General features: G+C 35.9%; 5 non-coding genes and 1 pseudogene across 6 annotated transcripts; all 6 read left to right on the top strand.

Annotated features, from left to right (window-relative positions):
• Nucleotides 1–12,264: 12,264 nt before the first annotated feature.
• LOC143223620 (uncharacterized) lies at nt 12,265–79,860 on the top strand (annotated as a pseudogene). Its single transcript, XR_013012983.1, has 5 exons — nt 12,265–12,736; nt 57,130–57,542; nt 59,050–59,302; nt 64,506–64,551; nt 76,084–79,860. The product of XR_013012983.1 is annotated as an uncharacterized LOC143223620 (transcript).
• A 6,240-nt stretch (nt 79,861–86,100) lies between these two features.
• TRNAL-CAA (transfer RNA leucine (anticodon CAA)) lies at nt 86,101–86,218 on the top strand. Its single transcript has 2 exons — nt 86,101–86,138; nt 86,173–86,218. It is a non-coding gene; the product is annotated as a tRNA-Leu (tRNA).
• Nucleotides 86,219–93,343: 7,125 nt separating this feature from the next.
• TRNAL-CAA (transfer RNA leucine (anticodon CAA)) lies at nt 93,344–93,461 on the top strand. The gene is made up of 2 exons: nt 93,344–93,381; nt 93,416–93,461. It is a non-coding gene; the product is annotated as a tRNA-Leu (tRNA).
• Nucleotides 93,462–100,589: 7,128 nt separating this feature from the next.
• Nucleotides 100,590–100,707, top strand: TRNAL-CAA (transfer RNA leucine (anticodon CAA)). Its single transcript has 2 exons — nt 100,590–100,627; nt 100,662–100,707. It is a non-coding gene; the product is annotated as a tRNA-Leu (tRNA).
• A 7,129-nt stretch (nt 100,708–107,836) lies between these two features.
• Nucleotides 107,837–107,954, top strand: TRNAL-CAA (transfer RNA leucine (anticodon CAA)). The gene is made up of 2 exons: nt 107,837–107,874; nt 107,909–107,954. It is a non-coding gene; the product is annotated as a tRNA-Leu (tRNA).
• A 7,123-nt stretch (nt 107,955–115,077) lies between these two features.
• On the top strand, nt 115,078–115,195 carry TRNAL-CAA (transfer RNA leucine (anticodon CAA)). The gene is made up of 2 exons: nt 115,078–115,115; nt 115,150–115,195. It is a non-coding gene; the product is annotated as a tRNA-Leu (tRNA).
• Nucleotides 115,196–118,594: the final 3,399 nt, after the last annotated feature.

Here is a 118,594-nt window from a genome sequence, read left to right as displayed (position 1 = left end):
ACCCACAGAACATTTCAGAGCTAAAGAGTGTAACACACCCACAAAACCATTCAGAGCTAAAGAGTGTAACACTCCCACAGAACCATTCAGAGCTAAAGAGTGTAACACACCCACAGAACCTTTCAGAGCTAAAGAGTGTAACACACCCACAGAACCTTTCAGAGCTAAAGAGTGTAACACACCCACAGAACCATTCAGAGCTATAGTGTAACACATCTACAGAACCTTTCAGAGCTAAAGAGTGTAACACACCCACAGAACCTATCAGAGCTGAAGAGTGTAACACACCTACAGAACCTTTCAGAGCTAAAGAGTGTAACGCACTCCCAGAACCATTCAGAGCTAAAGAGTGTAACACACCCACAGAACCATTCAGAGCTAAAGAGTGTAACACACCCACAGAACCTTTCAGAGCTAAAGAGTGTAACACACCCACAGAACCTTTAAGAGCTAAAGAGTGTAACACACCCACTGAACATTTCAGAGCTAAAGAGTGTAACACACCCACATAACCTTTCAGAGCTAAAGAGTGTAACGAACCCACATATCCTATCAGAGCTAAAAAGTGTAACACACCCACTGAACCTTTCAGAGCTATAGTGTAACACACCCACAGAACCTTTCAGAGCTAAAGAGTGTAACGAACCCACAGAACCATTCAGAGCTAAAGAGTGTAACACACCCACAGAACCATTCAGAGCTAAAGAGTGTAACACACCCACAGAACCTTTCAGAGCTAAAGAGTGTAACACACCCACAGAACCTTTCAGAGCTAAAGAGTGTAACACACCCACAGAACCATTCAGAGCTATAGTGTAACACATCTACAGAACCTTTCAGAGCTAAAGAGTGTAACACACCTACAGAACCTTTCAGAGCTAAAGAGTGTAACGCACCCCCAGAACCATTCACAGCTAAAGAGTGTAACACACCCACAGAACCATTCACAGCTAAAGAGTGTAACACACCCACTGAACATTTCAGAGCTAAAGAGTGTAACACACCCACATAACCTTTCAGAGCTAAAGAGTGTAACACACCCAAAGAACCTTTCAGAGCTAAAGAGTGTAACACACCCACAGAACCATTAGAGCTAAAGAGTGTAACACTCCCACAGAATCTTTCAGAGCTATAGAGTGTAACACACCCACTGAACCTTTCAGAGCTATAGTGTAACACACCCACAGAACTTTTAAGAGCTAAAGAGTGTAACGCAGCAATTTAACCTTTCAGAGCTAAAGAGTGTAACACACCCACAGAACCTTTCAGAGCTAAAGAGTGTAACGAACCCACATAACCTATCAGAGCTAAAAAGTGTAACACACCCACTGAACCTTTCAGAGCTATAGTGTAACACACCCACAGAACCTTTCAGAGCTAAAGAGTGTAACGAACCCACAGAACCATTCAGAGCTAAAGAGTGTAACACTCCCACAGAACCTTTCAGAGCTAAAGAGTGTAACACACCCACTGAACCTTTCAAAGCTATAGTGTAACACACCTACAGAACCTTTCAGAGCTAAAGAGTGTAACATACCCACAGAACCATTCAGAGCTAAAGAGTGTAACACACCCACAGAACCATTCAGAGCTAAAGAGTGTAACACTCCCACAGAATCTCTCAGAGCTATAGAGTGTAACACACCCACTGAACCTTTCAGAGCTATAGTGTAACACACCCACAGAACTTTTAAGAGCTAAAGAGTGTAACGCAGCCACAGAACCTTTCAGAGCTAAAGAGTGTAACGAACCCACATAACCTATCAGAGCTAAAAAGTGTAACACACCCACAGAACCTTTCAGAGCTAAAGAGTGTAACACTCCCACAGAACCTTTCAGAGCTAAAAAGTGTAACGAACCCACAGAACCATTCAGAGCTAAAGAGTGTAACACTCCCACAGAACCTTTCAGAGCTAAAGAGTGTAACACACCCACTGAACCTTTCAAAGCTATAGTGTAACACACCTACAGAACCTTTCAGAGCTAAAGAGTGTAACATACCCAAAGAACCATTCAGAGCTAAAGAGTGTAACACACCCACAGAACCTTTCAGAGATAAAGAGTGTAACGCACCCACAGAACCTTTCAGAGCTAAAGAGTGTTACACACCCACAGAACCTTTCAAAGCTATAGAGTGTAACACACCCACAGAACCTTTCATAGCTATAGAGTGTAACACACCCACAGAACCATTCAGAGCTAAAGAGTGTAACACACCCACAGAACCATTCAGAGCTAAAGAGTGTAACACACAGACAGAACCGTTCATACCTAAAGAGTGTAACACACCCACAGAACCTTTCAGAGCTAAAGAGTGTAACACGCCCACTGAACCTTTCAGAGCTATAGTGTAACACACCTACAGAACCTTTCAGAGCTAAAAAGTGTAACATACCCACAGAACCATTCAGAGCTAAAGAGTGTAACACACCCACAGAACCTTTCAAGGGTAAAGAGTGTAACACACCCACAGAACCTTTCAGAGCTAAAGAGTGTAACACACCCACAGAACCATTCAGAGCCAAAAAGTGTAACACACCCAGAGAACCTTTCAGAGCTAAAGAGTGTAACACACACACAGAACCATTCAGAGCTAAAGAGTGTAACACACCCAGAGAACCTTTCAGAGCAGAGTGTAACACACCCACAGAACCTTTCAGAGCTAAAGAGTGTAACACACCCACTGAACCTTTCAAAGCTATAGTGTAACACACCTACAGAACCTTTCAGAGCTAAAGAGTGTAACATACCCACAGAACCATTCAGAGCTAAAGAGTGTAACACACCCACAGAACCATTCAGAGCTATAGTTTAAGACACCTACAGAATCTCTCAGAGCTATAGAGTGTAACACACCCACTGAACCTATCAGAGCTATAGTGTAACACACCCACAGAACTTTTAAGAGCTAAAGAGTGTAACGCAGCCACAGAACCTTTCAGAGCTAAAGAGTGTAACACTCCCACAGAACCTTTCAGAGCTAAAGAGTGTAACGAACCCACATAACCTATCAGAGCTAAAAAGTGTAACACACCCACAGAACCTTTCAGAGCTAAAGAGTGTAACACTCCCACAGAACCTTTCAGAGCTAAAGAGTGTAACGAACCCACAGAACCATTCAGAGCTAAAGAGTGTAACACTCCCACAGAACCTTTCAGAGCTAAAGAGTGTAACACACCCACTGAACCTTTCAAAGCTATAGTGTAACACACCCAGAACCTTTCAGAGCTAAAGAGTGTAACATACCCAAAGAACCATTCAGAGCTAAAGAGTGTAACACACCCACAGAACCTTTCAGAGATAAAGAGTGTAACGCACCCACAGAACCTTTCAGAGCTAAAGAGTGTTACACACCCACAGAACCTTTCAAAGCTATAGAGTGTAACACACCCACAGAACCTTTCATAGCTATAGAGTGTAACACACCCACAGAACCATTCAGAGCTAAAGAGTGTAACACACCCACAGAACCATTCAGAGCTAAAGAGTGTAACACACAGACAGAACCGTTCATACCTAAAGAGTGTAACACACCCACAGAACCTTTCAGAGCTAAAGAGTGTAACACGCCCACTGAACCTTTCAGAGCTATAGTGTAACACACCCACAGAACCTTTCAGAGCTAAAAAGTGTAACATACCCACAGAACCATTCAGAGCTAAAGAGTGTAACACACCCACAGAACCTTTCAAGGGTAAAGAGTGTAACACACCCACAGAACCTTTCAGAGCTAAAGAGTGTAACACACCCACAGAACCATTCAGAGCCAAAAAGTGTAACACACCCAGAGAACCTTTCAGAGCTAAAGAGTGTAACACACACACAGAACCATTCAGAGCTAAAGAGTGTAACACACCCAGAGAACCTTTCAGAGCAGAGTGTAACACACCCACAGAACCTTTCAGAGCTAAAGAGTGTAACACACCCACTGAACCTTTCAAAGCTATAGTGTAACACACCTACAGAACCTTTCAGAGCTAAAGAGTGTAACATACCCACAGAACCATTCAGAGCTAAAGAGTGTAACACACCCACAGAACCTTTCAGAGCTATGGAGTGTAACACACCCACAGAACCTTTCAAAGCTGAAGAGTGTAACACACCCACAGAACCATTCAGAGCTATAGTTTAAGACACCTACAGAATCTCTCAGAGCTATAGAGTGTAACACACCCACTGAACCTTTCAGAGCTATAGTGTAACACACCCACAGAACTTTTAAGAGCTAAAGAGTGTAACGCAGCCACAGAACCTTTCAGAGCTAAAGAGTGTAACACTCCCACAGAACCTTTCAGAGCTAAAGAGTGTAACGAACCCACATAACCTATCAGAGCTAAAAAGTGTAACACACCCACAGAACCTTTCAGAGCTAAAGAGTGTAACACTCCCACAGAACCTTTCAGAGCTAAAGAGTGTAACGAACCCACAGAACCATTCAGAGCTAAAGAGTGTAACACTCCCACAGAACCTTTCAGAGCTAAAGAGTGTAACACACCCACTGAACCTTTCAAAGCTATAGTGTAACACACCTACAGAACCTTTCAGAGCTAAAGAGTGTAACATACCCAAAGAACCATTCAGAGCTAAAGAGTGTAACACACCCCCAGAACCATTCAGAGGTAAAGAGTGTAACACACCCACAGAACCTTTCAAAGCTGAAAAGTGTAACACACCCACAGAACCATTCAAAGCTATAGTGTAACACACCTACAGAACCTTTCAGAGCTAAGGAGTGTAACACACCCACAGAACCATTCAGAGCTAAAGAGTGTAACACACAGACAGAACCGTTCAGACCTGAAGAGTGTAACACACCCACAGAACCTTTCAGAGCTATAGTGTAACACACCCACAGAACCTTTCAGAGCTAAAGAGTGTAACACGCCCACAGAACCTTTCAAAGCTATAGAGTAACACACCCACAGAATATTTCAGAGCTAAAGAGTAACACACACACAGAACCATTCAGAGATAAAGAGTGTAACACACCCACAGAACCTTTCAAAGCTGAAAAGTGTAACACACCCACTGAACCATTCAGAGCTATAGTGTAACACACCTACAGAACCTTTCAGAGCTATGGAGTGTAACACACCCACAGAACCATTCAGAGCTAAAGAGTGTAACACACCCACAGAACCATTAGAGCTAAAGAGTGTAACACTCCCACAGAATCTTTCAGAGCTATAGAGTGTAACACACCCACTGAACCTTTCAGAGCTATAGTGTAACACACCCACAGAACTTTTAAGAGCTAAAGAGTGTAACGCATCCACTTAACCTTTCAGAGCTAAAGAGTGTAACACACCCACAGAACCATTCAGAGCTAAAGAGTGTAACACACCCACAGTACCTTTCAGAGTTAAAGAGTGTAACACACCTGCAGAACCTTTCAGAGCTAAAGAGTGTAACACTTCCACAGAACCTTTCAGAGCTAAAGAGTGTAACGAACCCACATAACCTATCAGAGCTAAAGAGTGTAACACACCCACAGAACCTTTCAGAGCTAAAGAGTGTAACACTCCCACAGAACCTTTCAGAGATAAAAAGAGTGTAACGAACCCACAGAACCATTCAGAGCTAAAGAGTGTAACACTCCCACAGAACCTTTCAGAGCTAAAGAGTGTAACACACCCACTGAACCTTTCAGAGCTATAATGTAACACACCTACAGAACCTTTCAGAGCTAAAAAGTGTAACATACCCACAGAACCATTTAGAGCTAAAGAGTGTAACACACCCACAGAACCTTTCAAGGGTAAAGAGGGTAACACACCCACAGAACCTTTCAGAGCTAAAGAGTGTAACACACCCACAGAACCATTCAGAGCTAAAAAGTGTAACACACCCACAGAACCTTTCAGAGCTAAAGAGTGTAACACACACACAGAACCATTCAGAGCTAAAGAGTGTAACACACCCACAGAACCTTTCAGAGCTAAAGAGTGTAACACACCCACAGAACCATTCAGAGCTAAAGAGTGTAACACACCCACAGAACCTTTCAGAGCTAAAGAGTGTAACACACACACAGAACCTTTCAGAACTATAGTGTAACACACCCACAGAACTTTTCAGAGCTAAAGAGTGTAACACACCCACAGAACCATTCAGAGCTAAAGAGTGTAACACACCCACAGAACCTTTCAAAGCTGAAGAGTGTAACACACCCACAGAACCATTCAGAGCTATAGTTTAAGACACCTACAGAATCTTTCAGAGCTAAGGAGTGTAACACACCCACATAACCTATCAGAGCTAAAGAGTGTAACACACCCACTGAACCTTTCAGAGCTATAGTGTAACACACCCACAGAACCTTTCAGAGCTAAAGAGTGTAACGAACCCACAGAACCATTCAGAGCTAAAGAGTGTAACACTCCCACAGAACCTTTCAGAGCTAAAGAGTGTAACACACCCACTGAACCTTTCAAAGCTATAGTGTAACACACCTACAGAACCTTTCAGAGCTAAAGAGTGTAACATACCCACAGAACCATTCAGAGCTAAAGAGTGTAACACACCCACAGAACCATTCAGAGCTAAAGAGTGTAACACTCCCACAGAATCTCTCAGAGCTATAGAGTGTAACACTCCCACAGAACCTTTCAGAGCTAAAGAGTGTAACACACCCACTGAACCTTTCAAAGCTATAGTGTAACACACCTACAGAATCTTTCAGAGCTAAGGAGTGTAACACACCCACATAACCTATCAGAGCTAAAAAGTGTAACACACCCACTGAACCTTTCAGAGCTATAGTGTAACACACCCACAGAACCATTCAGAGCTAAAGAGTGTAACACACCCACTGAACCTTTCAGAGCTATAGTGTAACACACCCACAGAACTTTTAAGAGCTAAAGAGTGTAACGCAGCCACAGAACCTTTCAGAGCTAAAGAGTGTAACGAACCCACATAACCTATCAGAGCTAAAGAGTGTAACACACCCACAGAACCTTTCAGAGCTAAAGAGTGTAACACTCCCACAGAACCTTTCAGAGCTAAAGAGTGTAACAAACCCACAGAACCATTCAGAGCTAAAGAGTGTAACACTCCCACAGAACCTTTCAGAGCTAAAGAGTGTAACACACCCACTGAACCTTTCAAAGCTATAGTGTAACACACCTACAGAACCTTTCAGAGCTAAAGAGTGTAACATACCCAAAGAACCATTCAGAGCTAAAGAGTGTAACACACCCCCAGAACCATTCAGAGCTAAAGAGTGTAACACACCCACAGAACCTTTCAGAGATAAAGAGTGTAACGCACCCACAGAACCTTTCAGAGCTAAAGAGTGTTACACACCCACAGAACCTTTCAAAGCTATGGGGTGTAACACACCCACAGAACCTTTCATAGCTATAGAGTGTAACACACCCACAGAACCATTCAGAGCTAAAGAGTGTAACACACCCACAGAACCATTCAGAGCTAAAGAGTGTAACACACAGACAGAACCGTTCATACCTAAAGAGTGTAACACACCCACAGAACCTTTCAGAGCTAAAGAGTGTAACACGCCCACTGAACCTTTCAGAGCTATAGTGTAACACACCTACAGAACCTTTCAGAGCTAAAAAGTGTAACATACCCACAGAACCATTCAGAGCTAAAGAGTGTAACACACCCACAGAACCTTTCAAGGGTAAAGAGTGTAACACACCCACAGAACCTTTCAGAGCTAAAGAGTGTAACACACCCACAGAACCATTCAGAGCCAAAAAGTGTAACACACCCAGAGAACCTTTCAGAGCTAAAGAGTGTAACACACACACAGAACCATTCAGAGCTAAAGAGTGTAACACACCCAGAGAACCTTTCAGAGCAGAGTGTAACACACCCACAGAACCTTTCAGAGCTAAAGAGTGTAACACACCCACTGAACCTTTCAAAGCTATAGTGTAACACACCTACAGAACCTTTCAGAGCTAAAGAGTGTAACATACCCACAGAACCATTCAGAGCTAAAGAGTGTAACACACCCACAGAACCTTTCAGAGCTATGGAGTGTAACACACCCACAGAACCTTTCAAAGCTGAAGAGTGTAACACACCCACAGAACCATTCAGGCTATGTTTAAGACACCTACAGAATCTCTCAGAGCTATAGAGTGTAACACACCCACTGAACTTTTCAGAGCTATAGTGTAACACACCCACAGAACTTTTAAGAGCTAAAGAGTGTAACGCAGCCACAGAACCTTTCAGAGCTAAAGAGTGTAACGAACCCACATAACCTATCAGAGCTAAAAAGTGTAACACACCCACAGAACCTTTCAGAGCTAAAGAGTGTAACACTCCCACAGAACCTTTCAGAGCTAAAGAGTGTAACGAACCCACAGAACCATTCAGAGCTAAAGAGTGTAACACTCCCACAGAACCTTTCAGAGCTAAAGAGTGTAACACACCCACTGAACCTTTCAAAGCTATAGTGTAACACACCTACAGAACCTTTCAGAGCTAAAGAGTGTAACATACCCAAAGAACCATTCAGAGCTAAAGAGTGTAACACACCCCCAGAACCATTCAGAGCTAAAGAGTGTAACACGCCCACAGAACCTTTCAAAGCTATAGAGTAACACACCCACAGAATATTTCAGAGCTAAAGAGTAACACACACACAGAACCATTCAGAGATAAAGAGTGTAACACACCCACAGAACCTTTCAAAGCTGAAAAGTGTAACACACCCACTGAACCATTCGGAGCTATAGTGTAACACACCTACAGAACCTTTCAGAGCTATGGAGTGTAACACACCCACAGAACCATTCAGAGCTAAAGAGTGTAACACACCCACAGAACCATTAGAGCTAAAGAGTGTAACACTCCCACAGAATCTTTCAGAGCTATAGAGTGTAACACACCCACTGAACCTTTCAGAGCTATAGTGTAACACACCCACAGAACTTTTAAGAGCTAAAGAGTGTAACGCATCCACTTAACCTTTCAGAGCTAAAGAGTGTAACACACCCACAGAACCATTCAGAGCTAAAGAGTGTAACACACCCACAGTACCTTTCAGAGTTAAAGAGTGTAACACACCTGCAGAACCTTTCAGAGCTAAAGAGTGTAACACTTCCACAGAACCTTTCAGAGCTAAAGAGTGTAACGAACCCACATAACCTATCAGAGCTAAAGAGTGTAACACACCCACAGAACCTTTCAGAGCTAAAGAGTGTAACACTCCCACAGAACCTTTCAGAGATAAAAAGAGTGTAACGAACCCACAGAACCATTCAGAGCTAAAGAGTGTAACACTCCCACAGAACCTTTCAGAGCTAAAGAGTGTAACACACCCACTGAACCTTTCAGAGCTATAATGTAACACACCTACAGAACCTTTCAGAGCTAAAAAGTGTAACATACCCACAGAACCATTTAGAGCTAAAGAGTGTAACACACCCACAGAACCTTTCAAGGGTAAAGAGGGTAACACACCCACAGAACCTTTCAGAGCTAAAGAGTGTAACACACCCACAGAACCATTCAGAGCTAAAAAGTGTAACACACCCACAGAACCTTTCAGAGCTAAAGAGTGTAACACACACACAGAACCATTCAGAGCTAAAGAGTGTAACACACCCACAGAACCTTTCAGAGCTAAAGAGTGTAACACACCCACAGAACCATTCAGAGCTAAAGAGTGTAACACACCCACAGAACCTTTCAGAGCTAAAGAGTGTAACACACACACAGAACCTTTCAGAACTATAGTGTAACACACCCACAGAACTTTTCAGAGCTAAAGAGTGTAACACACCCACAGAACCATTCAGAGCTAAAGAGTGTAACACACCCACAGAACCTTTCAAAGCTGAAGAGTGTAACACACCCACAGAACCATTCAGAGCTATAGTTTAAGACACCTACAGAATCTTTCAGAGCTAAGGAGTGTAACACACCCACAGAACCATTCAGAGCTAAAGAGTGTAACACACCCACAGAACCATTCAGAGCTAAAGAGTGTAACACACTCACAGAACCTTTCAGAGCTATAAAGTGTAACACACCCATAGAACCTTTCAGAGGTATAGTGTAACACACCTACAGAACCTTTCAGAGCTAAAGAGTGTAACACACCCACAGAACCATTCAGAGCTGAAGAGTGTAACACACCCACAGAATCTTTCAGAGCTAAAGAGTGTAACACACCCACAGAACCTTTCAGAGATAAAGAGTGTAACGCACCCACAGAACCTTTCAGAGCTAAAGAGTGTTACACACCCACAGAACCTTTCAAAGCTATAGAGTGTAACACACCCACAGAACCTTTCATAGCTATAGAGTGTAACACACCCACAGAACCATTCAGAGCTAAAGAGTGTAACACACCCACAGAACCATTCAGAGCTAAAGAGTGTAACACACCCACAGAACCATTCAGAGCTAAAGAGTGTAACACACTCACAGAACCTTTCAGAGCTATAAAGTGTAACACACCCATAGAACCTTTCAGAGCTATAGTGTAACACACCTACAGAACCTTTCAGAGCTAAAGAGTGTAACACACCCACAGAACCATTCAGAGCTGAAGAGTGTAACACACCCACAGAATCTTTCAGAGCTAAAGAGTGTAACACACCCATAGAACATTTCAGAGATAAAGAGTGTAACGCACCCACAGAACCTTTCAGAGCTAAAGAGTGTTACACACCCACAGAACCTTTCAAAGCTATAGAGTGTAACACACCCACAGAACCTTTCATAGCTATAGAGTGTAACACACCCACAGAACCATTCAGAGCTAAAGAGTGTAACACACCCACAGAACCATTCAGAGCTAAAGAGTGTAACACACCCACAGAACCATTCAGAGCTAAAGAGTGTAACACACCCACAGAACCTTTCAGAGCTATAAAGTGTAACACACCCATAGAACCTTTCAGAGCTATAGTGTAACACACCTACAGAACCATTCATAGCTAAAGAGTGTAACACACCCACAGAACCATTCAGAGCAAAAGGTTCTATGGAATTTATTCGTAACACTGAAATCTTAATCTAACTGTTTATCTACAGTTCAATGATTAGGCTAAAAAAACAACGAATCAGACAAATATCATAAACGCAGACACAACCTACATGGTCAGAATTTTTTTTACATATCATATGTTTTATAAATTTTATTTAGCGTCATAAACTAAACACAAAACACATCTATGATCATTGTAATGCTTTTTAGAGACAAACAAATAAACAACAGATTACTCACTGGAAGTATGTAAGTCCGGCATGGCCATGTGGATAAGGCATTCGACTCGTAATCTGAGGGTTGTGGGTCCAAATTCCCGTCACACTAAACACGCTCGCTCTTTCAGACGTGGGAGCGTTATAAAGTAACGGTCAATCCCATTATTCGTTGATAAAAGAGTAGCCCAAGAGTTGGCGGTGAGTGTTGGTGACTAGCTGCCTTCTCTCTAGTCTTACACTGCTAACTTAGGGACGGTTAGTGCAGATAGCTCTCGAGTAGCTTTTCGCGAAATTCAAAACAAACAAAACCTGCCGTATAACCAACTGAATCGTCTCTGGGTTAAAAGAAAATTCGAAAATGGAAACAGATTAGCGCAAGTGTGATTTATTTCATAATAAAATACATACACAGAACGACGTAAATAAGAATTTATGTAACAGTTTGCCAAAAATAGAACAAATATTTTTGTTAACTCTTCCAAAAAAGAAACAGATGGACGACTGATGATGTGCTGCCCTCTTACGATATTTTCAAAAACTCATAGTTGACTACGCTCTTGTCGCGCTGTTGCTTCTGTGCAGCGTGTGAAGATTTGCGTGAGCGTAATTCTTATGTTCTCTTAAACTTGGAAAACGTGAATCGCTGGCTGGAGAAGATAGCCACTTTTTATTACGTCATATCATCGATAGATTCTTTCGAACTTGGAGTAAACCGTGATTGACCAAACAAAATCAAACGATTACTTTATAAGTTGACGTATCTCTATCATGAAGCCATTATCTATCTGATTTTGATCCGTATATTTATTTAGTTTTATTCTTTCGATGATTGTGACAATGTGTTGAAAACGACATTGTTGAAATTTTCGCTCTGCTCTTCTGTTACGAGTTCTAGCTAAAGAGACAATAAAAAGCTGTTGAGATATAACACTAACGTTAGCGTTATATTGTTGCATAAAGTGTCGAGGTAAAAACAGGAGTTCAACACATTGCGAAAGGAATTGCACGTGAAAGCCTCGATAGCTTTTGTGTGAGATGATTTTGAATACAGTCCTCGTCAGTCAACGTGAAAGATGATAGAAACAGCGATGTCCACTGAAGCTAATCGTACATTGTCCAACTGGAATACCACAATACGGTCTTACGGTAACGTGTTGGTTGACCAAGATGATCTTGAGACGGAAGGATCTATGCGACACCTGTCTACATTAAATCAAGTTCTTATAAGTTTCTTGTGTGTTTTGGCGTTGGAGCAAATATCTGTTCCTTGGTCCTTCTAAAGCGAGCAGAAACTCCTCGAAATCGGAAACAGACCCTGATGGTCCGGTGTTTGATCTGGAACGACCTTTTAGCACTAGTGGGATCTTTCCTTCTCATGTATATGCAGCTTTATCTTTGGCCAGAGGAGCTGGTAATTCCTAGGTGGTTCTGTGTCCTTCGGGTCCTTCTCCGGGCCTTCGGCCTGTCCTCCGGCAGTGTGGCTACAGTGATGGCTATAGAGAGGTGTTTAGCTCTCACTAGGCCTTTCTTCTACCAAAAGGTAAAGTTTGTTAAATATACTATCGTAACTACTTAGTTAAGGTGTCATAGAAATAGTGGGTTAAATATACTATCATAACTACTCAGTTAAGGTGTCATAGAAATAGTGAGTTAAATATACTATCGTAACTACTTAGTTAAGGTGTCATAGAAATAGTGGGTTAAATATACTATCGTAACTACTGAGTTAAGGTGTCATAGAAATAGTGGGTTAAATATACTATCGTAACTACTTAGTTAAGGTGTCATAGAAATAGTGAGTTAAATATACTATCATAACTACTTAGTTAAGGTGTCATAAAATTAGTGAGTTAAATATACTATCATAACTACTTAGTTAAAGTGTCATAGAAACAGTGAGGTAAATATACTTTCATAACTACTTAGTTAAAGTGTCATAGAAATAGTGAGTTAAATATACTATCATAACTACTTAGTTAAAGTGTCATACAACTTTAGTATTGAACGTTTTATCGTCCAAATAAACGTTTCTGTACTAAAATTAATAAATGGGGAATAAAATAGGCCCTTCCCCTTAGTACTGAAGTTCCGTGTAAACAATTCAGTCTTGTCAAAATACACATAAAAAAACGACCAAAACGAAACGTTAAACTGATGATTACAAATTAACATGTTAAAAATTTTGACGATTCATATAATTATCTGATGATTAGATGTTTCGGTTTTCCGTTCGTTAAGGAATTTTCTCGCAAAGTTTTATGGATTATTTGGAATTGAGCACGAAGCCACACAATGGACAATCTGTGCTCGGCTCACCACGGGTATCAAACCCGATTTCTACACTCTGAGTCCGCAGACATGCTGCTGATTCACTAGGGAAGGTTGGTTGGTTTGTTGTTTTATGGCGCAGAGCAACTAGGCTATCTGTACTTAATTAGGGGGGAAGCTTCTCGCAAAGAGCTATCTGCGCCTACTCGTTCTTACTTTTCAACTGACAGGCTAGGATAAAGGCTACAAATCAACAGCGCTTATCGTCAACTCTGACCTATTTGAGGGGGAGGAAGGCTGACCGTCATTCTACATAGCCCCACGGGACCAAAGTACAAATCATGTTTTTGTAGCAATGAGATGCGAACCATAAACCTTCTGATTTCCAGACCAATCACTTTACAGCTACCGAAATACATTATTATTGTTTAAATAAAGCATTTTTACTCATTGAAAAGTAAGATATATTTATTAATCAAGTATACCAGAGGAATGCGTTTTAGATCATTGAACGTATAACTGAACAACTAATAAACTAAGAGTCACTGACATTTTTTATTAGAGCGGTTTCGATTGGTGAAACCTAAAATGTTATATAATACAATAATACTTCAGTTGTATTGTGGGGTGCATGTTTGTTCCTTCATCTGACGGCATATCTGCGAACTTACAACTCTAGAATCCGGGTTTCGATACCCGTGATGGGCAAAGCACAGAGAGCCCATTGTGTTGTTTTGTTCTTAACTTCAAACAGATTCAGAGGTATTTTCTACACATTTTTAAAACCATATCTCGCTCCACAGCATCTCAGAATTATTAATCTTGTGTCGCGCTCGTGATGAGACGTCAGCAGTTATATACAAATAAATTACCGACACTTTCATAATATTTAAAATCACAATAAATAGTTAATAAGTTTTAAATTGTGTAGAAAAGGAAACGCTGGTTTTAATTATTCATTGTAACGAAAGTAATTTTATTTATTGTGTGTGTGTCAGAATGTTTCTTTATTCACCGTGGATTACACACACTCATATTAGAGATAAACACGTCAATAGTTAACATTCTGGTATAACTATGAACCGTAACATCAAGTTCAAACCTAATAATTCTCTACTCAGAATATTAACATCGAAACTATTTCATGCTCTGGATTATTTGAAACAAACGAGTCAGCCTTTCGATGAACATGGGATTCGTTCGTTTTGATTAGACTTAGTTTGTTTTGTATTTCGCGCAAAGCTACTCGTGAGCCATCTGCGCTAGCCGTCCATAATTTAGCAGTGTAAGACTAGAGGGAAAGCAGCTAGTCTTCACCACCCACCGCCAACTCTTGGACTACTCTTTTACCAACGAATAGTGGGATTGACCGTCACATTATAACACACCCACGGCTGAAAGGGCGAGCATGTTTGGTGCGACGAGATCCAAACCCGCGACCCTCAGATTACGAGTCGAGTACTTTAACCATTTGGCCATGCTGGGGTTTTTGATTGGAACTTCAAGTGTTAGTAACAGTTTATAAATCATGGTAGCTTAAAATTGTTTTTGAGATGAAAGTCAAATACATTATAAGACACATATATATTTGTGCTATTATCTAACAGGATAACAAGGCATTATTGTGTTCATATACATTATGAACATTTTTTGTAATGAAAACTATACATACTAGTTTGAACCTAAAACGTACTAACTACAACAACAAACTCTAATATCGACATATAGACTTAAAGCAATGTTTTGTTTAGAAATCACGTATTGTCTTAACAAATACACATTCTCTTTATCACGCACATATACACTCTATTGTTTTTTTTACTGTATTTAATACGTAGGCCCGGCATGGTCAAGTGTGCTAAGGCGTTCGACTCGTAATCCGAGGGTCGCGGGTTTGAATCCCGGTCGCACCAAACATGCTCGCCCTTTCAGCCGTGAGTGTGTTATAATGTGACGGTCAATCCCATTATTCGTTGGTAAAAGAGTAGCCCAAGAGTTGGCGGTGGGTGGTGATGACTAGCTGCCTTCCCTCGAGTCTTACACTACTAAATTAGTAACGCAGATAGCCTTCGAGTAGCTTTGCGCGAAATTAAAAAAAAAATTAACACGTAACGTTAAACTGTGCCTTCCCTGTAGATTGTGGTTCAAAACAGTATTTTGTTTGACACATTTCAGTATTTTCTTTCATTAAATTTTGGTTTAGTGATGAAATGGACATACCTTTACCTGCTGTTGTTATCCGACCATTCATAAGAGTTGTTTTATCGAACTGAAGGAACTTATGATTCTAAATAAGTGACCATCAACTGAAGAATGTTCAACTCATAAAATATCTATTAATTATAAATATATTGTGCTTAATTTATAATAATAAAACAATAATTGTTTACTTTGCGATCTTTGGGATCTAAAAGTGTTTTCTTTCATTGACACGGGTGTATATAAAGTTATTCTTCGAGGCTTAGCGTTTACATTTTTTATCACATCTGAGAGAACGAATAAAACTGCATTTCAAAATAAAAAAAAATTAACATTTCCGTATTACTATAGTTTCTGAAATATTAAACAGTTTTACGGTGAAGAATTAATTAAAAGTACCTTCGTTGGTTTAAAGCAAAAATACATTGACTAAGTCAACGTAATTATTTTAAAATATTGTAAAACGAAAATTTATCTGAATGTTTTGAATAAATTAGTGAAAATGGAAGATAATTTTTTTGTCTGTCCATTTCACAGTTTGGGGAATATATAAAAATTAAAATCTTATTTGCTGTAATTTGTCTGTCCTCAAGAGATATCGGATTTCTTTACCGATAAACAAGAAAATGACACTTTACATGAAACTGACAAGGGAAACAAACTCTACTCAAAACGAAAGGAAGTCACATAAGCTATTTCTCGTTATGTGTATTACAGGGACGATAATTAATATTTCTCATACTAATAACCATATATCATCTGTTGCTTACTTCAGAAGAGATAGAGAAAATCTAATAGTGTAAAAACGAGTCTAAACAACCGTGAAACGCATTGTAAGAACTATCATGTTTCGAAATTTATGAAATATTTCTAGAATGTTAAAAGATAATTCTCATTTAGGTTCGCTTCAAAAATGTTTCTTAAATTTTTATTCAGAAACAACTTGTGTTATGGAGTATTGGAGATTCTTTCCTTGTTTTGTATTGTTTTTTTACTTTCATAAAAACAATTAGGTTTTAAACTTGTATCCCTTCAACGTGGACTGAGTGGTTAGTGTTGTTTCTTTTGGTTTTTTGTTTTAAATTTCGCACAAAACTATACAACGATTATCTTCGCTAGCCGTCCTTAATTTAGCAGTGAAAGACTAGAAGGAAGACACCTAGTCAACATCTCTCACTTTTGGGATACTCTTTTAAAAACTGATGGGGGATGGAGTGGGTCATTACAATGTCTTCACTGCTTTAAGTGTGAGCATGTTTCGTGGGATGATGGATTCGAATCTACGCTCCTCAGATTGAGAATTAAAGCCTTAACTACCTGGCCATGCTGGGCATCATTTTGGTGTCAACTCAGTATATCTTGGTGGCTAATAGCGTTCTCTTCAACTGGTTATGAACAAACCTAAGCTCGTTTCTGATCGTGTCCTTTTTTTTCTTTTCAGTTTACTTTTGAAAATCATGTTTAGTGATAGTTTTGCTTTCCTTAATATACAATTATGTCTACCAATAAATGATTTAAAATTTTTCTGTCAATTAATTATCAGAAATAGTAGAGCTATTTTACAAGTTTACACTGAAATTGACCTTCGTTTAATACAGTTCTCTCTCTCTGTTTATTTAATGTTACGCATATCACAGAGAGATGAAAAAAAATGAAAAATAAAACAAAATATTCGCATAATTAAAGTGTTGTGGAGCCAGGAAGAGACTAGTGACTAGTTTTCTGGAATTATGATTCGGACGAGAATTTTGGTTCGCAATCCGTTGCCACAAAAAGAGCACTCCGCGTCTTAAGGCTGTAGTGCGTTATAGGAGTAACGGTCAAATCCTTTTATCCACTCAGACAAAGGTAACCCAAGAACTGTTTGTGGACGTTATTAACTAAATGCTTTCCTTTTAGTGTGGGAGCTCAATATTACATATGACTGATGCACAGATAACCCTATGGTGGGCTTTGGGTGAAAGTTTTAACATTGTTAGTTACACCCTCTATATATATGTATAAAATAAAATCACGAAATTATGCAAAATCATCTTAAAGTTTCAACGAAAATTAGTATTCAGATAAAGGGACATTTTCTCTGTTTATCTGTATATACAAATAAACATATAATTAGAACAAAGAACTAAAATTAAAAATTCACCATAAGTTTCAAACAAAAGCCAAATATTTATTAAATAGGTTTGGTTTGAATTTCGCGCAAAGCTACACGAGGGCTATCTGCGCTGGCGGTCCCTAATTTAGCAGTGTAAGCCTAGAGGGAAGACAGCTTGTTATCACCAACCACCGCCAACTCTTGGGCTACTCTTTTACCAGAGAATAGTGGGATTGGACGTCACATTATAACGCCCCCACGACTGAAAGGGCTAGCACGTTTGGTGCGATGGCGATTCGAATCCGCGACCCTCAAATAACGAGTCGAGTGCCTTGACACACCTGGCCTTGCTGGGCCTATTAATTAAGTACACACACACACACACACACACACACGGATGACGAATGAATATTGTAAAATTATTTTATGTCTGGAATTAAATCGATGTCCAATTAATGTGAGCTTCTGGTAAAAAATCAGGGGTTCGATTTTCCCTCGGTGGGCTCAGCAGATAGCCTCATGTAGCTTTGCTATAAACAAAACACACACACACTCGATATTATAATTGCTAATTAGTACATTTATTGTTTGTCCACTGTATAAAAATATAAAACCCAAGATGATGTTTCGGCTGTTTGTAAATTATGTCATAATTATTGCTGAGTCATCGGCCCGGCATGGCCAATCGTGTTAAGGCGTGCGACTCGTAATCTGAGGGTCGCGGGTTCGCATCCCCAGTCGCGCCAAACATGTTCGCCCTTTCAGCCGTGGGGGCGTTATAATGTGACGGTCAATCCCATTATTCGTTGGTAAAAGAGTAGCCCAAGAGTTGGCGGTGGGTGGTGATGACTAGCTGCCTTCCATCTAGTCTTACACTACTAAATTAGGACGGTTAGCACAGATAGCTCTCGAGTAGCTTTATGCGAAATTCAAAAATAAAACAAACTTTTTAGTAAAGCCACATGATGCTATATACCGTGTTCTTCACCGAGAGGAATCGAACCCCTGGTTTTAGCGTTGTAAGTCCGCAGACTAACCACTGTCTCATCGGGGAGTTATCTTAAGTAACTGATACACTGCCATGAATTATCGGTGTAGTGGGCTGATTATTGGGAACGTAGCAGAAAATTACACAAAGGGCTATTTGTGCGCTGCCCACCACGAGTATTTAAACCCGGTTTCTGTCAGTGTGAGTCCCCAGACGTGCCTCTGTGAGGAGGGGCTACAAGTGTAGCAAAGTCTCTGTTAACAATATTAGTCTCAAGAACACAATAAATTACCTGCGCTTATTAGTTAAGATTTTCAATAAAGAAAATTGAACTCATTTTCATTTAAATTATCTATATGTTATGGCGTGATCAACATCCATCTTGAACCAACGTTCGAACGAATGAATATTTTAAAACTGATCGTAAAGTAATAACTGACTTGACGAACGGCTGATATTACACGGTCATCAGCTGCAACGCCTATTGTTCATTTACCTTTCAGAGGCACAAGAGAAAAATCGAAGTAAACGATAAATTTATACAGACACGCATAAAATAAAATACGGCACAGCACTCATGTTAGTTAAAATATTTAAATATGGCGTAGTCATCTGTCTGCTGTATCGTCTGAGCAAATTAAATAGCGGAATCCTCAGAGTACGATAGCATATGAAATATTAAAGGCGGGTGTTGCTGTATTACAATTTCTTTTCTTTTTTTGTTAACAATGGTGAAGAAATATATCAAATTTAAGCCAAGTAGCGCTGATTTAATTTGAAATAAAAAGGGTCGTTTTAAAGTGTTAAGGCCTAGTTTTTACGAAACGTGCACTGGATCGCAAAGTGTAGGTGTAGTGTCTTTCTTCATATATCTTATGTTATTTACCCTAAATAGAATTAACTACAGTAATATATTGTTCTGGGTATGACTTAAAATACACGAATTACATATCGATTAAAGAACGCCAGTTCTGCCACGTTGCAGCCGTGGTGATTATGTTACCATAGAAACGTTGACATTTATTCGAAGCATATATGACTCAGCAGTTGTTTTGTTTTTTGAATGTCGCACAAAGCTACTCGAGGGCTATCTGTGCTAGCCGTCACTAATTTAGTAGTGTAAGACTAGAGGGAAGGCAGCTAGTCATCACCACCCACCGCCAACTCTTGGGCTACTCTTTTATCAACGAATAGTGGGATTGACTGTCACATTATAACGCCCTCACGGCTGAAAGGGCGAGCATGTTTGGCGCGACGGGGATTCGAACCCGTGACCCTCAGATTACGAGTTGAACGCCTTAACACGCTTGGCCATGCCGGGTCTTACTAAAAAGAAAATACACACTCATTCCATAGTACATAATTGATTTGTAATAATATTTATTTCTTGTGAGTTTGTAAAATAGTCCCGTTAAGTCGTGAAGTATTTTTTTTAAATTCTGTCCTACTCGGCTAGCTTACTTCTATAAGAAAGTGTGATGGATTACCTTCTCTTCTGTTAAAGACAAGCAACGCAAATATAAGTAATTTAGACATTATAAGAATAAACGAACCTCATCTGGGCAGCTGTGACCTTGGATAAAGGTGTAAAACAAAATCAAAAGAATTTCGTAAGTAATATTATTAACCAAGAGAGATTGGTCATGTTCTCACAAAATATTTATATTTAGTGCCCGATTTTTAGTATGTGACAAATTTGACATTTTGTATATAATGGATTAGATCTTTGTATGTGACTGATTTCTTTTTTCTATGAGATAGATTTGACCGTTTGTTGTGACAAATTTGACCTTGTTTATGCGACAGATTTGACCATTTGTATGTGACAGATTTGACCTTTTATATGTGATAGATTTGTTCCGTATGTAACTGATTAGTTTTTTTGATACGTATTTGATTATTTGAGCGCAAGTATTTGTTTTTGTCTATGCGACAAGTTTAAATTTTTATATACGACAATTTTACTATCTTTTTCGCGATTAGCTTAGAAACATGGTCGGGTGCGGCCGGATTGGATATCTGAGGTTTATAGTTCATAAGTTATTGTCGTATAACCATGCTCTGATTTCTGAGGCCATGATTGCGCTATAAAATTAATGGACATATGTTACTACTTAGCCAGACAAGAGTAGCCCAAGAGTTAGCGGTGGGCTCTGTTGACTAGCTTCCTTTCTTCTAGACTGCCAGTTCTTAATTGAAGAGGTTATGCGCACATAGCTATTATATAGCTTTGCTCAAAAATTCCATATAAGCTTGTTTTGTTTGTTGTTTTTTTATTTCGCGCAAAGCTACTCGAGTGCTATCTGTGCTAGCCGTCCCTAATTTAGCAGTGTAAGACTAGAGGGAAGGCAGCTAGTCATCACCACCCACCGCCAACTCTTGGGCTACTCTTTTACCAACGAATAGTGGGATTGACCGTTACATTATAACGCCCCCACGGCTGAAAGGGCGAGCATGTTTGGCGCGACCTTCAGATTACGAGTCGCACGCCTTAACACGCTTGGCAATATTATACTTCAAAGTTTAAAATAACGTATCCACAACTTTGTAAGTGAGAGAACTAAAACTCGGTTCTATGGCTGAAAAGTCATATAAAACTAAAAATATATCCAAATAAAAAAATAAGTGTTATTTATTGGACTACGTTATATATATATATATTCCCATTTGAAATAAATTAATATATTTTTTAGACTGGATTCATTTGGTTCGGCACGCTGATCACCAGGCCAGACCTGTTTTATGTGATAATACCGTGAAACTCTAACTTGACGAACTGATAATAAATATACAGTAGTGTTTAAGAGTGAAAGTTTCCTGATCTTGAAGTATATAATAAGGGAGTTTGTCTGATCAGTTACACCCTTGTGCAAATTAATTGAAACAAATGGTCATTTTACAATATTTTCAGCATGGCGGCCGGTGTAGGCTCGCTGGACCCGCTGATTTCCTTTAATAGTAATTTTTTTCACACAGACGGCGTCATTAGCTGTGTTTTACAGTACGGTCGATCTATTTTTGGGACATATGATGAAATTTTGAGGAATATTACGTCATTCGAAATTGCGTTAGAAGGGCAAGGAGACCAGTCAAAAAACAACTTCTTACCAATTCAATGAAGAAAAAACGGTATCAATGGGGTCTGAAATACAAGAACTGGACGCAAGAACAATAAAGGAATGTGTTATTCAGTGACGAGACTCATTTTTTCGTACAGGGTCAAAGAAGTTTGCATGTTTGCAGATCTCCAGGTGAGAAACATCGAGTATCTCACATCAGTCAGTTCGTAAAACATCCCTTGAAAAAGATGTTTTAGGGCTTTTTCAGCTACTGTGGCGTTAGAGGCTTATATATCGTAGAAGGTGTGATGCGAGGACCACAGTACATCGAAGTTTTGCAGAGAAGAGTCGTTCCAGAATTGAAAAAGAGATTTCCAGATGGATCTGGCATTTTCCAGTAAGATCTGGCTCGTGCCACACATCGAAACTTGTGAAGAATTTTTTTACAACAACGCAAATAAAGGTGCTGGACTGGCCTGGAAACTCTTTGGACTTAAATACTATTGAAAATCTTTGGGCGATTTGTAAAGAAGGACTTCGGGGAAAAGACTGTACTACGAAAGGTAAGTAATTGAGGCCATAACTGAGGTGTGGTACCGCGATCCAAAAATTAGTAAAGATTGCAGTGAACTCGTGGATTCGATGCAAAAGCGGATTAATGATTTTCTTAAAAATAAAGGCGGTCATATCATGTATTACTTTGTGAGTAATTTTTGGATTCTCAGAAATAAAACGCAAAAAATTTAAAAAATCGTAATTTTCCGTCTTGTTTCAATTCATCTGCACAAGGGTGTGAGATTCAGTGTTTCAACTAACGACTCTTGGCCTCGTTAAGGCATTCGACTCGTAATCTGAGGGTCGCAGATTCGAACACATGTCTCTTTCGGCCATTTGGGGCGTTATAATGTGACGGCCAATCCCCCTATTCGTTGGTAAAAGAGTAGTCCAAGAGTTGGTGGTGGGTGGTGATGACTAGCTGCCTTCACTCCAGTTTTTTACTACTGAATCTTGGACGACTGGAGCAGATAGCCTTCGTGTAGCTGTGCGCGAAGTCCATACCAACTTGAATAAGTTTCATCATAGTCCATTCATTTGTAGCCATGTTGGTCTTTCTCTACTTATAATGTATTTGTAGCTTCCTGATTACTGCATGCTCATTCTCGTTGTGACACTGTTTTTGTTACTTTCTGTTATTTGTGATCTCTGTCTTCCAAGTAGTTACGTCTTTGTTGCGTTTTGATAGTGTTACGTAGCCGTATTCTTGTGAACAATAACAAGAAACTTTAGACGCGCTGCAGGTGTGTCATCTGATCACTGACGTATAACTAACGATTTTTAACACGCGCGCTCTCTTTAACGGTTTTGTTTGTGATTCTGTATTAAAAAACCTCGTGTTTCTGTTAAGCGAGAGAGAGAGAGAAGTGTGTTGTTTTTTTTAAGAACTTTGGTATAGTTTAGTTTAACTGGCCATTTCAGATAAAGATTTCCTGTATGGAACTCGCGAGAGTGTTTGTACCTAATTAGTAATCGTAGCTTTTTGTTAGAAGCTATTATTAGCTTTTTTATTTGTTTGTTTAAGACTAAAAAATTAGTTAGTTTAACTTCTCTAAGCTTCTTGTTTTTTGAGAACTGTTAGTGAAGTTTTGTAACTGTACATCTAAAGTAAATTTCAACTTTCAGTTCTTACAAATTGAATTTTGATATACTACGTTTGAAATTATTACATCAAATTGGAGAGACAATTCCAAGGTGGATCTACCAAAAAGAGAGATTTTTTTTGTACTGTACACTTTTGTAAATTATTGTGTATAAGTTGTCATTTTATTGGTTTTACGTATTATACAGTACAGTAATAAGGGATCGTAATAATGGTCTTTAGTTTCTAAGTAACAGTGTTATTTTAAGTCCTGATACGTATTTTACAGCTCGCTCCTCTATAAGGTAATTTTATTTTTGCCACATTCTGTTGACTCAGCCTTCTTTAAGTAACAACGTACTTATGGCTTTGATAATTGTAATTGAATGTCTAAGTAACAATGTCTTTTTAGTATAAAAAATAACCCTGATCTGCTTTCCTCCTAACAATATCCTGACAGCTTTCTAATTTTTGTAATTTTACTTCTTTTGACCATGAGGACTTTGATAGTTTTAGTTTCAGTTTCACGATTACTCGTGTCGTATTTCTTTGACGTTTTCGAGGTTATGAACGTTTAACGTCACTGAATAAACAACGTAACACTATACCATAAGAGTGGTATCATTTGTGTGAGTTTTCATCAACAGTTTTATAAACCAGACTTTGATAGCCCCATTAAATGCGTAGTTAAAAGATTGCTTTCTCTCATGACGGTTTATTAATGTTTCGAGGTTTGATTTCTTGTCAGGTTTATATCAATAACTTAAAGCAGTGCTTTCCAGAGAGGGCGTCCTAACACCTTTGGACAACCACGTCGTTCTTTAAGAGCTGTCGCCATGTTTTCCAAAACTGCACAAAACGTTTTGACAAGTTTTTATTTTCCTTTGTGTCACGTAAAAATATTTAATGTTTTATATTTCTTTTTGAGCAAGGGACACGAAAAATGGTTCGCTGGTTCGCCAACACAGCCTCGTGTCATGGCAAATAAAGTGGGCAGTCTGACGCGCCAGTAAATGTACTTGTTTGTGCGACGTCGAATTATTTTCGGAACGAACATAGTGCGTCGCTATCGAAACGTTTGGAAAGCATTGAGTTAAAGGTTAGATTCGTACAATACATTCAAATCGCTATGTTTGCTTTTTTTTTCATTTTTACGACAGGAAATGGAAATTGTCGACTGAGGTAAAGGTTTTTTAATCGTTTGTTTGTAATTTAGCACAAATCTAGACAATGAGCTGTCCATGTTATGCAAACCATTGGTATTGAAACCCGGATTCCAGTCGACAGACATACCGCTGTTCCACTGGGAGACAGGGTTTTCGGTTCAGATAAGTAACACAGAAACACTTGTGCTGATGTGTGATATTTGTAAACCTGTCGTTACGTTAAATAGATGATTTACTGGTCAACTAGTTCTGACCACTTGATTCGAGGTACAAAGAGAAGTACCTTATTTAGGACGCCCGACATGGCGAGGTGGGTTAAGGCGTCAGACTCGAATCCTCTTCGCATCAAACATGCTCGCCCGTTCAGCCATGGGGGCGTTATAATGTAACGGTCAATCCCACTATTCGTTGGTAAAAGAGTAGTCCAAGAGTTGACGGTGGGTGTGATGACTAGTTGCCTTCTCTCTAGCCTTACACTGCTAAATTAGGGACGGCTAGCGCAGATAGCCCTCGAGTAGCATTGCGCGAAATTAAGAAAACAAACAAAAAACAAAACATGATTTAGAACGGGGTTCGCAGTTTCTTCTTTCTTTGCCACTGTTATATTTGCAATCCAATTATGTGTCCTCCACATCATTTATTTCTATTCAAGTTAGTAGCTATGATTCGCATGTTGAAGCTTACGGAACTCTTCGACCCCTTTCGGTCACTAACGAACAAGTTTTGCACCTATCGCCAATAAGTTGCTGTTTTTTTTTTAAATTTCGCGGAAAGCTACACGAGGGCTATTTGCGCTAGCTGTCCCTTATTTAGCAGTGTAAGGCTAGAAAGAAGGCAACTAGTTATCGCTACCCACCGTCAACTCTTTGGGCTACTCTTTTACATACGAATAGTGGAATTGACTATCACATTATAACTCCTCCACGGCTGAAAGGGCGAACATGTTTGGTGGGACGGGGATTCGAACCCGTGAACTACAGTCTGCAGGACAAGCATCCGAACCCAGTCATGCCGGGTCTATTAACGCTATGAAATTATGTTAACATTTTATCTGAGTACTTTTAATCAGCGGTAAACCACGCTAAATTTTCTTATTCTCAGTCCTAAGTCCTAAATCTTTCAGTTGTTATTAGAACCTTAATAAATCAAAAATTCAGTATATCTGTTACTTTACTTAAGGATTCAATAGAGACCTTGAACCGATGGTCAGCTGTTCTAAAAGTCGCTGTGTATTATATTTCAGTACTCTAATGCATTTAACGTGTGTTTTTATTTCTTAGGCACTTGTTTATATCTTTATGACCTTGACTTTCAAGGAAGGATCACAAAATATTCTATTAAGGTCTAGTTAATAATTTAGTTTCAGGTTCAATATTTTTTTAGATTATTATTTTTCGATATCGTTCGATTTTCTTTCAGCTCAAAGAAAGTCCATCTTAAACATTTTTAGTATTGTCAAATAAATACAAAAGACTTACTGACAATACAATTGTAGCCATTATTGTCCTATTTTCAGGTAAAATCCGTTTCTTAGTAACAACCACACAGTTAAAGCCACTAACAACAGTAGATTCTCTAATGAGGGTGTTCTCTGGTTGATATTAAAAATTTAAGTTGCGTGAGAAATAAACATATCGGGCACATTTAAATTAAAGTGAACACATTTTTTATTTAAACCGTATGCGTACCTGTGTAGACAAGTGGACAATCGCTTCTACTAGTTAACCTGTATACACAACTGGAGAATCGCTCCAGCTAGTTAGTTTGTGTAGACAATTGGATAAGTGCTTCTACTATTAAACTTGAGTAAATAAATGGACGATCGCTTCTACTAGTCAACCTGCGTAGATAAGTGGACGATTGCCCCTATTAGTCAACCTGTGTAGACTAGTGGATGATTGTCCCTACAAGTTTACCTGTCTGGACTAGTGGACGATCACTCTGACTGGATCTGTAAACAGCTCACTAGCTTTCCATCTCTCATGATGATTCTCTGATGAATTAGTCACGAAGAAAGCCAAGCCTAACTGAAATAAAAAAAATGTATCAGTATTTTGGACATCATTTCGTTTTATATGTCTATTGGATATCGTCACCTCGTGGTTTCAGGATCCTAACAGCATTGGCCGGCTATCAGTTTTAATAGACAACTAGTTTTAGTCATGTCTTAAAATACACTGTAACATTCTCGCTATAGGAAACGATAAGTTACAAAGAATGAAACTTAAGGCGATTAGAACAAGACAACACAAAAACCTTTGGACCACTTGTTGCCGCCATGACAGTGCAGAAACTATATGATCCATAAGTTGAAACAAGGCTATATTATTATAGAAGGTAGGGAAATATTGATCGCCTGCATATATTAATAAGTAGTTTATTCTTATAAAAACCATGAGGTTTTAACCATTGTTCTCGACATGTAAGGCTGGGTAGAATATAAGATTGGAATGACTGATGACATAAAATACTAGTCACTATCTATAGGACCCTACGGCTGTATTCTTGACGTATTTCAGATGTTTTAATCATTTTTTTTCATATCTTAAGTGAACGCTGGACAGATGAAGATACCTTTAATTGATAAAAAATATAACTACATAGCTACATATTTTTACCTTCCAAATAACAATGAATTTGTTTTATTTAAGGCAACGTTTCGCCATTAAGGATTCATTAGGAACAACAGTAGATAGACGTTGGAAAGAACATAGATTTCTCAAGAATACATTAGTTCGTCATCCACCGCTTTTGGAACTCGCAGCAAACCGTGTACAAACACAGCAGCGAGAAGTTATATATAACAACGAGAAACTGTTCTCGTCCAATATATCTAATGGTTCTCGTTAAAGCACGTTAATGTGTCCTGATTTCACTTTTAATGTCAATTAATCTTTAGATAACCGACTAGTTTTCATACCGTTCATTACCGGCGAGATCCGCAAGTAAAATATTTATGTTATATTTTTGCCTGTCAGAACACTTTGGGTAGAAAACTGACAAACCAAAAGTGGGAGAAACCACCAGTTTTTGTGTTTAAAATGCATAGAAAACCCCAGAAGCAATTAATGAAATTAACTACAACATGGCTAGAATTCAAGGAAATTTGACAAGAATTCGAAAACAAATTTCAGTTATATAAACATTACTCTAAAAACTTAAAGGTATTTAAGTTATATATATATATATATATAATTTTATGAGTATGTGTGTGTGTGTATTTCATTATAGCTTGTTAATATTTTGAAGTTTTTTTTAACAGGCTAATATAACAGAAGGACTTTTATCATACTGCTCCTCCAGTGACACTGCGGTAGTATTGAAGTCTCCCAACACTTAATTTGGGGTTCGATCTCTGGGCAGAACGCAACGCAAATAGCCTACCGTACAGCTTCGCATTCAACATGAAATAAATAAATTTGTTACACTTTGACGAAAACCGTAAAAGAACTTCAACATTACACATTTAATACCATTTTATTTTAGTACCAATGACTCTGTTGTAAGAACAATCGTAATTTGTAACTCATGGCCAGGTGGTTAAGGCACTCGACTCGTATTCCGAGGATCACGGGTTCGAATCCCTGTCGCACCACACATGCTCGCCCTTTTAGCCGTGGAGGCGTTATAATGTAACGGTCAATCCAATCTCGTTGTTCCTCTTTGCGGCATGACATTTCACGTAACATTAAATATTCTTAAGAGAGACATAAAGTGTACATGAAAGACTAGATTAGAACACTGTCCTGAAAGCATTTACAATTAATTATTTATAAATACCATATGTTTCTAAAATTGGTATTTCGAATCTTCTGTTTTCTCAACCATTCGTTTAAATAAAATATAAAATTCGCTCGGGATTTAGACAGTCGTAAGATTCGTGTGACACACATCATGAGCAACACAAATAAGCAGTATTCTCAAAATTTCAATTATGATAGAGCTTGTTCCACACTTGAAAGGCTTTTTGTTTATTTTTGAATTTCGCGCAAAGCTATACCAGAGCTAGAGAGAAGGCAGCTAGTCATCACCACCCACCGCCAACTCTTGGGCTACTCTTTTACCAACGAATAGTGGGATTGATTGTAACATTATAAGGCCCCCACGACTGAAGGAGCGAGCATGTTTGGTGTGACGGGGATTCAAACCCGCGAACCCCAGATTAGGAATAGAGTGCCTTAACCACCTGACCATGCCGGGCCTCACTTGAAAAGTATGTTTCTCTACATGAAAACTTGCTGCTTATGCTCTAAGCTATAGATAAATCATACTGCTTATTAAAGAGGTCTTGGACACTGACTACAGTGTTAATTGACTCTTCTTATAAGCTCAAAACTACATAAATCATTGGATGAGAATAATGTATGTCAGTAACCAAAGTGAACATATAGAGAAATGTTGTTTGATCGTTTTCTTAAAAACGTTTTTCTTCTCTGAAGTGATAATAAAACAGATATTTATAACAGTAGGTTTGAACAGCTAATATTATCCTGCTGCCTTCAATCTACGTAGGAAGATAATTATAACAGCAGGTTTGAACAGCTAATATTATCCTGCTGCCTTCAATCTACGTAGGAAGATAATCATAACAGTAGGTTTGAACAGCTAATAATATCCTGCTGCCTTCAACCTACGTAGGAAGATATATATATAACAGTAGGTTTGAACAGCTAATTTATTCTGCTGCCTTCAATCTACGTAGGAAGATAATTTCAAATATTCTGATTAATTAGTACTTAACAGCTTGCAGGGTTGGCAGGAGAAAGTACTCAGTAACTTTCAGAAATGCGATTGTGACGTCATGGATTCTAGTAGCGATAACACTGACGTTACAGATCTTCATCGAACTAACATGTAACAACTACTACTGTCGTGTTATTTCTGAATGTTTTGTTCGTAGATTCTATACAATAGTCCTTAAGGTAGATCATCAGTGATGTGGTTTTAATGTTATATTTTAAAAATCGTTTCACTAGTGCAGCTCACAGTTTTTTTGTTAAAGTTCAATCAAACGTATTCTCTCGCACAATAGTAAGAGCAATTCATCTGTACGATTCAGCAAAAAATAAATTTTGTAAAATAACAACAATAAACAGTTTTCTTTAGTTGTCGGCGCAGATAACCTAGCTGCTTTGCGCCATAAAACACCAAACCAAACAACCTATTCTTAGTTGTCAAATAGTACTCAGAAAATTATTCTAGGGAGGTTGTTTGTAATACAGTGCTATTAAAAAAGACAATGTTAATGATAATATTTCTTAGGGTTAGGTGTACTGAAATATTATATTTAGTATGCTAAGCCTGATAATGTCTGGCAGGGTATGGTATTAAAAGTTGACAATATTTTTAGGGTAAATAATTTATATACGGTTGTATTCGACAGGGTATAGTATTTAGAGTTGATAACATTTTATAATGTAAGGTATGCAAAACTGATTGTATTTGGCAGGTGTTGTATTTAAGGTTGAGCACAGTTTCATGGTTAAGGAATACAACACTGGTCGTATTTTGTTAAATAAGAATACTGTGTATTCATTTAGCAAAGTATAGTTGCAGGAGAGAATTTATACAGAGTGTTTTCCGTTATTCATCTGATACGTTTTAGAAATATATCTTTAGAACATTAACAATTATGACATAACATGGTAAAGAGTTATGGTAAAGTAATTTGATAATGTTTCACAGAAAGTAATTGCGTTGAAAAATTGCTTGTCATTTCCCAGGCTTGTTTCACGTAGACTATAGCTCGAGAGTATACATTATTAAAATATTGATTCATAACACCTGGTCTAGCGATTACCATTGTTGAAGATGGAGGTGTTTTCCCAAATCCATCAACATAAGAAAAATATTGTAATGAAATAGTTGTCTTTCTTGTGTCTGATCTTGAAAAAAAACGCAGTGGGGGCGTTATAAAGTTTCAATCAATCCTACTATTCGTTGGTACAAAAGTAGCCCAAGGGTTGGCTGTGGGTGGTGATGACTAGTTGCCTTCTCTCTAGTCTTACATTGCTAATTTAGGGACGGCTAGGGCAGATAGCCCTCCTGGATGACTAGTTGCCTTCTCTCTAATCTTACACTGCTAATTTAGGGACGGCTAGCGCAGATAGCCCTCCTATAGCTTTGCGCGAAATTCAAACACTTTGTGTTTAAGAAAACCTGCAGATAAACGATTAATTATCCGAGTTTTTTGAAACAAAACAAACATTTATCTGACTCAAAGGAAAAAGAAACGTAACGATCTAGTTTTCGTAGGATGTGTTGCAGAAATTTACAATGATCTATATCAGTGTGAGAAAATATCAGAATATCAAGGTATCACGTCTGGTTTAGTATGAGAAAATATCAGAATATCAAGGTATCACGTCTGGTTTGAAACGAGTTTATTATTAAATTTACCAGATGTATAGTGTAAGTTTTTTTATATTAATTATTTAAATATTTTTTGGCCTATAATTATTGCGTTTGCGAAACAGTTTTCGATATTTTTGATTTATAATCAGTCAGTTTACAGAACAGTTTTTGACACTTGTTTGACATTTAATAGTTTTTGATGTTTAAATAAAATATTTTTTTTCCTTGGGCATATAACACTTCGTTTGCGAAAAAAAGTTTTGTGACGTGTTCTTTTTTTTCCCAATAAATCACTCCGTTTTCGAATATATTTACAGTTGGTCTTTGATTTGTTATTTTCAATTTCGCGCAAAGCTACTCGAGGGCTATCTGCGTTAGCCGTCCATAATTTAGCAGTGTAAGACCAGAGGGAAGGCAGCTAGTCATCACCACCCACCGTCAACTCTTGGACTACTCTTTTATCAACGAATAGTGGAATTGACTGTCACGTTATAACACCCCCACGACTGAAAGGGCGAGCATGTTTGGTGAGACCGGGATTCGAACCCGCAACCCTCGGATTACGAGTCGAACGCCTTAACACACTTGGCCATGCCGGACCAAAATTTAAGTATAACAAGTAAATGAACGACAACATCGAGAATTAAAATCCAACCATAGCAATTATGGGGTTTTAATATAAACTCTAAGCTATTTTCCAAATAATCAAATGTATGCTTATTTTATATTTATAACCATATCCACAGTTCTAAAGTTTGTAGATGAGGTCTTTATAATCACTTTACTTTTTACCACGTGCGTCGCCATCTTTGAAATTATCTCTGTTACTTGTCACACGATCTAATTAAATTACGAATAATAAACAAATAAATCGACAGCACAGAAGTCAAGTCCTGCGCGATACCTTCTTCTCTATTTATGTCAGCAGAGGTCCCGTCAGAAAAGCAGATTATGGACACTTCGACGCCACCTAGTGCATCACTTGTATATATCTAAGTCAGTTTCATATTTCTGTCTACTACGTACTTTTGTGTCCACAAAGGATGTTCTGTTTGGTGCGTTTTGACTCTTGACACATTCGTCAGTTAAACGTGAACTTACTTACATCTCCCTCGCTGATTCTTTTCTTTCTTGCTGCTAGATTTCTTTGGCTTTTACTAAATAGCTTGAAATTATTCAAATGAAAGAAAAACACCAACTCTGTTCGTGCTTATCGGCTAATACTTTATGATCAATAGCAGGGGTTAACTTCGAGCGACGCGGTCCGGAACAGCGTTTCGCCTCTTGAGAATTCAAACCATTAGTGCTCCCGTTCTTTTGATTGGAATGTCAGATTGGATAACAAGTTCCTCCTCTCTCAATATCCCAATTTAACCAGTGATCAACATCACGCGAGCTAGTTAACCCGTGGGCTTATGACCCATGTTCATAGGGCCGCTGTTATGAAATTGTAATGCATCCATCGACTGCTGTTTTACACGTTCATAGTTTAATTATCATCGCCTCTATAATGTGAATTTTAACTAAGTTACAAATGGTAATTAGTAGGCCTAATTATTTGCGTGCTCTAATGTAAGTCAATGCTGTATTTAGGGATCAGATTTCGCATAATCATAGCGATTTCGCAAAATACCTGGGTTTTCTAATAGGTTTGTTTGTTTGTTTGTTTTTTGGAATTTCGCACAAAGCTACTCGAGGGCTATCTGTGCTAGCCGTCCCTAATTTAGCAGTGTAAGACTAGAGGGAAGGCAGCTAGTCATCACCACCCACCGCCAACTCTTGGGCTACTCTTTTACCAACGAATAGTGGGATTGACCGTCACATTATACACCCCCCACGGCTGGGAGGGCGAGCATGTTTAGCGCGACGCGGGCGCGAACCCGCGACCCTCAGATTACGAGTCGCACGCCTTACGCGCTTGGCCATGCCAGGCATTTCTAATAGGTCTTGATGAAAGTTTTACCTTTGTACGAACTTCAGAACCAAGACGATTTGTTTAGTACCATTTAGAAGTCGGTGCGATCAGCTGTGTAGGCGGAGTTACGTGACACACACAGACACTAAATCTTATTACGTAGATGGATAAACCAAACAATGTTCTTAAGTTTAAATAATTCCTCTTTAAGCCAAGAGATGAACATTTTGCAAATTCTTATATTTAGAAACAACTGAAGTCACTAGGCTGTACACATCCACAGCTGGCTTCGATTCGTTCTAAACATTTTTCTGTGGATTGTCTCTCGACAAATTAACATTCTGTTTACTTATCGAATTCACGTTCATAACATTCTTCTGTAGTTTGAAAGTGGTGATATAAAGAAAATAATGAAATTAATATTAATTGACAACTACGTATTTAGCTTTAGTGCTTGAAAGCAACAAAAATCCATGTGTACCTTTAGTAGACTGATTTTACACTCCATGACATGTATTTGATAAGGAATTTGTTAATAACACTCACTAATGAAATCAAGGTAAACATAATAATATAAAATAACGTACTAGTGGAGGTAATTAAACAATAAGTGAAATTTTAGGGGCTTTCCAGTGACATTGTGACGTGGATACGTACTCACACCGCTCGAAACTAGATTTCGATACCCGTTGTGGAGAGAGCGCATATAGCCCTTTGTGTGGCATTGTGTCTAGCTACAAATAAACAGATACTTTAAAAATAATAATAATCTGATTAGTAAACTGGAAAATAAAATATTATTTATCTTAATTTATGTTTGTTGCTGCGATCTCGATCGAGATTAAACGTCATAGGTTTACTTTAAACTTCTCAAAGGAATATGTAGACAAATTGAACTGGGCTAAGCTATTAATTAACCAAATAACTTTTGGTGACAAATGTGACACGTAGCGGTAATTGAACAATTATTTTACTTACGATCTAAACACTGTTAAACTTTCTTATGTTAACATCACGACTAAAACAAGTGATTTTATTTAAATTTCAGACATTCAGAATAAGAAAACGCAAATAATTCTATTAATTCTTATTAATAAAAGTGCAGTAGTATGACTGTTATCTACTTTTATATGTTTTTTTTTTATTTTTCAGACCACGGCCAGGTGGGTTAAGGTGTTTGACTCGTAATCTAAGGGTTGCGAGTTCGAATCCCAGTCGCACCAAATGTGCTCGCCCTTTCAGCCGTGAGACTGTTATAATGTGACAGTCAATCCCACTATTCGTTGGTAAAAGAGTAGCCCAAGAGTTGGCGGTGGGTGGTGCTGACTAACTGCCTTCCCTCTAGTCTTACACTGCTAAATTAGAGACGGCTAGTGCCGACAGCCCTCGTTTAGTTTTGCGCGAAATTCAAAACAAACAAACAAACAGTTTGGTAATTTATGTACAGAATAAAGTTATAAACTGCAAGTCTAAACATTGTAATATATGAATAGGTATGCTATCTTTTTCTTCAATAATATTTCAACATTTTATTAACGTATTGTTCGTTCAAGTTAATCAGTCTGTTCCAACCCCCCCACCCCCCGAAAAGGTTTAAATCAAGCTGGGTTGGTGCCACTACTACTTCCACGACAATTCTTAGATGTATATTTCTCTCAAGACACTTAGATTCAATAGTTTCTTTGAACAAAGTCCATGACGAAACACAATATCTTACTTTACGGACATCAACACAACATATCACTTATAGCAAACTTGTAATAAATTCATATATATATAACATAGAAACTAATATATAAAGTTATTTCTACTGTAGCATAAATATTGATCATGAGTTTATCACGTTTTACCTAAAAGTTATTAATGCGACTCACTAACTTTTCTAAAATAACTTATTTAAAAAAGTAGAATTTAACTAAATTTACCAAAAGTTTTTTTGTTTTATGTTTTTGAATTTCCCGCAAAGTTACTCGAGGGCTATCTGCGCTAGCCGTCCCTAATTTAGCAGTGTAAGACTAGAGGGAAGGCAGCTAGTCATCAACACCCACCGCCAACTCTTGGGCTACTCTTTTACCAACGAATAGTGGGATTGACCGTCACATTATAACGTCCCCACAGCTAAAAGGGCGAGCATGTTGGGTGCGATGGGGATTCGAACCCGCGACCCTCAGATTACGAGTCGAACGCCTTAACACGCTTGGTCATGCCGGGTCTTTTACCAAAGGAAGACGTGAGAATACGGTTCATAGATTGCTGATCTTATTATCTGTGTGTTCAATACCACAGCAGTTGGTGACAACATAATCGTATTTTTTAATTACACAAACATAGTTAGTGATTTCATTTGGAGAAAATTCAGAGCTTGTTTTCTTTAGTTACTATAAAAATTATTATTTGCCGATTTTTTTTCTCTCCGATTTCTTCGAGACTAGAGAAACGAATTCGTGTGTGAATTTAAACGTTCTTTTCAAACCAGACGCGATTTGTTTTGGGTCCGAAAAGCATTTGCATTTCATCAGAATTACTCCGTTGTCCTTGAACTCAAATTTGACAATGATTTATCTAGTTTGAATAACGTTAGTGCTAATTCAGTACAGGACATATTAGCTTAGATTCGAAAATACAATATATTATGAGCATAAGATTGATAATTTCAATTTACGCCATTGTGAACTGGCCTAGTTCGAGTCTTCAATAAAAATGGTTGTGCGACAGCATATCTCTTACGGTTGATGTACCCTGATTATCACTAGGCCTTACACTAATGTTATGAGCAACGGTTTTCAATCTTAGTTACTCAAAGGTCCCTTCTAATTTACATTTTTTTGTGGACCCACAAACCTTTCAATATTTTTCATTGCTGTTCTTTTAAAAAATCATACGTACATGAAAAGCTATATTGCAATAAGTTTTTAATTCTATATATCATATTTTAAAAATATTTTTACAGAATTTCGGGCAGGGCTTTTGGATATCAGTTTCAGAAACGTTACTACAGAGCTATTCAGGTCGGCTTAGTGGCATCATATAAAGTATCAATAGGGCCGCGACGTGTCTGTCTTTTTGATACATAAATCTTATGGTGCCTAAAACTAAAGTTGGAGAAATATTATCTTTGTTAGGATAGCAGATGTGATACGACATCACGATAACACTAATATAACGTTTTTTAATCACTTTAAACTTAAAGTTGCCATGTTTAACGTTCTCTTTTTTGTCAACATGTTTTTATCTGTATCATCGCTTTAAGCTCCTGTATCAAGTTTGTTTGAGAAACTGTCCCTTCTTAGTATCCCATATCGTCTGAAGCTACCATGTTAACAACAACAAAAAGGATCATAATTTCGATTAAAGTTCGTACGTACATAAAACAACAGTACACATGCGCACCATGTTTGTATTTAGGGAAAGAGATGAAAACCAAGAACTTATAAGTGAGAATGGTACAAGCGTTTAGCATGTGGAACACAGAGGACTTTCCGAAGTGCAGGATATTCAAAAGTTCCAAAAATGCTTTTGGGCCTCACTTAAGCTATGGCTAGCCCAAGAATAGCTTAGTCCTAATAGTCTTTGGTCAGAAAATAAATAAAACATTATTTTAAACAAATAATTCTTATTCGCTAATTTTTCCACACAATCGTTTATTCATATATTTCAATCACTGTTCGTTTGGTGAGATATTGGAAACTCTCCATACGATTTTTAAGAGGCGTCATCTTTGTAATGGAGTGATTGAATCAGGAAAAAACAAAGTTTGTTTGTAATTAAGCACAAAACTACACAGTGAACGTTCTGTGCTCTGTACACATAATGTAATTGACACGTTTAGCATATTACCCTATCCTTTCACTCATGGATTACTAGAATTTAATTTTAGAAGAATCATGTTCCTCAGAGGCACATTCAAAATAATCAAAATCACATATTTTATTCGCAAAATCTTTAGAAATGCACAGCTTGTTTCAAAACCATATTATCCTGGTTGTTGTTGTTTTGAATTAAGCACAAAGCTACACAATGGGCTATCTGTGCTCTGACCACCACGAGTATTGAAACCCGGTTTTTAGCGTTGTAAGTCTGCAGACATACCGCTGAGCCACTGGGGGGCTATTATCCTGGATATCTGTGGGTCAGCGATAAGTTTACGGACTTACAATGTTAAAATCAGGGGTTCGATTCTTCGTGGTATACCAAGTGCAGATATATTATGGTGTAGCTTTTGGTTAAATACGACAACATCAATTGCATATCTAAATACAGTCTATTCCACAAGATAACGTTATTTTCGTTTTTCTTTTTTTCTCTCTTTCAACAAAAAGACACTGTATTGCTAGAATCAACGAATACTGTTCAGAATGTGCGATTATTAAAATAGATTATTGTACAGCTAGGCCTAAGATGCTGATTTAGAGTAAAAAGCGAATGTGTATTCGACAGCTTTTGTGTCAATTTTTGAAACAAACTGTACCATGTTCAAACATTTTTGAAATAAATCCATATTTCCAGTGTCTCCACTGGAAATTCCTTCGCATGAGAATAATTAGTTTAAATATGGAATGGTTTTAAATACAGAACTATCTGTATAATCCCTTTCCAGATAGGTGGTTGATTATTAATATTGTAAGAATAATATTTGTTTTTAGTTACCAAACTATTTATTGACAATAAAAACAAACAAAGAACTATTTAAGTTTGCAGACTAGCTGGGTATGTCAATAGGAAGAACCTTACTAGCTGGGTGTGCCAATATGAAGAACCTTACTAGCTGGGTGTGTCAATAGGAATAGCCTTACTAGCTGGGTGTGTCAATAGGAATAACCTTACAAGCTGGGTGTGTCAATATGAAGAACCTTACTAGCTGGGTGTGTCAGTAGAAATACCCTTACTAGTTGAGTGTGTCAATAGGAAAAACCTTACTAGATGACTGTGTCAATAGGAAGAATCGTATTAGATGGGTGTGTCAATAGGAAGAACCTTACTAGCTGGGTGTGTCAATAGGAAGAACTTTACTAGCTGGGTGTGTCAATAGAAAAAATTTTACTTCAGTCCTCCTTAATTGGCCCGCCATTGCCAGGTGGTTAAGGAACTCGACTCCTAATATTAGAGTCGCACGTTCGAATTCCTGTCACACCAAACATGCTCAAACTTTCAGCGTAAGGGCGTTATATGTGTCGGCCAATCTCACTATTCACTGGTAAAAGTATAGCCCAAGAGTTGGCGGTGGGTGGTGATGATTAGCTATCTTCCCTCTAGTCTTACACTGTTAAATTAGGGACGGCTAACGCAGATAGCTCTCGTGTAGCTTTGCGCGAAATTCAAACCCTTCTAAATTAAAATTTTATTTTTGTTTTTAATTAGCAAACTATTTGTTGATGGTAAAAACAAAACAAAAAACAAGCAACAACTCTTAAGTTGACAACTAACTTACTGTGTTAATAGGAAGAACTTTACTAGAGTTTCGCCTTAATTAAAATTTTAATTTTGTTTTTAGTCAGTAAACTATTTGTTGATTGTAAAAACAAAAACACCAGTAAATCGTAAATTGACAAACTAGGATGTGTCAACAGGAAGAAGTTTACTATAGACTAGGCTTAATTAACATTTTATATTCCAGAGCAGTCACATTAAAAGCTGTTTACTATCACGAAATGCGTAACTATTTTAAATATCTCTACATGTGGCAGAAAATCGTGATAAACAATATTCTAATAACAGAAAGTTTTAACCTTTATTTCTATTATTGTTTGTATTACAGCAAATGTGTTTTGTAAATGTTATTGTTGTTGTTTTGAATTAAGCACAAAGCTAAACAATGAGCTATCTGTGCTCTGCCCATTACGGGTATCGAAACCCGGATTTTAGCGTTGTAAGTCCGCAGACATATCACTGAGCCACTGGGGGCGACATCAGGCTATCTGCTGAGCCCACAGAGGGGAAACGAACCCCTCGTTTTGCAAATGTTAGCGTTAAAATATCACAAGATTCCGTGGAGTCACCAGATGGCACAGACCTTACGAACTTACTATTGTGTTCATAATACTATTATTTACCGACTCACATTAAAATTAATATACCTAAAAGAGCAATCAGTAACAGTAAAATAAACAACGATTCATGCCAACTGTTGTTTATATATTTTGAATGTCGTAAAAAGTTAATTAAAATATGATTTGCGATGTGTCAAAATAATAATAAATTACCAGCTTATTCGTATTGAAACACGAAACAAATTGAGAGAGCTCATTTTCTGTAATTTATTTGAAGAATGTAAATTAACATTTCACATTCCAGGTGGCTTTAAATCGCGTAACTCTAAATCTTCGTACTAAATTGTACCAAATTTCTTCAAAATGTGTACAATTGCACACACACAAGTAAACTACTTATCTAACATAAATACAGTGGAACAGAACAGATTTAATGCGTCAGGAGGAAATGTTACGGAGTTGAAGCGCCTTAATAATATATTAAGTTTGTTTTGTTTCTTTGTTTTTTGAATTTCGCGCAAAGCAACTCGAGGGCTATCTGCGCTGGCCGTCCCTAATTTAGCAGTGTAAGACAAGAGGGAAGGCAGCTAGTCATCACCACCCACCGCCAACTCTTGGGCTACTCTTTTACCAACGAATAGTGGGATTGACCGTCACATTATAACGCCTCCACGGCTGAAAGGGCGAGCATGTTTAATGGACCGCGATTCGAACCCGCAACCCTCGGATTACGAGTCGAACGCCTTAACATGCTTGGCCATGCCGGGCCCGATATATTAAGTACTAGTAAAAATAGTCAGCAGCGCTGCTCTTGAAAAGTAATGTCATAAATGGCGTGGACTGCTCTATTCTACCATCTTGTGTTGTAGCACACGAACCGTTCGTGCCATGAAAGGTATTCGTGCTATCATGTAGTTTGCTACCGACCCCCTCAGTCAATTTAGTTCGCATTCGCCGCATTAAAACTGTAAATTTAAAATGACTGCAAAACTCGAAATGTTCGTCCAATTGCTTGCCCACTGAAACTCTTTATTTGGGGAATGTATTTGAGATCCTCAACAAATATCATCGATAATGTTTCATCAATTTCTTTCTCTCTTCAGCTCGTATTACTATATAGACAGACGAATAATTCCTCTGTTTTATGGATACGTATAATATATATATATATCAGCAGACTCGTCATAACGTAAAGAGATAGCCATATAAAAAAAGGCCACCAGTGGTACAGCAGTATGTCTATGGACTTTCAACGCTAGAAACCGGGTTTTGATACTGCGTGGTGAGCGAAGCACAAGTAGTCCATCGTGTAGTTTTGTGCCTAATTAGAATCACACGAACAACAATAAAAATTCCACTAAAGAAAAAATCTCAACTTTCCTCAATACGAAATCATTAACTGACTTGTGATAATCTCTTTCTGTTTGAATATTTCTAAAACTCAGGTTATTTTATGCACACGTAATTCTTTTCTGTAGTGTTTTGAATTCACTATTTTAACACGTTAATGTTCCTCATATTTGATCCTGATTGACATTAAGATGATCACGACTTTAATCGTAACCGATTGAATTCTTTATTACTGATTGTCTGAAATTAATCACAAAGCTATGAGCTAACTGTGCTCTGCTCAAGATCGAAATCCGGTTTATGCGGTGTGAGTCCGCAGACGCACCATTGTGCCACTGGGGGGGGGGGTGGGCATGTGTTCTAAGTAACTGCAGTCTTTGGTTTTGACATAAAATAACTTTAATTCATAAACTGGTAGTCACTAGCCTTTATCTTATGTTATCCCTTTCTGATTAACCTGTAATCATTTTGATTTGTTGAGGTCAGTGAAGGAAATGTACTATACATCCAGTGACCACTTTATTAGGTGCACCTATCTAGTACCGAGTAGGACCCCCTTTTGCCTCCAGAGCAGTCTGAATGCTTCGCGTCATGAATTTAACAAAATGCTGGAAACATTCCTTAGGTATTTTGGTCCATGCTGATTCGATAGCATCAAGCAGTTTCTGCAGAATTGTTGGCCACACATTCATGATTCAAAAATCCCGTTTCACCTAATCCCAAAACTGCTCTGTTGGATTAAGATCTGGGGACTGTGTAGGCCACTGGAGAACACTAAAGTCACTATCATGTTCGTGGAACCAGCTTGAGATGATGCGTGCTTTGTGACATAGTAAACGTATAGACTGTGACCATAAAGAGATGCATATGGCAAGCAACAATGCTCAGGTACGCATTTCAATGATGCTCAGTTGGTATTAAGGGGCCTAATGTGGGCCAATAAAACGTTCCCCACACCATTACATCACCAAAAGCAGTCTATATCGTTGACATAAGGCAAGGTGGATCCACGGATTCATGCTGTCTACGCCAAAATTTGACCATACTATTTGCATGTCACAGCAACGTAACATTTTTCCAAGCTCCAATCGTCCAGTTTTGGCGATCCTGTACCCACTGTAGCTCCATCTTTCTGTTTTTATCTAACAGGAGTGGAACCCGGCATGGTATTCTGTTGCTGTAGCTCATCCGCTTCAAGCTTTGGCGAGTTGTGTGTTCAGAGATGCCCTTCTGTACATCACTGTTGTAAAGAGTGGTTATTTGAGTATTTGGAGCCTTTCTGTCAGCTTCAACGAATCTGACCAGTCTCCTCTGACCTCTCTCATTAACAAGATGTTTTCGCTCACAGAATTTCCGCTCACTGGATAATTTTGTTTTTCGTACTATTCTCTGTAAACTCTAGAGATCGTAGTGCGTGAAAATCCCAGGAGGTCAGTGGTTTCTGAGATACTGGAACCACCACGTCTGGCACCAACAATCATTCCATAGTCAAAGTCGCTTAGATCACGAATCTTCCCCATTCTAATATTTGATCGAGCAACAACTGAACCTCTTGACTATGTATACTTGCTTTATACATTGCGTTGCAACCACATGATTCGCTGTTTCGCTATATTGCGTTAAAGAGTAGGTGCACCTAATGAATTGGCCACTGAGAGTATATGGAAGAAACTATTAATACCTTGCGACACTCACACCTTGTTTTCCTTTCTTTTGCCCATAACATTGATTTAGGTTGTACTTATTACTATCAGAAATTCACTCATAACAATGTAAAGGCAACAACAAATTACTGTTTATTACATTTAGAAATAGGTTTTTGACAGCTTTCTTCCTTCTCCTCTCTTCCCAGTTTGTTCGTTCTCTCTCACATCTGCTAATTTTCCTTTCCGTATTTTGTTGAATTTCTATCTTTAGCATTATTCGTTTCTCAAACACACGTTAACCGGCACCTTACTTTCTGACCTTGCATACATTAGATTATAAAGCTTCACTCGCACCCATAGGGAGTTTAATAGTCTCCATACCAGCTGAACTTACAAGGGCGGCTGCTCACTTCATAACAGAAGCAATGATATTATCATACATAATTGCGAATTAAAAAAAAGATTGCTATTTTTTGTTTCTAAGACTGGATTGCACCTGACGGCCTCAAATCAAAATAATGTTTTAGAGTTTACAAAATCGCTAAAAACCGTATTTCTAAAAATCTTTAGCATCTCAACAACCAATTTTGGTTCTTGAATATGATTTACATTAACTATTCTCGGATCAAGAGTACAGTGATAATGATGTCTAAATTAACCTATCATCTTATTAAGGCTAAAATCAGGGGTTCGATTCCCCTCGGTGGGCTCAGCAGATAGCCCAATGTGGCTTTGCTATAAGAAAACACACACACACATCTTATTAAGGATGTTCACAAAGTCCATACATAATCACAGGGATGTTTGCCGAGACTGTAAAAAAAATTCTTACTTTACTGTTATTGAGATCCTGGGCAGAAAAATAATCGAAGGCCTTAGTCCTAAAGTAACAAGAAATATATATATATGTATATTAGATCTTGGAGTAGAAAAGGAACAGCTATAATCAATTACCTTGTAATTATATTGTTTCCAGATGCCAGATGTCAACAACATTAATGTCTCTTAAAACCCCCCCACTTTATCCATAATTATATTTTCCCCAGATGTCAACATTGTGTATTACATTAGTAAATTAAGACAAGATAAATATTAAATACTCCCACAGTACAGGGATATTCTATGTCGCATTCACAGTGCTCGAGATCCCAAGACGTTCCTTACAGATGTTTATCGACATTTTCAATAAATTTTCACACACACAAAAATGTATATAACTATAGCTCAGCTTATGTTATTTGTTTATCAAAGTTTATAAAAGATTTAGTTACGTTGAGAACTTCAGTGGCCGGCTCTAGTCAGCATCTTTAATAGGGAATTTAGCATTGAAGAAACAATGTAACATTTATGGTAAGTAACAGAGAAGTACTCCATAAAAACGTGTGTTCACGTTACACGCCAGAACAAAAAGAGATTCATAGTCTGAGGCCCCTTTTACAACAAGCAATTAGTACCATGGTCTAGACTCAAAGACTAACTTGATGGCACTATTTTTTTATATTCCACAATAAAACATGTGACTCTTTTTGAGTACACTAATATTTCACATGACTTTTATTTAACACGTTAGAAACAAGCACTGAAACACCTTTGACTGATACACCATAAGTGATTGACATTAATTAGTATTAACTTCTATATAGATTGAAACTAAAAACCAACACTGCAATACGTATAACTAAGTATAAGTATATATTGTTATAAAATATTTATAAATTAATAGTTTCATCAATTGGGTACACTCACTGTTAACGATGTTTTCGGCAATAATCCCAAACAAATATATCACGAATTTGAAGTTAACAGTCTAAATTAATATTTTTATAATAGAAATATAATAGCATTAAGCTAAACATAATACAAAAGTAAATATAATACACAGTCTACCAATGTTGTCTGAAAATAAATAGAGTGTAAATAACATTTACAGTCGTATGTATATATATATGTCTGTCAGTTTGAAATACAAGTCACATCCTGCAACTAGGCCTAACGCTTACACATAATTCAAATTACTTGAAAGCTTCAGTTATGTTATTGTTTTCTTTATGTACAACAGTTTGTTTCGAAATTTAATAAACTTGGAATCCGAAAAGGTTTTCTATTTTCTTATCTATTAATTAGGCTTAAATTAGACCAACAATTTTTGTCTATTTTAAACCAGCTATTGGTAAGTTTATGTGATTAGATTAAAGTTTAAGAAGTCGTACATAATCGCCATCAAGTCTTTCTTCTAACATTGGGAGGAAAATATTATTACATTTGTGGTTTCTCAATACTGATTATAATTCACATGAAAGATTCGAAAGATAAACGTTACATTACTACCTTAAAAAACAAAGCAAAAGAAATGAAGTAATCGGTATGTCACTTACAACAGATGCACTTTAATTTTTTTTTATGAAAGTCCATCTAATAATAACAAATTGTATTAAGATTATTCTATCTAAATATGTGATATAACTAGTTATAAATGTTACTTTACACATCAGAGAGTTATTCTGAGTGGTTTGTTCCTCATATAAAAATGTTCAAATGATACTAACAACTTATTTCTATGTAACTAGTTATAAATGTTATTTCACACATCAGAGAGTTATTCTGAGTGGTTTGTTCCCCATATAAAAATGTTCAAATGATACTAACAACTTATTTCTATATAACTAGTTATAAATGTTATTTCACACATCAGAGAGTTATTCTGAGTGGTTTGTTCCCCATATAAAAATGTTCAAATGATACTAACAACTTATTTCTATATAACTAGCTATAAATGTTATTTCACACATCAGAGAGTTATTCTGAGTGGTTTGTTCCTCATATAAAAATGTTCAAATGATACTAACAACTTATTTCTATATAACTAGTTATAAATGTTATTTCACACATCAGAGAGTTATTCTGAGTGGTTTTTTCCCCATATAAAAATGTTCAAATGATACTAACAACTTATTTCTATATAACTAGCTATAAATGTTATTTCACACATCAGAGAGTTATTCTGAGTGGTTTGTTCCTCATATAAAAATGTTCAAATGATACTAATAACTTATTTCTATATAACTAGCTATAAATGTTATTTCACACATCAGAGAGTTATTCTGAGTGGTTTGTTCCTCATATAAAAATGTTCAAATGATACTAACAACTTATTTCTATGTAACTAGCTATAAATGTTATTTCACACAGCAAGTAGGTATTCTGAGTGATTTGTTCCCCACAGATTACAGCGATATAGTTAATTATAAATTTTACTTCAGAATGCAATCACATGGTCTTAATTATTTTTCACACACATAAAAATGCAGAAATAATATTCAAAATTTAAGTAACGAATTTCTCGATTGGTTTTAGAGAAGATATTTTATAGAACGTATACTGTTCAGATATGAGAGTGGAAAATACACCTTATGAGCTTAGTTTGACGGTCTAGTGACGTAATGTTGTCTTTGGAACTTATCTTATATATATATATATATAGCGTGCGTTCTTCTATCTCTCGTTTCAAAAGCTGTGCACGCAGTTAAAGCTCAACATTCACTTGTGAAATGACGGGAGAACAGACATTAATAACGTTGACGTCAAATGTTATTTCTCAAGCAGAATATTCTACACTAAACTGTTAGGAACTGATCACACTATCATTCACGTTTCAAACATAACGTATAGATTAAAGATGTAGACTTACCATATGTCATTGTTGAGTAACTCTTACCATGACTGAAATACTCAACAATAATTTTTCACGGTGAGCGGTATATGTAGCTCAGAGCTTTGGCTCTGAGTGCACTGAGAATTAATCTTTTTAAACACCATGACATACTTTAAATTCAGAAAATAGCTTAAAGTCTACTGTCACAGGGATCGGGTACTTTTACGTGTTAGTCATATGATATTGTATTGTTTGTGCATGTGCAGATAATACAGTCGGAAATATAAGTCAAAGGAATTTATCTTTGATCCTATAAGTAATGATGTCCAATTTTGCTCAGATAATGTGAATTTTTAGGTGTAAATTACTTCTTGAAAATATTAGTCATCTTATATGCATTGTTTAAATATTGTTAGAAATATTAATCAAATGATATGCTATATTGTTTATCTTTTTTGTCATAAGACACATACAATATACTATTGTTACGTATTATAGTTTATTTCGGACGAGTCATCGATTTATTATATTGTGTATATTATATATTACTATTTGAAATAACTGGAAATTTGAATTTCAATTAATCAAATTTATGATATTTGCTAACAAGATTGATACACACAATTTCTTTTTTAGCACAAATGTACTTTAATATCCAAACAAAAATACAATACAATTTGTTACAACGGTTATTACTAATAGTTATTACAAATGATGATTTATATACAAGAGTTTTACAAATTTACATATAACACTGAGTCATATATCCGGTCTAGACTTGAATATTTTATCGACGATCGAGGTCTACGACGAGCGAATTAATTCTGAGTTGATGTTGTAACACCTCGCTTAAGCTCGCTAGCTTGACTGGCTTCATACCGCTTACTGTATTACTGATGATAATATTTAACATCCTCGTAGAAATTCTAACACCCAAAGTGATTTGCTGACGTTAAACGGTTTGTGTTGTTCGAAATCTATAAACGTTCCTGGTTCTATGTAGCTTTTGATTAGTAAGCGTTAATAACATGTTTAGTTTCCTAGGCCTATAGCACACTTACTGTAGCTGATGGATGATGGTAATACTATTTGTCTCTCATATACCAATCACCGAGTTTATAGAATTTTCAACAATGTTCTAGTGTGTTTTCGTAAAACAATATTATTGTTAGTTCTTGCCCTAAATTACAAATTTCGAAAACAGGCGGGACTTGCGCAATACACATACGTCACAGGCTAAAAAGAAAACTATACAGAAACAAGCGTAGGCACTAAACTAAATGTACAATGGTAAATCTGTTACAATATAATCGTTCTTTGTCAGACCAGAAAACTCGCTTACACCTTTTATGGTGTAACTTTCCGCAGAAACAATTTATTCTTTTATTTAAGATTGCAACTAAAATATAAAAATAGTTCGCAAAAATTTAGGTAAACTGAATCTACAAGAGAATATAATTTAAGCTACAATATTTTACAAAAGCGAAAATGAATTAAGTTATAACACATAAAATTAATAAAACATATGATAATATAGAAAATTCAATACTTCATACAAATGTAGTTAACAACAAGATTTACCGTAACCTCCACTGTGTTAAACGGTACGCGTAAATAACATGACATTAAAATATGACACGTTTTGCACTATCTAAAAGTAAATGTTTAAAAGAGAATAATGACATAACTTAGTCTTTCGAAATTAATCATTATTTAATCACTAAACAAGAGAGAAAGATATTTTGTAAATGTAAAATTATGTAGGGATAGCAGTTTTAAAACAACGCAAACAAGAATATAGGGATGATACAGCTATACACAGGTCATCCCCACATGATTTCAATAGTAAAATTTAACATTGCTTTGTAAAATGCATACTCGACTTTAATATTAGTGTAGTTGAAAGTTTTTCTTTCTGACTATTGGTATGTAGTTTGTTTATCATAATGTCATAGTCCTATCAGAGTAGGTACAGATGTAATGTGACTAAGAGCCTAGAACTTATGCATAAGAAAAACGAAGCCGTGTCAAAACATGTCTTGATTGTTACAGACTCTTGTTACGAGGCCGGTCAGTTCGACCGATTTTTTAACCACTTCTAATATTGAAACTCAAGTATAGATGATCTATGCAAAGTTATATCACCCATATTCTTCGTTTGGCACTGCCATTTTAAATCATTTTACATTTATAAAATGTTTGCTTATTACTTGTTTTGTGACAATTTTTCCCGTGATTGAAATTTAGTGAATGTGTGTAATAAAATTTTATATTATGTGTATTGATTTTTTTTACTCATTCACTACATACATGATATAGGGTTGGCTTTCTAAATACACCGACTACATACGGTGTACAAAAATAAAATATAAGTTGTTAGGAATTAACCACACTATCATTCACATTTAAAAATATGACGGAATTTAAAAATAAAATTTAGATTTCCTATGTTAATGTTGAGCAGATTTTAGCATGACAGAATATACGTGTTTTAAAGGTTAACGTAATGCGTATTACGTTATTCTTTAAACGTAAGTTATAGTATCACAGTTACATTACATTGATGGTTACCCTGAAATAACCATGATATTATGAAAAACAAACTGAATAGCAACACTCAGGGATATACAACTATCCCCTGCCTGACAAGCCTTGTTTTAGAGCTTATTGGCTAGAGAAAGAAACGAAGGTGAGTGGCAATCATCGTTTAAAGTAAAACTCTTGTCGCTGATGATGTGTTAACACGCATATTTGAATTATGCCTATTGGCACAGTGGCCATCCCTGTGTACAGTCTACCAACTCTATAATAATTTGCTCACTCAAATGTTTGGGCCACAAATTTGGCAATGACATGTTCTTTTTTCTGTAAACATTGAGTTTTGTGTCAAAATAATATTTTTTACACTTTGCGTTTTGCGTTAGGATAATACGTTTTTGTTAAACATTGGGTTTTGCGTTAAAATGATGTGATTTTTTGTTAAATATTCGATTTTTTAAAATCTATTTCGTACAAACGCAAAAATTATAGGATTTGCTTCATTCTTCTTCTATAAATATCAGATTCTTAAGATTATTTAGTTTGTTTTATAATAGAATAAAGTTAAGTGTGTTTGTTCCAACTTTTCGTTAACTAATGAATAAACTAAAACTGAAATGCATGTTGATTTTTAGCTGATTTTGGTAGAATCGTTGAAGATAATCTATAAACATTTATAAAAGTTAAAGAAATATAAAGAACATCTTCATTTCACCAGCTGCAAATACAAACTCACGAGTCCATCAAGCTCGTAGATATGCAATGATGCTGTTCCCACCATTTAAACTGCAATGAAAAACAGCAACAATGTTTTTCTGATGCAAAACAGAAAAACAAAAACAAAAAACCACTAGAAACATTGACCACTTAGTCTATAGTCGCTCTGTCTAGATGATTGTTCAACTAGTTGGACACTTGCATGTCATGTCTTCGGTAAACCTTAATGGGTCGTCGATAGCTACTCACCAAAAGAAATTGATGACACTTTGCTTAAGGCGTAAAGAGTGGTCACGTGAAAAGATACGCCAATAGAATAATGGAAGAAGATTTATCCTGGTGTTGTAAATAAAAAAAAAAAAACTAGCTTAGTGAAAAACAAAAAGATTATCGCTAGGTGGACAACTTTTGGCATTACGATGGTATATATAAGTGAGTTAGAAAAGTGGACACAACATCGAAGGAACACATCTTCTAAGATAACCTAGGCGGAAGGAGAAGAGATGTACTAGAAAACTGCGTGATTAGCCTTCCGCTGATGTATGTAGTTATAAGTTTATCCGAGTTCGCTAAGAGTCCCATTTGGCCTTTTGCCGTCGAAATGAGGACTTAACGTTAAAAGCGAGGACTCTAAAGATACCCTCTACATAAATATGTCCTCAGTTAGGCTCGTTTATGGAAACTATATATCGCGGTTACAGCAACGAAACTTCACGATTTCATGAAAGTGATGTTACATATTTATCTCGAAGCATTTGTGGTGTGAATATTTTTGTGCTGTTTTGCACGAGACTGGTGTGAAACGTTTACTTGGAATTCTCTAACTGACACGTCTTACATTTAGGTCAAAGTTATGACCCGCTTAGATTTTCAGTTTAGTGTTTCGTCGCCATTACACAAATAAATAATGAAATTACGACTTCCTTATCTTGATTCGAAGGGTTGAGTGGCCTATGGCAAAGTATTCTACATATGATACATAGTCGGCACGTACCCGACCACAGAATAACAAAAATAATTATTGTAAGTAAAAGAAAAAAGATTTTATACTGAACTTAAAAAACATAAACTTATAAAGTTGTGTAAGCATGTTCTAATCAAATAAATGTTTTTTTGTTTTGTTTTTCCGCTGAATCTAATCCGTATTCAGCAAATATGACAGGATTTACTGAGTCTTATCCATATTCAAGTGAAACTGACAGGATGTACTGAGCCTAATCCGTATTCAAGAAAAACTGACAGGATTTACTGAGTCTAATCCATATTCAAGAGAAATTAACAGGATTTACTGAGCCTAATCCGTATTCAAGAGAAACTGACAGAATTTACTGAGCCTAATCCGCATTCAAGAGGAACTGACAGGAGTTACTGAGTCAAATTCGTGTTCAAGAGGAAATGACATGATTTACTGAGTCTAATCCGTGTTCAAGAAGAACTGACAGGATTTACTGAGCCTAATCCGTGTTCAAAAGGAACTAACACAGGAGTTACTTAATCTAATCCGTATTCAAGAGAAACTGACAGAATTTACTGAGTCTAATCCGTATTCGAGAGGAACTAACACAGGATTTACTGAGTCTAATCCGTGTTCAAAAGGAACTGACAGGATGTACTGAGTCTAATCCGTGTTCAAGAGGAACTGACAGGATTTCTGAGCCTAATCAGTATTCAAGAGAAACTGACAGGATTTATTGAGCCTAATCCGTATTCAAGAGAAACTAACAAGATTTACTGAGCCTAATCCGTATTCAAGAGGAACTGACAGGATTTACTGAGTCAAATTCGTGTTCAAAAGGAAATGACATGATTTACTGAGTCTAATCCGTGTTCAAGAAGAGATGACAGGATTTACTGAGTTTAATCCGTGTTCAAAAGGAACTAACACAGGATTTACTTAATCTAATCCGTATTCAAGAGAAACTGACAGAATTTACTGAGTCTAATCCGTATTCAAGAGAAACTTATAGGATTTACTGAGCCTAATCCGTACTCCAGAGAAACTGACAGGATTTACTGAGTCTAATTTGTATTCCAGAGGAACTGACAGGTTATTTGTATTCCAGAGGAACTGACAGGTTTTACTGAGTCAAATTCGTGTTCAAGAGGAACTGACAGGATTTACTTAGCGTAATCCTTGTTCAAGAGGAACTAACACAGGATTTACTGAGTCTAATTCGTGTTCAAGAGGAACTGACAGGATTTACTGAGTCTAATTCATGTTCAAGAGGAACTGAGAGGATTTACTGAGTCTAATCCGTATTCGAGAGGAACTAACACAGGATTTACTGAATCTAATTCGTATTCAAGAGAAACTGACAGGATTTACTGAGTCTAATCCGTATTCGAGAGGAACTAACACAGGATTTACTGAGTCTAATCCGTGTTCAAGAGGAACTAACACAGAATTTACTGAGACTAATCCGTGTTCAAGAGGAACTGACAGGATTTACTGAGCCTAATCCGTGTTCAAAAGGAACTAACACAGGATTTACTGAGTCTAATCCGTGTTCAAGAGGAACTGACATAGGATTCTCTAAACAAAAATAGTATCACCTTCTTAATTTTATTCATAAAGCTACTCAGACATGTTGGTAAAGACGCTTCGTGTCACATTGTATTTTTTGTCTGTTTGTTTTCAGTGGATAGCCTCACAATAGGTTCTCTGTTCCTTGTCCACTGAGATGACCGAACGCTAAATTTCAACGTTTTAACCTATTGAGATTATTGCTGAGTCATAGGGAAATGTTTGTAAGCCAGGCCACAAAGAAACCAGACTTTGTTTACAGAAGTCTGAATTATCTTGTAGCAGCCATTGCTATGGAAACAGTCTAACATAAGCTAAAACAAAGTTAATTAAACGATCACTAGCACAGTGCACCTTGTTTTCAAAAACAAAAAAAAAACCTCGCTAGACAAACGACGACATACTATGTCACGACAGGAGCTTTACCGTAGGGGGTAAAAAAATAAAGGAAAATAAAGTGAGGGGTACTCTCTAGAAACTTCAAGAATTAGATGTTAACAAATAAAACAACAGTGCACTTATTCTCAGGAGAGAAATATGATGTTCTTTAATGTAACACAGACAGGAAACGAAGATTAGGTGTGACCTCAGTAACTTGGATTAATCTTAGAGAAACACCAAAAGTGGTATTGTTTCTGTGGTCATCACGGAAAGTGTTTGGTCTAAAGGATTGGAGAAAAAGGAACGTATACTATTAATCTTATATATACATTAAATATTAGAATCAGAAAGTAAAAACGTGCTGTTTATAATGTAATTGTTGACCTACTGTGTTGAAAATCTGTCAAGAAAAATCGACACAAATCTTAAAAGAGATATTTCTGACAAGACTGCGCTTTGTGGGAAACATTTTGATTACAAATGTTTGTTTGGTAAGACATATCCATTGACGATGCATTCGCTTCCAAAAATAAACAACTTCTGAAGAAAATAAAGAAAACACCTAACAAAGAGAACCTTTACATGTTTAGCCGAGGAAGTTTAGGTCGTTTTATAAATCAAAGCCTTGCATTAATAAACCAATATACTTAATTGTAATGTCGTCTAAATAATCCAACAGTGTGATTTTACTTATTTTCTTTCTTAAAATAAATATAAAATTGTTCACCATAAATAGATGAGTACGTTTCCATAGTTTCCTCTATTTCATCTCTGACCATGAATTAAAATTACAAAAACATGATTTGTAAATACATGAAACATTTTACAAATAAGAGGGGAAAACAGCCAAATATTTTATCTATAAAATATTGTGTTCATTAGACTAAACAGAATTAAATAACACAAGAAGCTTTCTTAAAAACTCCTGTAGATGTCGCTGACATTACTATATAGCTGTAGTGGTTGTTGTTTTGAATTAAGCACAAAGCTGCACAATGGGCTATCTGTGCTCTGCCCACAACGAGTATCAAAACCCGGTTTTTAGCGTTGTAAGTCCGCAGACATACCGCTGAGCCACCGGGGAGGCATAGCTATAGTATTCCTGCTATGGGGAAATATATTTTCTGTGCATTTGGTCAACGATCAAACTGATAGGTGTGTAAAGCGTTCATGCTTTAACATGTAAACAACAGACTGAGGTAACCTTCTCTGTTTTAAACAGAAACAAGTAGCTAGGTGAGGAGATAGTGCAAACATATTACCATAAATGAAATCTAGTCCTAATGAGAATCAAATAAAATTTTTGTTTTCTAATATGGACAGCGATACAATGACGTAGTCGTAAAACGACTACTTTTAAAATGTTAATAAACAGACTAGGAAATAGAGATAAGTCAGAAATATACGTAATTTTTCTTCAGTTGCCAGCATATCTTTGATATGTTTACATATCTTCGCCTGTACATAGCATCACACAGTGAAGAAAACATGATTTTAATTGGGTGATGATTCTTTGTTAAAGCTACAGAAAGAAACGTCTATACACACTAGACATAATTATATACCTTGATTACCTTAAGAACTAGCGCAAAATCGCGAGTATGTTAGCTATAGTTTAGGTTTCGGTTAGCAGATTGCGTATAGCGTCCATTTCCTGTAAGTTGACATTTCTTTGATCTATAAAATAAGTTGTAAACTGTACAAAATATTCCTATTGACGTTCGTTATTTATTTTCTTTATCTATCTAGCTTCATTATAATAAAAGGAGAGTATAATTTTCCAAGACAAAACATTTCCACATATTTGTGAGATAAGAATGGACAAAATATCAGTTCGATCTGATCTCAGGGTACATCGACATGTACTACGTTTTAAGAACTGAATAATAGTAAATGTGTACGGATAAGTCATCTGTCGTGGGGAATTGTAAAAAAATGTAAATATTTGTTAGTCTTCAGATTAATATTATTTTATATTTCAGGTTAAGTTATATTCTGCAATTATTCTACATTAGTGATTATGCTTGGTTTTATGACATTTAGTGAATACTATAAAACACTGCCACGCTTGGAATGTTTTTAGATGTAGTGAAGAAATACGAAGAACTACAGTTAAGAGTCATGAGAATCAACAGCGGAAAGTTTTTCTCTGTTTTGAATTTCGCGCAAAGCTACACGAGGACTATCTGCGTTAGCCGTCCCTAATTTAGCAGTGTAACACTAGAGGTAAGACAGCTAGTCATCACCACCCACCGCCAACTCTTGGTCTACTCTTTTACCAACGAATAGTGGGATTGACCGTCACATTATAACGCCCCCATGGCTGAAAGGACAAGCATGTTTGGTGCGACCGGGATTCGAATCCGCGACCTTCGGATTACGAGTCCAACGCCTTAACACGCTTGGCTATGTCGGGCCCGAAAAAAAAGATATGAAAGTGTTAATAATTCTAAAGCCCCCCATCCATTGGCAGAATGGTATGCCTGTGGTCTCCCAACGCTAGGAACCGGGTTTTGATACCAGTGGTGGACAGTACCACAGATAGCCCATTGTAGATATTTATGCTTTACTAGGAACACACAAACTTTCTAAAGGGTCAACTTTCCAATAGTGACCGTTGGTTTCTTACCACTTATCACTAAAACTGCCGTTATTTTTCTGTTACACTTTAGTAAACTGTACGTTTTTACTGTATAAATACCATGGGCATTAATATATTTTTAGAATATTATTATGGACACTTACTACATATATACATATATATATGTGGATTTTAAATTCATATTTATTTGTGTATGTATATATACATGCTAAATCCTTATGCAAGTTAAATTTTTATGTATTTCTCATGAGTGTAGCTAACTTGTACCTTTTAATTTAATTAACACAGTATAATTTATTATCTAACCCTAATTCTACTGTAATACAGTCTTTACTGCCCGACAAGGGGCGTCTGCTCGAAATGTCGCAGAGAATAAATTAGAAAACAAATTTTCATTTTCGCGTGTCTATTAATTCTTAATAATCTTTTTAACATAGTACACACAATTATACAATTATAATTTTTAGATAAATAAGGTTTTGGTTTTCACGTATCATAGTTTAAAAAGCATTCATTTCGATGTCAGTTGGCAATCTTCAGTTTGTTTGTCAAGTCTCACGCAAACCTACACAAAGGCTATCTGCGTCAGCCATTCCTTTTCTCGAAGTGTTACGTTAGAGCTAAGACAACTAGTCAACGCCATCCGCCACCAAACTTGAGATACTAATTTTCACACTGAATAGTGAGATTTGAACAGTCACTCTTATAACGCACCTACCGTCCCACAGTGGTCGTAGCAGTACACTAGCCACGCATCATCTTTCATTTCGCTAACCAGAGAACGTGTGAAACGTTAATACTCGCGGTCGCTGTTTGTGTGTTCATTTAGGAAAGTAATTCATTTTACTCTTTCAGTTACCCCCCTATCGTTCACGCGGTGACTTAAATTAGCTGTTTTTCAGCAGAGTAAACAATGCAGTGAGCAAATCGTCGACGTAATCCACCTTTACTGGCTCTCACCAACAGCCGCTTTCACGTGCGTACAGCCTTCGTGGACTTAATCGTTTAAATAAGAATCTAACCATCTTTAGTGAAGGCAATACGTTTCCTGCTCGACATGTAACACACCCTAGCGAGTGATATACGTAATGATTTTGCAGGAGACAGAACTCTGTTATATCACATCAAATTATCGCTTGCCTTCCGCTTTTTACGACAGACCAAATTAAACCAAACTCCATAAATATGTCACGAGGTCTGCGTAAATAAGGAAGAACAGTATCTTTTTATGAGAGATAAATGCGAAAGAGAGCTTAGCTACTGTATTTTACAAGTTTAAAATAGCTCGTGCATGGATGTGACTTGATTACTTGCGCCTCGAAAGAGAATTAACCTCTATAACAAGATTATGTTAAACTGAAGTAGATTTATTTTTGCACTCACGAACAAGTCACTCATTTCAATAGTTGGTTTTTGTTAGGGCTTGGACAACGTTATCCACTTTGGTAAACAAAGAGCAGGTGAGAGTTCGTGTAGCTTTAGATACGTTTTGTTGCTTGTTCCGACACATAAAATAATTGTGTCGAAAATTCATTCCGTGAAATGTTAAAAACAAAGTTTTAAAGGGATTTTTTTTTGAAGAGGGAAACATATTTAAAAAAAAAATTCAAATTTATTTAAATACATACTGTGTTTGTTTGGAGACGCTTGTTTATTTTTGAATTAAGCACAAAGCTACACAATGGGGTATCTGTGCTCTTCTCACCACGGGTATCGAAACCCGGTTTTTAGTGTGTAAGTTCGCAGACATACCACTGTGCCACTGGGGGCTTGGAGACGCTCTCAATGACGCACCCATTGAACAGAAGTTTGTCTCAAACGTGGCAAAGTTACACAATGAACTGTCTGTGCTCTGTTCACCACTGATATCGAAACCCGATTTCTAGCGATATAAGTCCGCTGTACTACTGGTGGGCTCACAGAGTTTGTTTTGATTATAACCTAGTGAAAGTTCCAAGAAATGAGACGAGAATGGTGGACAAAAGAACTAAATATTTTCAACAGTGAAGATAGCACATCGAAATGACAATGTTACTCCAAACAGCCATCCTTTGTTAGTAAAAATTACCTACATATTCCTGATAATAACCAGTTAATATACCTTACTGACAACAATATAAGTATTTCTAAGAATAACCATATGCTGGTAATTTCCGTGCGGTTATCCCTAACAATGTTCTAGTAATTACTGTGCATTATCGCCAGCAATAACCTCTTTTCATAACCAAGTGATTACTGTGCCGTTATCGCTAGAAATAACACGTGACAACAACTGTTTTGAAATGTCTAACAAAATCAGTTTATATGTCTTCAAGATTACTATGTAATTATTGTCAACGATTACCAATGGACCTAACTTAGTGATAATTATTTTATCCCTCTAAAAGTGGCTCAGATGTAAGCTTCGGTGGTTATAACCTAAAAATCCAGGGTTAGAGACAGCTCAAATTGGCCACTGTGTAACTTTGAGCTTAAACAAACAAATACGAACAGACTGTTTCAACATCTTCGATAAATACCGGTTTGAATATCCTAATGACTAGATAGTTATAGTTAAGTCATCCGGATAGTTTGTACGTTATACGTTATGATAAAAATTAGAATCAGTTTTATTATATTTTTTTACTGCCTCCAAGCCGATTTTCGGTAAGAATAATATATAACAGCATTTAAACTATACCCACTTCCGACGAGGGCTTTCGCCCAATACCAGAACTAAACGAGACGGCTGGATTTGTAAACCCACACAAAACAACAGCTCGTGCATTTCAATTAAGTTAAGTAGATGACGTAGCCAAGTGGCTTTGTTTGTTGAATATGTTTTAATAGGTTTTTTTTTCTCATTCTATTTTTCAGCACATTACTCAGAAAACGATAAAAACTGTGATCGCATCATTTTGGGCTGTCTCGCTGCTCATGGTGTGTCTACCTTTCATGGGATTCGGCCTATACTACGACAGTAACGCCCCAACTCCGCGTTATACGTGTGCCCGCTATCGTTTTGCCACGAAAACTGTGGACATTGCTTACGCTTATTTCATGTTCACTTTGGCATGATCATGTGTGTGGTAATCGTCATTTGTAACCTCACGGTGGTCACTGTTCTTAGTAAAGTAGGGAAGACCACTAAAGGTCGTATAAGACGAACAACGATTTCTAGAAACAGCCGTGAACTTTTTTTCAACCATACCACTCAAGAGGAAATTTCTTTTGCAAAGTTAATGGTGGTTCTCTGTGTGTCATTCCTGGCTTGCTGGGTCCCTCTGATGGTACGTAACCTTTACTGTATATTGAAACATTGAATTCATTGAATATTTTAAAACTAGTTTTGTTTTACTTTCCATAAATTTAACTTATTGTAGTAACTAAGTTTATCATTAAAAAAAAAAAAAGAGATCAAAGTGCGCATGCGTTATGAAGTAGGTTTGAGACTCTTTTTCAAACCAGCTTTAAATACTAATGTATCTACCACTGTGTAGCCAGTTGGTGTTACGCTATTTCTTTAATTGATAGTTATACTAAAATAAAACACACGTGACACTTTAAGACATCGAAGCAAAGATTTTGGGATTTAACAAAGAGTTAGGAAAATGATCATATATACTATATTTCCATGTTATAGGTGAAATAAACCAACCTATTATTATTCATATATGATGCTCATACGAAGCTTTCATCTAATCTCATACGTTGAATCAAAACAACCAGTACTTATTGTTACGTTCACGTGCATCATCAGCTGAAGGTAAACTAAATGTAAGCGTGTATCATACATGACATTCAGGCGCCCTTATTATTTTGTCCTGTGAATAACATGTGATGTATTAGACAGTGATAGGGTTAACTAAACCAGGTATTTATATGAATTGGATAACGTATATTGCACTGAGGCAAAACTCCTAAGTTGTCCAAGTGATGAGCAGCGCGTGGTTCATATCAGACGAACGATGCACATGAGATGTTACTTTACACATTTTAAATTAAAAATGACTTTTGGCTGAGAGAAGATATTAGTGGCGTTCAATAACTTTTATTAAACATAAAATACTCACTGCCTAGTAGACTTACATCGCTGAAATTTGAGAACTCGCGATGAAACCTATTTGAAATAAAAATGTATTTTCAAGACGACTGGTAACCTGAAGATGACTCAAGAATGTCGAAACGTTGTTCTGTATTTTATTTTAATTAAAGTATTAATACCCACACCAGAATACGTTGAAACGTTCTCAAGTTTCAACGAGTATTTATCCATCTTCTGAACTTGAAACTGCTAGTTAAAGTTGAACAAAATAAGAAATACCAATCTCAACATTGGATTCTATATCCATGTAACTTGTAGTAATGAAAAACATGCTTTACGTAGCTTCGCCATATGACACACATTGTTATCTGAAACTAGCTATAGTTGATACGAAGTAGACAGTTTGGATACTTTCTTCTGGTGCATCCTGTTTCTTAAAGACAAATATTTCTAATAAGATATTTCTATTGTCAGTTAGGTTAGAAGGAATTCTAGTAAAATCATAACTTCGTAAAATATATACGTATATATAAGAAAAAACGTATAACTTGAAAGTTCTTTAATTTATGTGAACTATTCGAGTTCACTATAATTGCGATGTTTCTCTAGATCAGAACATTGGAGTCTTTATGGTTGTTACTTTGTTGTCTTTATGTAAAATCCGGTAGATGTCCTTTATTAAATCACGTGTCTTGTTACCTGTTAACCCTGTTTGTTTTGAGTAAATACATTTTAAAATAACAATTCTTCAGTTGACCATCATAACGGCCCAACTTGATCAAGGACGAAAACACAAAGTATTCTACAGGGTTGCTGATATCTGCATGGCTCTAAACTTTATTCTCGACCCAGTGATCTACGTTCTCTCAAGACGACCACACAGGCGGGACCTGAAGAGCTTAATGAAACCATTTTGTCTCGATTGCTTTCCCCAAATAGAATGGATAAACAGCAATGGTTCTAAAGCGTCTCAGAGGAATAGTGGCTTTCCTTGGAACTTCGGCAGTAAGTTATATTTTCACGTCCAACGCACGTGTTAAACTAAATGTTTTTCACGCATCATATATTTTTTCGAGGTTATACCTAGAATGTAGGCATCTACACGCTTTATTTTAATTTGGCAATTTTTTCGTTACTTGGTTTGTGTTCACCACTTTCGAGTTATGTTCATCCTCAGATACGTAGGAAGAAACCAGTGTTTATTTACATTATTTCTGATAATATCTTTGTTAAACTGTTAGAAATAGACTATAATTGTGCGAATAAGCTCTGTTATAATCCAACAACAGGAATATCGTTGCTACTATTCCTGATAAAAAGCTATGTTTTTATATTTTTTGAAGCTAGTATAGGTGGAAGTATTTGTGCACTGTTGTTACCGAGGTTTCACTAATTATAGATCACGGTAAATAATAATAAATTATAAGAACAAATAGCAGCCTAGAGGTACAGTAATAAAATAACTTAATGGAATTTCACGGTAATCATTTTTTTATTTAATTGTTACAGTTTCAATTTACGTTTTAAGTTTTGTTTTCTGTTTTCTTTTGGGTTTGAAACTACAGTGTTTTCTCCGAATTAAATCACGTCTGGGTTTAAAGTTTTAATATTAACACAAAATAAAAAGATTGCATTCAGTGTTTTGCTCATAGTTTAAATCTGCTCTAACTTTGTGTTAAATGTTGGTTTGTTAATACAAAACCTGTCCTAATCTTGTGTTCAGTGTGTGGTTTAGCTCGTGGCCTTAAAACTTGTCCTAATCTTGTGTTCAGTGTGTGGTTTAGCTCATGGCCTTAAAACCTGTCCCAATATTGTGGTAGTTTAGCTTATAACCTTAAAATGTGTCCTAATCTTGTTTTCAGTGTGTGGTTTAGCTCATGGCCTTAAAACGTATCCTAACCTTGTTTTCAGTGTGTGGTTTAGCTCATGGCCTTAAAACGTGTCTTAATCTTGTGTTGAGTGTGTGGTTTAGCTCATGGCCTTAAAACCTGTTCTAATTTCGTTTTCAGTGTGTGGCTTAGCTCATGGCCTTAAAACGTATCCTAATCTTGTGTTCAGTGTGTGGTTTACCTCATGGCCTTAAAATGCGTCCTAATTGTATGTTCAGTGTGTGGTTTAGCTCATGGCCTTAAAACGTGTCCTAATCTTGTGTTCAGTGTGTGGTTTAGCTCATGGCCTTGAAACCTGTCCCAGTCTTGTGTTTAGTGTGTGGCTTAGCTCATGGCCTTTAAACTTATCCTAATTTTGTGTTCAGTCTGTGGTTTAGCTCATGATTTTAAAACCTGTCCTAAATTTGTATTCATCGTTGGTTTGCTCATAGTTTAAAACCTGTCCTAACTTAGTATTCATTTTTGGTTTGCTCATAGTTTAACACTTGTCCTAACTTAGTATTCAGTGTTGTTTTGTTTACGGTTTTAAAATCTGTCCTTCCCAACATTATTGCTTCTCCTTAAGATTGTAAAGATGGTGTGATTTTCAGTTGTTTTATGAATAAAATTGCGTGGAAAGTATCTTACCCTTAACTATGTACTGAAAGCTATTTCTTGACGTTAGCTTCTACAACGATACGTTATAAGGATGCTTGTAGGTATGAGGAACTTTAGTATGTATAGTAGACACTAAATATATTGATGTTTTGGGTGCATAATAAAAATAGAATATATACAATTGAATATTTTATCCAACTTTTGAAGTGTTGAAAGGAATGAACCTATTCACTGTTTTGTTTTGTCAATATTTCTACAGTATAAATGTTTACAAAGTTTTTTTTATACTTAATGGACTTGGTTTGGTCTAATATTAACGTCTAAGGCTGCATACTGGAAACTCCACAGTTTGAGTGGTGATATCACTGAACAAGTTACGCACTTTCAACTATGGATATGGATGTGTTAAAACTGTGACAGCTAAGGCCCATTTTTCGGTTCAAAGAAAAGGAGTAAACATTTGTAGCGGTTTGTGCTTCTCGGTAGCTTCTTTCCTCTGGACAGTAGTTCTTAATTAGAGACGACTCTACCTGCTATTGGGGTCTGTGACCTGACCACTGAGTCCCATGTGGACTTGAAATGCCGCTCAGATTTCAGTTAAAGAGAATAATGATACTTATACCACTAGAAACGTCCCGGTGAAAATACGTTGAACGGTTGAAATGCCTAAATTCGGAATTCGTTAAAAGAAAGCGTTACTTTTATTTTATTTTTTTAAATATATAAAAACTGACGACTTTCTTGCGCAAATCTAAAGTATCGAGTTCTCTAAGACTTTTTGATAATGTTTAGTTGTTTCAGGAAGTTAGTTTCTGTCTGTCTTATAGTGAGATCAAAGAAAGCAGTAATTCAAGTGTTTTATTTGGACAAGTTGCATAGAGATTACATCATATATGTTTCAGATTTCTTTTCAGTTTGACCAAACGTAAAATTAAAAGTAAAATTTAAGCTGGCTTAAATGACGAGCATATTTGTTGCGATGTGGATTCGAATCCGCGACCCTCATATTGAGAGTTGAGTGTCCTAATCACCTGACCTTGTGGTGTAGAGGTCTAATGTTTTCTTTGATTGACCGTACCATTTATTGTTGACTACAGTTTCACTTATTGAAGGCTCGTTAGCACAGGTTGGGTTGACAGTTCAAACTGTCATATTTGCTGGCAGTCCACAGCAGAGGGTATGGCCAATCAATGAAAACATTAGATCTCTACGTCACAAGGCCAGGCATGACCAGGTGGTTAGTCAGGGCGCTCGACCCGTAACCTGAGGGTCGCAGTTTCGAATCCCCGTCACACCAAACATACTCGCTCTTTAAGCCGTAAGGGACGTTATTATATTACTCTCAATCCCACTATTCGTTGGTAAAAGAGTAGCCCAAGAGTTGGCGGTGGGTGGTGATGACTATTTGCCTTTTCTGTAATCTTACACTGCTAAATTAGGAACGGCTACCGCAGATAACCCTAATGTAGCGAAATTCGAAGACAAACAAAACAATCTACGTCACAGATTACCCTTTCAATTTTTACCTTTAATGAAACTGAAAAGAAATCTGTACTATATGTATGTGTGTGTATTAAATATCGGACCCGATGTATAACGTGAAATAATGACTTAGGCACGAACTCAAACATTATTGAAATATATTAGGTTACTCTATTGATGACTGAAAAAGAGCTTAAAACTTCCATTGGGGTTGAATAGCTTAGGTATCTAATATGTGAAGAATGTAACTTCTTCGCTTGGGTAATCGATACTATATCCATACAAATACTGCAGAGCAATAAAGGGAGAATGCCCCTTTGCCACAGCAGAACGTCCGCTCAGACTGCTGTGTTAACAATTACATCCGTCCTGCAGTCAAATTGTAAACAACCACAGAGTTATAGTATCTACTAAGATGCCGAGGTCTCAGCAAACTGAAACCATTCTATTAACTCATGTGTATAGACAAAACTATTAGGCTAAGCAGAGAGCAGGCCCTCTGGAGTTTCATTAATTTAAATTCACGTTCTCTTCAGTTACGAAAAACACTTTTGCTTAAATTTCACAAACAGTTTTACTAAGCTGTTAAGATCCATAATAATGTCGAGAAAATTCCGTTGGACAAGCAGGATGAGCCTTTGATTAATAAGAAATGGATCCCTGGAGACAAGGAAATACTTTGAGGAAATCCGGAAACATTTTCCTCAGATCCACAATTCATTTTGATAGACGGCGATGCTATTTATCACATCAGGCCTTAAGTATGTAGACAATCAAGTGGATAAGTCGCCAACACGATTCTCGGATATTAACTTCATATAATATCTGCGGAACATACTTTGGAGGCCGTTTCAGTCCATTAAGTCCAGCCTCGTCCTCTTCAGAAATCTATATCTTTGTCATAAAAGAATGAAGTTGTTTAAATAGAAATCACACGCCCAGCGATGTAAGATAGTAAATTACGGTACTAATAATATTGTATATACAATTCTAGCACTGCCGAATTTGGTGGAAACTTGTATTTTAGGGAACATTGTACGGTGCGATAGGTGACAGATTTAACCAGTTTATGCAAACATTTTGTATAATTTGTTAATGATAGTCGTGAAGCAATGATGTAAACTATCCGTTGATTACAGTAGTTGAGTTTACCTGTTCCTTGAGTATAGTAGTTGAGTTTACCTGTTCCTTGAGTATAGTAGTTGAGTTTACCTGTTCCTTGAGTATAGTGGTTGAGTTTACCTGTTCCTTGAGTATAGTAGTTGAGTTTACCTGTTCCTTGAGTATAGTGGTTGAGTTTACCTGTTCATTGAGTATAGTAGTTGAGTTTACCTGTTCCTTGGGTATAGTAGTTGAGTTTACCTGTTCCTTGAGTATAGTAGTTGAGTTTACCTGTTCCTTGAGTATAGTAGTTGAGTTTACCTGTTCCTTGAGTATAGTGGTTGAGTTTACCTGTTCCTTGAGTATAGTAGTTGAGTTTACCTGTTCCTTGAGTATAGTGGTTGAGTTTACCTGTTCATTGAGTATAGTAGTTGAGTTTACCTGTTCCTTGGGTATAGTAGTTGAGTTTACCTGTTCCTTGAGTATAGTAGTTGAGTTTACCTGTTCCTTGAGTATAGTAGTTGAGTTTACCTGTTCCTTGAGTATAGTAGTTGAATTTACCTGTTCATTGAGTATGCAGTTGTATTTGCCCATTCCTTCAGTAAGGTAGTTGGGTTTACCTGTTCATTAGTTGACTTTGCCTATTCTTTGAGTACTGTAGTTGTATTTGCCCATTCTTTCAGTACGGTAGTTGTGTTTACCTGTTCATTGAGTGCAGTAGTTGGGTTTGCCTATTCTTTGAGTGCGGTGGTTGGGTTTGTCTGTTACATGAGTGTGGTAGTTGATAGCAGGTAAAATACTTTTGTCTCAGGTGATACCTGACGAGTTGTGAGATGTTTATGTATGTCTTATGAAATAAGATCAGTTAACAGATTAAGTTATTGCTGTTTGTCAAAAGTTTGAGCCCACATTTATCTCAGAAATATTCAAGATTTTAAATTTACAAATTTAAAAACTAATTCATATCAAAACAAAATTAATTGATACAGTACTATTTAGGATGTGGCATCTGATTTAATATCGTTATTCTGACTGTAATTTTTAACTTGTGTATGTAATGAAACTCCTGTCAATTAATAATATAAGATTTATCCCGATTACTAGTGTAACATTCATTAATATTCTACTTTTTTCCGAAGTGTCTGCAGCCAACTTCAAACCTTACCAGGATGAGATGCCTAAACGGTAAGTTATCACTCTGGCGTTTGTATTTTCTCTTGATTACCAAGTGTTTTATTACAGGACTTTATGTTTTGTCTTAATGCCTTATTTTATTCAAATTTGTCTTTTGTTGCTTCGTGGTTATATGCTAACATTTTCATTTCACGTTTATTTATGTCCCCCGTCGCACCAAACATGCTCGTCCTTTCAGCCATGGGGGCGTTATAATGTGACGGTCAATCCCACTACTCGTTGGTAAAAGAGTAGCCCAAAAATTGGCTGCGACTGGTGATGACTAGCAGTCTTCCCTCTAGTCTTAAACTGCTAAATTAGGGACGGCTAGCACAGATAGCCCTTTTGTAGCTTTGTGCGAAATTCAAAAAACAAACAATCATCTCAGCTTTCCTCAGTTGACACAGCAATATAACATGTTGGTGTAAATTCAAACTCATTACTTTATTTGCTTTACTGCGGACGAGTTCAGTAACATAATGGTTCAGCTTACTCATATGTTCTAGAATTTCGTCACACTAAACGGGTTTGTCAGATTTCATTATCCTCAATATTATTTTGTAAGACTGGTATCTGATATAAAACGAATGTATCCAGTTCTCTTTTGTATCACCCTTCCGATGTTTTACTATTTTACAAAAGCATATAAAACAGTTGAAATACATTTCGGTAAAAAACATTACAAGTAAAGAATCAATTTCTTCCATACTTTAAAATGTGTATAAACATTTTGTATACAACACACACAGATATGGATATATATATTATGCCAAACACAGACGTATGTAAACATTCAAACTAACTTAGTTTGGTGACACATTCGTTTATTTTTTGAAAATTGTTATCACTTTTAGAAAAGTAGCCCAGTTTGTTTGTTTTGGAAACACAAACAGTATTTGAAGGCAAGTTTTTTGTTTAAGCGAAAATAAAATTCAGTTACAGAGTTTTCTGATTTAGAGAAGATATTGTGTTATCTATTTAACGGGTCTTTCTTGGTTTGTTTTTTTCTAACTGTATAGCACTTCAACTAGCAATGATTTTAGTTTTAGATAGACTATATAAATGACCTCAACTAATATTTTGAATAAGATTGAACATTACCTCAACTACTATTTTAAATAAGATTGTACATTACCTCAATTACTATATTAAATAAGACTGTACATTACCTCAACTAATATTTTGAATAAGATTGAACATTGCCTCAACTACTATTTTAAATAAGACTGTACATTACCTCAACTACTATTTTGAATAAGATTGAACATTACCTCAACTACTATTTTAAATAAGATTGTACATTACCTCAACTATGACATTAAATAAGATTGAACATTACCTAAACTATGATATTAAATAAGATTGTACATTACCTTAACTATGATATTAAATAAGATTGTACATTACCTCAACCACCATTTTGAATAAGATTCTGTGCTCCTGTGTATATTATTCATTTATTTGAAACTCTAAAAATGTTTTCTTAAATTTCATAAAGAAAAAAACATGGCACACTCGAAATATATAAATGAAACAAATCCTAGAATTATTAACTTCTTATTTTTCAGTAAATTACATAATATTCGAAGGAAGGCGTAAGGTTTAATAAGGAACATGCCACAATGAAATTCCTGGCTGCTTTGGTGTATGAAACCGAATTCTTCATTGAATTTAACCTTGTATGATAATGTGGTTTTTGTTTTAAAATCTACTTATAATAGATCTAAAGTATTACTAAAAATGTGTGAAATAAAAGGCTTGTTTTTCATACATGTTGGTCAGTATAAAGCGTTTCTCTGCTGTGGCTTCTTTGTTCCAAAAAGGTTGAAAAATAGTTTCATGACAAATAAATATGATAATTTCGGTTTATTTCATCATAAGCTGTAGACAAAGCTGTTTATTGCTCATATACCTCTGCATAAATAGGATGTGACTTTTCTGTACTGCTTCTCTGCTTGGTGGTGCTTTGAAGAAAGTGACATTGGCGAGAGAAAGAATATTCTGGCTCACTTAAAAAGTTTAACTTAGTATATCTTAGAACTTGTTTACCATAAAATCAACCAGTAAGTTATAGTAGCTCTCGTAAAATTCCATTAAGCCAACACGAAGCTGTTCTTATTTTTGCAAGTCGTTTCCTTGTAATAACGTAAAACGTTACCACGTAAGCTTTAGATATTTGAGTTTAAAAGGAATTTAAATCACGAACTTCTTCCTGTGGCTGCAAAATTGTGTCAACATTCTGAGGTTCTGGCAGATCCAGTAAAATACATTTTTTTATTTTGCTTTTTATGTATATATATATAATTCCAAATTCGGATTGAATGAAACATTTTGAGAATGGTTTTCTACCGATTTACAAAAAAATGATGTGAAAGCATCCTTGTTTGTCAAGTGAATATGTGGTGTTTTTTTTCGCTACTAGTCGTAGTAAACTAATTGTACATTTTGTTTATCTCTATGCTATGTTCACTTATTATTTCTGATAAGGAAGATTGAATGTGTCTTTGTTGTTAAGCACAAAGTTACACAACGGTCTTTTTGTGTTCTGCCCACAACGGTAATGAAACCCGGTTTCTAGCGTTGTAAGTTTGCAGAGGCGGAAAAAATTGGAAGAAATGGAGTATTTTACTGAGAACTTACCAATAAAATATTGTGTGTTGCTTTAAAATAAATCGTTTCTCCGATAAAAATCAACATTTCAGGAATAGAGGGAATAGTTATGTCACCATGTATTTTAGTATAAATAAGGGAATAGTTATGTCACCATGTATTTTAGTATAAATAAGGGAATATTTATGTCACCATGTATTTTAGTATAAATAAGCGAATAGTTATGTCACCATGTATTTTAGTATAAATAAGGGAATAGTTATGTCACCATGTATTTTAGTATAAATAAGGGAATAGTTATGTCACCATGTATTTTAGTATAAATAAGGGAATAGTTATGTCACCATGTACTTTAGTATAAATAAGGGAATATTTATGTCACCATGTATTTTAGTATAAATAAGCGAATAGTTATGTCACCATGTATTTTAGTATAAATAAGGGAATAGTTATGTCACCATTTATTTTAGTATATATAAAAGAATAGTTATGTCACCATGTATTTTAGTATAAATAAGGGAATAGTTATGTCACCATGTATTTTAGTATAAATAAGGGAATAGTTATGTCACCATGTATTTTAGTATAAATAAGAGAATAGTTATGTCACCATGTATTTTAGTATAAATAAGGGAATAGTTATGTCACCATGTATTTTAGTATAAATAAGGGAATAGTTATGTCACCATGTATTTTAGTATAAATAAGGGAATAGTTATGTCACCATGTATTTTAGTATAAATAAGGGAATAGTTATGTCACCATGTATTTTAGTATAAATAAGGGAATAGTTATGTCACCATGTATTTTAGTATATATAAGGGAATAGTTATGTCACCATGTATTTTAGTATAAATAAGGGAATAGTTATGTCACCATGTATTTTAGTATATTAAGAGAATAGTTATGTCACCATGTATTTTAGTATATATAAAAGAATAGTTATGTCACCATGTATTTTAGTATAAATAAGGGAATAGTTATGTCACCATGTATTTTAGTATAAATAAGGGAATAGTTATGTCACCATGTATTTTAGTATAAATAAGGGAATAGTTATGTCACCATGTATTTTAGTATAAATAAGGGAATAGTTATGTCACCATGTATTTTAGTATAAATAAGGGAATAGTTATGTCACCATGTATTTTAGTATAAATAAGGGAATAGTTATGTCACCATGTATTTTAGTATATATAAGGGAATAGTTATGTCACCATGTATTTTAGTATAAATAAGGGAATAGTTATGTCACCATGTATTTTAGTATATTAAGAGAATAGTTATGTCACCATGTATTTTAGTATATATAAAAGAATAGTTATATCACCATGTATTTTAGTATAAATAAGGGTTAGTTATGTCACCATGTATTTTAGTATATTAAGAGAATAGTTATGTCACCATGTATTTTAGTATAAATAAGGGAATAGTTATGTCACCATGTATTTTAGTATATTAAGAGAATAGTTATGTCACCATGTATTTTAGTATTAGTTATGCCACCATGTATTTTAGTATAAATAAGGGAATAGTTATGTCACCATGTATTTTAGTATAAATAAGGGAATAGTTATGTCACCATGTATTTTAGTATAAATAAGGGAATAGTTATGTCACCATGTATTTTAGTATAAATAAGGGAATAGTTATGTCACCATGTATTTTAGTATAAATAAGGGAATAGTTATGTCACCATGTATTTTAGTATATTAAGAGAATAGTTATGTCACCATGTATTTTAGTATAAATAAGGGAATAGTTATGTCACCATGTATTTTAGTATAAATAAAGGAAAATTATGTCACCATGTATTTTAGTATATTAAGAGAATAGTTATGTCACCATGTATTTTAGTATTAGTTATGCCACCATGTATTTTTAGTATATATAAAGGGAATAGTTATGTCACCATGTATTTTAGTATAAATAAGGGAATAGTCATGTCACCATGTATTTTTAGTATAAATAAGGGAATAGTTATGTCACCATGTATTTTAGTATAAATAAGGGAATAGTTATGTCACCATGTATTTTAGTATAAATAAGAGAATATTTATGTCACCATGTATTTTAGTATAAATAAGGGAATAGTTATGTCACCATGTATTTTAGTATAAATAAGGGAATAGTTATGTCACCATGTATTTTAGTATAAATAAGAGAATATTTATGTCACCATGTATTTTAGTATAAATAAGAATAGTTATGTCACCATGTATTTTAGTATAAATAAGGGAATAGTTATGTCACCATGTATTTTAGTATATATAAGGGAATAGTTATGTCACCATGTATTTTGGTATATTAAGGGAATAGTTATGTCACCATGTATTTTAGTATATTAAGACAATAGTTATGTCACCATGTATTTTAGTATTAGTTATGTCACCATGTATTTTAGTATTAATTATGTCACCATATGTTTAAATATGATTAAGAGAATAGTTATGTCACCATGTATTTTATTTTACAGGCTAATTTCAATATATCGAAGCCGAATACTATTATAACTCGATTATATTACTTGTAAACAAGTAGACTTTCTAAGTAAAGAAATGAAATATATCATTTACAACAATTTTATCTCAAACTGTATCTATAATTCACCCAGGAATTTATAAAAAAAATTTTGTTTTTAACTAGAGTAAATAACATTTAAATTAATAAACTCATATCTTATTGGTTAGGTAAATGTTGTGTGACGTTTTTATAAGCAGTATACCTCAGGGTAAGGTAAATGTTGTGTGACGTTTTTATAAGCAGTATACCTCAGGGTAAGGTAAATGTTGTGTGACGTTTTTATAAGCAGTATACCTCAGGGTAAGGTAAATGTTGTGTGACGTTTTTATAAGCAGTATACCTCAGGGTAAGGTAAATGTTGTGTGACGTTTTTATAAGCAGTATACCTCAGGGTAAGGTAAATGCTGTGTGACGTTTTTATAAGCAGTAGGGACTATATAATAATTCCAAGAGTCATCAGGCCATCTTTTATCAAATCATTTTAACAGGTTCGAACTTTTTCACCCTCCCTCACATTTCTCGAATAGTGTTCTATAAGTATTAATGATGCCAATCTGAACGGTTTCAATTTCTCATGTGTTTATTGTCAATTGTAATGTAACATCTGCAGAAGCCAATCAAAAGTCATTTTTCCAGATGTAGTTTGCTAATGGAACATCGATCTGTTTTATTTTTTACAATTTTCTAAGCTTTATTAACAACAACAACGTACAAACCATAAGTGTTTATATTCTAGAAACCATATGTAAACCACTAGCATTCCATTACAACTGTGGTGACTATATTGTAAGACCACATGGAACCTGGCTTACAAAATATAAAATATCAAAGTTTTTGTACGCTGTTAGCGTGCCCCGCATCGAATGAATTATATACCATAATGTTAATAAGGATATGTAGAAACCCTAGTAATTCGATCTGTGCTTTTATAAGTACAAAAAAACTGTATATATTTTAACAAAACTTATTGGGAGTGAGGAGTGATAACCTTTCCAATACTTAAGAATGTTCCTTTCACGTACTTTCGTCAGCGTTGAACATATCCGGACCATTTATTTGAATTTATTCCAGTGAGAATAAGACCAAGCCTTATTCAGGAGTACTCCCGCAACCACAACTAATACAACTTCCACACAAATGTATGCTTTTCATTCATTTTTATCTTATTTTTTGCGAGTGTTTCAACAGGTGCCTTTGGAAACGTTATACGGCCTGAAGCTGCCACTAGAGAAAATATAATTTTTGTGTTTTGACACTTTCGGGTAACTTTGGCATTTATATGTCAATTTCCCGAAGGTAATGTATCTTTAGGTCCGTTGTTACGTACTTCCGCTGTAGTCTCGAGTCTGTGCACAAACAACTGTCAATTTAACGCCTTCCCAAAACTAGTCCATTTACATATAAATATTAGAATAACATTAACTGTGCTATAATAAAGCCAAACGAATCGTTATTACGACACATAAAGACTGTAAGTAACAACAACAGGTAATTCACTACCAAACTGGACGATTTTGAGTTTGCTCGGTTGTTTGTAGTTTAAGCATACCATGAAATATTTGAGTTGTGCCCATCACAGGTATCGCAGACATACCACTGTGTCACTGCCCCCCGCCATAATTAAAATTTAATTTTTTTTCGATAGTAAACTGTTTGTTCACAGTAAGAAAATAACAACTCTTAATAACGCCACTAGGGGACGAGTTTCAAGTCATTAGAAATGTTACACTAATTAAAAACACGTTTTACTTTTTTTTAAATAAAAATATTTAATGTTCGATTTGAAAAGCACAAAATGTATATTTCAAAAACATGTATACCAGTATAACTGTAAGAATGTTTACAGTTGTATCTAAATAATATCATCTGTATTTCATTCTCTATTATTAAATTTTATATTTCAAGCTTTTCGTTTTTTGTTTTTTTTTATTTTACGCAAAACTACACGAGGGCTATCTGTCCCTAATTTTGCAGAGTAAGACTAGAGGGAAGGCAGCTAGTCATCACCATCCCCGCCAATTCTTTTGCTACTCTTTTACCAACGAATAGAAGGATTGACTTTCACATTATAACGTCACCACGTCTGCAAGGGCGAACATGTTTTTGGTGTGACGGGGACGCGAACCTGCGACCCTCGGAGTACGATACGAGCATCCTAATCACCTGGCCATGCCGGGCCGTCAAGTTTTTCGTTCTACGATCAATCACTAGTAAGTCTACAGGTTTACGATGCTAAAATACGGGGTTTGGTTCCCGTATTAGACGCAGCAGATAACGCAACAATGTGGTCTTGCTCTGAAACAACCAAACGTTTCATTGTCTCTCTTTGTAGGAGACACTTGTCACTTTTCAAAGTCATTGTCTCTTTGTTGCGGAGACAATTGTCTTTTTTTGTCCACGAGATGTCACGAACATGCGCTTTACGCGTTTTGTTAAGAAAACGGAAGAGAATATTCCCTGCTGTTCAGCAGGTATGGAGTCACGATAGATACTTTTGAACAGTATCGAACACTCGTTGCGTCTTTTGCGCGCACAATATTATCTTATATCATTTTTACTGTTTCTTTCTGTTTCACTATCCTTTTGCTTGTGCACTCTGCTTTTTCTGGATACTTTGCTTCTATCGTTTCTTGTCATTTTCTCATCTGTTACTGTTTCTTAGCTTATGCTCTATTTCCCGCTTTGAGTTTTCTGTCTTCCATTTTACTCTTTTGTGACTTAATGATTCGGCCTGTTTTTTCTCTCATTTATATCTCTTTTAAGTATTATTTATTTACCTTTCTATTTATTTTAATTCTATAATTCTTATAATTCTAACATCAGTTACTCTGTTTTTGCTCATTATTTATTATTTTTTATTACTACATATCTTTTTTTCAAAATTAATCTTTACATTTGATTACTTCAGTTACTTTTTTCTTTTATGTTGGGTTTGGTTTGGTTTTGCTATCCGGGTCTCGATTTCCCGCGGTTGACAGAGCAGACAGCCCAACGTGGCTTCCACGCTGAACCAAACAATTCTCATTTCTTCTCACAGTCTCAACTAAAACTCACTTATTGACCACTATTTTATGGTTTTTACCCTAAAAAAATAGTTTTAAAAAAGTTATTAAGATGTCAGTCTGTTAGTTCAAATCCAGTGTTTAAAATATTATAGTTTGTCTCAAACAGAGTTAAAATTCTTTTTTCGAATATCTGAAGCTTTTTCAAATGACTAAAAAGTACAAGGCCAGAATTTCTTGAACAAGGGCCTGACCTAGCTAGGCGGTTAGGGTGTTTGACTCACAATCTAAGGGTCACGGGTTCGAATCCTTGTCTCACCAAAAATATGATCGCTCTTTCATTCATGGGAGCGTTTAATGATCGCTCCATCCCACTATTTTTTAATAAAAGAGCAATCTAAGAATTGGATGTTTATGGTGATGACTAGCTAGCTGCCTTCCCTTTAGTTTTCACTGTTAAATTAGGGACGATATAGCTTAGCGCAGAATTCAAACCCCAATCCTCTCTCAACCCTGACTGGTGTGATATTTTTCGTTACGAACGCGTTACACGTGGTTTTGAATATCGTTTTAAAAACGCTTCATCGATAGTTTTCAACACTACTGACATAGCTTGCACGTTACCATCTCGTTTGTCATTAAAGGGTTTATTTTTTGTTTGTTTTTGGAATTTCGCGCAAAGCTATCATTAAACGGAAGTGATATTCCGTGTTACCAATCTACAAGCAACATCGTTCTCACAAGTCGTTTCCTACAGATTTGGTGATGTTTATAGCGCATTTCCAGTAGCAAAACGCTGGTGTAGGATGCTTTCAAATGTTTCATATCGTGTAACTTTTAACATCGAAGTTCGAGTATTTCAGGTCTCTTGTTCAGTCACGAAACCATAGCCACCTCTGGCACATAGGTTCATATTTATGTTAGGGATGTATTTTCTTAGATTTATGTTAATATTTTTTGAAATACTAAAGGAAACTGACTTTGCAATGAGCTGTCGCATAAGATTGAAGAGGATATATGCAGGGCTAATGCGTGTATCAACGTTATTACTAATAACAGATATTTTTATTTTGAGTTATCGTGTGACAGTTTTAGGAAAAACCGTAGAGCTGAAAATAACGCTTTGCTCTTAACAATCACTTGATAGTGAATGTTGGTAATTAGAACATCAAACTAAAACAACTAACTTTATAGTGTCTTGGTAATTACAACAGACTACTGTACATTGTATTGTGTTGTTGGTAATAGGAAAGACCACGTAAGACGTTCATAGTTTCCTGCTAAACATAGTTCTCCATACGTCACTAAGCGACAAAAATATAACTTATAAGCAAATTTCCGTTATCAGTTTCTTTTGATAATGTGTTATTGTTCTCTCAGTACATTATTTCTAGCCCTAAAATATATTCTCAATAAGAAGTAGTGAAATTAAGTGATGCGCCACAAGCGAGTAGGCGTTAAAAGTCCTAAACCAAGTAGGATGAGGACCACTACTGATAAACCAAGTAGGATGAGGACCACTACTGATAAACCAAGTAGGATGAGGACCACTACTGATAAACCAAGTAGGATGAGGACCACTGCTGATAAACCAAGTAGGATGAGGACCACTACTGATAAACCAAGTAGGATGAGGACCACTACTGATAAACCAAGTAGGATGAGGACCACTACTGATAAACCAAGTAGGATGAGGACCACTACTGATAACACAACGTGCAATACAAAATATTTTCCTGCAAATCCTACCTGAATTGTTGCAATAAGTAGACTGCAATTGTTTTACTTTCTGGACCTATTAAGACCACAGTGGAACCTTGGACAACTTTTTTTTTTTTCCATTTAACTTTAATCCATCAAAACATCATTTTACCAAATATAGGCATGGCTTCTGCGAGAGCCCGGCATGGCCAAGCGTGTTGAGGCGTGCGACTCGTAATCTGACGGTCAAGGGTTCACATCCCCGTCGCGTCAAACATGCTTGCTCTTTCAGCCGTGGGGGCGTTATAATGTAACAGTCAATCCCACTATTCGTTGGTAAAAGAGTAGCCCAAGAGTTGCCGATGGGTGGTGATAACTAGCTGCCTTCCCTTTCGTCTTACCCTACTAAATTAGGGACGGCTAACACAGATAGCCCTCGAGTAGCTTTGTGCAAAATTAAAAACAAACAAACAAGCTTCTGTGAGTTTCTTGACGTCGTGGGCTAATAGAGAGAGCAACTGCCTTCTATACTTTCTGATTAATACGGTTTTGAGATTAAGATGTAGTATCACATACGAAAGGCAATTATGTCCACTTAAGTTAGAATATTTAACTTAAATGTGTCCTGAAATCTTATATTTAACAAACAAAAAAATGAAGCATTCAGCGTTTCTTTGTTTAGCATTTTTATTTAAGTTGTATTTCAACCAATAAAAAATTCATTTCTCTACTTTGTTTACGTATCACGCGCACACACACGTGGATCTCATAGTTTTAACCATTGATTTACTTTTGACTTTTATTTGTAAATTTATTAATGCTCACATTTTACATTTTAAAACTAGAACCATTAGCCTTAGTCTCACTACTTTGCGTATAATTTTTAGAATCATCTCATCTTTTAAGCTTAAAATTCGCGTCGAAAGTGGCCCTTTACAAAATCATTATACAGTTGTTTGTTTCACTTACGTGCATTTTACAGCGTGTGGCTTACACCTAAAGTTTGGTATAAAAAACAAGTTATTCACATGTCTTAGTCTGTTACAGTTACTTGTAGGATTTGTTTCTTGCCAATCATAGATAGATCAGAATGAATTATTATAATTTTTACTTACTTGTTTGTTCTTAACTGAAGAACATTCATTTAGTCCGTTTACAGTGAGCATTTAAAAAAAAAAATGGAACTGTCGCTTTGGTGTCCCGCTCTCAGCATATTTGTCAATTTTGGGAAAGCAAATTTCAATATAAATTGTTGTGTTTTACTGGCTGACCAACCATAATTTTTTAATAATTAATAATAACTTGTTTATTTAAATATCAGTCGAATAGCAATTTTATTTTCCGTTAAGCGTAAAAAAAGTAAACATTTTATTCGTTAACATTTATACAATAGCTATTTCCTGTAAACGTCTATCATAGCCGATACGTTACTTTATTAAACATACAGAATTTGGGGCCAGTATTTATCAGTTTGAACATATACAGTCTGAATTTTTAAACGAACAATTATTGATTTCTAAAATATAACATTAATATATTTTTATTGTTAAGTATTTATATTGTTATTGTGAAGAAGTTTGAAATTTAGAAGAAACTCCTAACAACAATATTACATGTTGCGATGAAACGTTTTCGAAGCAGTTGTTAATTTAAGTATATTTTTCAGATAATTGTACCTTATAAAACTCTCTGTTTCATTTTCTTTAAGTCTTTGCGATGAAGAAAGACACGAAGACAATAAACCAAACACTGACTTCCCTTGCAATGAGCTCAAGTGCCGAGAAAATCAAACAGGACAAGACCAGTTTGATGCAACAATGGATCAAGATCCGACAACAGATGAATCCAGAATTCCAATGACAGGTTTTCAACATACCTTTTGTGATCCTTTTGCGGTTCAGATAAGAATTCAAGACGGTTGCAGTCCATCTGTGAGTCTATGGAACAGTGGAAAGAAAGAGTGGTCCGAATCCATTAGAGGGAAATGGTCATGCTGCAAGATTAACCGCTGCAAAGAGTTTCTGAGTGAAAATTGCACATCTGTGGAAAGAATTCCTGCACATGACAACATTAATTGCATATCAGTAAATTCGCGTTTTGTTTCTCATTCCTTACCAGATCCTCCTTGTTTACGGGACTTAGTTAACCCTTACCTTCCAGATTCTCAGAACAGAGGGACTTTAACCTCTGAGCATAAAAGGGACACTCACACTCTGTGTACTTTGACCATTCATCATAACTTCAATTCCTTCTCAAGACATTCAACTATCCATTATTTATCAGATCCTTCTGGTCTAGAGTCTTCAACCATTCATCACCACCCAGAATCTCCCAGACTGAGGTCCTCAACAGTTAATCAACCCTCTGATCGTATTAGACTGTGGACCCCAGTCTTTGACCACCATTCAGAACCTAAGAGACCGGAGTCCTTAGCTACTGACCAGCATTCAGGACGATCCAGATCGGGGTCTCTTGTTATCGACTACCATTCAGAACCTATTAGGCTGAGATACTCAGTAAATGACCACTACTCAGAATGTAGGGGATTCTTAGCCAGTGGTCATTGTTCAGAACGTACAAGGCTGAAATCCTTAGCAAATGACCACTACACAGAGCATAGGGAGTTCTCTTCCAGAGTTCACTATTCAGGATGTACAAAGATTGGGTCCTCAACCGTTGAACGCAGCTCAGAACATACAAAGCTGAAAACCTCAATCAGTGACTCCCAACCAAAACGTACCAGATTGAGGTCCTCGACTGTTGGCAACCACTTAGAGTATACAAGATTGAGATTGTTGACCAATGATGATTCTTCAGGATCTCAAACATTTTCTACTCCTCAGAATTTCCTATTTCAGAAACTTCACCCCATTACCATCACTTAGAGATATCTTACGAAACGCATTCGCTTTTTGCTAATGAAAATCAAGAACATGATCCTCACATCTTTCTCGCGCTATTCCGTTACACTCCAACAGAGAAATTTAAAATTTCCCCTATTCAGTCTTCTTCTCTAAGTCTCGTGCGTATTATGATTTTCTTACAAATAGCTCAAAATTAAAACCAAATTAGGTCTTTTTATCTACAGTTAGTCCTCTACAGAATTTTATTTGATGCCCTTGTCCGTTTCAGGGCAGAATAACTCTGAAAGAAAACAGATTGATTAGTTATTGAATTGCTTATTAGTTATATATTGCTTGTTTGGTTTTACATTTTTCGCAAAACAGCCAGAGGGCTATCTGCTCTACCTAATTTAGCAGTGTGAGACTGGAGGGAAGGCAGCTAGTCATCACTACCCACAGTCAACTCTTAAGCTACTCTTTTACCAACAAATAATGCGATTGATCGTCACGTTATAACGCTCCCACGGCTGAAAGAGCGAACATGTTTGGATTTGAACCTTCGACCCTTTGATTACGAGTCAAGTGCCTTAACTACCTGGCCATGCCCGAGCCCTGTTGTTTATGTTCTTAATTTCGTTTTTCAACTATATAATCAAATTTTTCCTTTTTTTAAAATAAACTTTAATGCAGCTATAATTGTTTATAACACAAACACACTTGTTGGACAAGTTTGGAGAATACACTAATATGTAAAGTGAATTATCAAAATAGCTCAGATTGATCTCCCACAATGCATTATACAGTAGAGTAAGGCATCAAAAATAAAATACCCTGAAGAGGCTCCCCGGACAATATCTGTCTGAGGAGAACAGTCCCCTTTCGATCATTTTGGCCTCATCCGACTTCCAAAGAGCGCTGTACCCCGCTTCCTTCAAGAAACAAAAATTCGTCTACTCAGTTTTACACGAAAGTAGGCAATTATACCAAATTCGAAAATTTTCTATATATATATATATCATCTATATATATCAAGCCTATTTTATTTACTCTACTCATTGCCTCAGCCGGAAAGCTTTATCACTAAGATTCATGGTTCGATACCCGTAGTGGGAGGACATAGCGAAGGTTGCCAATTGTATATTTTGTGTTTAAAACCATACACAGACAAATTAATCATTTATTTAACCATACTAGTTGTAGGTTTTGGACATTTGATCTCGAGGCCTAAACCTTCAAATTTTAAAGCTGTAAACATCCAATGTAAAGATTTCAAATGTCCAGCGTAATTCAACAGTTTCAATATGAATTTGTTGAAACTTTCTAATATTTGAATAACTCCCACTTTATAGTCTTAATCAAGTCAGCACTAAGTTTGCTGATTAATTTATTCTGATCACACTCTTTGACCTAGACCTACTGTAGGTTGTCTAACCAACCAACTTCTACAGAAGCCTTTTAATTAAATGTAAAATTAATAAACTAATGAAGAGAAACACAATGTCTATAAAACGTGTACTCTTTTATTCATTTTTAACACCTTAAACACCTACGATTTACTTGCGCATATGATTTGGGCATTTACTGTCTATTTTCGTTGAATTTCGCACAAAAATACTTCATGGTAGCCTACGCTGACTGTCTCATATTTAGTAGTGATATACTAGATGGAAGAAATCTAGTTAACACTACTCAGCGTTAGTTGTTGTGTTACTCTTTTCGAATAAATAGTGGGATTGAACATTATATTACATAACATTCCGGGACCTGGTATGGACTGGTGGTTAGGAATATCGAATCGCAAACTTTAGTTCGCGGTTTCGAATCTCTTTACCGCTCAATATTTGTTGATAAAGAGCAGCCCAAAAGTTGGTGTGTGATGATGACTAGTTGTCTGCCCTCTAGACTTTTACTGTTGAATTAGGAACGGCTAACGCAGATAGCCATCGTACAGCTTTTTGCAAAATTCAAAACACATCAAACAAACGAAATCTTGATTGTTTTAGATTTTTCTTTCTTTAAGTGCATGCATTTAATGAACTTTCTATCGGTAGGTGGAGTTGAATACATCCCTACCTTCTGGTCTATTACCTCAAAATTAGGGACGATGTCGTAGACGGTTCTCTAGTAACTATATGCGAAATTGAACAAAACAAAACAAAATACGACGTCCTCACAGCTGAAGTGTGAACATGTCAGACGACAAAAACTGACCAATTTAAAGGCCATTTAATCTCTGTCTTTGTGTGTGTGTGTGAGTTGTTCTCAAGAGGTATTTTGATTGGCTGAAGATGTATTTTTTACAGATTAAAAACAACTCAGGTCGTCAGTTCATAATGTGTATCAAGCGTGATAAAGACGCTAATCAGAGAGAAAAACATGAATATCTAATCATGCTGTAAAAACGCTATACTTTGTATCAACCCGGCTGCCATTGAAACTGGAAAGATAAGAACTACTTTACGACTAATGTTGCATCTAGTGCTTTTATGTACATTACTTATTCTATTTCTGTATCATTTAAAATCCATACATGTGTATGTTCACTGATTGTAAATGTATTCTTGTACAAAACGAGGCTTGAATTGTAAATTATGAAACAGAAAAACGTTTAAATAAAGTGATTTAAGTGACATCAAATAAAACAGATTTTTGTGTGTCCTAAACAGCAGTCAAAGTAAACTGGGACATTAGATATCATAGAATGTAACAGCTTGCTAGCCTTACCAGTAACTTTAACATATTATGTTTCGATAAAATGTCAACGTTTGTATCATATCATTTAGGCCCAATCCTTTAGTGTAAGAAAATATTACAGTATTAAATATCAACCGCACACTTTACGTGTCGCATGCACTCAGGGGCGTAGATTTTTTACACCTGATGGGGGGGATGATTTTTTCAACCGCTTATGTGGACTGTTCAGTTTGCAAATTGGTAATCTGATTATGTGAACCTGAAAGCTGTAAACATGTAGTCGCAGAGTAATCTTGTTGCCATGATACTTGGATGTATACTCAGGCCTACTGACTGATATTTATGCACTATCACTTAGATCGAAAAGCTTAGAAGCAAGCCTATATTAAAGATGTACATTTCGGCTACTTAAAAAGCCTACATCTAGGTCTAATTATGCAATTCGATTGGTAAGAACACGAAAATCACAAGAACAAACACACAGTTTGTAGGCCTGTGATGCAATAAAACAATTCAACAGACCACACTGTAGGGGGGGATGATTGTATGCACCATACCCCCCACCTAAAATGAAGGGGGGATGTATACCCTCCATCCCCTTCCCCCAGGATCTACGCCCCTGCACGCACTGTCGACAAGGCCTTTCTTCGAGTGCCAGAACTCAGCAGTTCAATTGGGTTTTCATTACACAAAGAAAGCCTCAGTCTGAATGCTATTTATACGAATCATTAACGATAAAATAAATCGTTATGGTATGTAACACTTAGACTAGCCACCGTAAAGGGCTAATAAGAACAGAGATAAGAATTATTTTCAGAGCCTAGTTACAGTAGCACAACCGTATGTCTACAGACTTCAACTAGAAGTCAGGTTCCGATACGCTCGATGGGTGGGCAGAGCACGGATGTCCTTTTGTGTGGCTTTGTGCTTCGTATAAACAATAACAACAGTAATTTTATGGTGGAATGCTCACTGAAACTAACGATAAAATTAGAGTTAAAACTAATTTTCTCGTTTTTAGAAGGACGTATAATAATTCAGAGTTCGAGAACACTTTATAGTGTGATTCCCCTTAGATTGGCCATAACCCTTTTTTAAATAAGTAAAATCCAACCGGATGTAGACTATCTTACAAGTTCATATCATTAAGATACTCCCACGTGTTTACTTTTGAAATATGTTGTGTTTTTCAGTGTTTAACCTTCATTCTTGTTACTTTAGTAACACCATCAATCATCGTTCATAACACCTAAAATGGACAAGAATATATCTTATAACATTACTCTGTATCTTAAAAACTTTTGATTAATGTGACAAGAAATAAGGGATTTGTTTATTTAGTTGTAATGAACACCGAAAAAAAATATTATGCTCTTAAATTAGTTAACTTGAGCCCTAGTTAGAACGACTTTCAAACTTGTTACAAAGTCTTCGCAGTTGGAGCGGTAGATTTCTATCCATTAAGAGTTTAAAAATCAGGGCGAGGATGTTCGTTGTCATACAGTCCTGGCATGTTTAATTAGTTTTAAATAGGAACCTTAGGACCTTGTCACTCAGTTTCAATATGTTTGTAAGTTTGGATCACGCCTGGTGAATAAGGTCATTATGGGCTTAAAACATGTTGTTAAAATATTTGTAACTTAGTGTTTCTGAGAAGTCTACGATATTACTTCTTTATCTGAATTCTTATAATCTTACTCATATGAACATTTACTGAATACCTCAGCTGATTCAGCGGTAAATCTGAAGGCTTATAATACTAAAAACCGGGTTTTGATACCAATGGTTGGCACAGATAGCCCATTATGTAGCTTAGCGCTTAGCAACAGACAGCCAAAATTTATTCAAATATGAAAATTGTGGCCGTTTAGAACTCAGCAGATTTAAAACAACAACAAAACATTTCTATCAATAAACAATTTGAATAAGAAGGAAACAATGTGAAGCGTAGAAATCCTTGTTTATTACACGTAATAAGTAAGCTTGGTATTACATTTTCCTTCTTGTTGACGGTTTATTCTGATGAATGTTTTACATGGGAATTAGAACACTGGCGATAAGATGTTCAAACAATAGTAAAATAAAATAGAAATCTGTAAGACACAAGAAACGCATGTATGTCAACGAACATTGCAATCTTTGCATGGAGTAGCTACACTGGAAATTCTCCAGGAAACGGGATTCCGGTGAACTCTTATTCCTAAACTCAAGATTTTCCTGGAGTGGGGGATAAGCTGTCACCAGTGAGGTTTAATAGTAGTTTAAATGACGTATTGCTTATTCAGAATGAAAAAAAACACAACAACAACAAGAAATATTCTTGTAGGCCTGCCGGAAATTTGAAATTTTCTCTCCGATAGAGGGCCTAGAGGGGTCACTTGTTTTAACAATTTGCACAAGCTATCCAATTTCTTAGTCAATCAGCAGACACTAAAATTATGTCATATAAAAGACGCTTAAAGTAGCAATTTGTACTGTCGTGACTTTATTAAAACATGCGCATGCCATGAATTACGAGAAGAATTATGCACTGAGTAGGCTTACAACACGTACGAAATTACTTTTAATTTTGATTTTAGTTACCCTTGAAACAGAACACTTTCGAAGACGCTGCAGAAGTACATCTAGTTTTATGTATCTAACACTCTTTTGAAATACGTATTAACAATTAGAGCCACTGATAGAATTTATGAGACCATTCTAAATTGGATAAAATTTTTAGCATTTTAATAATAAACCTATAGGAAATCCAGTGTGTATGTCTGCCTCAAATACTTCAGCCGCTAACAAGTACATTAGAACTACAGTGTTTGGAGTCGCTAGGTTATTCGGTTTTTCATCAATTTTAGAAGTTTTTATGTATATCTGTCAAAAACCGTTCTCTATCGACAATAGTAAAGTATAAATATGGTTTGCAATAACGTAGTTTTAATTGTAACAATAAAAAGTTCACTGAAATAGAATAAACTCCTCAAGAATAATTACTTTTGTTAATACCTTGAAAATACAGGATACAAGTTGTTTTTTTTGTTTTAAATTTCGCGCAAAGCTACACGAGGGCCATCTGCGTTAGCCGTCCCTAATTTAGCAGTGCAAAACTAGAGGAAAGGCAGCTAGTCATCACTACCCACTGAATACTCTTGGGCTACTCTTTTATCAACGAATAGTGGGATTGACCGTCATTTTATGACATCCCCATGGCTGAAAAGGCGAGCATATTTGGTGTGATGGGTGGTGACAACTAGCTGCTTTTCTTCCACTCTTATGCCACTGAATGAGGGACGGCTAGAGAAGATAACCCTCGTATAACTTTGCGCGAAATTAAAAAAACAAATAAAGAGAACTTCGAGAAATTGAAACCAGGAAATTGCTTTCAAAATTGATAATGTATCTTTCTGAAGTGAAACACACGATACAAAATATAAATGAACTGAGTTACTTTTGGAAAATAAATTATGTTACAGAGACGCGCTGATTTGAAGATGTTTTCTACAGAGAAAATGAACCTTCTTTAAACCACAGCATTTCCGAATTATTATTATATTTTAAACCGCTGTCATACACGAGTTACGCATGAATCTCTGAAACTTATACCATATTTATCAGCCCCCCCGCTAGTACAACGGTATGTCTTCGGATTTACAACGCAAAATCAGGGGTTCGATTCCCCTCGGTGGGCTCAGCAGATAGCCCGACGTGGCTTTGCTATAAGAAAACACACAAACACACCATATTTACCTACCGGTAGGTATTTGGACTTTATACTTGCAAGCTTTAAAACAAATGGGGAGTCATCTAGTGGCCAAAACTAGTAATTTCTGTTTAAAAACAACGACACCTTTTTACTCGAATCCAAAGAGTTTCAAATTTAAAGTGCCTTTTTTTTTACAATTAAAAATGTTTTAGTTTTTAGAGTAAATTGAAATACAGGGAAAACGTTTACATTGAAAAGTATTTGATCTATTGATATCCACATCATCATAACTACTATAAACCAAAACCTAAACAAAATTTTTGGCAAGGTTGTTAAAGTCCGTTGGCTGTTTGGCGTTGATTGGCGCAAAGCAACTAGGCTGTTTGCGTCACGTGTGTGGTAACTCAAGCAACATGGTTATTTTCATATTTAAAAAGTTGGTCTTACTTGTATTCCTAAAAACTTCATTTTTATCTGTTTACGTTTTGAAATCAGTTACTAGGCTAAAGAAAGGAGTTATTATTTTAAAAAAGGACGGAAACTGAAAACTTTCCAATTAAAAGAAAGTGAAGCGTTAGGGAAAAAGTCCTAACGTTTCTGTTTGTTCTTATTAAGTGTGAAAAACAATCCTTTAAGTTACAAGTACGTTACAAAAGAAAGGCTTAGTTGTTTACAGTGAAAATGTTACAAATTATATCCGAAGAAAAAGAAACTAATTAAGTGGGGTCTAATTTAAACAAAATCTACCAGACCTCTAATTGCCACACTTTGAAACTTTGCTTTTGGTTGTCCTATTAAAGTTTAAAAAAAAACACAAAAATATACGCAATAAATTATTGACCCCTAACTTGAAAAACTCGACCCTAGTATATCCTGTATTACGTAATTATCGCCTACTAACTTTTTGATATTATTATTCAAATTCAAAATACAAGAATATACGAAACTTATTTGAATGGACGAGTGGGCTATCTGCTAAGCCCACCGAGGGGAATTGAACCCCTGATTATAGCGTTGTAAATCCGTAGACTTACCGCTGTACTAGCGAATGGAAAAATATTTTCGTCAAGCAATTTTTCGACAATTTTAGTGCAGTTTCAATATGCCGTATGTCCATAGACATACGGCTGCGCCACTAGGGGTTTTAAATGGACGACAATTGCCTGTTGTAGAAACGGATATTTATGGAGACGACATTTAGAAAATAAGAAAAGTCACACTAAAAGCAACCCCTCACTAGATCTACAAAAGAAGCTTTTTCCAAGGTGTACGATTAATAAAAAACACAATGAAAAATCCTAAGCAAGGTAAACAGGTCAAAATAAACGCTCTGAAGACGAAAGGTGGAAAATTTCGAAACGTCGTCCTCTAAACTTACGTTTCTACAACAATCAGTTTCCAGCCATTCAACCAAGTTTCATCATGAATAATATGTCTGTATAATCTATCGAAGAAGAGAAAATATTTTGTGCCTAAACAACCTGATAAAACAGGCGACCAAAATGTAAGTGACGAAATTATTTATTATGCACAAAGAAAAAGTTTATCACATTTCACTTAATTTTCATTGGGTCGTTTGGCCAGACAATTTTTTCCATAAAATGCGTTAAGAAATTAGATAAGATAGTCGAGTAATAATAATATAAAAGAAACTGCGAGCATACGGAATCACGAAACGTAATAAAAAATTAAAGTGGACAAGGTGACTTCTCACGTGTGAGAGAATTCTTTAAATTTTAAATTAAAAAAAGGTCTTTTCCAGTTTTCAAACAAGATTATTACTTAGATTCACATGTGACTCCTTGCTGTGTTTCCCTTTTAGTCTATTTACGAATGCAGTGAAAAAAAAGTTAGAAAACTAAAAGAGAGAAGCGTAAAAACTGCTGAAATGAAATGAGTTAATGACGTCAAAATAAAAGCTCTGACGTCAGAGTGAAAGTAACGGTACCGCATACTTGAATGGCGAACACATGGTTTCTTGTTTATTTAGTATTACGTAATTGTTGTGCCCTCTACCGGATTTAAACATATGATAAAATTGCTCGTATATAAGGGTAACTAAATATTAGAAGTACTGACTATGCCTTCACTGAATGTGATTATAGTTATAACACAGCTTTTAAATAAAGTGTCCCCAAACCAAAACACTTAATTTTAAGATACATTAACATGTTAAAGAATTAGTACCGTTCTAGTATTCAGATTTTTATTTTTTTTCAGAAGGTCTGACATGGCCAGGTGGGTTAAGGTGTTCAACGCGTAATCTGAGTGTCGCGGGTTCTAATTCCAGTCGCATGAAATATGTTCGCCCTCTCAGCTGTGAAGGTACTATAATGTGACGTTCAATTCCACTATTCGTTGATAAAAGAGTAGCCAAAGAGTTGGCGGTGGGTGGTGATGACTAGCTTCCTTCCCTATAGTCTTTCACTGCTAAATTAAGAATGGCTAGAGCAGATACCCCTTCTATAGAACCTGTTTTACAAAATATACCCATGTCAGGATGGCCGAGCGGTCTAAGGCGCCAGACTCAAGGTTCTTCCTTCCACTGTTAAAGTGGGTGTGTGTATTCTGGTCTCCGTATGGAGGCGTGGGTTCGAATCCCACTTCTGACAAACTCTTTTTTCACTCGAATTACATGGCAAAACAGCGTAAACTACTTAAAAAACAAGACAAGATATTTAAAGACCACCTACAAAACACGCCATGACCCAGACTTGAACAGACACTTCAACAGAAGCACATATATGCCAAAATTCCCAGTAAACACATTAATAAAACCATAGAAAACAATAGACTGGAGCACTCTGCAACTAATAAAAAAAATATAACAGTAATGGAAGTACAAACAACCATCAAAAACACAAAAAACAAAGCTCTTGGAGAAGATAGTATACAAGCCATTCTCTTAAAACGTGGTATTCAGAAATTATATGATCATCTAACAGCTTTATTTAACTTATCATTATTAGCTGGATATATCTCTTTTTCTCGGAAGGAAGCAGTAATATTAATGTTCCAGAAAAAAGGAAAGCCGGCGAATAAACCAAACAATTACCGCACAAATAGTCTAACCAGTTGTACAGAAAAAATATTAGAATGAATAATTAGTAACCGACTACCTATATACTTGGAAGTAAATTCAAAATTACCCGAAATTCAAAACGGCTTTAGGAAACTACAGACCACCTCCTCAGATTAACAAAAACAATTACAGACAGCTTTAACAAAAACGAATGCACTGTAGTTTGCTTTCTCGATATTGAGAAAGCATTTGACACGGTGAGGCATAACGGATTACGCCATCGGTTAACGAAAATGATTTATCCCTGGACAATAGTACGTGTAAAGTAGATGCGAATGGGGCCCACTCAAGGTCCTTTTTACCTGAGGAGTCCCACAGGGAGGGGTAGAGTTAGCCCTATCTTATTTATCATGTATGTGAGTAATATGTCACTGTCGGACCTAGACTTAGGTTTTGCATCACAATTTGCTGACGATGTAGCGGTCTGGAAAACTGTCCCCACTCCTTCAATAGCAGCAACAAACCTCCAACCAGTTCTGAATAACTTAGAAGAATACTGCCAGAAATATAGAATAAAAATAAATATTCCGAAAACCCAAGTAATACTATTCACCAGATTAAATAAACTGAAAAAAATCCCACCTAAGTTATACATGAAGGGATCACTTTTACAGATTACTACTTCGGCTACATTTTTAGGATTAACTTATGATAGCAAATTAACGTGGATACAGCATACAAACAATATCCTGACTAGAATTTGGTAAAGAGAAGATTATGGAAGATTCTTTCAGGTAATAATTTACAAAACATACATTACACCTGTAATATAATATCCTGCCTGGATAAACATAACACACAAACATTTATAGAAACTACAAAAAATACAAAATTCAATCTTAAAATACCACGTAGTTCTTCATACACATTAATGCACAAGAATACAAACACAGAAACAATATCTGTAAGACTTGCATAATGCACTAAATTATTTTAATAAAAAGTAGCATAAAAATGAATTATTGTGTGATCTTGACAGATACTATGTGTATGATGAACATAGTCCTCAGTACTCTCTTCTATAAATATATCATCATCATCATTCACCATTTGATTGCGGATTCTTCAACAGATATTTAAGTGAGTAGGTTGTTAGCCCACTGCACCGAGCCGTCCATAATTTAGTAGTGTAAGACTAGAGGGAAGACAGCTAGTCATCACCACCCACCGCCAACTCTTGGGCTACTCTTTTACCAACGAATTGTGGGATTGACCGTCACATTATGACGCCCCCACGGCTGAGAGGGCGAGCATGTTTGGCGCAAACCCGCGACTCTCGGATTACGAGTCGCACGCCTTACGCGCTTGGCCATGCCGGACCCCTATAAATATATATTTAAGAAATATAAAACAAGTTGGCCACCACGCACTAGACGCTTAAAACCAGTTGTATATTATTTTCCTTCTTGTTTTCTTTCTTTTCTTTTCGTTTATTATTATTTTCATTATTTATTATTATTATTTCATTTTTACGATAAATATATATGAAAAAAAGTAAAAGTAAAAAAACAACCAAAAAACGAATAGAAATACTGAAAAAAAGATAAAAATCGAATAAAAAAATTTGAAAAAAAATGGATAAAAAAAGGGCAAATCAAGACAATACATGAACATTGCCCTGAAAAGGGCCGGAATACTGTGGGATACTCTGGCCCAAATACCTACAAAGAAGAATCGAAGCGAAAATGCACTTCTCAATGATTTCACAAGAAGAAACGAGAGAGACTTGGAAGAACCAACGTTGGAATGTGTTTAATCTTAAAGCTGTTGAAGAAGGTCAGAAGCTACGATACCTGTTTTGCAAACATAGTTTTGAAACTATTTTTGTACCACTTACTTCTGAATCTACAACTTTGTTATTAACGGGAATTTTTAACATCTCAAAGAAACAAGTGAGCTCAAGTGAATATTTCAAACACAACAGTGATACATACCCATTTGAGGGACAACTGATTCGATTTCTCGCGTTAAGCATAGCAGATATACCAAAGTGGTTTTGCTTTAAAACAAACAAACAAGCGAAACAGTAATGCAACGTCCTGTAAAAGCTGCAAGCCATTCTCACTTACTATGTATATACAGTATTTTTCGAAATGCTGTTTACCTTTAACTGTGTGTGTCTTATCAATCATGCTGCATCCCGTGGATCAAATGCGTGAAATGTAAGTTCGCCAGTATGCGCTTTCACTGATAGTGGCTTGCCAGAAAAGTGTCTTAAAACTTGGCTTCGCTGGTCAGAGAAAGAAATAGAAAATTAAGTTAACACCATGGCAAATGTTAATTTCAGATTCTCTAGGGGATATTCAGCTTTGTTGAGCGTTTTGAGACTTTTTGCATGGAACTGGTTGTTTCGTGATATCTTCGCACCATTTGGTATTATTAATATAAAGAAAAAATAATGTTTTGTTACATAATTACTTAAACAACGTCTTTATCTTGCAAGTATAATGACTAAAGAGGTTGAATGTGTTACCAAGTATTGATAGAGCTTGAAGTGATCCAGGCTAAAAGTTATACCCACTTTCAAACTTCAAATAAAAATACTTCTCTCAACTTAAAATTATTCCCCCTTCTCCAAGTGACTCAGCGACAAGTCTGAAGGCTTTTAAAGTTAAAAGTCGGGTTTCGATACCCACCTGGATATAACACAGCCCATTCTATTGGCTTGTGTTTAACAGTAAATACACAAACTAAACTTAATGGAGGGTTATAAATCTTTCCTGAGACTACAACCTTGATGTAAGTCTTCATCACTGCTATAAGTTTCTTCCAAGGAGCTTGTCACGTTTTCCCATTAGTACATACAGTGTACATGTAAATCATGTGATTTACATTGGCATCATTTCATCAGACACCTTCATTTGCGTCACCTAAGAAAGGAATTCGTTTTGTTTTTAAAAGACACATGATAAATTTATAGGTTGAAGCACGTCGTCAGCTGACTTCCTACCAATGCATCAAATAATATTGTTAATGACTCATTCCAAATCAGAGTTTAATATGTAACACAAGTTTTAATCCTGGATAGTATGTTTTTCTTAACTGCTTATGTTGTAAAAGTAGAGAAAATGGCCATTATTCCCTTCAAACTTTGGTTTTGTTATCCTGGATAATTAAATTTAGAAATTAATCTATTTTCTATGTGAAAACAAGCAAATTTGCTCATTTTCATTTAAATAAGGTCTGAATAAAACAACATGTGAATCGAGATTTAAATGTATACAAGATCTACTAAAGTTATACAGAAATGAACAAAAATGTTTAGAAGTGTGTAGTTTTTCGAGATTTGAGACTGTAATGTGAATCACTTTCATGTATCAGCCCCAAAATATAGTCTCTCATCATGTTTTCGTTATACGCTCCCAGGTCACAAAAGCAAAGTTTGAAGAGAAAAATGGGTCTTTTTTTTCATGCACTTTAGGCATAAGCAATTGGAAAATTACGCTTTCTGCCCAGGGACAAGAAAAAGTAAAAATTTTGTTACACAGTGTAATCGGTACTTTTAATAAGTTGGTACAAAGTGTTATTGGCAGATTGTCTATGGCTCTTTTAATCTGTAAAAAGAGAACTCGTTTCAACTCATTGTTATTATTTGTATCAGACGAATCTAAGAATATGAAAACAAATTTCCCAGCATACTTCATTGGTGAATCAGAAATCCAGACTAGGATTTAATTGATTTGAAATAAGGTGTTGGTTTACGAAGGTAATCTACACCATATTTCCTGATCACGAGAAACCTACTTGAAATAAAAATGTATCTCAAAACAACTGGTATGGGTATAACACTTATTGATGAGGAGAGAACAAAGAGGTTAACCATAAGAAGACCTTGGAAGGTCGAAACGTTGTTCTCTGCTTATCAGTAAAAGTGTTAATACCCATACCAACCGTTCTGAGACACCATACGATATTTGTTACCAATACAGCTCAACTTGCTTGAGAAACCACATCCACTGATGGTACGAAATGTTAATAGATTTCTCCACGCATCCTCTGCCAGAACTCAGACAAAATTAATAATTAACTTCAGGACATACAGGAATAAGTTTGGTGAATATATCTATGTTAGAGCTGATAACTGGTTTGGAACAAATGAAAAGCTGGCATCCTGAAGGCGAAGCATCATCTGTATGTCTGCTTCTTTCTGAGTCGAATATAGTTGACTCACAGCATCGTCATAATCAATCTTAGTTGTCCGTTTACCAATATCTACATATTTATGCTTCATCTATCAGTTTGCCTTTACTTAATGTCGTAACTACCAACTGATTAATCAAGAAACTTTGCTATGACTCCAAATGTTTGTATTTTAGGTGGTTTGCCAATAACTTCTGCCAATGCAATGACTTGTTTAAGTAAAGGCTGGCAGTGGAGATTCCGTTATAAAATTTAAACTAAGACACCTTTGTTGAAAGGCAGAAATCTTCGTAAAAAATCTGCCAAAGATAGAGGAACAGTTAAAGAAACAGGATGTTACCAAGACTGATCTTTTCTACTAACTACATCAGTTGTAATTGTATAAGATCTTTCAAACCTTGACACATTTTACCTTTTGAGTTTTATTTGTGAAATGATTTAAACATCTTGTTGTTATTCCTGGAATGGTTTCATATACGTTAATATTTTCTAAGGTGCAGCAATCATCTACAGAAGATATTACAACCTGGATGTTGCTAACTCTGAAGAGGATGCTGTTGATTAAAAAATATTAAACATTGGATGGGAATAACCTTAACGATATCCTGAAGGAAATGGATCTAGGTGTAATAGTTGAACAGTTTCTTAAGCCATCCAAGCAATGTGTTGCTGTTAGTAGTAAACCAAATACGATTCTTAGGTTGTATTCTGAGAAATGGTAAATACACGACTAAATCTGAGGAGGTTACAGTTTTATTGTAGAGGTCACTGGTTGGGCCAAATTTGGAGTATTACGTTCAGTCTTGGTCTTCTTACCTCAGGAAGAACATTGAACTGTTGGAAAGGATTCAGGGAAGAGTTACTAGAATGATACATGAGATGAAGGTGTTATCACAGAAGGATAGATTAAGTTATATAAAGGGAATATGATTGAGACGTTTAAGATTGTAGAGGGGATTGACAGAGTAATTGCATCATTTCTTTTCATATTTAACGGCGAGAATTATAGAACTATGGGACACAAATATAGATCTAGGTAAGGTAAAAGCCTTTTTTAGCTGAGGCAGTTTTATTTCCCTGTCAGAGTAGTTGGACTTTGGAATTGGTTGCCTTCGGATATTGGGCAATGAATTTAAGTGAGTTTAAGAGAAAGCTTTAATATTTTTCTTTTACTTATTTGACAGTCTTAGTTTAGTTTAGAGGACATGGCAGCCTTGATGGACCGATACTTCCCTTGTTGTCCCAAAAACTGTTATGTTATATCCTAATGATAGAATTACTTTTTCCTTTGCAGTTGAGTAGATAAGTTGTTATATCATAGGTGACAACATATCCTTTTGGAACACAATCTAGATCACTACCGTCTCTTTGTCTTCCTTTGTATATCATCTTAATCCGTTATTCTCATGAACAAAAATAGTGAATAGGATAATAGATATATTTAGACTAATAACACAACATTACTATCATTGCAACTCAGCATGAATTGGGTGGTTAGGATTATGAAATGTGTTATTCTCATGAACAAAAATAGTGAATATAATAATAGATATATTTAGCCTAATAACACAACATTACTATCATTGCAGCTGAGCATGAAGATTATGGTTAAGATTATGAAATCGAAATGTGTCTCACCATACACAATCGCTCTTTTAACTGTGGTGACGTTATAATGGTCTGGTCAATCTCACTATTTGTTGGTAAAAGAGTAGCCTAAGAGTTGACGGTGGGTGATGATGACTAACTGCTTTAATACTATCCTTTCAATGGTAAAGTAGGAAGGACTGGCTCAGATAGCTCTCTTGTAGATTTGCGCGAAATTTGGACTTAATCAAACCGTACTAAAACTGTACTTTGTTTATTTTCACTTCTTTCGGGCCTAAGAGTTTGATCTATGGTAGTGTTTGCTCTATATTATTGATTATTAGGTAATCAAGCGGGTGGATTTCTACCAGTCTAGATGACACACAAAATATTAACAATTTTGTTGAACAAACACTTGCTTGTCTTAGGTTCGTACAAATGCCGTAAACAGTTCCTCATAATGTTACAAGTCAATTACTAAGCTTTGTTAAAATGTTTTTATATTTTCATTTTTTTTCCATGAAAGACAATAAGAAAACTGGCCACTTCATAAAATCAATGAATGGGACACAGTGGGATCTTGATTGTTTTTCTTATACTGAAGAGGAACACAACTCTCAGATTGAAAATACAAACCATGAAGAAATAATAATTGTGACCCGGCATGGCAAGGTGGATTAAAGCGTTCGACTCGTAATGTGAGGGTTGCGGGTTCGAATCCCTGTTGCACCGAACATGCTGACCGTTTCAGCCGTGGGGGCGTTATACTGATATGGTCAATCCCACTATTTGTTGGTAAAAGAGTAGCCCAAGAGTTGGCGGTGGGAGGTGATGACTAGTTTCCTTCCCTATAATGATTCACTGCTAAATTGAGAATGGTTAGAGCAGATACCCCTCCTATAGAACCTGTTTTACAAAATATACTCATGTCAGGATGGCCGAGCGGTCTAAGGCGCCAGACTCAAGGTTCTTCCTTCCACTGTTGAAGTGGGTGTGTGTATTCTGGTCTCCGTATGGAGGCGTGGGTTCGAATCCCACTTCTGACAAACTCTTTTTCCACTCGAATTACATGGCAAAACAGCGTAAACTACTTAAAAAACAAGACAAGATATTTAAAGACCACCTAGATAACACGCCATGACCCAGACTTGAACAGACACTTCAACAAAAGCACATATATGCCAAAATTCCCAGTAAACACATTAATAAAACCATAGAAAACAATAGACACTCTGCAACTGATAAAAAAAAGATAACAGTAATGGAAGTACAAACAACCATCAAAAACACAAAAACAAAGCTCTTGGAGAAGATCGTATACAAGCCATTCTCTTAAAACATGGTATTCAGAAATTATATGATCATCTAACAGCCTTATTTAACTTATCATTATTAGCTGGATATATCTCTTTTTCTCGGAAGGAAGCAGTAATATTAATGTTCCAGAAAAAAACATATTGTTATTGTATACACAACAAAAGAGGGTACGACTGTAACAAAATCTAAGGGTTCTATTCTCCTAAGAAAATAGACTCGGCATGGCCAGGTGGTTAAGGCACTCGGCTCATAATCCAAAGATCGCGGGGGGCATTTTAATGGGACGGTCTATCCCACTATTCATTGGTAAAAGAGTAGCCCAAGAATTGACAATGGGTGGTGATGACTAGCTGCCTTCCCTCTAGTCTTACACTACTAAATTAGGGACGGCTAGCGCAGATAGCCCTCGTGCAGCTTTGTGCGAAATTCAAACCAAACCAAATCGCGTAAAAGATATTTATATATATACATTCATGTGCCACCTATAAAATTAATAGTAACGGAAGTACTAACAGCTATCATAAACACAAAAAACAAAGCTCCTGAAGAAGATGGTATACAAGCTAAAACATGGTACTCAGAAACTATATGAACACCATACAGCTTTATTTAACATATTATTATTATTTGTTGGATATATCCAAGTTTCTTGGAAGGAAGAAGTAATATTAACGTTCTAGAAAAAAGGAAAGCCAGCAAATAAACCAAACAATTACCACCCAAATAGTCTAACCAGTTGTATCGGCAACATTTTGAAAAAAATAATTAGTAACCGACTATCTATATACTTGGAAGTAAATTCAAAATTACTCGAAATTCAAAACGGCTACATTTTTAAGATTAACTTATGATACCAAATTAACGTGGATACAGCGTACAAACTATATCCTGACTAGAATTTGGTAAAGAGAAGATTATGGAAGATTCTTTCAGGTAATAATTTACAAAACATACATTACACCTGTAATATAATATCCTGCCTGGATAAACATAACACACAAACATTTATAGAAACTACAAAAAATACAAAATTCAATCTTAAAATACCACGTAGTTCTTCATACACATTAATGCACAAAATACAAACACAGAAACAATATCTGTAAGACTTGCATAATGCACTAAATTATTTTAATAAAAAGTAGCATAAAAATGAATTATTGTGTGATCTTGACAGATACTACGTGTATGATGAACATAGTCCTAAGTACCTCTCTTCTATAAATATATCATCATCATCATTCACCATTTGATTGCGGATTCTTCAACAGATATTTAAGTGAGTAGGTTGTTAGCCCACTGCACCGAGCCGTCCATAATTTAGTAGTGTAAGACTAGAGGGAAGACAGCTAGTCATCACCACCCACCGCCAACTCTTGGGCTACTCTTTTACCAACGAATTGTGGGATTGACCGTCACATTATGACGCCCCCACGGCTGAGAGGGCGAGCATGTTTGGCGCAAACCCGCGACTCTCGGATTACGAGTCGCACGCCTTACGCGCTTGGCCATGCCGGACCCCTATAAATATATATTTAAGAAATATAAAACAAGTTGGCCACCACGCACTAGACGCTTAAAACTAGTTGTATATTATTTTCCTTCTTGTTTTCTTTCTTTTCTTTTCGTTTATTATTATTTTCATTATTTATTATTATTATTTCATTTTTCCGATAAATATATATGAAAAAAAGAGAAAATATATATGTAAAAGTAAAAATAACAACCAAAAAACGAATAGAAATACTGAAAAAAAGATAAAAATCGAATACAAATTTAAAAAAATGGATAAAAAAGGGCAACTCAAGACAATACATGAACATCGCCCTGAAAAGGGCCGGAATACTGTGGGATACTCTGGCCCAAATACCCACAAAGAAGAATCGAAGGGAAAATGTACTTCTCAATGATTTCACAAGAAGAAACGAGAGAGACTTGGAAGAACCAACGTTGGAATGTGTTTAATCTTAAAGCTGTTGAAGAAGGTCAGAAGCTACGATACCTGTTTTGCAAACATAGTTTTGAAACTATTTTTGTACCACTTACTTCTGAATCTACAACTTTGTTATTAACGGAAATTTTATAATATCTCAAAGAAACAAGTGAGCTCAAGTGAATATTTCAAACACAACAGTGATACATACCCATTTGAGGGACAACTGATTCGATTTCTCGCGTTAAGCATAGCAGATATACCAAAGTGGTTTTGCTTTAAAACAAACAAACAAGCGAAACAGTAATGCAACGTCCTGTAAAGCTGCAAGCCATTCTCACTTACTATGTATATACAGTATTTTTCGAAATGCTGTTTACCTTTAACTGTGTGTGTCTTATCAATCATGCTGCATCCCGTGGATCAAATGCGTGAAATGTAAGTTCGCCAGTATGCGCTTTCACTGATAGTGGCTTGCCAGAAAAGTGTCTTAAAACTTGGCTTCGCTGGTCAGAGAAAGAAATAGAAAATTAAGTTAACACCATGGCAAATGTTAATTTCAGATTCTCTAGGGATATTCAGCTTTGTTGAGCGTTTTGAGACTTTTGCATGGAACTGGTTGTTTCGTGATATCTTCGCACCATTTGGTATTATTAATATAAAGAAAAGATAATGTTTTGTTACATAATTACTTAAACAACGTCTTTATCTTGCAAGTATAATGACTAAAGAGGTTGAATGTGTTACCAAGTATTGGTAGAGCTTGAAGTGATCCAGGCTAAAAGTTATACCCACTTTCAAACTTCAAATAAAAATACTTCTCTCAACTTAAAATTATTCCCCCTTCTCCAAGTGACTCAGCGACAAGTCTGAAGGCTTTTAAAGTTAAAAGTCGGGTTTCGATACCCACCTGGATATAACACAGCCCATTCTATTGGCTTGTGTTTAACAGTAAATACACAAACTAAACTTAATGGAGGGTTATAAATCTTTCCTGAGACTACAACCTTGATGTAAGTCTTCATCACTGCTATAAGTTTCTTCCAAGGAGCTTGTCACGTTTTCCCATTAGTACATACAGTGTACATGTAAATCATGTGATTTACATTGGCATCATTCATCAGACACCTTCATTTGCGTCACCTAAGAAAGGAATTCGTTTTGTTTTAAAAGACACATGATAAATTTATAGGTTGAAGCACGTCGTCAGCTGACTTCCTACCAATGCATCAAATAATATTGTTAATGACTCATTCCAAATCAGAGTTTAATATGTAACACAAGTTTTAATCCTGGATAGTATGTTTTTCTTAACTGCTTATGTTGTAAAAGTAGAGAAAATGGCCATTATTCCCTTCAAACTTTGGTTTTGTTATCCTGGATAATTAAATTTAGAAATTAATCTATTTTCTATGTGAAAACAAGCAAATTTGCTCATTTTCATTTAAATAAGGTCTGAATAAAACAACATGTGAATCGAGATTTAAATGTATACAAGATCTACTAAAGTTATACAGAAATGAACAAAAATGTTTAGAAGTGTGTAGTTTTCGAGATTTGAGACTGTAATGTGAATCACTTTCATGTATCAGCCCCAAAATATAGTCTCTCATCATGTTTTCGTTATACGCTCCCAGGTCACAAAAGCAAAGTTTGAAGAGAAAATGGGTCTTTTTTTTCATGCACTTTAGGCATAAGCAATTGGAAAATTACGCTTTCTGCCCAGGGACAAGAAAAAGTAAAAATTTTGTTACACAGTGTAATCGGTACTTTTAATAAGTTGGTACAAAGTGTTATTGGCAGATTGTCTATGGCTCTTTTAATCTGTAAAAAGAGAACTCGTTTCAACTCATTGTTATTATTTGTATCAGACGAATCTAAGAATATGAAAACAAATTTCCCAGCATACTTCATTGGTGAATCAGAAATCCAGACTAGGATTTAATTGATTTGAAATAAGGTGTTGGTTTACGAAGGTAATCTACACCATATTTCCTGATCACGAGAAACCTACTTGAAATAAAAATGTATCTCAAAACAACTGGTATGGGTATAACACTTATTGATGAGGAGAGAACAAAGAGGTTAACCATAAGAAGACCTTGGAAGGTCGAAACGTTGTTCTCTGCTTATCAGTAAAAGTGTTAATACCCATACCAACCGTTCTGAGACACCATACGATATTTGTTACCAATACAGCTCAACTTGCTTGAGAAACCACATCCACTGATGGTACGAAATGTTAATAGATTTCTCCACGCATCCTCTGCCAGAACTCAGACAAAATTAATAATTAACTTCAGGACATACAGGAATAAGTTTGGTGAATATATCTATGTTAGAGCTGATAACTGGTTTGGAACAAATGAAAAGCTGGCATCCTGAAGGCGAAGCATCATCTGTATGTCTGCTTCTTTCTGAGTCGAATATAGTTGACTCACAGCATCGTCATAATCAATCTTAGTTGTCCGTTTACCAATATCTACATATTTATGCTTCATCTATCAGTTTGCCTTTACTTAATGTCGTAACTACCAACTGATTAATCAAGAAACTTTGCTATGACTCCAAATGTTTGTATTTTAGGTGGTTTGCCAATAACTTCTGCCAATGCAATGACTTGTTTAAGTAAAGGCTGGCAGTGGAGATTCCGTTATAAAATTTAAACTAAGACACCTTTGTTGAAAGGCAGAAATCTTCGTAAAAAATCTGCCAAAGATAGAGGAACAGTTAAAGAAACAGGATGTTACCAAGACTGATCTTTTCTACTAACTACATCAGTTGTAATTGTATAAGATCTTTCAAACCTTGACACATTTTACCTTTTGAGTTTTATTTGTGAAATGATTTAAACATCTTGTTGTTATTCCTGGAATGGTTTCATATACGTTAATATTTTCTAAGGTGCAGCAATCATCTACAGAAGATATTACAACCTGGATGTTGCTAACTCTGAAGAGGATGCTGTTGATTAAAAATATTAAACATTGGATGGGAATAACCTTAACGATATCCTGAAGGAAATGGATCTAGGTGTAATAGTTGAACAGTTTCTTAAGCCATCCAAGCAATGTGTTGCTGTTAGTAGTAAACCAAATACGATTCTTAGGTTGTATTCTGAGAAATGGTAAATACACGACTAAATCTGAGGAGGTTACAGTTTTATTGTAGAGGTCACTGGTTGGGCCAAATTTGGAGTATTACGTTCAGTCTTGGTCTTCTTACCTCAGGAAGAACATTGAACTGTTGGAAAGGATTCAGGGAAGAGTTACTAGAATGATACATGAGATGAAGGTGTTATCACAGAAGGATAGATTAAGTTATATAAAGGGAATATGATTGAGACGTTTAAGATTGTAGAGGGGATTGACAGAGTAATTGCATCATTTCTTTTCATATTTAACGGCGAGAATTATAGAACTATGGGACACAAATATAGATCTAGGTAAGGTAAAAGCCTTTTTTAGCTGAGGCAGTTTTATTTCCCTGTCAGAGTAGTTGGACTTTGGAATTGGTTGCCTTCGGATATTGGGCAATGAATTTAAGTGAGTTTAAGAGAAAGCTTTAATATTTTTCTTTTACTTATTTGACAGTCTTAGTTTAGTTTAGAGGACATGGCAGCCTTGATGGACCGATACTTCCCTTGTTGTCCCAAAAACTGTTATGTTATATCCTAATGATAGAATTACTTTTTCCTTTGCAGTTGAGTAGATAAGTTGTTATATCATAGGTGACAACATATCCTTTTGGAACACAATCTAGATCACTACCGTCTCTTTGTCTTCCTTTGTATATCATCTTAATCCGTTATTCTCATGAACAAAAATAGTGAATAGGATAATAGATATATTTAGACTAATAACACAACATTACTATCATTGCAACTCAGCATGAATTGGGTGGTTAGGATTATGAAATGTGTTATTCTCATGAACAAAAATAGTGAATATAATAATAGATATATTTAGCCTAATAACACAACATTACTATCATTGCAGCTGAGCATGAAGATTATGGTTAAGATTATGAAATCGAAATGTGTCTCACCATACACAATCGCTCTTTTAACTGTGGTGACGTTATAATGGTCTGGTCAATCTCACTATTTGTTGGTAAAAGAGTAGCCTAAGAGTTGACGGTGGGTGATGATGACTAACTGCTTTAATACTATCCTTTCAATGGTAAAGTAGGAAGGACTGGCTCAGATAGCTCTCTTGTAGATTTGCGCGAAATTTGGACTTAATCAAACCGTACTAAAACTGTACTTTGTTTATTTTCACTTCTTTCGGGCCTAAGAGTTTGATCTATGGTAGTGTTTGCTCTATATTATTGATTATTAGGTAATCAAGCGGGTGGATTTCTACCAGTCTAGATGACACACAAAATATTAACAATTTTGTTGAACAAACACTTGCTTGTCTTAGGTTCGTACAAATGCCGTAAACAGTTCCTCATAATGTTACAAGTCAATTACTAAGCTTTGTTAAAATGTTTTTATATTTTCATTTTTTTTCCATGAAAGACAATAAGAAAACTGGCCACTTCATAAAATCAATGAATGGGACACAGTGGGATCTTGATTGTTTTTCTTATACTGAAGAGGAACACAACTCTCAGATTGAAAATACAAACCATGAAGAAATAATAATTGTGACCCGGCATGGCAAGGTGGATTAAAGCGTTCGACTCGTAATGTGAGGGTTGCGGGTTCGAATCCCTGTTGCACCGAACATGCTGACCGTTTCAGCCGTGGGGGCGTTATACTGATATGGTCAATCCCACTATTTGTTGGTAAAAGAGTAGCCCAAGAGTTGGCGGTGGGAGGTGATGACTAGTTTCCTTCCCTATAATGATTCACTGCTAAATTGAGAATGGTTAGAGCAGATACCCCTCCTATAGAACCTGTTTTACAAAATATACTCATGTCAGGATGGCCGAGCGGTCTAAGGCGCCAGACTCAAGGTTCTTCCTTCCACTGTTGAAGTGGGTGTGTGTATTCTGGTCTCCGTATGGAGGCGTGGGTTCGAATCCCACTTCTGACAAACTCTTTTTCCACTCGAATTACATGGCAAAACAGCGTAAACTACTTAAAAAACAAGACAAGATATTTAAAGACCACCTAGATAACACGCCATGACCCAGACTTGAACAGACACTTCAACAAAAGCACATATATGCCAAAATTCCCAGTAAACACATTAATAAAACAATAGACTGGAGCACTCTGCAACTGATAAAAAAGATAACAGTAATGGAAGTACAAACAACCATCAAAAACACAAAAAACAAAGCTCTTGGAGAAGATCGTATACAAGCCATTCTCTTAAAACATGGTATTCAGAAATTATATGATCATCTAACAGCCTTATTTAACTTATCATTATTAGCTGGATATATCTCTTTTTTTCTCGGAAGGAAGCAGTAATATTAACGTTCCAGAAAAAAACATATTGTTATTGTATACACAACAAAAGAGGGTACGACTGTAACAAAATCTAAGGGTTCTATTCTCCCTAAGAAAATAGACTCGGCATGGCCAGGTGGTTAAGGCACTCGGCTCATAATCCAAAGATCGCGGGGGCATTTTAATGGGACGGTCTATCCCACTATTCATTGGTAAAAGAGTAGCCCAAGAATTGACAATGGGTGGTGATGACTAGCTGCCTTCCCTCTAGTCTTACACTACTAAATTAGGGACGGCTAGCGCAGATAGCCCTCGTGCAGCTTTGTGCGAAATTCAAACCAAACCAAATCGCGTAAAAGATATTTATATATATACATTCATGTGCCACCTATAAAATTAATAGTAACGGAAGTACTAACAGCTATCATAAACACAAAAAGCAAAGCTCCTGAAGAAGATGGTATACAAGCTAAAACATGGTACTCTGAAACTATATGAAGACCATACAGCTTTATTTAACATATTATTATTATTTGTTGGATATATCCAAGTTTCTTGGAAGGAAGAAGTAATATTAACGTTCTAGAAAAAAGGAGCCAGCAAATAAACCAAACAATTACCACCCAAATAGTCTAACCAGTTGTATCGGCAACATTTTGAAAAAAATAATTAGTAACCGACTATCTATATACTTGGAAGTAAATTCAAAATTACTCGAAATTCAAAACGGCTACATTTTTAAGATTAACTTATGATACCAAATTAACGTGGATACAGCGTACAAACTATATCCTGACTAGAATTTGGTAAAGAGAAGATTATGGAAGATTCTTTCAGGTAATAATTTACAAAACATACATTACACCTGTAATATAATATCCTGCCTGGATAAACATAACACACAAACATTTATAGAAACTACAAAAAATACAAAATTCAATCTTAAAATACCACGTAGTTCTTCATACACATTAATGCACAAAAATACAAACACAGAAACAATATCTGTAAGACTTGCATAATGCACTAAATTATTTTAATAAAAAGTAGCATAAAATGAATTATTGTGTGATCTTGACAGATACTACGTGTATGATGAACATAGTCCTAAGTACCTCTCTTCTATAAATATATCATCATCATCATTCACCATTTGATTGCGGATTCTTCAACAGATATTTAAGTGAGTAGGTTGTTAGCCCACTGCACCGAGCCGTCCATAATTTAGTAGTGTAAGACTAGAGGGAAGACAGCTAGTCATCACCACCCACCGCCAACTCTTGGGCTACTCTTTTACCAACGAATTGTGGGATTGACCGTCACATTATGACGCCCCCACGGCTGAGAGGGCGAGCATGTTTGGCGCAAACCCGCGACTCTCGGATTACGAGTCGCACGCCTTACGCGCTTGGCCATGCCGGACCCTATAAATATATATTTAAGAAATATAAAACAAGTTGGCCACCACGCACTAGACGCTTAAAACTAGTTGTATATTATTTTCCTTCTTGTGTCCTTTCTTTTCGTTTATTTTATTATTATTTTCATTATTTATTATTATAATTTCATTTTTCCGATAAATATATATGAAAAAAAGAGAAAATATATATGTAAAATTAAAAATAACAACCAAAAACGAATAGAAATACTGAAAACAAGATAAAAATCGAATACAAATAAAAAAAAATGGATAAAAAAGGGCAACTCAAGACAATACATGAACATCGCCCTGAAAAGGGCCGGAATACTGTGGGATACTCTGGCCCAAATACCCACAAAGAAGAATCGAAGGGAAAATGTACTTCTCAATGATTTCACAAGAAGAAACGAGAGAGACTTGGAAGAACCAACGTTGGAATGTGTTTAATCTTAAAGCTGTTGAAGAAGGTCAGAAGCTACGATACCTGTTTTGCAAACATAGTTTTGAAACTATTTTTGTACCACTTACTTCTGAATCTACAACTTTGTTATTAACGGAAATTTTTAACATCTCAAAGAAACAAGTGAGCTCAAGTGAATATTTCAAACACAACAGTGATACATACCCATTTGAGGGACAACTGATTCGATTTCTCGCGTTAAGCATAGCAGATATACCAAAGTGGTTTTGCTTTAAAACAAACAAACAAGCGAAACAGTAATGCAACGTCCTGTAAAAGCTGCAAGCCATTCTCACTTACTATGTATATACAGTATTTTTCGAAATGCTGTTTACCTTTAACTGTGTGTGTCTTATCAATCATGCTGCATCCCGTGGATCAAATGCGTGAAATGTAAGTTCGCCAGTATGCGCTTTCACTGATAGTGGCTTGCCAGAAAAGTGTCTTAAAACTTGGCTTCGCTGGTCAGAGAAAGAAATAGAAAATTAAGTTAACACCATGGCAAATGTTAATTTCAGATTCTCTAGGGGATATTCAGCTTTGTTGAGCGTTTTGAGACTTTTTGCATGGAACTGGTTGTTTCGTGATATCTTCGCACCATTTGGTATTATTAATATAAAGAAAAGATAATGTTTTGTTACATAATTACTTAAACAACGTCTTTATCTTGCAAGTATAATGACTAAAGAGGTTGAATGTGTTACCAAGTATTGGTAGAGCTTGAAGTGATCCAGGCTAAAAGTTATACCCACTTTCAAACTTCAAATAAAAATACTTCTCTCAACTTAAAATTATTCCCCCTTCTCCAAGTGACTCAGCGACAAGTCTGAAGGCTTTTAAAGTTAAAAGTCGGGTTTCGATACCCACCTGGATATAACACAGCCCATTCTATTGGCTTGTGTTTAACAGTAAATACACAAACTAAACTTAATGGAGGGTTATAAATCTTTCCTGAGACTACAACCTTGATGTAAGTCTTCATCACTGCTATAAGTTTCTTCCAAGGAGCTTGTCACGTTTTCCCATTAGTACATACAGTGTACATGTAAATCATGTGATTTACATTGGCATCATTTCATCAGACACCTTCATTTGCGTCACCTAAGAAAGGAATTCGTTTTGTTTTTAAAAGACACATGATAAATTTATAGGTTGAAGCACGTCGTCAGCTGACTTCCTACCAATGCATCAAATAATATTGTTAATGACTCATTCCAAATCAGAGTTTAATATGTAACACAAGTTTTAATCCTGGATAGTATGTTTTTCTTAACTGCTTATGTTGTAAAAGTAGAGAAAATGGCCATTATTCCCTTCAAACTTTGGTTTTGTTATCCTGGATAATTAAATTTAGAAATTAATCTATTTTCTATGTGAAAACAAGCAAATTTGCTCATTTTCATTTAAATAAGGTCTGAATAAAACAACATGTGAATCGAGATTTAAATGTATACAAGATCTACTAAAGTTATACAGAAATGAACAAAAATGTTTAGAAGTGTGTAGTTTTTCGAGATTTGAGACTGTAATGTGAATCACTTTCATGTATCAGCCCCAAAATATAGTCTCTCATCATGTTTTCGTTATACGCTCCCAGGTCACAAAAGCAAAGTTTGAAGAGAAAAATAGGTCTTTTTTTTCATGCACTTTAGGCATAAGCAATTGGAAAATTACGCTTTCTGCCCAGGGACAAGAAAAAGTAAAAATTTTGTTACACAGTGTAATCGGTACTTTTAATAAGTTGGTACAAAGTGTTATTGGCAGATTGTCTATGGCTCTTTTAATCTGTAAAAAGAGAACTCGTTTCAACTCATTGTTATTATTTGTATCAGACGAATCTAAGAATATGAAAACAAATTTCCCAGCATACTTCATTGGTGAATCAGAAATCCAGACTAGGATTTAATTGATTTGAAATAAGGTGTTGGTTTACGAAGGTAATCTACACCATATTTCCTGATCACGAGAAACCTACTTGAAATAAAAATGTATCTCAAAACAACTGGTATGGGTATAACACTTATTGATGAGGAGAGAACAAAGAGGTTAACCATAAGAAGACCTTGGAAGGTCGAAACGTTGTTCTCTGCTTATCAGTAAAAGTGTTAATACCCATACCAACCGTTCTGAGACACCATACGATATTTGTTACCAATACAGCTCAACTTGCTTGAGAAACCACATCCACTGATGGTACGAAATGTTAATAGATTTCTCCACGCATCCTCTGCCAGAACTCAGACAAAATTAATAATTAACTTCAGGACATACAGGAATAAGTTTGGTGAATATATCTATGTTAGAGCTGATAACTGGTTTGGAACAAATGAAAAGCTGGCATCCTGAAGGCGAAGCATCATCTGTATGTCTGCTTCTTTCTGAGTCGAATATAGTTGACTCACAGCATCGTCATAATCAATCTTAGTTGTCCGTTTACCAATATCTACATATTTATGCTTCATCTATCAGTTTGCCTTTACTTAATGTCGTAACTACCAACTGATTAATCAAGAAACTTTGCTATGACTCCAAATGTTTGTATTTTAGGTGGTTTGCCAATAACTTCTGCCAATGCAATGACTTGTTTAAGTAAAGGCTGGCAGTGGAGATTCCGTTATAAAATTTAAACTAAGACACCTTTGTTGAAAGGCAGAAATCTTCGTAAAAAATCTGCCAAAGATAGAGGAACAGTTAAAGAAACAGGATGTTACCAAGACTGATCTTTTCTACTAACTACATCAGTTGTAATTGTATAAGATCTTTCAAACCTTGACACATTTTACCTTTTGAGTTTTATTTGTGAAATGATTTAAACATCTTGTTGTTATTCCTGGAATGGTTTCATATACGTTAATATTTTCTAAGGTGCAGCAATCATCTACAGAAGATATTACAACCTGGATGTTGCTAACTCTGAAGAGGATGCTGTTGATTAAAAAATATTAAACATTGGATGGGAATAACCTTAACGATATCCTGAAGGAAATGGATCTAGGTGTAATAGTTGAACAGTTTCTTAAGCCATCCAAGCAATGTGTTGCTGTTAGTAGTAAACCAAATACGATTCTTAGGTTGTATTCTGAGAAATGGTAAATACACGACTAAATCTGAGGAGGTTACAGTTTTATTGTAGAGGTCACTGGTTGGGCCAAATTTGGAGTATTACGTTCAGTCTTGGTCTTCTTACCTCAGGAAGAACATTGAACTGTTGGAAAGGATTCAGGGAAGAGTTACTAGAATGATACATGAGATGAAGGTGTTATCACAGAAGGATAGATTAAGTTATATAAAGGGAATATGATTGAGACGTTTAAGATTGTAGAGGGGATTGACAGAGTAATTGCATCATTTCTTTTCATATTTAACGGCGAGAATTATAGAACTATGGGACACAAATATAGATCTAGGTAAGGTAAAAGCCTTTTTTAGCTGAGGCAGTTTTATTTCCCTGTCAGAGTAGTTGGACTTTGGAATTGGTTGCCTTCGGATATTGGGCAATGAATTTAAGTGAGTTTAAGAGAAAGCTTTAATATTTTTCTTTTACTTATTTGACAGTCTTAGTTTAGTTTAGAGGACATGGCAGCCTTGATGGACCGATACTTCCCTTGTTGTCCCAAAAACTGTTATGTTATATCCTAATGATAGAATTACTTTTTCCTTTGCAGTTGAGTAGATAAGTTGTTATATCATAGGTGACAACATATCCTTTTGGAACACAATCTAGATCACTACCGTCTCTTTGTCTTCCTTTGTATATCATCTTAATCCGTTATTCTCATGAACAAAAATAGTGAATAGGATAATAGATATATTTAGACTAATAACACAACATTACTATCATTGCAACTCAGCATGAATTGGGTGGTTAGGATTATGAAATGTGTTATTCTCATGAACAAAAATAGTGAATATAATAATAGATATATTTAGCCTAATAACACAACATTACTATCATTGCAGCTGAGCATGAAGATTATGGTTAAGATTATGAAATCGAAATGTGTCTCACCATACACAATCGCTCTTTTAACTGTGGTGACGTTATAATGGTCTGGTCAATCTCACTATTTGTTGGTAAAAGAGTAGCCTAAGAGTTGACGGTGGGTGATGATGACTAACTGCTTTAATACTATCCTTTCAATGGTAAAGTAGGAAGGACTGGCTCAGATAGCTCTCTTGTAGATTTGCGCGAAATTTGGACTTAATCAAACCGTACTAAAACTGTACTTTGTTTATTTTCACTTCTTTCGGGCCTAAGAGTTTGATCTATGGTAGTGTTTGCTCTATATTATTGATTATTAGGTAATCAAGCGGGTGGATTTCTACCAGTCTAGATGACACACAAAATATTAACAATTTTGTTGAACAAACACTTGCTTGTCTTAGGTTCGTACAAATGCCGTAAACAGTTCCTCATAATGTTACAAGTCAATTACTAAGCTTTGTTAAAATGTTTTTATATTTTCATTTTTTTTTCCATGAAAGACAATAAGAAAACTGGCCACTTCATAAAATCAATGAATGGGACACAGTGGGATCTTGATTGTTTTTCTTATACTGAAGAGGAACACAACTCTCAGATTGAAAATACAAACCATGAAGAAATAATAATTGTGACCCGGCATGGCAAGGTGGATTAAAGCGTTCGACTCGTAATGTGAGGGTTGCGGGTTCGAATCCCTGTTGCACCGAACATGCTGACCGTTTCAGCCGTGGGGGCGTTATACTGACATGGTAAATCCCACTATTTGTTTGTAAAAGAGTAGCCCAAAAGTTGGCGGTGGGAGGTGATGACTAGTTTCCTTCCCTATAATGATTCACTGCTAAATTGAGAATGGTTAGAGCAGATACCCCTCCTATAGAACCTGTTTTACAAAATATACTCATGTCAGGATGGCCGAGCGGTCTAAGGCGCCAGACTCAAGGTTCTTCCTTCCACTGTTGAAGTGGGTGTGTGTATTCTGGTCTCCGTATGGAGGCGTGGGTTCGAATCCCACTTCTGACAAACTCTTTTTCCACTCGAATTACATGGCAAAACAGCGTAAACTACTTAAAAAACAAGACAAGATATTTAAAGACCACCTAGATAACACGCCATGACCCAGACTTGAACAGACACTTCAACAAAAGCACATATATGCCAAAATTCCCAGTAAACACATTAATAAAACCATAGAAAACAATAGACTGGAGCACTCTGCAACTGATAAAAAAAGATAACAGTAATGGAAGTACAAACAACCATCAAAAACACAAAAAACAAAGCTCTTGGAGAAGATCGTATACAAGCCATTCTCTTAAAACATGGTATTCAGAAATTATATGATCATCTAACAGCCTTATTTAACTTATCATTATTAGCTGGATATATCTCTTTTTCTCGGAAGGAAGCAGTAATATTAATGTTCCAGAAAAAAACATATTGTTATTGTATACACAACAAAAGAGGGTACGACTGTAACAAAATCTAAGGGTTCTATTCTCCCTAAGAAAATAGACTCGGCATGGCCAGGTGGTTAAGGCACTCGGCTCATAATCCAAAGATCGCGGGGGGCATTTTAATGGGACGGTCTATCCCACTATTCATTGGTAAAAGAGTAGCCCAAGAATTGACAATGGGTGGTGATGACTAGCTGCCTTCCCTCTAGTCTTACACTACTAAATTAGGGACGGCTAGCGCAGATAGCCCTCGTGCAGCTTTGTGCGAAATTCAAACCAAACCAAATCGCGTAAAAGATATTTATATATATACATTCATGTGCCACCTATAAAATTAATAGTAACGGAAGTACTAACAGCTATCATAAACACAAAAAACAAAGCTCCTGAAGAAGATGGTATACAAGCTAAAACATGGTACTGAGAAACTATATGAACACCATACAGCTTTATTTAACATATTATTATTATTTGTTGGATATATCCAAGTTTCTTGGAAGGAAGAAGTAATATTAACGTTCTAGAAAAAGGAAAGCCAGCAAATAAACCAAACAATTACCACCCAAATAGTCTAACCAGTTGTATCGGCAACATTTTGAAAAAAATAATTAGTAACCGACTATCTATATACTTGGAAGTAAATTCAAAATTACTCGAAATTCAAAACGGCTACATTTTTAAGATTAACTTATGATACCAAATTAACGTGGATACAGCGTACAAACTATATCCTGACTAGAATTTGGTAAAGAGAAGATTATGGAAGATTCTTTCAGGTAATAATTTACAAAACATACATTACACCTGTAATATAATATCCTGCCTGGATAAACATAACACACAAACATTTATAGAAACTACAAAAATACAAAATTCAATCTTAAAATACCACGTAGTTCTTCATACACATTAATGCACAAGAATACAAACACAGAAACAATATCTGTAAGACTTGCATAATGCACTAAATTATTTTAATAAAAGTAGCATAAAATGAATTATTGTGTGATCTTGACAGATACTACGTGTATGATGAACATAGTCCTAAGTACCTCTCTTCTATAAATATATCATCATCATCATTCACCATTTGATTGCGGATTCTTCAACAGATATTTAAGTGAGTAGGTTGTTAGCCCACTGCACCGAGCCGTCCATAATTTAGTAGTGTAAGACTAGAGGAAGACAGCTAGTCATCACCACCCACCGCCAACTCTTGGGCTACTCTTTTACCAACGAATTGTGGGATTGACCGTCACATTATGACGCCCCACGGCTGAGAGGGCGAGCATGTTTGGCGCAAACCCGCGACTCTCGGATTACGAGTCGCACGCCTTACGCGCTTGGCCATGCCGGACCCTATAAATATATATTTAAGAAATATAAAACAAGTTGGCCACCACGCACTAGACGCTTAAAACGAGTTGTATATTATTTTCCTTCTTGTTTTCTTTCTTTTCTTTTCGTTTATTATTATTTTCATTATTTATTATTATTATTTCATTTTACGATAAATATATATGAAAAAAAGAGAAAATATATATGTAAAAGTAAAAAAACAACCAAAAAACGAATAGAAATACTGAAAACAAGATAAAATCGAATAAAAATTTGAAAAAAATGGATAAAAAAGGCAAATCAAGACAATACATGAACATTGCCCTGAAAGGGCCGGAATACTGTGGGATACTCTGGCCCAAATACCTACAAAGAAGAATCGAAGCGAAAATGCACTTCTCAATGATTTCACAAGAAGAAACGAGAGAGACTTGGAAGAACCAACGTTGGAATGTGTTTAATCTTAAAGCTGTTGAAGAAGGTCAGAAGCTACGATACCTGTTTTGCAAACATAGTTTTGAAACTATTTTTGTACCACTTACTTCTGAATCTACAACTTTGTTATTAACGGGAATTTTTAACATCTCAAAGAAACAAGTGAGCTCAAGTGAATATTTCAAACACAACAGTGATACATACCCATTTGAGGGACAACTGATTCGATTTCTCGCGTTAAGCATAGCAGATATACCAAAGTGGTTTTGCTTTAAAACAAACAAACAAGCGAAACAGTAATGCAACGTCCTGTAAAAGCTGCAAGCCATTCTCACTTACTATGTATATACAGTATTTTTCGAAATGCTGTTTACCTTTAACTGTGTGTGTCTTATCAATCATGCTGCATCCCGTGGATCAAATGCGTGAAATGTAAGTTCGCCAGTATGCGCTTTCACTGATAGTGGCTTGCCAGAAAAGTGTCTTAAAACTTGGCTTCGCTGGTCAGAGAAAGAAATAGAAAATTAAGTTAACACCATGGCAAATGTTAATTTCAGATTCTCTAGGGGATATTCAGCTTTGTTGAGCGTTTTGAGACTTTTTGCATGGAACTGGTTGTTTCGTGATATCTTCGCACCATTTGGTATTATTAATATAAAGAAAAGATAATGTTTTGTTACATAATTACTTAAACAACGTCTTTATCTTGCAAGTATAATGACTAAAGAGGTTGAATGTGTTACCAAGTATTGGTAGAGCTTGAAGTGATCCAGGCTAAAAGTTATACCCACTTTCAAACTTCAAATAAAAATACTTCTCTCAACTTAAAATTATTCCCCCTTCTCCAAGTGACTCAGCGACAAGTCTGAAGGCTTTTAAAGTTAAAGTCGGGTTTCGATACCCACCTGGATATAACACAGCCCATTCTATTGGCTTGTGTTTAACAGTAAATACACAAACTAAACTTAATGGAGGGTTATAAATCTTTCCTGAGACTACAACCTTGATGTAAGTCTTCATCACTGCTATAAGTTTCTTCCAAGGAGCTTGTCACGTTTTCCCATTAGTACATACAGTGTACATGTAAATCATGTGATTTACATTGGCATCATTCATCAGACACCTTCATTTGCGTCACCTAAGAAAGGAATTCGTTTTGTTTTTAAAAGACACATGATAAATTTATAGGTTGAAGCACGTCGTCAGCTGACTTCCTACCAATGCATCAAATAATATTGTTAATGACTCATTCCAAATCAGAGTTTAATATGTAACACAAGTTTTAATCCTGGATAGTATGTTTTCTTAACTGCTTATGTTGTAAAAGTAGAGAAAATGGCCATTATTCCCTTCAAACTTTGGTTTTGTTATCCTGGATAATTAAATTTAGAAATTAATCTATTTTCTATGTGAAAACAAGCAAATTTGCTCATTTTCATTTAAATAAGGTCTGAATAAAACAACATGTGAATCGAGATTTAAATGTATACAAGATCTACTAAAGTTATACAGAAATGAACAAAATGTTTAGAAGTGTGTAGTTTTCGAGATTTGAGACTGTAATGTGAATCACTTTCATGTATCAGCCCCAAAATATAGTCTCTCATCATGTTTTCGTTATACGCTCCCAGGTCACAAAAGCAAAGTTTGAAGAGAAAAATAGGTCTTTTTTTTCATGCACTTTAGGCATAAGCAATTGGAAAATTACGCTTTCTGCCCAGGGACAAGAAAAAAAGTAAAAATTTTGTTACACAGTGTAATCGGTACTTTTAATAAGTTGGTACAAAGTGTTATTGGCAGATTGTCTATGGCTCTTTTAATCTGTAAAAGAGAACTCGTTTCAACTCATTGTTATTATTTGTATCAGACGAATCTAAGAATATGAAAACAAATTTCCCAGCATACTTCATTGGTGAATCAGAAATCCAGACTAGGATTTAATTGATTTGAAATAAGGTGTTGGTTTACGAAGGTAATCTACACCATATTTCCTGATCACGAAAACCTACTTGAAATAAAATGTATCTCAAAACAACTGGTATGGGTATAACACTTATTGATGAGGAGAGAACAAAGAGGTTAACCATAAGAAGACCTTGGAAGGTCGAAACGTTGTTCTCTGCTTATCAGTAAAAGTGTTAATACCCATACCAACCGTTCTGAGACACCATACGATATTTGTTACCAATACAGCTCAACTTGCTTGAGAAACCACATCCACTGATGGTACGAAATGTTAATAGATTTCTCCACGCATCCTCTGCCAGAACTCAGACAAAATTAATAATTAACTTCAGGACATACAGGAATAAGTTTGGTGAATATATCTATGTTAGAGCTGATAACTGGTTTGGAACAAATGAAAAGCTGGCATCCTGAAGGCGAAGCATCATCTGTATGTCTGCTTCTTTCTGAGTCGAATATAGTTGACTCACAGCATCGTCATAATCAATCTTAGTTGTCCGTTTACCAATATCTACATATTTATGCTTCATCTATCAGTTTGCCTTTACTTAATGTCGTAACTACCAACTGATTAATCAAGAAACTTTGCTATGACTCCAAATGTTTGTATTTTAGGTGGTTTGCCAATAACTTCTGCCAATGCAATGACTTGTTTAAGTAAAGGCTGGCAGTGGAGATTCCGTTATAAAATTTAAACTAAGACACCTTTGTTGAAAGGCAGAAATCTTCGTAAAAAATCTGCCAAAGATAGAGGAACAGTTAAAGAAACAGGATGTTACCAAGACTGATCTTTTCTACTAACTACATCAGTTGTAATTGTATAAGATCTTTCAAACCTTGACACATTTTACCTTTTGAGTTTTATTTGTGAAATGATTTAAACATCTTGTTGTTATTCCTGGAATGGTTTCATATACGTTAATATTTTCTAAGGTGCAGCAATCATCTACAGAAGATATTACAACCTGGATGTTGCTAACTCTGAAGAGGATGCTGTTGATTAAAAAATATTAAACATTGGATGGGAATAACCTTAACGATATCCTGAAGGAAATGGATCTAGGTGTAATAGTTGAACAGTTTCTTAAGCCATCCAAGCAATGTGTTGCTGTTAGTAGTAAACCAAATACGATTCTTAGGTTGTATTCTGAGAAATGGTAAATACACGACTAAATCTGAGGAGGTTACAGTTTTATTGTAGAGGTCACTGGTTGGGCCAAATTTGGAGTATTACGTTCAGTCTTGGTCTTCTTACCTCAGGAAGAACATTGAACTGTTGGAAAGGATTCAGGGAAGAGTTACTAGAATGATACATGAGATGAAGGTGTTATCACAGAAGGATAGATTAAGTTATATAAAGGGAATATGATTGAGACGTTTAAGATTGTAGAGGGGATTGACAGAGTAATTGCATCATTTCTTTTCATATTTAACGGCGAGAATTATAGAACTATGGGACACAAATATAGATCTAGGTAAGGTAAAAGCCTTTTTTAGCTGAGGCAGTTTTATTTCCCTGTCAGAGTAGTTGGACTTTGGAATTGGTTGCCTTCGGATATTGGGCAATGAATTTAAGTGAGTTTAAGAGAAAGCTTTAATATTTTTCTTTTACTTATTTGACAGTCTTAGTTTAGTTTAGAGGACATGGCAGCCTTGATGGACCGATACTTCCCTTGTTGTCCCAAAAACTGTTATGTTATATCCTAATGATAGAATTACTTTTCCGTTGCAGTTGAGTAGATAAGTTGTTATATCATAGGTGACAACATATCCTTTTGGAACACAATCTAGATCACTACCGTCTCTTTGTCTTCCTTTGTATATCATCTTAATCCGTTATTCTCATGAACAAAAATAGTGAATAGGATAATAGATATATTTAGACTAATAACACAACATTACTATCATTGCAACTCAGCATGAATTGGGTGGTTAGGATTATGAAATGTGTTATTCTCATGAACAAAAATAGTGAATATAATAATAGATATATTTAGCCTAATAACACAACATTACTATCATTGCAGCTGAGCATGAAGATTATGGTTAAGATTATGAAATCGAAATGTGTCTCACCATACACAATCGCTCTTTTAACTGTGGTGACGTTATAATGGTCTGGTCAATCTCACTATTTGTTGGTAAAAGAGTAGCCTAAGAGTTGACGGTGGGTGATGATGACTAACTGCTTTAATACTATCCTTTCAATGGTAAAGTAGGAAGGACTGGCTCAGATAGCTCTCTTGTAGATTTGCGCGAAATTTGGACTTAATCAAACCGTACTAAAACTGTACTTTGTTTATTTTCACTTCTTTCGGGCCTAAGAGTTTGATCTATGGTAGTGTTTGCTCTATATTATTGATTATTAGGTAATCAAGCGGGTGGATTTCTACCAGTCTAGATGACACACAAAATATTAACAATTTTGTTGAACAAACACTTGCTTGTCTTAGGTTCGTACAAATGCCGTAAACAGTTCCTCATAATGTTACAAGTCAATTACTAAGCTTTGTTAAAATGTTTTATATTTTCATTTTTTTTCCATGAAAGACAATAAGAAAACTGGCCACTTCATAAAATCAATGAATGGGACACAGTGGGATCTTGATTGTTTTTCTTATACTGAAGAGGAACACAACTCTCAGATTGAAAATACAAACCATGAAGAAATAATAATTGTGACCCGGCATGGCAAGGTGGATTAAAGCGTTCGACTCGTAATGTGAGGGTTGCGGGTTCGAATCCCTGTTGCACCGAACATGCTGACCGTTTCAGCCGTGGGGCGTTATACTGACATGGTAAATCCCACTATTTGTTGGTAAAAGAGTAGCCCAAAAGTTGGCGGTGGGAGGTGATGACTAGTTTCCTTCCCTATAATGATTCACTGCTAAATTGAGAATGGTTAGAGCAGATACCCCTCCTATAGAACCTGTTTTACAAAATATACTCATGTCAGGATGGCCGAGCGGTCTAAGGCGCCAGACTCAAGGTTCTTCCTTCCACTGTTGAAGTGGGTGTGTGTATTCTGGTCTCCGTATGGAGGCGTGGGTTCGAATCCCACTTCTGACAAACTCTTTTCCACTCGAATTACATGGCAAAACAGCGTAAACTACTTAAAACACAAGACAAGATATTTAAAGACCACCTAGATAACACGCCATGACCCAGACTTGAACAGACACTTCAACAAAAGCACATATATGCCAAAATTCCCAGTAAACACATTAATAAAACCATAGAAAACAATAGACTGGAGCACTCTGCAACTGATAAAAAAAGATAACAGTAATGGAAGTACAAACAACCATCAAAACACAAAAACAAAGCTCTTGGAGAAGATCGTATACAAGCCATTCTCTTAAAACATGGTATTCAGAAATTATATGATCATCTAACAGCCTTATTTAACTTATCATTATTAGCTGGATATATCTCTTTTTCTCGGAAGGAAGCAGTAATATTAATGTTCCAGAAAAAAAAACATATTGTTATTGTATACACAACAAAAGAGGGTACGACTGTAACAAAATCTAAGGGTTCTATTCTCCCTAAGAAAATAGACTCGGCATGGCCAGGTGGTTAAGGCACTCGGCTCATAATCCAAAGATCGCGGGGGCATTTTAATGGGACGGTCTATCCCACTATTCATTGTTAAAGAGTAGCCCAGAATTGACAATGGGTGGTGATGACTAGCTGCCTTCCCTCTAGTCTTACACTACTAAATTAGGGACGGCTAGCGCAGATAGCCCTCGTGCAGCTTTGTGCGAAATTCAAACCAAACCAAATCGCGTAAAGATATTTATATATATACATTCATGTGCCACCTATAAAATTAATAGTAACGGAAGTACTAACAGCTATCATAAACACAAAAAACAAAGCTCCTGAAGAAGATGGTATACAAGCTAAAACATGGTACTCAGAAACTATATGAACACCATACAGCTTTATTTAACATATTATTATTATTTGTTGGATATATCCAAGTTTCTTGGAAGGAAGAAGTAATATTAACGTTCCAGAAAAAAAGGAAAGCCAGCAAATAAACCAAACAATTACCACCCAAATAGTCTAACCAGTTGTATCGGCAACATTTTGAAAAAAATAATTAGTAACCGACTATCTATATACTTGGAAGTAAATTCAAAATTACTCGAAATTCAAAACGGCTACATTTTTAAGATTAACTTATGATACCAAATTAACGTGGATACAGCGTACAAACTATATCCTGACTAGAATTTGGTAAAGAGAAGATTATGGAAGATTCTTTCAGGTAATAATTTACAAAACATACATTACACCTGTAATATAATATCCTGCCTGGATAAACATAACACACAAACATTTATAGAAACTACAAAAAATACAAAATTCAATCTTAAAATACCACGTAGTTCTTCATACACATTAATGCACAAGAATACAAACACAGAAACAATATCTGTAAGACTTGCATAATGCACTAAATTATTTTAATAAAAAAGTAGCATAAAAATGAATTATTGTGTGATCTTGACAGATACTACGTGTATGATGAACATAGTCCTAAGTACCTCTCTTCTATAAATATATCATCATCATCATTCACCATTTGATTGCGGATTCTTCAACAGATATTTAAGTGAGTAGGTTGTTAGCCCACTGCACCGAGCCGTCCATAATTTAGTAGTGTAAGACTAGAGGGAAGACAGCTAGTCATCACACCACCGCCAACTCTTGGGCTACTCTTTTACCAACGAATTGTGGGATTGACCGTCACATTATGACGCCCCCACGGCTGAGAGGGCGAGCATGTTTGGCGCAAACCCGCGACTCTCGGATTACGAGTCGCACGCCTTACGCGCTTGGCCATGCCGGACCCCTATAAATATATATTTAAGAAATATAAAACAAGTTGGCCACCACGCACTAGACGCTTAAAACTAGTTGTATATTATTTTCCTTCTTGTTTTCTTTCTTTTCTTTTCGTTTATTATTATTTTCATTATTTATTATTATTATTTCATTTTTACGATAAATATATGTGAAAAAAAGTAAAAGTAAAAAAAACAACCAAAAAACGAATAGAAATACTGAAAAAAAGATAAAAATCGAATAAAAAAATTTGAAAAAAAATGGATAAAAAAAGGGCAAATCAAGACAATACATGAACATTGCCCTGAAAGGAAGGACCGGAATACTGTTGGGATACTCTGGCCCAAATACCTACAAAAGAAGAATCGAAGCGAAAATGCACTTCTCAATGATTTCACAAGAAGAAACAGAGAGACTTGGAAGAACCAACGTTGGAATGGGTTTAATCTTAAAGCTGTTGAAGAAGGTCAGAAGCTACGATACCTGTTTTGCAAACATAGTTTTGAAACTATTTTTGTACCACTTACTTCTGAATCTACAACTTTGTTATTAACGGGAATTTTATAATATCTTAAAGAAACAAGTGAGCTCAAGTGAATATTTCAAACACAACAGTGATACATACCCATTTGAGGGACAACTGATTCGATTTCTCGCGTTAAGCATAGCAGATATACCAAAGTGGTTTTGCTTTAAAACAAACAAACAAGCGAAACAGTAATGCAACGTCCTGTAAAGCTGCAAGCCATTCTCACTTACTATGTATATACAGTATTTTTTTTCGAAATGCTGTTTACCTTTAACTGTGTGTGTCTTATCAATCATGCTGCATCCCGTGGATCAAATGCGTGAAATGTAAGTTCGCCAGTATGCGCTTTCACTGATAGTGGCTTGCCAGAAAAGTGTCTTAAAACTTGGCTTCGCTGGTCAGAGAAAGAAATAGAAAATTAAGTTAACACCATGGCAAATGTTAATTTCAGAATCTCTAGGGGATATTCAGCTTTGTTGAGCGTTTTGAGACTTTTTGCATGGAACTGGTTGTTTCGTGATATCTTCGCACCATTTGGTATTATTAATATAAAGAAAAGATAATGTTTTGTTACATAATTACTTAAACAACGTCTTTATCTTGCAAGTATAATGACTAAAGAGGTTAGATGTGTTACCAAGTATTGGTAGAGCTTGAAGTGATCAGGCTAAAAGTTATACCCACTCTCAAACTTCAAATAAAAAATACTTCTCTCAACTAAAATTATTCCCCTTCTCCAAGTGACTCAGCGACAAGTCTGAAGGCTTTTAAAGTTAAAAGTCGGGTTTCGATACCCACCTGGATATAACACAGCCATTCTATTGGCTTGTGTTTAACAATAAATATACAAACTAAAACTTAATGGAGGGTTATAAATCTTTCCTGAGACTACAACCTTGATGTAAGTCTTCATCACTGCTATAAGTTTCTTCCAAAGAACTTGTCACGTTTTCCATTAGTACATACAGTGTACATGTAAATCATGTGATTTATTGGCATCATTCATCAGACACCTTCATTTGCGTCACCTAAGAAAGGAATTCGTTTTGTTTTTAAAAGACACATGATAAATTTATAGGTTG

The sequence above is a fragment of the Tachypleus tridentatus genome, chromosome 8 (assembly GCF_004210375.1).
Source record: "Tachypleus tridentatus isolate NWPU-2018 chromosome 8, ASM421037v1, whole genome shotgun sequence".
NCBI classification, from domain to species: domain Eukaryota; kingdom Metazoa; phylum Arthropoda; class Merostomata; order Xiphosura; family Limulidae; genus Tachypleus; species Tachypleus tridentatus.
This window is presented reverse-complemented; position numbering and strand designations above follow the sequence as displayed.